Source organism: Anoplolepis gracilipes, chromosome 9 (genome assembly GCF_047496725.1).
Source record: "Anoplolepis gracilipes chromosome 9, ASM4749672v1, whole genome shotgun sequence".
Lineage (NCBI taxonomy): Eukaryota > Metazoa > Arthropoda > Insecta > Hymenoptera > Formicidae > Anoplolepis > Anoplolepis gracilipes.
The window spans coordinates 6,485,654-6,613,685 of NC_132978.1; the positions used below are offsets into that span (position 1 = coordinate 6,485,654).

At 33.7% G+C, this 128,032-nt stretch overlaps 4 protein-coding genes, 2 long non-coding RNA genes and 1 pseudogene across 10 annotated transcripts; 5 read left to right on the forward strand and 2 right to left on the reverse strand.

Annotated features, from left to right (window-relative positions):
- Positions 1 to 6,503: 6,503 nt before the first annotated feature.
- Positions 6,504 to 7,306, reverse strand: LOC140669656 (uncharacterized). The gene is made up of 2 exons (XM_072899672.1): positions 6,780 to 7,306; positions 6,504 to 6,624 (listed from the first exon to the last, which is right to left on the reverse strand). Exons 1-2 carry the CDS (start codon positions 7,304 to 7,306, stop codon positions 6,504 to 6,506), a joined length of 648 nt encoding a protein of 215 aa, XP_072755773.1.
- Positions 7,307 to 35,900: 28,594 nt separating this feature from the next.
- On the forward strand, positions 35,901 to 36,668 carry LOC140669733 (uncharacterized). The gene is made up of 3 exons (XR_012047393.1): positions 35,901 to 36,063; positions 36,247 to 36,404; positions 36,521 to 36,668. It is a non-coding gene; the product is annotated as an uncharacterized lncRNA (long non-coding RNA).
- Positions 36,669 to 47,796: 11,128 nt separating this feature from the next.
- On the reverse strand, positions 47,797 to 116,644 carry LOC140669543 (adhesion G protein-coupled receptor E2-like). 5 transcript variants are annotated; one of them, XM_072899493.1, is made up of 8 exons: positions 116,520 to 116,634; positions 116,312 to 116,432; positions 111,977 to 112,135; positions 76,939 to 77,074; positions 76,725 to 76,865; positions 76,549 to 76,641; positions 76,133 to 76,269; positions 75,544 to 75,997 (listed from the first exon to the last, which is right to left on the reverse strand). In XM_072899493.1, exons 6-8 carry the CDS (start codon positions 76,593 to 76,595, stop codon positions 75,747 to 75,749), a joined length of 435 nt encoding a protein of 144 aa, XP_072755594.1. In that variant the 5' UTR covers positions 76,596 to 76,641; positions 76,725 to 76,865; positions 76,939 to 77,074; positions 111,977 to 112,135; positions 116,312 to 116,432; positions 116,520 to 116,634; the 3' UTR covers positions 75,544 to 75,746. The 5 variants fall into 5 exon arrangements, 4 of the variants coding, with proteins under 4 accessions (XP_072755594.1, XP_072755592.1, XP_072755595.1 ...); XM_072899491.1 differs by having other exon boundaries at positions 76,939 to 77,077; XM_072899494.1 differs by lacking the exon at positions 76,939 to 77,074.
- LOC140669657 (uncharacterized) lies at positions 71,126 to 71,950 on the forward strand. The gene has a single exon (XM_072899674.1). The coding sequence runs from the start codon at positions 71,126 to 71,128 to the stop codon at positions 71,948 to 71,950; it is 825 nt and encodes a 274-aa protein (XP_072755775.1).
- On the forward strand, positions 83,261 to 88,935 carry LOC140669663 (zinc finger protein 862-like; annotated as a pseudogene).
- Positions 116,645 to 116,777: 133 nt separating the features above from the next.
- On the forward strand, positions 116,778 to 119,512 carry LOC140669544 (uncharacterized). Its single transcript, XR_012047356.1, has 6 exons — positions 116,778 to 116,919; positions 117,678 to 117,774; positions 117,847 to 118,130; positions 118,347 to 118,570; positions 118,663 to 118,917; positions 119,017 to 119,512. It is a non-coding gene; the product is annotated as an uncharacterized lncRNA (long non-coding RNA).
- Positions 119,513 to 124,124: 4,612 nt separating this feature from the next.
- Positions 124,125 to 126,660, forward strand: LOC140669664 (uncharacterized). Its single transcript, XM_072899696.1, has 6 exons — positions 124,125 to 124,187; positions 124,486 to 124,802; positions 124,880 to 125,141; positions 125,202 to 125,370; positions 125,504 to 125,734; positions 126,146 to 126,660. Exons 1-6 carry the CDS (start codon positions 124,125 to 124,127, stop codon positions 126,658 to 126,660), a joined length of 1,557 nt encoding a protein of 518 aa, XP_072755797.1.
- Positions 126,661 to 128,032: the final 1,372 nt, after the last annotated feature.

Consider the following 128,032-nt stretch of genomic DNA (forward strand, 5'->3'; position numbering starts at 1 on the left):
CGATGCCATCCAGGATGATAATATAAAATTCCTTTGCCTCTTGCATCGTTACGCTCCTATACACATGTCCGTTCGTTTCGGGACGCTCTTTGGAACCGAGCCGATTTCGAAGAAACACGCGAAGAGGAAGAGAGTGTACCGGACAATTTTTAATTTATTTTGCAGCTTCAAGCTATCATATAAATCGCAATTTCTGTCTTCTAGGTGCAATAACCGATACAACGAGCATCAATGAGAAAAGCGTTAATGGGTTTACTTATAGGTGCGTCCGAGAGCAACCACTCGCAGTACGTCTGATTCCCGCTAATCGACTACGATTGATGGCCGCCGGTCATTGTTCGTAATTACTGCAAAGTCAGTTGTGTACTATGAAACAGGTATAATTTAAGAGAATATAGTTTTTATACATTTGCAAAAAATATAGTTATCGAGCATTTAAAATGATAGAGCATTGACACTTTCGCGTGTTTTATTTCGCAATGCTCAAGATACTTTAGAAAAGTAATATCTGTAATTTCTCGGAGAACTACAAATGCTAGTACTAAAAGTGATTAAGAAAATGATTACTTCGATCATTAATAGATTTTAAATACATAAATTATCAAAAATTCACTGTGATAAATTAAACTTTACTGATGATTCTAAGAAAAGATAACCATATTTTTGCTAACAGAAGAGTTAATTCTGAATTATCAAAAAATTTATAATAAAAAATGTATAATTTCTATTTCTTTCTATATGTAGCAAGAAATCTACAGATTGTAAGGGGAAAGGATTTTGTATTTATCTAGATCTATTTTTACCGATAAATTATTTTTGACAAATATGCTTTGATTATGATTTTTGTATCAATAAGTCTCTTCTTATTTATAAGAAAAAAAATAAAATTATATTGATGATTTTAATGATAAAAATATTGATTATAATGATAAAAATAATGATGAAAATTATAGGAAAATTAAACCTTGCTATATTCCTCGCAATGTGGTCTTAATCGAAAACTCGATGGAAAAATGCTCTCTCTGAGAAACATTATCAACTTTCGCAACACCTGTGGATATAGTCGCTCGATGGTTCCAGCATCTCGATCTGCAACTTTTCTCTGTTCACGAGTACTTTTTAATTCTTTTCTATCACGTTTAAGTTCCAACTTTGGAAATATGCGCTATAATAAAGATGATCATTTTAATTATAACCGTACGCCGAAAATGTCACATTTTGCGTTTCAACATACATGTTTTATTTTTCACCACTAATATTTTTGAATTTTAATTAATTATTCGTTAATTAAAAGTAGAATCTTAAAACAATTTAATATATTGAATTAATATTTCTCACTTTTCATATTCGTACCTTATTTGAGATTTACGTTCAGAAGAAATTGTTTTACAATATTTTAATCATCGTGCACATTTTCGATGTTACATTTCAGGAAAGCAATACCATAGTTTTATTAAATATTAAATTATCCAGCACTTTGTACTCTTCTCCACGTTCAAGATACGAGTTATCTTCGTTTTCTTTATCTTTCACTCGCTTTCTTATTGAATAAAATTACATTTCTCAATATACTTTGCCAATTTAGAGCAAGACATTACACAACAAATAAAAGAAAAAGATATGATTTGTTCAAAGTTCTTTCGTGATATAATATAATCTTGTATAAGCATTAATGATTTACTTTATGGATAAACATAAATTTGATAAAATCAGAACAATTCTAATTAATCAAAGCAGCGTAATCTACAAAATCAATGTTTGTTTCTGAACAGAATTTACTCTTTCAATGTAATAAAAAAAATTATTTTTATAAATTTTCCAATAATTAAAATTTGTTGTTCAATATACAATATGTCAAAATATTAATAATAATTGCAAAATAAACCGACATTAAAAACAAACTATGTTACTCAACTTTCTTTTTCAAAGTTAAACTAAAATATTAGATTTGATCTTTTTAGCTGGATTAGTGCAGCACTAGTTCAATATAGTTCTTACACTGCACTGCAATAATTTTACGAGTTCAAGAGTACAGAAAGGGATAAAAGAAACGCAATAGCATAGTAATCAATATGGCGTTCTACAATGAAAATGATATGATGAAAAATATACAAATAGCAAAGATGCAGAATCTTCTGATGAAGAAGATATAATCATGATATCACCAGCGGAACCAATATTAGATGAAAATGATCACTTAAAATAAAACTTATAACTAATTATATAAAAATATTAAAAGATTATAACTTATTTTAATGTTTATTTTTGGTTTATGTATGTCGCCATATTGAACTGTACCGTTACACCTAGAGGGGCTCTTGAACAGAGGGTCGCGAAAGTCTCTTTAGAAAGCTCTTTTAGGCTGAGATCCTGACGTCACAGATCATAGATTAGGTTAGTATATATGTGAAATAAAAAATAAGTCCGCACATATTATTAATGGTTTACCATTCTTTTCACCTCCCGTTGATCCTTTTGATTTTAAACAATTATTAAAAAACACAAAAAAATTTCTACATGATAATCCAAATCTATTTATTACAAGAGCAGACAAAGGCAATGTTACGGTGGCATTAAATAGAGACGACTACATTTCGAAAATAGAAGAGATGTTAGGTGACACTAAACATATAAAAAAATTGAAAAAAAATCCCATTAATAAGTTAATGTGTGGACTTAAAGACATCCTAACTAAATGGAAGAATTCGGACTATATTAATATTCAAACATATAGATTGTTAGGGATGCACGAAAGAGAGAAAGAGAGAGTGTAAACAGGGCACCGCGAATAGGATCGTGCCAGCGCTTGAGCACGCGCATACAGAACCATAGGTGCGGACCGCGAGGAGTGGGACTCACGACGGCTCGTCTTGATCGGAGCGTCTTCTCTCCCGAACGATATAGCGGAGTAGACGTTCTCGCAAGTACTGTATCTCGCGGTTTAATAGTATTAAACTAATGTGAAAGCACGTTTAATAGTATTAAACTAATGTGAAAGCACGTTTAATAGTATTAAACTAATGTGAAAGCACGAACTGCATCTTCTCTGACGGTTTCCTTGGACAACCCACATCCCCGAAAATATAACATAGATCTTTACTTTTTACCGATGGATCATTATTTAGGACATACGGTTTACCAAAAGTTCACAAGCAAAATTGCCCCTTTAGAATAATTGTGTCATCCGTTGATACTCCGTTATACGACCTAGCTTCTTATCTTCATGACATTTTAAATAAGAGTTTTCCAAAAAAAGAAAGTCAAGTCATTAACAGTTTTCAATTTGTGAAACTATTATCCAACCTAAATATCACTCACAATGATTCTGAATTAATATCTCTTGACGTGGTGTCACTTTTTACTAATATCCCGTTACAAAATGCTATCGAGAGCGTGGCAAACAGATGGAACTTTATTTCTGATAATACGTCAATTCCAAAAGACGATTTCTTGGGAGCGGTCAACTTTATACTACTTTAGTCTACGTTTTTTACTTTTAACAACAACATTTACGAACAGACCTACGGTGCTCCTATGGGTTCTCCATTATCTCTCATCATAGCGGAGATTGTATTGCAAGATATTGAAGAGAAAGCCTTGAGTTTTTTAAAATTTGTTCCATCTATTTATTACAGATACGTTGACGATATTATCATGATAGTGCCTAGTAACATGATTGAGCACACGTTGCAATTTTTTAATTCTTTATATCATAGAATTCAATTTACGTTAGAAAAAAGTAACAAAAATAGACTAAACTTTTTAGATGTGAGAAAAAATAACAAAAATAGATTAAACTTTTTAGATGTGACCTTAACTTTAAATGATAACTGCTTAACGGTGGATTAGTTTCACAAACAGACTTTTTCTGGGAGATATCTTAATTTTTTCTCCCAACACCCTGTGAATCAAAAGAGAGGCACAATCATTGGCCTAGTTGATAGAGTTTTCCATTTGTCGAACCCAGTATTCCATGAAAAGAATATCAAATTTGTTATTAATACTTTATTGAATAATTGTTATCCATTAGATCTTATTTTTAAAACGATCAGAGAAGACTAAAATTTTTATTTGACAGACACAATAATTCGGATATTACTAATACAATATTGACTAATAATAACAATAAGACTAATGGTGACAAGAATTCCATATTTTTCGTGTTACCGTATGTCCCATCCTCCGTTTTTTAAGAATTGCGAAGAAATCTGATGTAAGGTTGGCATTTTATAGCATTAATAAAGTTACGGGGCCTCATAAAAGGACACAAACAAAGACTGAATTATGAAGATCAAAAGAACGTAGTATATAAGATTAATTGTTTTAACTGCCCACGTATCATACGTTAGACAAACAAAAAGAAAACTTAAAACTAGAATTGCCGAACATCGCAACGACATCAAAAAGAATGTTAATAACCGTTCAGTGATATCGACACAACTTAATTTTAACCACGACTTTGATTGGAATAATGTCAAGGTCCTGGATAAGGAATGTTATTATAAGAGACTCATCTCTGAAATAATCTACATGAAAAAACAAAAAAAAGCATTAATTTGCAAACGGACATCGAAAATCTAAATGAAATATACTCGGTAATCGTAGATAAACTCTCTAAGTTTTAAATCAAACATAATATAATAAATAATAAACAGCTTGTTTTTGACTTTCGATACACTCGGGCGCCAAGATCTTGTAGTTGACGGTTATCTCTATTGCCTGGGTTCATGAGAATGCGTCTGCGATGTTGTTTTTTCCTGCGACGTGTCGGATATCTGTCGAGAATTGCCCGATGAACTCTAGCTGTCTTGCCTGTATTGGTGAGCGGCGTAGTGCGTCTTGATTGAAGGCGTAGATTAACGGTTTGTGGTCCGTGTATATTGCAAATGTTCCGCTTTCTAGCATGTGTCTGTAATGGCGGATGACCACCTATATCGCTAATAGTTCTCGATCGTACGAGTTGTACTGTTTCTGGGCGTTGTTTAATTTCTTGCTCAGAAATGCCAGTGGTTGCCATTGTCCGTTTTGCTTTTGGTGTATTACAGCTCCGATGGCTGTGTCCGATACATCTATTGTCAGCGTGAGCTCTGCTGTTGGTTCTGGATGTGCCAGTAGCGATGCTCTTGACAGAATTGCTTTGCAGCTATGGAAAGCTTGTTCCATTTCGCTCATCCATGTTATTGGTGTGCTTCCCTGCCTCTTTGGGCCTTTTAAAGCTTCATTGAGGATTGCTTGCTCTTTTGCTGCCCCCGGGATGAATCGCCTGTAAAAGTTGATGGTTCCCAGGAATTGGCACAATTGTTTTATGTTGTTTGGCCTCGGGAAGTCTTCTATTGCCTTTATCCTTTCGGGTAAGGGTATAGTGCCGTCTCTGCTTACGAGGTATCCCAGGAATCGTATCTCGTTGGTTCCGAAGGTGCATTTCACCGGATTTATTTTAATTCCGTACTCCTTAAGGCGACTGAATACTTCTCGCAAGTATTCGCTGTGTTCTGTTCGTGACGCTATTAGTATGTCGTCTATGTATGCGTAGCAATATTCTAACCCGTGGAGTACTTCGTTGATAAATCTTTGGAATGTTTGTGCTGCGTTCCTTAGTCCGAATGACATGTATAGGAATTCGAATAGTCCGAACGGTGTGGTAATAGCTGTTTTCGGGATATCCGCTGTATATACGGGGATCTGGTTATACGCGCGTATCAAGTCGATTGTTGAAAATACTTGTTTCCCTGATAGTGTGTGCGTGAAGTCCTCTATGTGAGGTATTGGATAACGGTCTGGTACTGTCCTGGCGTTTAGCTTCCGGTAGTCTCCGCATGGTCTCCATTCTCCTCCTTTTTTGGGTACCATATGTAATGGTGATGACCACGGGCTTTTTGATGGTCGTATGATTCCCTCCTGGAGTAACAAGTCGAATTCCAGTTTGGCTGCTTTAAACTTTTCCGGGGCCAGTCTGCGCGGGCGTATGGCCTCTTGGCGTTGTCCCGTTGTTGTTATGATGAAGTGCTCTGTACTGTGTTTGGCTGTTTTCCTGGTTCCTTCCGGATGTATTATGTCGGGAAATTCTGCCAATATCTGGTGGTACTTTGTTTCCTCTATCACCGTTTTTATTGAGGTTGTTTGTGTTTGGCCTGCCGTCCCTGGAATGTGTAGTCCCGTCTTCTCATCTACCAGTCTTTGTTTGTTAATATGTAATGGTAGTAGGTGGTAATGGGCTAGAAAGTCTGCTCCCATTATTGACTGGACTGTGTCGGTTATGATGAACCGCCATGAAAACGCTCTTCGCAAACCCAAATCCGGTTGTAAGGTAATTGTACCATATGTCCATATTCTGGTGTCGTTTGCTACGTATAGCTCCAATGGTTGAACGGGTCTTTCTTCTTTCAACCTCCTGTATGGATCGATGCTGATGTCTGAGCCAGTATCCATTAGGAACTTGGTCTTCGTCTTTTTGTCTGTGATGTACAAGCGTTGCAGTACTGGGCTTTTGTCATTTGCCGCCATTAATGACTGCCCTCTTCGTTTTTTTCTTGGTACGTACATGGTTTTGTGCACTTCCATGCTTCTGCGCCGAATCGTCGGTGGTAGTAGCACGTCCTGTTTTCTCTTTTTGGAGTTCTGGATCTTGAACGACTTCTTGAGCGTTCTCTTTTTGTTCTCTTCATCATCTTGGACATTTGCGCTGTTAGTGCGGCTACCTGTTTCATCAGGGCCTCCATTTGTTCCGCCCACGGAACTTGCGTGGAGTTTGTGGCCTGCACTGTGGTTGCTAGGACTACCGCTCGTTGTTGCTGATCTCATGGATTTTATCCGCTTGTTCTGCCACGCTGTTGAGGTCCTCATCTGCCCTCGTTGCTAGGATTGCTTGAGTTTGTTGTGGCAAGCGTCCCAGCCATAGTGTCCGCAAGAGTTCGTCTGATACGGTGGTACCTGCGAGAGTTTGTAGGTGTCGGAGAAATTGTGATGGTCTCCGGTCTCCTAACTCTTCGTGCTCTAACAGCTGTTTTATTCGCTGCTCCTGAGGGTTTGTAAGGCGTTGTATCAGCGTGTTTTTAATGGTTTCGTAGCGGTTTTTCGTTGGCGGCTGTGTAATCACGTCTTTGATTTCTCGTGCCTGCTTTGGTTCTAGCCTTGAGATTACGTGCTCATATTTTACGTGGTCATCTCTTATGCCGCATAGCGCGAACTGTCCTATTTGTGCGAACCAGAGTTCTGGTTTTTCTAGCCAGAATGCGGGAATCCTTACGGTAATGGCGCTTACGCTACCTTCCTCTTCGAGGTTAATCGTCGTAATCTGTTTCGACATCGTGTTGCTTTGTCGGGGTCACCAGTTGTAGGCCGTGTAATGCCGGTTGCGCGTATGTAGATGTGGTGATATTATCGCCACATTAGAATATATTTATGTATTTTTTCTAGATATATATATATATATATATATATCTCCAGACAAATACATAAAAAATGAGAACTTGTGGAAGTGCGTGACACGTTGGAAAATATATCGCATCTTTAACAAAAATAATATTTAAAAAATTATCTTACCTTGCTTTGCAAAGAAAATCCTTTTTTTCTTTTCTTCTAAATAATAGCAACTGCCAGCGCAGTCGCAATATAGCAAAATAGAGCTATAATTTAGGCTGAAATTCATGGTAGCCAATGAGCGACAAAAACAGCTTTCGCGACCCTCTGTTCAAGAGTCCCTCTAGTTACACCACCTCAGGACCTGGGGCAAGCAGTGCAATGAACTGCACGGAATATTACTGCACTGATAAAAAGAACAGCAACATCGACGTCACTTCCGCTAAAACGAATATTTTAGTGTACACTTTCTGAACTAGTGCCGCCAGTTCATCTAAAAAGAACAAACCTATATGTCGATGTTGTCAAAAGACAAATAAAAAAAAAAAAAGAAACTTTTATACCAATTTAAAACTGAACATATAAAACATTCAATAAAGCATCCTGATTGACTCAAAAATGCCAATTACAAAGATAAAAAAATGATTGCTATTTTTAAATCATCTATCATCTTTTATCAAAGTATTCCTATCGAAAAAATTGTTAAAATTTATATTAACGATTTCTAAAAAAACCAGAAGAAAATCTCTAAGAAAAGCAGAGATTACAAAGCGTATAAATATTTTTAATAAATAAATAATTTTTATTGAAATAAATAATTTTATAAAGAATCCATTGAGGACCAAATAATAATTCTTTGTATATTATCTATTAAAAAATAGCGTGGATAATAACAATATTAATTTATAAAGAAAATATTATGTTATATAATATTGTAAAATATGCCATAATATGGTATTTGTAGTGATGTAACAAACCAATCTAGGATAAGTATTTTATGTTAGTTTATCCCTAATGATAAGGCGACGTACATACAGAGGGCATTAATTTTATCGACCGCATTATCAATCGTACCCTTTTTATTCTTTTGTCTTTATGTTCCTTCCTTGTTTTTTTTTACGATATATACAGGATATAGAGAGACTCACGCTGTTAACGTTTCTTTTCTCATTGTAGATAATAATAAACATATTAAGGTATTATTTAGTCTTTTCTGTTAAAAATCCCAACAAATTGGTAGCAGAACGTGGTTTGTATTAGAAGAGATCACGGAGTCAGAAAAGATTATTGAGAAGAAATAATACGTTGACTCGAAAGATCGTAACGCTCAAGATTAGAAAGACATGGCGGAAAAAACTACGTTGTCCACTGTTCCGTTACTAACGGCAGACAATTATCACAACTGGCGTATAAAGATGGAATCGGTCTTACAATTAAAAAGACTAGTTGTGATTACTGGTAACCGACCATCAGGAGACGTCAGGAAGGAAGAAGAGTGGGACGAGAAAAATGCAGACGCTGTAGCCTGTATTCGATTATCGTTAGGAGAGAGACAAATATTGCAGTTCGCTAACGAGAGGAATACAAAACTTTTATGGAAAGTAATACACGATGCATTTGTTGGACCTGCGGAAGACAGAGTCATTGACGTTGGAGAAGAGTTACGAAACATCAAAATGATGGACAATGAGACGGCCGTTGAGTATATAAGCCGAACGAGAGGCCTATCAATAAAATGTGCCTCAGCGGGATTGAACATATCGGAGCGACAATTGGTGTACAATGTTGTTTGAGGACTTCACAATAAATTCAATCAGGTACATGAGATATTAAAAACTCAACGAGAAAAGAAACTTGACGAAATTCTAGAAATTATTAGAGAAAAGGAGAGAGAAGTACAGAAGAAGAGTAACGGTGGAAACAATAACGGCATTCAGGAAGGGGCATACACAGTGAAGGACTATCACAAGAAAAATAACAAGAAGAGGTGCTATGTATGCGGAAAAATGGGACATTTAGCATGTTATTACCGTAAAGATAAACAAGGACAAGAAAATCTCAAAAATTACAAGAGAGATAAAAGAGATAATACTAAAAATAAAAGTAATTTAAATAAGAATGCAAATCTTGCAACAGGGTAGATTATGCTACTTTCCAAGCATTTAATGTTAGTACATATCCAAAAATAGAAACTAATAAATCGATTGTAGATAGTGGATGCACATCCAATATGACGTTTAATAGAGATTATTTTATAGAATACAAACCTATTGAAGGAAAAATCTATTTAGCCGGACGGAACAATATTGTAAAATCTAGAGATATTGGTACAATAAAAGTTAAAGTACAGGGTGATAAAGATACAACAAATTATGTTATTATATATGACGTAATATATGTCCCCGAATTACGCAATAATTTGTTATCCGTTATGAAATTAATGAACCGAGGACTTAAGGTTAATTTTATAGATCATCTAGTTAGATATGTCGAAAAAATAGTGGTGAAATCGTTGCCGTGGAAGAACAAGATAATGATCACTTTGTTATTAATATGATACCTGTAATAGAAAGCAGCATCAATGGATGCAATAACGCATGTATAAATAACACAAAGACTAATAATATGGTTACTAATAAGTTTAGTGAGAATATTCAACATATATGGCATCGGAGGTTAGATCATGTAAACAATAAATATATGCAGAAACTAATAAAAGAAAATCTAGTTATCGGGATTAATAATAAATTAAAAGAAGTTAATTGTGATGCATGCAAAACATGTAAATTATCCCGTAAACCTCACAAAAGCATAATATACGAACAGAGTAGTGAAGTTTTAAAATTATTATATTTAGATGTTTGTGGGCCCATACCTGTAGAGTCTATCGGAGATTCACGTTACATATTACTTATTGTTAATAATTACAGTGGCATATATTTTACTTATTTTCTTAAAAACAAGAGTGATGTTTTTTCTATATTTACAATTTTTAAAGAAAAATGTAAAAACAAATTAGGAAAACGAATTAAAAGTATTTGCACAGACAACGGTACGGAGTTCATAAATAATAATGATTTTCGCAAGTTAACTAACAGGGAAGGTATTGAATATCAAAAGACAAGGTTCCATATAATCCTGAAAGTAACGGAAAGGTAGAGAGAGAGGAAACAGAGTAATTTTAGAGCGTGCCCGTACTCTACTATATAAAAGTGATTTGCCTTTAAATTTTTGGGCAGAAGCAGTCGCTTACATAACATATTCAGTTAATTTAACGTCAAGAAAAAATAAAGACAAGACACCGTATGAATTGTGGAACAAAAAGATGCTTAATATCTCTTATTTAAAAACATTCGGATGTCTAGCATATCATTCCCAAAAATTCACGTAATAAATTACAACCAAGTGGAAAAAAAGCGATAATGGTAGGATATTCGCGAGAAAAAGTCGGGTACCGGTTATTTGATCTTGAACAAAAATTAATTATCGAAGAACGTAATGTAATTTTTGATGAAAGCTTAAAGGGAAGCTATTTTCTTAAAAAACGAGAATTAAATAGTAATAACTGTAAACCGATTTGATCGTCCGTTAAAAATAATTTTGAAAGGTAATGATCGCAGAGCGCGTCATGATGTTGTCGGGCCAAATAAACAAACAAGCGGTAAGACGAGTAGGCAATAACAAGTAAACGAACAGATTTGAACGATAGACACGGTGACCTAAAAACAGAAAGTTCGAGAAGAATAGAACAATATAAGGAGTGACAAAAGCTTCTCGAGGCCTTTTGACGATCAGAGTACCGCGAGTCAGACGCATCGGTCACCAACGTAGACCATACGCCCGTTATATTGTCTCTTTGTGAGAGAGGTGAAATAAAGTTTATTTTTATTATTTTTAATTGAACCCGCACTTCTCTTTTTTCTGAATTTTCCTTACAAAATTCAGAAATGGGATTCCGTCGGTGTTATATATGGTGTTTGTGTCGGCGATTCACGATTAGCAATATACGTGGAACAAATTTTGGTGTTTTTGGTTTTTAGCAGAAATGCCAGGTTGCCCACACCAGCAACCGTATCTGCTGCGTGCGCATGCGCGTGCGACCGTAGGAGAGGGAAACACACACAAGCGCCGTACCGCGTACGTGTGAGCTCGGTGCTCGGCTAGCTTCGGCTGGCTAATAGAAAAGGATGGATAGATTATTTTCTGTCTCCTTCCCACCAAGCTGGCAACGAACGATGCTTCTCGCTTCTCGATTCTCGTTTCTCGATTCTTGATACACGTGAAAACATTATATGTTTTTTTTACTTTTTGTTATATTATGAATTATGTTTATTATTATATTTATTATTATATATTATTATTATATATATTACATATGTATATATATATATCATACATATTAATTTATTTATTATGATTTTAAGATGTATATTTATTAAAAATTTTTATATTACACACGTAGAAAAATGTATATTTCAAATTGATGACTTGAAAGAATAAAGAATATCCATGTGAAAACAACCAAAAAAAACATATAATTAATCAAGTAAAAAAGCTCTCTTTAATTAAGAGGGAAATGATGTCAACGCCATACAGTAGTTAAAGTCTATATATGATAAATAACTAGTATCAAGGCTCTCTGTGTAAATAAAATTAAAAAACAATAAAGGCAGTAGAGAGCAAATAACGTATAAACGGAATTAGGTGGCAATTGAGAATAATTAGAACACTGTAGATATAATAGAATATTTTATGTAGTGACCAAATTAGTTTATTAACAATAAACGAAATCTACGCATGTGTTGTAAATTAGTATAATTTAAAAAACATAAAATCGAACGAATGTTTCGAGTTCATTTTGAGTCTTCTTCAGCGTACATTAATAAATATAACTAATAAGTACAATATCGGTCCCAATATAAATTCGTTAAAACTATAATTTAAAAATATAAATAAATGAAATATAAATATATAATAAATATATAATAAATGATGTTAATGTTTCTTGAATTATATACATAAAAATAAGAAATATATATAGATAAAAAAAAAGAGAAATATATATAGCGTTGCGCAATCTAATATATTATAATTATCTATATCGTACGATAACATTTTACTTTATATATATAAATGTATCGATTGTCGGAAAACAAGATGTATCGAACCAGCGCAATTGACGAATATATAATGCAATGATCTCTTACTATTTTGATAATGCCGTATTGATCATGCTGCACGGCGCGCATGAAAACGCTCGAAAATCAAACCGTTTTTTCAAAAAACGATCGCCCGAGGAGTGACAAACAACAACAAATAACAAGCTACTGTAACAAAGAATGACTTTGAATTTAAAAATAACAATAAAATAAGAGCCGAGAAAATTCGATAATCTTCTCAAAGCTTTGTTGCTATAAAATCCTCCTCGCGCGACCGTTTCCTGGCACTTGATCGAAAGCTTTAGTACGGATAGTGTGTGATATTACGTATACAGAAAACACGAAAAGAGACTTGCACTTTTTTAATTCCGTTCACGGAATCCACGGAATCGTCCACGGATACTTCACGGAATCGTCGTGTACATAAATATCTTAATAAACCTGAGTATTGAACTTTTAATAACGGACGCCTTTCGTCTCTTCACGCCTAGTCTATTCCTTTTCCGCACTCTCGCACAGAAAGAAAAAGATAGAGGGAGAGAGAGAGAGAGAGAGAGAGAGAGAGAGAGAGAGAGAGAGAGAGAGAGAGAGAGAGAGAGAGAGAGAGAGAGAGAGAGAGAGAGAGAGAGAGAGAGAGAGAGAGAGAGAGAGAGAGAGAGAGAAAGAGAGAAGTAGAAGCAATCCAGATTATAAACAATCCAGTTTGTAAGTCTCGATTGTAAATTTGTATATTTTTATTCTTTTATTCATTTTTCTTAAATTCTTTGTTTCTGTTTTTTGTTCTACAAAAATGTCTGATCAATTAAGAAAAAAATTTAAGCGAAGCTTCCAAGAAGCTTGGCTTAATGATGATAGAATTAAATCTTGGATATCTAAAGTATCTTCTAATGATAGCTTATATCATTGCACCATATGCAATAAAAATATTTCCTGCAACACACATGTTTTAAGACATGCGGATTCTGCGTGTCACAAAAATAATTTATCTTCATTAAATAATGATGATGAGAGTTCAAAGAAAAATATATCTAAAAAATATAAATTTCAACCACAATGGCTGGAAATTGAATTATTTAAACCATGGCTACGTGAAGTATCACATGACATAAATTCATTTTTCTGCTCATTTTGTAATAAATCTATGTTTGGTGATTTATCACACATTTATCGTCACGCAGAATCCGAATCACATATAAAAATGTCTAAAAAAAATGAAACAGAAACAAGAAACACAGACAAAGATTTAAACATGATAATAAATGATCCACTTGTGTCGTTTGATGAACGTAAAAAATCAGCGGAAGTAAAATATGCCGCTTTAATTGCAGAAAAAATATACCTTATCAAACTGCATAAGAAATTTTGAGCTTTTTTCAACATATAGGACAAGACTCTAATGTATTAAAAAAAATGACTATGGGTCGAACTAAATGTAAAAATATAATTTCCAATGTTTTGTGCCCCGTTGAAATTGAAAATGTTGCTAATAAGCTTCAAATAACAAAATTCTCTGTTTTTGTTAACGAAACGTCAGATATCTGCAATGAAAAATGGATGACATTTTTCGTTAGATACATTGATCCTAAGACATTAGAAATTCGCTCACAACTAGTCAAATTAATAAATATTGATGCAAGAGACAGTAGTGCTGAAAAGTTATTCCACACATTAAAAACTTTTTAGTACATTTTTACTTATTACGAAAGGTTGCTAAAATTTTGTGGACATTATTTCGCGGAGTTACGGACTTTTGTGAGGGACGAGAGGAAAATTACGATGAGCTCGCTTAAAGTACGGGAGCTCAAAGAAAAATTAAAGGGCTTGGATTTACCCAGCACGGAATCAAAGACTGAATTGATAAAACGATTGTTGGAGGTGGGAGTGCCACATGAAAAGCTGCTATGTACGACTGAACAAACTACCGAAGACGAGGAGCAGAATAGCGAGCGAGACGATGAGCCTCAATAGGAAAGTATACGCATACCAGTCGCTAGAGAGATCGAGCTTTTGCGAAAAGAAAGAGATTTAGCCAATCGCGAAGCTGAGTTATTAAGAAGGGAATTAGAACTTTTTAGAATGACGCCAAGATCAGAAGAAAGTGTGGGTACTTGTAACGGCAAGACGAAATGGAAAGAGATCAAAGAAATGGTCGGCGAATATGACGAAAGAGGTCGAGGATTCCGTCAATGGAAAGATCAAATTGAAAAGTTGATTATATCGTATAATCTGAATGGCCACCAGGCGAAGGCATTGGTGTGCAGCAGGCTGACCGGAAGAGCACTGAGATGGTATTACTCGAGTGCGGACTGTGTCCAGTTAAGTTACGACGAGCTCTTGGAAGAATTGAGGAAAATGTATGGGCAACAAATAGACTCGTTGACGTTACGACGCGAGCTGGAAACCAGGAAGTGGACAGTAGGAGAAACTTTTGCCGACTATATTTCCACGATAAAGTGACGCTGGCGAACCGCGTTCCAGTCTCGGGCTCAGAGGTGATCAGTTATATCGTTGACGGCATTCCAAATCAGGAATTACGCACACCGGCGAAGGTGCAACGTTATGATTCGATAGAGACGATGCTGACGGCCTTTGCGGGAATTTCATTGCCTAGAGAAACATCTCGCCGACATGTGCAATGTCACAGGAGTGCTCCTGCGATAAAGACCAATCAGGGCGAGGAGCGACAGAAACCGAGGGAGGCACATTCGCTGAGGTGCTATAATTGCAATGAGGTCGGACATTTCGTAACAAACTGCGGGAAACCGAAGCGACAATGGGGATTCTGCTACCGATGTGAAGGACGTGTTCATCGAGTGAACCAGTGCAACGCACCGACGGGCAACATCAACCTAGTGGCGAGGGAGCGGCACGAGGACGATTTTCGGCGAACAGTAGACCTGCGTGTGGGAAACTAAGACGGTAGTTGTAGCATAAAGCACGTAGCGAACGCACTGCTCGATTCGGGAAGCCGGATTTGTTTTGTTAAGGAGCGTTTTGTTCCCCGCGAATATATAATAATTGGTTGCGGAAACGATCAATTTTACGGGATAAACGGAAGCGGATTAGAATTAATAAGCTATGTAGAAGCTATTATTGTTTTAAATAAAGAATATCAAATTATGTTGCGAGTCGTCTCGGATAAAACGGTGACGCGGAGACAAACTCTCAAGATATTTTAATAAATGAAGACCTCTCGAGTGAGGAAAAATTGCGTGTGCGGGACTTATTTGAAAACTATTATGTTAATGCACCTTCAGAGCCCGCTACGGAAAATGTTATGACGCTTGTGCTTACTGATAATAAACCGTTTTCTTGCACGCCGCGTAGACTTTCTTATGACGAGAAATCTAAGTTGCGGAATATTTTAAATGATTTAATGGGGAAAGGCGTAATTAGAGAAAGTATGTCGGAATATGCTTCACCAATCGTGTTAACCAAAAAGAAAAACGGGGAAACGCGTATATGTGTCGATTTTCGTACGTTAAATAAAGTTACGGCGCGTGACAATTTCCCACTCCCGTTGATTGAAGATCAATTATATTTATTAGAGGGGAAAAAATACTTTACGACACTGGACCTAAAAGACAGCTTCTATCATATAAAAATGCATGAAAATTCGATCAAATATACATCGTTTGTTACGCCCCTGGGGCAGTACGAGTGCGTGAGAATGCCTTTTGGCTTAAAGGGCGCCCCGCTCAGATTCCAACGTTAAGTTACGCAGATTTTTAAAGAATTGATTAACGCGGAAGAAATTTCAATATATCTGGATGATATCCTTATCGCCACCGAGACGATGGAACATCATCTTCATGTGTTGGAGAAAGTATTTAAGTTGCTTGTTGCAAATTTGTTAGAGTTACGGTTGAACAAGTGTAGGTTTCTTCAGACGAGATTAAATTATTTGGGATACACGGTGACAAGCGAAGGCATTCGGCCGACAGATCAGGGTCTTGAGGCAGTTGAGAAGTTTCCGGTTCCGCTAAGCGTTCGCGACATACAAAGTTTTTTAAGATTGTGCTCCTACTTTAGAAAATTCATCGAGGGTTTCTCGATTATTGCTAAACCCTTGTACGACCTAACGAGGAAAACCGCCAATTTTTGATTCCGAGAAGTAAAGAAAGAAACTTTCGAAGCGTTAAAAAACCGACTAATTAATGCTCCCATATTAAACATATATTCTCCACGCGATGAAACGGAGCTGCATTGCGACGCGAGCGCGGCGGGCTTCGGAGCGATTCTGTTACAGAGAAAAGCGGACCGCAAATTTCATCCGATATTTTATTTTTCAAAGAGAACCACCGAGATCGAATCCAGATATCATAGTTTTGAGCTAGAGACCTTAGCGATAATCTATGCGCTTCGTCGTTTCTGAATATTTACCATATTTACTTAGAATAAAATTTAGAATCGTCACTGATTGCCAAGCATTGAGTTTGACTCTAAATAAGAAAAAAACGAATTCACGGATTTCGCGATGGGTCTTGGAAATGCAGGATTATGATTATGTACTGGAGCACAGATCTGGTTCTCGCATGTCGCATGTGAACGCGCTTAGCCGGCAAATATTTGTAATCGAGGATAACTCCTTTGACAGAAATCTTGCATTGTGTCAGAGCGGCGATTCGGAAATCGAGAAAATTCGTGTGGATTTAGAGCGATCCGAAAGTAAATTTTATGAAATGAGAGATGGACTTGTGTACAGGAAAAGCCAAGGAAATCTTTTATTTTATATTCCGACTGCGTTGGAAGCGAGCGTTATGTACAAGTATCACAACAAGATGAGCCACGTAGGCGTCGAGAAGACCGTTTGTAATATATTAAATAGTTACTGGTTTCCAGATACGAGATCGAAGGTCGACAAACATATAAAAAACTGTTTGAAGTGTATCGCGTTTACTCCGAATACAGGCAAATCCGAACGATTTTTAAACAACATATCGAAAGGTGATGTACCGTTTCTTACGCTACATATCGACTATCTGACCCCGGCATCCAGATCACATTCCGCCACAACCCGCTATATTTTTTTGGTTGTCGATGCTTTTACCAAATATGTAAAATTGTATGCTACTAAGAGTACAGGCGTAGCGGAGGTAATAAAATGCCTCAAATCATATTTCGAACATTACAGCCGACCGTTGCAAATTGTTTCAGATCGTGGTAGTTGTTTTACATCTCGCGAATTCGAGGAATTTATAAACGACAATAATATACGACATATTAAGATCGCAACCGCTTCGCCTCAAGCAAATGATCAGGCTGAAAGGTTCAACCGGATGGGAGTCTATTGACCACGTCGCCAATTGGCCAGTTTAAAATGAGGCTCTCTGATTGGTTAATCGTTACTGATGACCCTAGACATCGGTCGATATAAGTGGCGTCAATCGTGACGTAGTCAAACGGGACGCTCCCGGTTAGGTCCCAACCGCACTATATTACCGATGATAGCGAAGTTAGCGAATAAACGAGAAACGCATTGGCGTAATGTACTCAGCGTTGTAGAATTTGCGTGTAACAATACTGTGTCCAAGGCGATGAATGAATGTCCGAGTATGTTGCTCTTTGGCGTGCGACAGCGAGCAAACATAATCGACAGATTATGAGATGTATTAGAAGCGAAAAGATGTATTGACATGAATCGTGATTTGTCAAGCGTGCGCAAGCGGGCCGAGGTGCAGATTCAAAAGAATCAGCGCATAAACAAAAATAATTATGATCGCCAGCATAAAGCCGCCAGAAAATATCGAGTAGGCGATAGGGTAATGATAAGAAATTTTGATAACACGGCCGGCGTCTCACAGAAAATGGCACCACGTTTTAAAGGCCGTACCAAATCGACCGCGTGTTAAAGAATGATCGATATGTTATAAAAGATGTCGAAGGCTTCCAATTAACGCAAACGCCGTACCATGGTACATGGAAGACGTCGAACATGCGGTTGTGGACGTCAAATTAGATTGAATGTTAATGCGTATTTAAGTTGCCAGAATAATTATATTGTTTACTCTGTAATATATATGTTTATTCGTATACAGGGACGTGGGGATAATTTATCTACTGAGTTTTAGAATGCGGTTTATAGATACGTGCTAGGATGTGACATGTTTAAAAACTTATTTAATCGGGGCGATTAATTGTCAGGAAGGCCGAATTGTAAACCGATTTAATCGTCCGTTAAAAATAATTTTGAAAGATAACGATCGCAGAGCGCATCATGATGTTATCGGGCCAAATAAACAAACAAGCGGTAAGACAGGTAGGCAATAACAAGTAAACGAATGGATTTGAACGATAGACACGGTGACCTAAAAACAGAAAGTTCGAGAAGAATAGGACGATATATAAGGAGTGACAAAAGCTTCTCAAGGCTTTTTAACGATCAGAGTACCACGAGTTTAGATGCACCGGTCACCGACGTAGACCATACGCCCATTATATTGTCTCTTTGTAAGAGAGGTGAAATAAAATTTATTTTTATTATTTTTAATTGAACCCGCACTTCTCTTTTCTCTGAATTTTCCTTACATAACGAAAATTGGAACATTGAGGATATCCTTAATATATCTAATGATAGCGATATTAATATTGATGTTAACGTAGAAAATAATGTTGAACGAAGAAATTAATGAATATAATCAAAACAATGAAAAAATGTCAGATTCAGAAAATGATAATTTAAATAGGGACGAAAATATAGATCAGGAGTTTAAAAATAGAGATCAGGCAATTGAAAATAGTGACCAAGGAATCATATTAGGAAATCGAAATAGAGGAAGACCGAAAGGAACAACACTCGCGGAAAAACAGAGATAAAAAGAGAAACTCTTGAAAGATAAGGAAGAAAGATTAAGACAAGAAGGTGTAAGACGTTCGGAAAGATTAGAAAAAGTTCATCACGCGAAGGTAGTAGATAATATTTATATATTTAAGTCAAACCAAATATATAGATAAAATATTAAGCAAATATGGGATGTTAGAATGTAAACCGGTCAGTACTCCGATTGTAACAGGCAAGGATAAAATATCTGATGAAACTGGTGATAAATACGATGTTAATCAATATCAGGAATTAATTGGTGAACTTTTATATATTGCAAATAGAACGAGGCCCGATATCGCATTTGTAACTTTGTATTTATCGCAATATAATCATTGCCCAGAAAAACGACGATTATATATTAGGTAAAAGAGTAGAGACTTGACTGGAGGGCGCGAGTGTGTGCGAACGTGTGCTGAGCGACTGCGTATATTTGGCGATAATTTACGATAAATAAGGTATAAAATAATTATAAGACGAGAAGTTAGAGAAGAAGGAAAGTAACAAGGGTAAGTGGAGGCAGAAACAGAGACTACGTAGTAGAGAAGAATCAGGTAAGGAAAGTGAAAGTAGAAGTGCGTAGGACAAAGGAAAAGGTTATGGCGTCAGGAGGGAACGATAAGAGCGGAACGGGTAAGGCAGTGGCGGCAGTCGATAAGGGTAGAGGGTCTGGTTTACCGATCAAAATAGAGAAAAGATCGACGAGGATAGCAAAGAGAGAGGAGAATCAGACTACGATAAAGTGGATAGAGAAAGGTAGTAAAAAGAGTAATAAAAACAATAATAATAATAAAAATGATAGGAAGGTGACGTTTAATGAGAAAATGATTGAAGAGAAGGATAGGTATGAGGGTATGGTAGGAGTTGACAGGTTAATAGAGTTTGAGGCAGAATGCAAGGATTATATTAAGAATGTAACTAGCGAATTAAAGAAAGAAGAAAGAAAGAAGTACGATGAGCTCTTAGAAGATTGGAAAAAGAAAGAAAGAAATTGGGAGATAAGAGTGAGGATATGTGAAGAGAAAATGGAAAAGCTAGTGAATGAAATTAAAGATTTAAAAGAGGGAATAGAAAATATAGTGAGGGATAGAGAAAGAGAAGGTAGTAGAACAAGCACAAGTATAAGAAGCACTATGTATAGGAGTGAGGGTAGTATAATGGAATCTATTCACACAGATAGGAGTGAGGATAGATTAAGCACAAGAGAGGTAGGTAAATTAAAGGATGATAGATAGAGAAAAAGAAGAGAGGAGGAATAATTTCGCAATTAAAGGCATAAGTAAAGAGGAATATAATAGATTAATAAAGAAAGATACTAAAGATTTAAAAGATTGGGTGATAGAATTTTTAAAGAATAAAATGGATATTGAGTGTAAAATAGATTACTATGGATGGAGTGGGAAAGTAATTATAGAAAAAGCGAGCAACATGGAGGAGAAGAGAGAAATAATGTGCAGGAAATATAAGCTAAAAGGGGAACGGATTTTTATAGAAAACGACCTAGGAGGAAAGATTAGTGCAAGATAAAATAGTCAAATGAGCGAAGGAAATGAGAGAAAACGGTGAAGAAGTAAAAATAGGTTTAAGAAAGATAAAAATTAAAGGAGTGTGAAGACGATAGGAGGAAGTAGAAAAAGAAATAGAGAAGATTAAAAAGAATAATAGAATAGGAAATATAAGAGAAAGAGTAAGACAGAGGGACTGAGTAGAGGAATGTGGAAATACAGATAATGATAACGATAAAGTAATTGATATAGGTAAGGTGAATTTTGCATAAGCCAAGAAGGGGGTGGAAGGGGGAAGGGAAAGAGAGAGGTCAAAGGAGAGAGGAGAGAAAAGGGAAAAAGAGATTAGTATTTTGGAATGTAGCAGGTTTAGATAGGCAGGACTTAGATTTCTGGAATTTTCTAGGAAGTTTTGATTACATAGGATTAACAGAGACTTGGTTAGATGATAAAGACTGGAATGATATAAAAAATAGATTACCAAGATCTCATGATTGGGTACACGTAAATGCAGAAAAAAAGAAAACAAAAGAGAGAGTTAGTGGAGGGATTTTAGTAGGTAAGAGGAAAGAATCGGGAGATGATAATTGGGAAATAAAAGAAAACAAAGAGGAAGGAATTTTGCATATAAGATTGATAAATTTTGAACATAAAAAAGTTCTAGGAAAAATAAATGCAACCAACATAATTGTAGTATATAACGCTACATGCGGGAAAGATGTGGAGGAGGTAATTACTAAAATGACAAAGGAATATGATAATGAAAAAGTAATAGTAGGGGGAGATTTTAATATAAGAATTGGTGAAATAGGTGGAGAAGAGAAGGAATGGGGGGTAATTAGGAAAAGCAAAGACAAAACATTAAGTAATGGGGGGAAAAAGTTTATAGATAAAATGCAGGAATGTAGTCTTAATGTGTTGAATGGGAAGACAGAGGGTGATTGGGAAGAGGAATTTACGTATGTAGGAGCAAGAGGTAGTTCGGTTATTGATTACATTTTTGTTAATAACAGATTACAAGAAATGGTGGTAGTTTAAAGTAGAAGAAAGAGTGGACTCAGATCATATGCCGATAAGTTTGGAACTCGAAGACTTAGTAGAAGAAAAAAGAAGAAGAGGTAAGACAACGTGGGAAAAAAGGAAAAATGATTCGGTCACGAAAAAGTTAATACGATGGGACGAAGAGGCCATAGAAATGTATAGATATAACACTGAAGAAATAGGATGGGAAGAAGTAAGCAATGAAACTTCAATAGATAGGATATGGGAAAAATTAAAGGACTTCAAGAGGGCAATGATTTACAAGGTAAAGAAGATAAAAAGGAGGAAGTTAGGATACAGAGATTGATGGGACAGAAGCTGCACGAAAAAAAAAGAGAGGTCAAGAGGATCTATAAAAGATGGAAAAAAGGCAAAGAATCAAGGGAAGAGTATATAAAAAGTAGGAGTAGTATGAAAAAATTTTTAGAGAATAAAAGGAAAGAGAGAAGGAAGGAAGAAGAAGAAGAATTAAGATCGCTCACTAATGATACAGCAGTATGGAAATTTATTAATAGAAAGAGGAATAAAAGGGAATGGAAGGAGAACAATATAGACAGCGAAACATGGAGAGCACACTTCATGGAGCTACTAGGAGGTACGGAGATAAATGTAGAGAAAGAAGAGAAGCAATACGGGAAGGAAAACGTGGAAACGGAAGAAGATTTGGATGAAGAAGAAATTTGTGATGCTGTGAAGAAAATGAAATTGAAGAAAGCAGTAAGAATAGATGGAATTCCCATGGAGGCTTGGCGTTTTGGAAGCGAGGCGATTAAAAGAGCGTTTGTGGAGTTAATTAATAGGATATGGAAAGAGGGAAAAATACCAGAGAAATGGAAGAAAAGTATCATTATTCCCTTACATAAAAGAGGAAAGGTAGATGACGCAAGTAACTATAGAGGTATCTCGCTACTCTGCTCGGCATATAAAATCTATGCTGAAATTTTAAGGAAAAGAATAGTACAAGAGATTGTAGATAAACATATAATTCCTGAAAGTCTGGCAGGATTTAGAAAAGGGAGGTCGACGATAAGCGATGATAAGGTTAGAAGAGAGTTTCACATGCGGTTTCAAACTGGAGAATGGAGTCAGACAGGGATGCGTACTGAGTCCAACCCTATTTAACGTATACATAGCAGATATAAATAAAGAACTAGAGAAGAGAGATATAGGAGGGGTGATGGTAGGTAACAATAGAGTCTGGTCCCTGTCATTCGCAGATGACGTGGTCCTATTGGCAAAAAACAAAGTAGCACTGGAGGATATGATGGCCACGGTAAAAAATTTTTTAAAGGATAGGGATATGATATTAAGTACAGACAAAACGAAGGTAGTTATATTCAATGGAAGTAGGAAAAAAGGTAAAGAGAAACTTAAATGGGAAAGGAAAGAATAAAAGTGGATAGCTTTAAATATCTAGGTTTTACGTTTAATAGTAAGGGAAATTACAAAGACCACATGAAAGAAATAGGTAGAAAAGGAAAAATAGCGGCAGGGAAAGTATGGAGTTTGGGAGAAAGAACATGTAGGGATGATTTTAAAAGAAGATGGATGTTTAGATATTTAGTACAAAGCGTGATGTCTTACGGAGCAGAGATTTGGGGATGACAGGAAAGAAAGGAACTAGAAAAGATAAATGACTATGCGAGATGGATATTTAGATTAGATATTTGCACACCGAGATACTTGATACGTAGGGAGTTCTTAATAAAATGAGAAGGGAATGGGCGATTAGAGCAAGAAGATTTGAGGAAAGGATAAGAGAAAGAGGTGACGATTGTCTCGTGAAAAAATGTTAGCTTGAAAAGGAATATGGAACGAGGAATGATCTATATAGTCAGGAAAGAGAAAAATTTTATATATTTTAATAATTTAGGATGGGGATTAAAAGCAATAGAAGATATGAGGGATAAAGAAATAAATATAGAGAAAATGATCAAAGAAAGGGACGAGGATATACAAAGACAAATAGATGAGAGTAGGATAAGAGAGGCAAAATATAATACAAAGTATAAAGAGTTAGGAGGTGGAATTGGGTAAACCGAGTTATTTAAGAAATGAAATTATGGACAGGGATAATTTTGGGGATGAGGTAAGAGCATTAGTAAAGGTGAGATGTGGAAATATGGAGGAAGATGACAAATATTGGAGAGAGGCACAAAAGAAAACATGTTGGTTTTGCGGAATAGGTAAAGATAATTTTGAACATTTTGTAGGAGAGTGTGTTGAATCTCGCGCCTTCGCCGACGAACGTCGACCGCCCTTCGGAGAATCCTCTGACTGCGCGACCAATCAGGCGCGACTTTAACACACGAGCTTTTGACCAGAGAACATTGCACTTTCTGTATTTCCAGTATATGTGCTTTTGTCGTCTTGTTCGCCTCGTCTCAATACGAAACGCATCTCTCGTGTGCTAATCTTTTTCCTTTGTCAATGAGTTTCGAAGTTCGAAAAAGAATAGTTATCTCTCCTCTAACCGACGAGTGGCGATTAGAGAACTAACGTTGTCAGCTCTCTAGTGAACAACGGAATATCCAAGGATTACGCAACGGATCTTAATGGACAAGAAACGAGACCCTTTTTCTGAAATTATTGCCGGACGAAATCAACACGCCATTAAAAGGAAAGTTTATCTGAGGGTACTGATTGGTCTGACAACACATTACCGGAATAGGCGGACTATTCCGGCGATGTCCTACTAGTCATCTCGGCAGGTACTCTTGCGGATATTCGGTATCTTTGTTGCTTACAAGCTCCCCTGTAGTAAATCTCGAGCTTATACCTGCATACCGTTTATCTCTCTTTTATTGGCTTCTTACTCAGTACGATCTCGAGCCGGTAAATGTGCAGTACCTCTTTCTCTCTCTCTCTTTGCAAGCTTCCTTCCAGAACCGCTCGAGCCTGCAAGACTGAACTTTCTCTCTCTCTCGTTACAGGCTCCCTTCATTGTTCACGCTCGAACCTGTTAATGCGTCTCGTTGTCTTTCTTTCTCTCTCTTTCTCTTAGAAGGCCCCCTTACTGATCGCACAACGCTCGGGCTTTCTAACAAGAACAACTTTCTTACATCATTTACTGTTTAAGGAAACCTCGCATCAAACCTTAATTTTGAATTTAATTTAACTATTATTTACCATTGCAGGGGATCTGAATAAATCATACACAATCGTTTCTTTTCTTTTTTTTGTTCCTTTAAAGTTTTAATTTATGTTTGACAATTCGAGTTAAATTTTCTTTACGCCACTGTATGATTCAAGTTCGGCTTCTGATGTTTGCATAACCATTTTTATGTATTGTTAATTTTATCGATAAGTTAATAAAAAGATATTTTTTTTCATTATTTTAATTTGCATAATCCTGCCGCCCGCTTATTTCTCACCTTACTCTTTACAGAGTGTAAAGTATCAAAAAATTGGTTTAAAGAGCTAGGAGAAAATGTAAAAAGCAGGATAGACAACATATGGAATGAAGAATTAGAGGAAATGAAAGGGAAGATTTGAAAAAGTTTTTGAAAAGAAAAAGAAAAGATAAAAGAAGGAAGGAAAAGTAGTATGTGTGCTGGAGTGATGGGGGATAATGGACAATGTTAAGGAAATCTTAGGAATATAAGAAAGGTAGGATAATGAATAGGGATTAAGAATAGCAGGAGCAAGAAGGTATTGTTGTGAACCAGTGTAAATTGACTGTAAAAGATTATAAATGATTGTATACTGTATATTGTATATATATATTTATTATATGTGTTACTGTATATTTTTTGTATATTAAGTTTAATGTATTTCAAAGTATAATCTTAAGGTATGGATGGATGTAAGAGTAGAATTGGATGAATGTGAGAAGATTGTAACCTCCAGTCAAGTCCCTTCTTGGCAATAACTGAATGAGTAAAGCTTATTTTATTTTATTATGTAAAAGAGTATTACGTTATTTACATGGAACGAAAAACAAACGTCTTTATTTTGATCGTAAATTTGGATTGTTAAAAGCATATTCTGATTCCAGTTGGGGTAATGGTGAAAATGGAAAATCATTTTCAGGGAGAGTTGTATTCATAGGTAATTCCCTTATATATTAGAAAGGTAAAAAGCAACAAACTGTTGGAAACTCAACTTGTGAAGTAGAGTTATTTGTAGTCTCAGAAATTGTCAAAGATGTCATATGGATTCAAAATATGCTTACTGATTTGAATTGTATGGAGTATATTAGCAAGCCAATTAATATATTTTGTAATAACCAAGCTACTATTCAATGGCTAAAGAACGCAAAGTCGTCAACTAAAACTCGGCATGTTAATTTGAAATTTCATTTTATTCGTGATGAGATTGAGAGTAAAGTTATCAATGTATCATATATTAACTCAAGTAATATGATTGCTGACTGTTTAACAAAGTCGGTATCCAAAGAAAAACTTGAATGGTGTTGTAATCAGATGAGTTTGATTGAATAATATGATTTATATTTCATAGAGGTATTCATGTATTAATTTTGTAAGTGAGACCGATTTGTAGGGAGAGAATGTAGTGATGTGACAAACCGATCTAGGATAAGTATTTTATGTTAGTTTATCCCTAATGATAAGGCGACGTACAGAGGACATTAATTTTATCGACCGCATTATCAACTGTACCCTTTTTGTTCTTTTGTCTTTATGTTCCTTCCTTGTTTTTTTACGATATATACAGGATGTAGAGAGACTCACGCTGTTAATGTTTCTTTTCTCATCGTAGATAATAATAAACATATTAAGGTATTATTCAGTCTTTTCTGTTAAAAATCCCAACAATATTCGTAATAAAGTATTTCAAAAGCATCATTAAAAGTTCACATGTAATATATTTTAATAATTCAAAAATAATATTAAATGATAAAAAAGATAAAAAATACATATATTCAATTTATTAAATTTTATCATCATTCTAAAATTTCTATATACGTTTTGTTTTAGTCACACTATCAAATTAAGACAAATAGTAGCCTTTTATTTCTATTACATAGAAATAAAAAAGCTAATTTCGCGCGGTATGCTTTTTGAGCCCAGATATTTTCTGGTCAATATAAACGTAAAAAATATTTTCGCCAATTTTATCTGTATGAATGCATTACAAAGAAAAATTATACAATCAAATGCACGAATATGCTTGCAAAGTCAAAATATATGAGACCGCAATATGCATGTAGATGAAAGTCACAGACGAATTCAGTGCGGACGCATAATTGTAGTTGAACGAATACATGGATCGACTGTGAATTACGAGAAGCGAGAGAAGGATTGACTCCTTGCAAATTAATAAACTTCCTTTCTCGCGTTCGTGCACGGCCAAAGTTAGAAACCCGTGACTAAAATAAATGCCGAAGGAAAGAAAGTTGGTCGTGAAATATTTATGTTACCACCGCTCCCTTTTCAGACGAAAAGCTTTGCTTCTACAACCGCCTAAAACTTTTAACTTTTACTCGAGGGCCCTTTGCATCGCAACGCTTTGCAGGAACGCGCAATAATCTAAAAAGTCAAGGAAAATAATAGAAAAATATAAAAAATTATATTTAAAAATAATGAATAATATTCCTCTTATAACATGTATGTATTTGAAATATAAGATACATGTTGATACAAAAATATATGTATAATTTAATTTAACAAAAAGATAATAAAGTTAATAATTTCTAATTTTGAATCATTTTCTAGCGATTTGAACGTAAATGTATTGTATTTACTAGGCAAATAATTTACTTACAAATGTTATCGCATAAATTTGGACAATATTACTATAATTTATTCTATTTATATTCATTATATGTATATTATATTTTAGATTTTTAATTCTCATCTGAAAACTAGTGCATTACAATTTTTTCTCAGATTAAACGAAATAATGAGAAGTCGTAGTACTTACTTCTCATTTCAACGTCCACGCATGTGTTCTATAAATACTATATTTTAATTTATTATACGTGATCTATATTTACAATTGAACCATTCACACACCTAAATAACGTTATCAAAATTTTAACATAGAAATGCACTCCTATTTTCACAGCTAATCTCTACAGCTTTAGTACATTTATTTATCATATTGAAATATTCTAAATACACTACATAATTATATTTTATGTAACGTCATTATCTTGCATATTTATTATCGGTAATATGTAATAATAACAAAACAATAACATTTTCAACACTTCTTTTGTTAAGTACACGAATTTCATTTGGAAGTACATCATTAACTTTTATTCATTTAAAATTACTCATGTCAAGATACATAAACGCATTAAAAGCAAAGTATAATCGTGTATTGAACTTTCCTCATTTTATCACGGTAAGTACTATCATCCTAAAAGTGTGCATGGTCTCTTATCATGTATAGTTAATACGCGTTATGGTAGCAGTACAGTATAGTAATTCAGATCCGACAATGCAACATAACGGGACCCGGAACGGCTATAACTGATAACCCAAGTCGATTTAATAAGAAAGTTATCGGTTATCGAGCTCACTAAATTCGGCAGTTAATGAGTGTTACGGTCCATATTGGCTCGTTTATTTTACATAGTCGACTGTCTACCGAGCGCTATGGATCTATTTGATATTCTAACTACGCATCCGACCACACCGTCGACCGTCGACCATACAGATCCGCGAGTTTCGTATTGGAAAAATGCTACTGTAAATGTCACTTGGTATTATACGATGAAGACTCAGCTTCTAGAGTTTTACCACCCCGTCAATCGGCTTGTCATTTCAGTTTGTTACTTTATCGATTGTTTTTATCGCCGCGCACAAACTGCACGAGTTTATGAGGAAGAGTCTTTATGTCTTAGGATTTAAAGTATTTTAATTCCATGCGCAATAATTATCTGACACTTATCATTATACATATATACATATTAAATATTAATGAGAATAATTAAATTGAATCGATAATAAATATATATGTGCTTTTTTATATATATATATATTTATAAAAAAGTACATATATATATATACATATATATATATTGTAATAGTTGTTACGATTAAATTTAATTATTCTCATTATTTTAATATTCAATCATAAATAATTTTAGTATCGATGTTGATATTATTTATAATAACTCCAAGATGAGTTATATATATAGCTTGACTTGAATTTTATTATTCAAAAAATTTATTAGTGACAAATATAGTTTATCTTTTAATAAAAGTTTTTAAATTAACGAACTTTTTCAATTATTATAAAATTGTTTCATCGACTTTAGTTATTTTGTCAAATCGTATTTAATAAAAAAAAATAAAAGGTAATATCCCTGCGCAATGAAAAAATATATCAATATGTCTAGAACAAAATTTATTTTTGTACTTTCCTATAATAAATCTATGAATTATCATCTAGTATGTACTATAAGAGAGATATGTTTCTATTGCTTTATACCATGACATTATTTTATTGATTGCTATATATTGTTATATATTTATTTGTGTAGATATATAAAATCCATAAAAAATTAGAGAATTAAAATTAAAATTAATATAAAAATTTAAATAATATAACACACACGTGTAAATATTGTTACGTCCTGTCGGCTTCACGTTTTTCTTCCCACAAAAATGAAACAATAATCGTCCGATCGGTCACAAAAAACGGGTCGCGCAATAGAAAAGAACCGTTATTATCAAATAATGTTTAGACTTACTAAAAACGATATCTAAACAAATACCGGAAGGGATCAATAACGAAATCCTCTAAAACAACGAAACAGAACAAACACAATTGCATAATCTTAAGAAACGAACAAATAATGCCGCTGTGTTGTACTGTCGGCTCCACGTCTTTACCTCCTATAAAGATGAAGCAATAATTGCCCGACCAGTCATAAAAGGGCCGCGGAACGAAAAAATGTTTTAAACATTGAAATCGATGTTCAAAGAAATGACCGAAAAGGATCGATAGCGAGATCCCCTAAATAAATAAATAGACAAAAACAGCTGCATAATCCCAGGAGATAACCAAATGAAGAATCTCCAAATTTCCTAAGAGACCGTACAGAGCTCACCAATCAGCAACAATCAAAAATAAGGAGGAGAAGGATCTCACCGAACGACAGCTTTTTACACGTCAAAATCTCAAAAATACTCCCGCCCAAAATTGTTAACAGGCCCTCAAGATTTAATATAAAAAGGGTAGACTCGCGCATTACAGACACACAAAATTCAAATCAATCAATGGTGCAGCGTTAGATTCATTCGGCACAGTTACTCTCGCTCATACTTATTTCGGTCGTTCGCTGACCCAAGGAATTCGCTTCACATATCGGGAGTTCTGGTTAAGTCTTGAAAACTATTGGAGTCAGTTCCCAACAACGACCACCCGCCGAGCAAGAGCCACAACTGGACCACAACCTGACCAGCAGCTGAAACACAACGAAATCTGCCTAAGTAGTAAGTCTATTTTCCTTCTCTCTTTTTGCCATCGTTTCTCTTCCCTTTATTCAACCCTGTTCTTTTATTAAAGTGCCTAAAATCGCGCCGACCCGCCGATTTTCGCGAGCTAACTGAGACCATAGATCGGACGACACGACCGTGAGCAAAAACAACAGTTTTGATTCTCCCCCTTCTTCCCCGCAGTACCTGCGCTGTTCCACCCCATTGAAGATGCTTTTCCCATCTACGCATTATTACCCTGAAATAGATTTTCCTTCCCCATCATATTCCCCCGTACCCCTTTCACCTTCAGTCATCGATATATCCGATGACTCACCGCCGTCGTCTCCCCGAACCTTTTCTGATTCCTCATCTGTGATCCTCTCGGATAATTTATCGAACCACACGATAAAATTACCCGACTCCTCTTTGGAGTACTCTCCAGCAGATCCTGACACCTTCGCGCTCCCCTCTTTAGAATCAAAGCTTGCATCTATGTCCGATTCCGCTCTCCTCAACCTGATAGATAGCCCTCTTCGAGGACGTCGAAATCGCGCCGTAACACATATTACACTTCTCGTAAATCTTTATTATTTTTTTTTAATAAACTATTGTAACGAATATCAATCAGAATAAAATCTTTAAAATCGCACTCGTTCCCCTTCTTTTCTGGTTGATGACCTCCGTACTTATGTAACACCCGCGACCCACACACACAAACACACACACACACTCATACAAATAATTTTAAGGCCGATATCAATAGATTATATGTATAACGGTAAGAATTAATTGAATAAATGTTAAATTAAATATTAAATGATCGGTAAATTTATTTAACTCCCTCACTCTCTCCACGCGAAGGATCACACTTGGTCCCATCCCGCGTAAAAGAGATTCGATTCTCTTACCAAAAAGGGACTACCGAGAGAGCGTTCGCATAACAGAGTAATAACGATACCCGTCGTTTACCTGTTTGCCAACCTGCAGCTCGCTCGTCCGAGTCACTCGTCGATAAGACTTTTGACATCGGAACAGTTTTTGTTACGTCCTTCCTCTGACCCATCCTTTCTACGGGCCTGGACGTAACAATATCATCGTAAAATATTTTAGATGATTCTATGCCCATGTTATTTTTACACAAAATTTATGAGTCCATAAATTTACTTGTACGTAGATATATATGAAACGTATATACAAAAAAATTTGCATGAAAAATGTTGTCAACTGGAACTGTGATAACGTACAACAACGCACAAGCAGAAAAAAGCTTTTAATAACAATTTCTGCCGAAGTAAGATATATATAATTACTTAATAAATTATTTTTCAGATTTATTATATGAGCTTTAATAAACTTTTTTCTCTAATTTTATGATATAAATTTCTAATTAATTTTTAATTAATTGCTAATTTATAACACAAATAATAATAATAATAAAAACACTATATTTAATAAAAATAGTGCAAAAATCAAAACTATTAATACCACATCTTACAAAAATTTTCATATATCCATTTTAAAAACTTTGTGATAAATATGTAAGAACATGTAAGTAAGACTGAAAATTTCACTTTATTACACGTGTTTTTGATACGTCAATATTCTAAAAGAGCATCGTTAAAGATATATGCACTCTTTACATTTTGAGGGCAATAATCGTAATCTTTAGATGTAATACCTCGACAAATTGATAGTCTTTGTCTTTTGCAAATTTATTGTACTCTTAGAGTCATACCAAATAGAATATTAAATTATTTTCCTCTATAAACATTGCTTAGGTTATATAAACTACCAAGATAAATATTCAGTGAGAATAATATTGATTAAGAAAAAAAAGATGAAAATCTCTTTAATAATAGCAAGAAAGCAATATAAGATTTATTTCATTCTCTGATCCTTTTCGGAATGCTTTAATTTCGAAATAGAAATTTTTCTTATAGATGAGATACTTTACTTTAATTCTACAAAGATAACTTTTTGTAATGTGAGAGATGAAAAAGAAAGTACGATGTAACGTAATATAAAAATCTTGAAAGTTCTTGTTGAGATTGCAGGAGGTTACCGCGGAGGAATGCGTGTTTTCATTTAAGAAAATGAAAACAATTTCTTGGCAGTGCAGAAGGATCTGCTCCAGACGCTATCTTTCTGCCTCGTAGCATACGCAGGAAATGTTTTTCTCCCGTTTTCGTCTTTGAAGGTAAATGGTGTTCATAGATTAAAACGCGACACATTCTATGCATAATGTGTGACGCAAAAAAGGAAGAGACAAAAGAGGAAGTGGAATTGCATTGAAAGAGGGGAAAATATTTAACAGTAATAGTCGCACAAACGTCGCGTCATTTAAAAATTTGAATTTTTTTTTCGTTTCACTTGTACAACAAAGACACTTTATGAAAGACACGTTAATTAATGTAATATATCATTTAAAAACAGTATTCTTCATTTAATAAATGTCTCATTTAATAAATGTGATGCAAAGAGAGATTACAAAAACGATAAAATAAGTAAATAAATATCAAAATGTTTTATAACAAATAATTTGAATAATATCTTTATCAATTGTATTTAACTTTGTCCTCTTATAATATTTTTTTATAACATTCTTTTATTTACCTCACATGAGAATGTTTATGTTCTTAAAATGTGAAAAAAACATACGCTTGAATATATTATAGACTCGATTCGATAAATATAACGTAAACTGACCACATTTGTAAAAGTTATAAATTTATGAAAGTGTATTAGATATTGTGAAATGAAAAAGAACAGCTACATCGGACGCGTAGAAACGAGTGGGTTCAGCGGGTTTATTCCTGAGTAAAGCAATCATCGAACTAAAGAACAAGCTTGAACTTGGACGAAACGTGCCTTCAAGATATACCGTGTAAAAATCAAGAAAAATAAAAGCACGACATCTGGTTAATTGAATCGAGATTGGGTTGCTTTGACCATAGCTTATCATAGAGGAAATCAGAAAAGAGCGAATATCATGTCATACGTGAGGTCATTCCCTTAGAGACAAACGTATGGTGGAAAAAAATCGAAGACAAAAAATATTACATACCGTTCAAAATTCGTATAAAAGCGTCAACTATTTTGTGAAAAGCGTTCATCAAATTATCACGCGTGTAACTAGCGTAATTGTCTTAAACAGACAATTCTTCGGCAATTGAAGCAGATTACACAAATTATTTAAAAATAAATTCTAAGATTCAAAGTTTTATTACATAATCGTTTCTTTGAATAATTAAATATTTTAAGTAGTAACGAAAAAGTAATAGATTTAACGACAAAATTGAATATTTTAAAAATAAATATATCAGATATAAGATGTTATAGAGATCTTTCAAAAATCGTTTCTTCTAACAAGTTATATACAAAATGCAAATTTCAGGATAATGCTCTTGTACTGTAAATAGGCGATATTTGAAATAGCAATGAAAGAAAATGAGAGAGGCTTTTAAGAAAATAACTAGTTTTTAGTTAGAAAGTGATAATAGCAGAATGAAAATTGGAAAAACAAATATCATTCTGTTGAAATAAGAAAGGATTTGTTGAAACCGTTACAAGCAACTTATAGTAACGATTTCGTAGCAATAAAAGATTAAGAGGAAAGAAATATATTGAGTGCTACAGTCTTGTAAATGTACTTATTGTTAGACATCAAAAAGTTATAGTTTTCTGACATGTGAACTGAGATGGAACGATCCGTTGGATTAATGGAACGTTTTTTGCAGTAAGATAGAAGAAACTGCATGATATTTTATATTATATGAGAATACAGATAAAATATCATTTTACTTAACAAAATATCAATCTAAAAATTTATTAGCAAATATTGTCTTTAATATTTTTAATTTAAAAAATTATCACAAATTGAAATGATAGATTCAATTTTTACTAATGTAAATTTTCTTAAAAATTCTAACACGCGAATTATCAATAGATTCGTATCTCATTATCAACGCTATCTTAAGAACATCAAAAGTTTGTGATCGTCTCATCTTGATGCCGATAACTGTGGCGCATTTACTCCACAGTTCTACCCGCAATAACTGATCCCTCAAGTTTCCGCGGTGGTACTTATGTAAGTACGTGACGATCGTCTCCAAAGAATCATACGTTATTACACGAGCTGCCGGCGTGGGAAGCACTTAAATTTAATCGATTATCGATGATGCCTCTAATCCCGCTCAGACCACGAACGTCTAAAACCGTCGCATCGCTCGGGTAAGATTATACACGGTGATATAATCAGTAGCCGCGCATGGGATGCCATTAATTAGAACACGCGGCGCGGCGCACTTGGCCAGAATACCTTAATAGTTTGCTACATTACGTAGTTATGTGCCGAGGAAAATCCAACGCTCGCTCCGTGCTCTATTACGCGCAATTATTTTACCGTCTGTCCGATAAAATTTACTTCTCTGATCAAAAAATCTATTATATTGCTCAAGGTCTATAGATGAACGACGGGAGAGGAAGGAAAGTCTTCGCATGAGCGCCATTTTGGAGCTACGAAGTATGTGTGAGTGTGTGTTGTACGAGAAGAGTGAGTAGTAGTAAAAGTGGAAGGTGGAAGTGGAATTGATATATATGATAGTGATAGTATTAAAAAATTGTAATAATGCCATGCTGTTGTGCGAAAAATTGTCGCAATCATGCAGAACAAGGATTTCGTCTTTTTAGATTTCCTGCTGACGAAAAACGTAAACAAATTTGGATTAAACAGTGTGCTAAACATCCAAAAGGAGATTCGAGGTTATGTGAGGTATTATTAAATCTGAGTAAATAATTTTGTAATACGACTATTCGATTCTAAAACATAGTACAAAACTGTAAAAAAATATCAAAAATTATTTATTTAGTATCAATTTTATTGAATTAAGTAAGATATATATCTTGCTTAATTCAATAAAATTGATATTAAATAAATAATTTTTGATATTTTTTTACAACTATTATATAATAACTATTAGTTATTATTATTATAATATTTATAATAACTATTATATAATTTTTGATATTTTTTTATAACTATTATATAATAGTTATCGAGGCTTAGCAAGTTCATTATTGATATATTAAGTTTTAAAATTGTATAGTTGAATATTTGGAGTATCCTTGCCAAATACAATAAATAGGCAATAAATATTTGTTGTCATTGCAGTTTCATTTTGATGATTCTCAATTTGAAAATAAACGACAGGATGGACGACGTAAATTAAAACCTAATGCCATTCCTACAATTTTTATAAATGAGGAAAGTATTAATGAAGTTTTACAAGATGAAACTGAATCTTCTGTAGGTGTTTTGCCTGAAGAAAATGTAATTGATCGTAAGTGGCAAATATTATCTTAGCATTTTATTTTGTCATTTTAATATCTTAATAATAATCTTTTTTTTATAGAAATAAATATTCAGCATGCTAATCAATCTGTGCACGTAAATACAGAAACTCAAACTGAAGTATATAACAATGTTGCATTTAATACTATACAATTTTCTGATAAAGATGGAACAATCAGACAAGCTAATGAAATTAAATATTTAAAAAAGAAATTAGGTGAAACGATAAAAAAAAATAATGAACTTACATTAAAATTTAAAAGAGAAAAACTGTTAAGATTAAAGCACAACAATTTTTTTAAAAAATATGCAACATTGTTTAAAAAAATAGAAGAAATACCATTTCTGAAAGAATTTGGATCAGGGTTAACCAATCGACGAGCAAATTGGTCTCCACAATGCTTGAAATTGGCTATGCAAATAAGATATGCTGGTAAGTAATTAGTTTCTTTAGTAATTATTTATTCATTAATAAAAACATTAAAACATTAAGTAACATTAAATAATGATTTTTATGGCTTATTATTATTTTTTGATTTTAAGTTGGATGGAAAGCATATTTATTTTTAAAAAAGAATTTGAAATTACCGTTGTCATCCTATTCCACTTTATGTAGACACATCGCTCAACTAGATTTCAGTCCTGGCGTACTAAAAGATGTGATTTCCTTAATGAAAAAAAAAAAGAAACTCACATCTTCACACCAATCAGACTGTGTACTTTTAATGGACGAAATGGATATTTGCAAAACATTGGAATATGATGTCAGCACAGGTAATACAAAGCATTAAATAAAAGTAGATTTTTTATTAAATAATTAAATAAAGCTCATTGCCATAGCACTCACTAATCATGTGGCATAACATGATGGTTTAATTGTTTTTATACAGTCAGTTTAATATGACAAATTTATGACAAATTGGGAAACAACCAACACATGATGAGCATCATAAAGGATGAGTTATAATTTCTGAAAACAACTTTTATTTATAAAATGAATGGAACAAGTGATGTATTAATTGAATTTTAATAAAACCATTAAACCACTCTAAACTCTAAACTGATGTTGTAATATTGTTACGTTAATTAACCAAACTAACATGTTGAAGTAAATAAGTGCATTCCACAATTAACGTGTTAAAATTAAATATTTATTTAATTTTACATATAAATCAAGCACTCACTTAATTTTATTTGACAACTATAAGCCAATATTTTACATTTTTCTATTTTATTTATATTTTATACTAATAATATATCACTTTTCTTAATTTATCTTAAAAAAGTTGAAACGTTGCTTAGCGACAAAGATACTTATACGGTTATTAAAAAAGATCCTATTAACAAAATTATTTCCAACCTTCACGACCTGTTGAAGAGATGGAAGGAGAAAGATTATATCTCTTTAAATTGCTATCGCTCTCTTTCATTTAGTGAGGATTCCCTTTCTAGAGCATACTTCCTAAGATCTACAAAGAAAATTGTCCGTATAGACTTATAGTCTTCTTTATCCACACACCGCTATATGACCTAGCATGTTACTTACACAATATAATGAAAACAAGTTTTCCTTCACCATCCAGCCACATAGATAATAGTATTGAACTTGTACAAAAAATTTCTGATATTAACTTCCCTACAGACCACGTATTCATTTCTCTAGATGTTGTATCTCTTTTTACTAATATTCCTATTGATCTTGCCCTTGAAAATTTCTAATAGATGGCATTTAATAAAGGATAATTGCCAATTACCAAAATTAGAATTCATGACTGGAGTTGCAATGATTCTTAACTCAACATTTTTTAAATTTAACAATATCATATATCGTCAAACATTCGGTACCCCTATGAGTTCCCCTCTATCCCCCATAATAGCTGATATAGTCTTACAAGATTTGGAATCTAGAGCCTTACAATCTTTGAGTTTTTCTCCTCCATTCTACTTCAGATACGTGGATGACATCTTACTAGTAGCTCCTCCGGAATTAGTGAATCATGCACTTATAACATTTAATTCATTGCACCCGAGATTACAGTTCACATTGGAATTAGAGAAGGACAACAAATTGAACTTTTAAAGTGTTTAATTTTTCGATTCATTTTAGATATCACCCTTATCAATAATAAAAAAGAAGGGATTATTACAGATTGGTATCATAAGAGTTCATATTCAGGCAGATATCTTAACTTTTTTTCTCAACACCCGTTTTGCCAAAAAAAGAACAATCATTGGATTGGTGGATCGAGCATTTCTACTATTCCATCCTAAATTTCTCCAAAAAATTTACATAACACCATCAACACCCTATTGGAGAATGGTTACCCAAAAAAATTAATATTCGATACTATTAACCAAAGATTAAAATTTCTGCACAAAAAAAACAGTATTAAAAATAAATCCAAATAAAAAAGAAAAATTAAACACTTCATACTTTCCTGTCTCCTATCTACCTGGTTTAACAGACAACTTCAATAATTATATTAGAGGGTATAATAATACTGTTGCCTCATTCTACAGCATTAACAAACTCAACAGATTCATTAAAGTTCACAAAGACACCATTCCCAAGTCTAGCAATACCAATGTGGTCTACAAAATTGAATGTAATGATTGCAATGCATCTTACGTAGGGCAAACGAGGAGAAAATTAAAAACTAGAATTACTGAACACCGTAAACATATTAATAAAAATACATCCATAAAATCGGTCATCACTGATCATAAACTTAATTACAACCATGATTTTAAATGGGATGATGCCATTATTGTAGATAAAGAATCATATTATAACAAACGCCTGATTTCAGAGATGATATACATTAAAAAACAAGAAAATAGTTTGAATTTACAAACCGACACAAATAACCTGCCTGACATTTACAATAATATTATTAAGAAAATACCAAACTAACGATCGAGTTATATATAGGAAGGTTGAAACATCGGATGAATATTATTGTTTTTGTTTGTGACACAACACTATGTTAAAAAATTTGTTTATAAGAATGTTAAGAAGTTCGTATTACATATGTTTAAAAAATTGTGTTGCCACCTCAACTGCAGCGTTCTGTAAGATTTTAATGATTTTTTAGCGTCTAATATTTATACACTAACTGATTGACGTAATTAATTATTGGAACGTCATAAATTCTCTGACATTATCTCAATTGATTCTAACGATTGATTCTCAAAAAATCTTTCCAGAATTTTGACAATTCCTTTTGAATAATTGATCCCTCTAATTATCGAACTAGAGAAGACCAATTATATTATCTAAGAGTAAAATATGCGATCCACTGTTGCATTCTTGCCAACATACGTTCGTTGCGTTTCTAACTTGACATATTATGAACAGTCACCAACCATCTGCATTATACGTTCTTCGTGTTTTTGCGGAAATTGTATTTAACTTTCGGTCTTTTTATAACATCCGTTTTTTTATATAACCATGTAATATCTTTGTTAATTCTTGCGCTGAAGATGACCTGAATTATTGGGTCGAAACGTCCGCCACTATTATTACTTCTATTTATATTTTTATATTTCTGCTTATTCATTTATATAAATATGACATTGTTACTTATTTTGACTATATTATTGCGACAATGTTACTCATTTAATTTCGTTCCGATTTAATTATATTTATATTTTTAACAAGAATTTATCTTTAACTGAGATTACTTTATTTTGCTCCTATTATACCTATTTTATGTTATTTTTTAAAAATTGTATAGAGCTATTATTTTTGGTAAATATTTACATAAGGTTCCTTTCAGAAGTCAATGACCTTGACATATGTTGTCAAGATCACTGTCCTGAGTAACACTTAAAAGGTTTTAGCCGTCGCTCGTTGTTTACTAAAAAGTTATAAAAATTTTTTTAAATTGACGTTTTTTGCAATTATTTTATCAAATACTGAAAATTTAAAAAAATATTTCAAATAAAAGTTGTAGGTCTCTTCAAAATACACATTTTATATCCTATCCATTTTTATTATACGAGTGATAGTTTTCGAGAAAAACAACGATAAAGACTCTAAACCTTATACAATATTAATTATAACATAATATATAATATAGTCCCATTACATCCGCGCATACACTTTCTACACATATACTTTCTTACTCACACAACAAATGGGTTAGGTTAGGTTATTTTTTTTTGGAAGTGGAGCCCCCCGCAGGGGGGCGGAACCCACTGTATCCACGCATACACTTTTCACGCATAGAAATGCGCGGGCATGGCGGGTTCCGCCCCCCTGCGGGGGGCTCCACTTCCGAAAAAAATAACCTAATCCAACCCATTTGTTGTGTGGGTAGAAAAGTGTATACGCAGATACAGTGGGACTATATTATAATATGATATTATAATTAATATTGTATGAGGTTTATTGTCTTTATCGTTGTTTTTTTCGAAAACTATCACTTGTATAATAAAAATGGATAGGATACAAAACGTGTATTTTGAAGAGACTTACAACTTTTATTTGAAACATTTTTTTTAATTTCCAGTATTTGATAAAATAATTGAAAAAAACGTCAATTTTTAACAATTTTTGTATGTAACTTTTTAGTAAACAACGAGCGACGGCTAAAACCTTATAAGCGTTACTGAGGGTGATGATCTTGACAACATATGTCAAGGTCATTGACTTCTGAAAGGGGTGACCTTATGTAAATATTTACCTTATTTTTGTTCCTTAATTTATTTTATATAATTAAATATTGGAAATAAATACATTTATACTCACACACAATTTTCATATTTCTATATACCTATATTAATAATGAATAATTTTATTAAATTATGTATAATTATTATATATCATTAATCATTTACTAATATTTATAATTATAAAATCATATATATATATATATATATATTCAAAAATATATATATATATTCTTATTAACTTATTAATTTCTTAAATTTTTTAAAATTTTGTTTTTTCTGTGTTTAATTTGTTGCTTTAGGATCTTTTTTTGGTCAAATAACATATGAAGAAGATATACAGACGTTAAGTTCAAATGTTATTGTTTTTATGCTAAGAGGATTAAATGACAATTGGAAACAAGTTATTGCATGGCATCTTACAACGAAAACCTCAGATGAAAAGGTCATGTGTCACGTCATTTTAGAAATAATTGGTGAGATAGAAAAAATAGGTTACAAAGTACATGGTCTTGTCTCAGATATGGGACCAAAAAACCAAGCTGTATGGCGAACATTAGGTGTGAAAGTGGGCAAAGATAACAATACACCTTTCATAACTCATCCCATACGACCACATGAATCTTTATACATATTTCCAGATGTTCCTCATTTGTTGAAAAATTTACGGTCAGCTTTAATGAATAATCTTATTATAAAAGTAGCTTTAACGATTGTGCAATCTGAAGGATTACCTTGTAATGAAGTTCAGTTTCGATATCTTGAGCAATTAGAAGAAAGCCAAAGACGTTATCAGTTGAAACTTGCGCCAAATATCACTGTGGATATCTTGAAACCTTCGAATTTTAATAAAATGAATGTTGCAGCCGCAGCTCATATATTTAGTGAAAGAACAGCAGCTGCTTTAGAAACTTTAGTGCAATTACAAATTATGGAACGAGATGCATTAACTACAGCTTGATTTTTAAGAACAGTCAGATCCTGGTTTAATGTTATGAATGGTAGATATCAAAAGGATGCAATTACGCTAGGAAATAAACAGAAAAAAGTGTCAATTATTGATAATTTATTATATTTAATTGAGCATATTGTTATTGGAGGAGCATGGAAGCCAGTTCAAACTGGTATCAAGATATCAGCTTTAAATTCAATATGCCTTATAGATAAACTTTTTAAAGACGATTATTATTATTTTTTTACCTCTCGCTTAAATCAAGATGCTTTGGAAAACTTATTTTCCACAATGCGAAGACATGGAAATGTTAACCCAACACCTTTGCAAGTAAAAAGATGTCTTCGTCTCATTACTTTTGTGTCAATTTGTTGATACTCATAAAACTAAAAGAAACTATGATTGTGATAATGATGAACATTATATTGATTTTTTTAATACTTTAAGAAAGACTTTAAACAAAGAGAAAAAAGACGAAAGTATTCCACCTGAAAAATGTATGTATTCACAAATATATGAAAATGAACAAGATTATAGTTTTGTTAAACCTATAGAAAATACAATCCAATGTAATGTCATCAATAATGTTATTGGAAGTGCTTATATCTTATGTTCTCCGTAAACAATATGTTTGTCGATCATGTGTAATGACACTTACGGCGAATGATAACAATCGATTTTCGATTTATACTAACAATCTGTCCTTTGGATTTTTAGAAAATCCTTCTACTCCACTTTTTAAATATATAATTACAATCGAAGCACATCTTCAAGAGCACTTGCATCGGTGTGAGCTACATCCTCAATTATTTAAACACTTATTATTTATGATTAAGACTTGGGTACCTTCTACCATACTTTGTAAATCATGTAATACATTTAATAATATTATCTGTCGCTATATCCACATTCGCCAAATTATCCATCTTAATAACAAAAAGCAATTAATTAAACAGTCAAAACATAAATCTTTTGGTTCAAAAAGTGCATTTAGACAAGTAATAAGTTAATTTTTTACTAATTTTTATTAATAATTTTTTATTTTGAGATCTAATAAAATAACAACATTTATTTTAGAATTTATTTTTTTTATAACATAATATTATAATACATGTTATACTTAAAACTATATATTAAATTGCGTTATGTTTAAAAATAAAAAAATTATATCGTTATGTTAAAAAATTGTGTTCTTTTGTTAAATTATAATAAATATTTAAATATTTTACAATTTATTACGTTTATTTTATTTTCAATACACTTTCTTTCCTTTTATTTTACCACTTTTTGATGTAATTTTATTTATATTAATTTTTTAAAGCACTCTTATCTACCCTTAACCTCTTTTATATATTGATACTCTGACAAAAAAACTTAAGTTAAACATTTGGAAGATAGCGGCCGCCATGTTGAGGCCAAATGTGTAAATATGAATGCGAAGACCTTCCTTCCCCTCCCGTCGTTCATCTATAGACCTTGATATTGCTTCAAGAACTTTGCATCTACGCGATAATAAGTCGCCATCTATTACTGTAAAATTTTATTACGTTTTATTAATGTTATCTTCGTAAAACCTGTAACTATCTTTAGATTTTAATATACTTCGTGTTATTTTTTAATTATTAAATCAATGTTTAAGATCCACTGTTTAAAGAATTTAATGGAATTTAAGAAATATCTTTTAACAAATCCATTCAATTTTTTTAAATAACCAAGAAATTAGATAGTAAATTAATAGAAATTATGTATAGCGCAATGATATATGAAAGCCTCTCTGAAATTAAACTGATAAATTTCATTTTTGTAAATTTTTAAAATTTTTAGTACTAGATGATTAGTACATATGATTAGTGTTCTAATACTAAAATTGAAAATCTATAATAAAATAAATATTTTATTATAGATTTTCAATTATTTTCAATAATATTCAAACTATTTTGTGACTTTAAGCAGTTCTATATTAATTCGTAAAGTTTTCACAAAACTGTGTTAGTACGCAAATTACGTGTGTTAGATTATAATTACACATATTCGAGTTTAATATTAAATTATTACTCGTATTATAACAATCTTTGAACTTAACTTTTTGCACTCATTCTTATTAAAGGGTGAAAATTATATTTAATGTTATTGTTTTTCTTTATTTATCAAACGTCCGAAACTACTTAATTATTTAATTTTTAATTCGACAGTATTTTCTATGTAGTAATCAATTTCAAGCGCAAATAAGTTTTCGCAAAAATTAAATAACTTATGCTTGAACATGCGCGTGTGATGGAAAAATCTAGTCAGCTTTGCTCTTTCGCGAGTGTATTAATTACCTCTCAAAGCTATGATGATTAATTTTGATCTACATGACAGCACGTTATGAGAGACATGTCAGTCCGACACGTTGCTGTCATTATAGATATATATGTTCCTTATTCAACTACATATTGTTATGTGCACATAGGTATTCTAACAATTATAATCAAATATTATAAGTTAATGATAACAAGTTCTAATATAAAAACTTTTAGATAACATTTCAAAGAAAAAAATAAAATTTCGAAAAAAAATAATTGTTAAAAATACATATTAAAGAATAAAAATATGATTATATTTCTATTATTTATCGATATATTCTTGTGCATAAAATTCAAGAATAAATGTCGATTTAATTTTCTTCTACGTTAAAAATTATACAAATACAAAAACGGTTTTTTAAAGAATTTTCTTTAAGTATTCTTTATCAAAATATAAAATATAATATAAAACGCTCAATGATTTATGCTTATACCAGTTTATTCCTTTTTTTTGTTTTACCAGCGGTGGGGGGAGGAAATGCATTTAAGCACACCCCCAGGCGAACCCGGGGGTAGTGTTGGACTCACCCGGCCCGTCAGCGCAAGCGCCCGGCTGGTTCTACCAACTAAAACCTCCCCCTCCCCCACCCGTGGGCGAGTGTTGAGACCTGCCCACTACAGGTAAGTCCTGCAGACTTGTCCTATTGCCCAAGTCACGGGAACGCAGTAAGCACACCTACCGCGAATACCAATTTATTCCTAATACTGCCATAACAAGTGCACTTCATATATTGCATTAAGTGCATTTCATTCAGTCTTCACACAAATCTTCTATTTATATTATTTGGTACTTCGTTAATTTTTTCTTCTTAAAACTAATTGTAATTCAGCTACTTTCCTTTAAAATTATAGCTCACACCGCCATTTGTTTTGCAAAAGTGTTTTTGTATTTCTACGATATGATATACAACCCTAAACGTCACATTATTATCGCGCACTTTGTCACATTTTCATGACTTTCTGATGCAAAATTCAATAGTTATAGTGAAATAAATGTTCCTCTCAGTCATTCTCGAAATGTCCAATGACTCTCAACACTTATCCTGCGGGATACTCAATAATCGCGAAGACTGGCTATACGAACTCACTCGCATGAGGCTGCCTGCCTCATACAATCCAGACTGGACTGCGCCAGATGATGCCGCAGCCGACGCCGATGGGACGGCATCTCGTCGTTAACGAGAGGCACCGCCATTGTTTGCGGCCTAGTTCTGTCTGTCCGACCGATGGCTTTCTATGCCAAAGGTCTTGTCTGTCGATACTGTCACACGGCACGTGGACGTAATTTAAGTATTACCTCATTACGTCACTCTACCCTAGACGCCTCGTTGCGGAAACTTGGAAACGACTGGCACAGCTAATGGACAGTTACTCACGAGGACAAAGAGGAGGAGGGGAGGAGGCGCATTAGGCCGGATCTACAATAGATGTAGTAAGTCTTAAGCTGTAAAAAATTAACCAATTACAATTGACTTTAGAGAAGAATAATGAATATGATTGGTTCATTTCTTACGACTTAAGGCTTACTACAGCTATTGTAGACCCGGCCTTATGCATTCATATTATGCGCGAGGGTTGCGAGCATCCTCGAGATGCGACCTGGGAATAACAATCCATTCAGAATGTGCGAAAAAAATGTAGGATACGCCATGTTGGTACGTGCATTTGCCGCGTTCTTTGTGTATCACTCTACACCCTTGTAGACAACGTAATTATAAGATTAAATCTCGAAAATATTTAAGTTATAAATTTCAGTTTCATAGAAAATAGAAATCTCTTCAAACGTCTTTGCCGTAAAGAAATATTCTCAAGTTTTAGATCGAAGTAAATTAAACTCGCCCACTCACGAATAGAATTAAAAATTTTTCCATGTTATAATTTTTATATAAATCGCTTATATATACAGGTCTATTTTTTATTATCGATTTGAATAATCTAATCTTCATATATTAATTATTGTCCAGAATTGTATCCGAGATTTCGATTATCTTCATTGACATTTTCTCTTTTACGCAAAAAACTTGGATAAAAACAAATTCAAATCATTTTCGCGTTGCACATTTTTTCATGGATAACTAAGAAATATGACACAATGCCTTTATCTATTCAACTTCGCTCATTCTTCACCTTTCTTCAGAGAATTACTTTGTGCCGTTACAAGCATTTGTACGAAGCAGAATTACGGTCCTCACGCATGTATTAGCTTGCGCTCTTCTACTCGACGGAGAATTGAGTTCCGCGGTAGCAATTTTTCAACTGTCAGAGTAAATAATATCCAAGGATCTTGTATATCACGGAAATATTTGAACCCGAGTCATTTTTATGCATTAGCGGGATTCTTATAAACATTATTTTTTATGTTGGTTTTTAATATTTAGACAATGATATATTTTCTTTATATAAATATAAATAATTATATAATAGTATTATTATGCAAAATAATTTTAATCTTTTTAATGTAGAGTAATTTTAATGTAAATTCTAATCTATAGAAAGCAGGAAAAGATTTTTTTGATTGAAGTACACAATTATCTGCATAATAGCTAACTTTGTACATACATTTGTGTCACCGACGCGCGGTAGGAAAATAAAGTTTCAGCCGACAGAAACATTAATTTCACTAGAAAGCTGAGGAAAACGGTATAACCGTCTTATCTCATTCATTTTCTTCGTGTTTCATTTTTTATTTTCTTCCAAATTTAGTTTAAACCAAAAGCTTTTCGTAAACATTATCTTAGCTTATAACATGCTCTCTCGACTAAGAAACAAAATTTACTGTGGCGATTTTGCAAACCGATAAAGCTGAAGTATTCGCGATTACTGTGACTCAAAAAAATAATGAACATACTTCAAGATTTTTTATGTTTTATTTAATTTAAAACCACTTTAACTGGTTCATTCTCCTGCATTTTCATTACGTCGTCTTTCAACTATTCAATCCATCCGTCTTTCTATCTCTAGCTTTTTCTTTCCGAAATGACAGGGATCGCGAAATGATTTACGCGTCGCTCGTATGTCTTCCTTTGTATTTTAAATTTATCTATTCCGACAGAGATTTTCACATACCTCGCCTGACAATGTCCGCGACGCGAAAATGCTATGAAATTCCTACAGAATTCGAAACACATATTTTATATACTTTTATTATATACTTATATTAAATTTCTCATTTCTGCATCTGTAATCTCCGATTTCAAAAAAAGTATTTTAATTTGAAATTATGAAGAAATAATTTGATCTATTAAAATAAAATAAAATAAAAAATAACTTTTTTAAAGTTTTTAAGTCATTTAATTTAATGAGCGCTGCAGCATTAGCTATCGTAATTGTACATTTTATGTTTTCGTTATATAGCTATACAGCTAAATGCGTTTCTGCACATAATAATCAGTAATAAGCTCGCAAATAATTGTAACGGCACGTTATGAATGCATGTTAATATTATCATATTTATAATTTGTATGAAAACACATTAATAGCCAGTGTAAATAAATGTAGCATAAAAGAATTGGTCATAATACTAATTTCCAACTATATGCTATTGTAATTTTAACAAAATTACTCGGGAAATGCATGTTATGGGTCACAACATATTAACGATCAATACATGAATTCACAATCTATTCGTTACGCGATAGCGAATATTGATGGAGTCTTATTAACATTATTAACGACGTACTTATAATAATAGATACAATCGTGCATATCGATTAATTGTGCGTGCAAATTGTATCTCGCGATTTTAGTCTGTTTGATTTATTGAAATATATTGCAAAATATTGCTATAAAGATATCTTCGGTGTATATAAAAGGATAACCGAATGTTTAATAAACAGATTAAAGTTTTTCTTTTTAAATTCCATATATAACTTTATTTATATAAATTATTCTATATAAAATAAATTTTTTAATCTTCAAGTTGAAAATTTATTATTTATAATTTTATAATAATTAATTTATTATTTATTATAAAATTTATTATTTATAATAAAATCATTATTTACTTCAAGGTAAATAAATTTATGAAATATATATATAATAATCTCTTACATTATTTCTTAATTTTTATAATCATATTTTCAAATAAAAAATTATTATATAGAAATAAATAATGAATATTCAAAACTATTTATTCAGAGCTATTCATAAAAATAAATATAAAATATTTTTTATTGTTTTACTGAAATCTCTTTAGAAAACATGATACGATTTCAAGCTATTTTCTTTAGAAAAAAGATTAACGATATCCCACGTCAGAAAATTTAATCTCTCACCGTCAGATGACATTGCTGGTGGTAGATCGCCAGCAGCCTTCTACCCAGCAGTTGATCGAACTGAAAAACAAATTTTTCAGTTTACAGATTATTATAATTTTAGGTACCGTAAGGTATATATATTTAAAAAAATTTTAATTTAAATTAAAAAATAAAATTTATAGCTATCATCAAAAACAATCTGAAAATAAAAAAAATCGATAAGGAGGAAACGGCGATGCCGATTGTACCGCTTGTAACGGAGGCGATGGCGCCGACCCCGCTAGAAAGAGAGGTTGATACTGGCGTAGCAATGGCGATGACGCCGCTTGCTCTAAGCAGAGAGCAAAATGTAAAAAAAGTTATTCTACATTATATTTTATACTTTCTAAGAGAAAATAAGAACATATAAATAATGATCTGTTACGTCCTGTCGGCTCCACGTTTTTCCTCCCACGAAATGAATAATAATCGTCCGATCGGTCACAAAAAACGGGTCTCGCAATAGAAAAGAACTGTTATTATCAAATAATGTTTAGACCTACTAAAAACGATATCTAAACAAATACCGGAAGGGATCAATAACGAAATCCTCTAAACAACGAAACAAACAAACACAGCTGCATAATCTTAAGAAAGAAACAAATAATGCCGCTACGCACTGTCGGCTCCACGTTTTTCCTCCCACGAAAATGAAGCAATAATCGCTCGACTAATCATAAAAAGGATCGCGCGACGAAAAATATTTTAAAACATTGAAAACGATGTCAAAAGAAACGACCGGAAAGGATCGATAGTGAGATCCTCTAAATGAATAAATCGACAAACACAGCTGCATAATCTTAAGAAAGAAACAAATAACGCCGCTACGCACTGTCGGCTCCACGTCTTTACCTCCTATAAAGATAAAGCAATAATTACCGACCAGTCATAAGAGGGCCGCGGAACGAAAAAATGTTTTAAACATTGAAATCGATGTTCAAAGAAATGACCGAAAAGGATCGATAGATCCCCTAAATAAATAAATGGATAGAAACAGCTGGATAATCCCAGGAGATAACCAAATGAAGAATCTCCAAATTTCCTAAGAGGCCGTACATAGCCCACCAATCAGCAACAATCAAAAAGAATGAGAAGGATCTCACCGAACGACAGCTTTTTACACGTCAAAATCTCAAAAATACTCCCGCCCAAATTGTTAACACGTCCTCAAGATTTAATATAAAAAGGGAAGACTCGCGCATTACGACGACCACAAAATTAAAATCAGTCGATAGTACAGCATCAGATTCATTCGGCACAGATTTTTCGGTCGTTCGCTGACTCAAGCAATTTGTTTTACACTGCGGGAGTTCCGATTACGTCTTAAAACCTATTAGAGTCAGTGCTCAACAAAGACCACCCGCCGAGTAAGACCACAACTGGAGCCACAACTACACCAGCAGCTAAAACGCAACCAATCTGCCTAAGTAGTAAGTTTAATTTCCTTCTCTTTTGTTTTTTTTTCTCTCATCGTCTCCTTTCTCATCGTTCCCCTTTATTCAACCTTGTTCTTTTATTAAGTGCCTAAAATCGCGCCGACCCGCCGATTCTCGCGAGCCAACCGAGACCATAGATCGGACGACCGTGTGCGAAATCGCGCCGTAACACATATTACATTTTCGTAAATCTTTATTATTTTTTTTTTCTTATTGTAAACCATTGTAACAAATACCAACCAGGATAAAATCTTTAGAATCGCACTCCTTCCCCCTCTTTTCTGGTTGATGACCTCCGTACTTATGTAACACCCGCGAACCACCCACACAAACACACACACTCATACAAATAATTTTAAAGCCGATATTAATAAGATTATATGTAAAATGGTAAGAATTAATTGAATAAATGTTAATCTAAAAATTAAATGATCGGTAAACTTATTTAACTCCCTCACTCTCTCCACGCAAAAGATCACACTTGGTCCCGTCCCGTGTAAAAGAGATTCGATTCTGTTACCAAAAAGGGACCGAGAGAGCGTTCGCATAACAGAGTAATAACAACAGCCGTCGTTTACCTGCTTGCTAACCTGCAGCTCGCTCGACCGAGTCACTCGTCGATAAGACTTTTGACATCTGAACAGTTCTTGTTACGCCCTTCCTCTGACCCATCCTCTCTACGGGCCTGGACGTAACAGATTGAATAAATTGTAACGCATGCAACGATAATAACAGCGTCAACAATTTATTTGATCAGAATGTATATTTTCTTATTTTCTTTCTTCAAATATGCGCGCGCGCACGCACACTCACACACGCACACACGCACACGCACGCGCACACACGCACACACGCACGCACACACACACACACACACACATTTTAAATTAAATTTTTACTCCTGTTTTACTTACATAAATACATTTAAATACATTTAAATTAATTTTGTAAATGAGTGTGTCTGTGTATGTGTGCATGTGTGTGTTACAATGCGACCTTTCTTGAAATACTTTTCATAAATATAACCATTATATTAGTCACCGGCGTGTGATTCAAAATATTATTTTTAATTTTCATATAACAATATTTATTTTCATTTATTTATTTATTTTTATTTTAAATCACACACTACTTGGATGCACCGCCCGCACCATCAGCCTACTTGTTTGCGCCGCCCCCACCATCAGCCTACTTTCCTGTGCCGTCCGCACCATCCAACTCTGTAAAGAAACCTTCTCTCAAAGAATTATTTATCAGATCGACAAACTCTTCTTTTATTACGCAAGATGTTACTTTAAATATGTCATTAGTTATTCGCTCTTCCGTACCTCTTTTTTTTGGCAGTTCCACAACAATTTCTTCTAAATCTTCTATTGTAATCATTTCAAACTTTTCCATAATATTATAATTGTTTTCAATAACAAAAATAATTCTCTTATTCCCCGGACTTTTACTCGTACCTGCACTTGTAAATTTTTCACTATTTATAGATTTTACAATATTATTAATACTTTGTATATAATACATATTAAATTTATCAGCTATATTGCACTCATTTATGTCTCCTAATTTTTCAAAATCTACATCTTCTATTTCTCTTCCATGCATTAACTCATCTCTAATTATTTCTTTTAAAGTTTTCCACATTTTTGTCGGATCATTCTTATTACTATAATCTATCATATTTTCATAATATTCTTTTTTCTTTCCTACTGCATTTCTTTTACTTTTAAATTGCATCCAATTTTGCTGAGTTTCATTGAAGGCGTTATTGTATGCTACATCTCTTCTATCAGATGCTACTCTTATATCATCTGAAAACCACTTTTTACCTTCCCATACTTTTGGTATTCTAAATTTTTTCCTAGGTGCTGTACTATCCAATGCATCTACCATATTATCGACAAATTTCTTCGCTTTCTCACTAACTTCTAAACCTTGACATTGCTCTATTCTGTCTTCTATTAATCTATTAAACTCATCTACATTAAATTCGCTATAGTTCCTACCGCCAAATTCTCTATATTTACTTATGGTTTTACATGCGCTTAATACAACTCTTAACCACACATGATCTGTTATTTTAGGTTCATGCATTACTTGTACTTGAACCTTATTATTAGCAAAACATAAATCTATAATTGTTTGACTGTTCTTTGTAACTCTCATCGGTTTATTAACATACTGTTTCATACCTAAACTCGCCATTACCGTTTGCAACTTTTTAGTATAAAACGAATCAATCATGAAATCTATATTAAAATCTCCCATTACCATGCAGTCTCCTTTTATTACTAATTCCTCTACTATATCTTCAAGAAACCTCATAAAATCACCGTGTGATGCACTCGGTGAATGATATAATACCATTACCACACCTTTATACAATTTTTCTTTTATCTCTATTGCAACACACCAACAATTCGACACTATTTTTTTTACCAATACTATTTCATATTTAATATCGTCTCTTACATATATAATTGTTGTCCTCCCAGCCAGCCCTCTTCTTCTCCTCTTGTATCACTCTTTTATATGTCGGACATTCTGGATCAAGTGCGTCATGCTCATCACTTATCTCAAATTGTATGTTTGAATTTTAAACATACAGTTTTTTTTTAGTCACCTTACATTCAACTGCTTTATGATTTCCTGCACATTTGTGACATGTCTTATCTCTTGTACAATTTTTTGCAATATGATAATAACCCCAACATTTAAAACATCTTTTGACATTAATATGATTAAATACAGGACACTTTTTCCATCCTACATTTATTTTTCCTTTATTTAACAATAACTCATAAGTTTTTTATCTGTTTCAATTATTACGACACCTTCTTCTCTTCCTCTTCTTCCCGATTGATTACTGTAGCTTCTTTTCTCCTTGATTATTTTCTTTATTATTTGTATCTGAAATTCCTTATTTACTGCAACTTTATTCTGCTTCTTGATTGTATCTATTAACTCATTGTCATTCAATTTTATGTCTTCTTCATCGATATTGACTATTTTTATCTTAGGTTTCATTTGCGGCGACTCAATAACTTTGAAATTTTCACCTAACTTAGCTTGTACTGCGATCTTTAATTTTTCCATTTCTTTTCCAGTTTCACAACCTAAAATCACTATTCTCTTATTTCCTTTTCTTAGTTTCGTTATTCCCATTTCCATATTTTTGATGTCTACCTTTTCTTTTATCAATTTTTTGGTAGCTTCACTCTCCTGTTCCACTTTAGGTTTAATAATTAGGTTTAATAACATTTTCTTTTTTCTTCTCTTTAGCTGCTTCACTATAGCTTCTATGTGTTCCATCTCCATGTGAACCATACATCCGTCCTTGTATCATTTTTTTTAAATCTTCCAGTATTTCTTGTTTAATATTTTCCATTTTTTCTCGAACTACTTTTTTAATCATCTTTTTACATACCGTCTTATCTTTCATTTCTTTCACTGCTCTTAAAAGCCATTCTATTTTTATATCAATAATCCACTCGTGCCTACTGCTCTGCTTCCACTACTTGGTGTCACAATCGATCCTGTCGTCGATGTTGACATCTTTTTTATCTCTTCCTCCCTATGGCTTTCAATTGTAAATTTCTCAAATGGGCCTTGACACGGCACTAATTCATGGTTTTTATCATAAACTTTATGTTTACTCAAACATCCTGGATGATAAAAAAGTTTATTGACTTGCATGTCACTACTTGGCTTCTTATTGCCTTCTTATATGTCAAACATCGATATTCCTTATATTCATCATTCATATCGATAATTATCGACCGAAACGCTAAAATCAGCGTAGACGGTCAATTACCTTCGTATTCACTTCGTGTTCCACACGTCAACACTTTTGTGTCCACCATTAATGTCTACCTGTTGAGACCTCGATACCTCAGACAGAAAAATGTAGCTCTTGCACTCACAAATTAACACATCCCGGCTAGATAACACTCATGGTTAATCCTGATCTATGCAACTATGATTTTAATAACTTTTGATCACTCTTATTTAACCACTTAAAAGTTAGCACTTTTATGGAGCGATGTTTCACACGTCTTCACTCAGAGAAAGAAAGAGAGGGGGCAAAGAGGGGGGATAAAGATGGGGGAGAGAGAGGGGGAAAGAGAAGGAAAGAGAGGAAAAGGGGAGGGAGGGAAGGGAGAGGGGTGAAGGAGAGGAAGGGAGAGAGGGGAAAGAGGGGGTGAAGGAGAGGGAGAGGGCGAGGGAGAGGGTGAGCGCGAGAGAGAGGGAGAGGGAGAGGGCGAGAGAAAGGGGTAGAGAGAGGGAGAGAGGAGGAGAGGAAGAAGAAGAAGAAGAAGAGAGAGAGAGAGAGAGAGAGAGAGAGAAAATGCTGCCTTAAATTATAACTAAATAATCGGCATACATCATGAGCGCGTGATTCATACAGTTACGCGCGTTTTAACACGCACGAGAGGGTTAACGCTCTATATCCGGCTTTTCATCACTGATTCGATATAATTTTTACTCGTTACAATCGTCCCCGACTCGATCTATGGTTAAGTTCTTTTTCCAATCGTCGCGGCGACGCGCAATCGGGTCCTGCAATCCGGGACACCTATCGGTTGCTCCTTTCGAGAAAATCTGCAACGCCCGCGTACGTGCGTTTATGCCAAGAAGAGAACCGCGATAAGCGTCGACAAGCCGCGATGCAATTACCGATACCGCGCGTCGATGATTTTTGCAACGAGCCCGATCATAATCGCTCGACTTATCGATCCTTTCCTCCCCTTACATAGAATTAGTTCGTCAGCGCAACGATTGGCTAACGCATAACCGGAATAAAGAATAAGCACTATATATATATATTATATATATTATCCTTTCCATTTTCATTATTGCAATTTTTGTTATTATGACAATTATCTCGATAAATTAAATAATGATTTTATTAATAACGTTATTACTATAAAGAAACTTCTTTTTATTTAAATAAATAAATAAAGAAAAAAAACAAAAATGCAGGAAGAGAGAATGAGAAAAATAATTTTCTTTTAAATAATAGAATTATGAGTTTGATCTATATACCTATATTTCTTGTTAAATATGTATCGGAGAGTGAAATTCTGTAACGTAATTCTGAGAAAAACAAGACTGTTAAGATCGTCACAATTTTTTCTCCGAGATTCATTTTTCTTAAAGATACCGCATCACACAAAAATACTATTATTATTGCATTAGAATGCGCGCAGCATATAATTTATATATCGCTCATTTTGACTCTCGTGTACCGCACTTTATGAGAGGTGCATATATTTTTTTGCGCCTTGCGGAATTCTTATAAACTTCTGTATATTGCGGCGAGACCGTGTTTCCACAATATCGTTTGCACGCATTATACATGTATATAAGTGGCAAATCAATTTTCTGAGATTGCGGGATACATCGACAGGCAGTGTCTTTCAAATTTAATAGGAAAGAAGCTTGAATTATATGTACATATGCGCGGAGAGAGACGACCGGAAACTTACTCATTTTCCGGTCTTATCCTGCGCGATGATTGTACGGCGTGGTACGTGCGAAAGGGTCAGAGTTACGCACCTCGGCACTTTCGTAATCCGGTTTTATAATGCGGTTGTCAGGTAGAGACAAAACGTTCGCCCACGTTAAATGCGAGCGTGAATACGAGAGAAAAAAAATGGCATTTACGTTACTTGGAAACTCTCCTCGATTCCCAAGAATTTTACATAACAGTAGACACGTGCTTGGAGAACTGTTTTTTTTATAGTACTACAATATTATAGTAACGAAAGCATAGTAAACTCTTTTGTTACGAATCGAAGACTAAGATGCTTTCTTTTTGTCACACACACACACACACACACACACACACACACACACACACACACAAACATTTGTTCTTTATCTTTACACAAGATTTATTTTACATACGTAATTTTCTCTCTGACAATGAGCGTGACATGTATTGTATTCTATTTCTTTCAGAAAATAAATATAATAATTTAAAAACTTATAAGAGAAGAAAAAAATAATTAATTTAAAATAATACAATATTTAATAATTTATAATCATAGTTTTCAATTTTAATTAAAAAATAAGTTTTATAAGAAATATTAATAATAGTTTTATACATACGCAGTAATTTTTATACAGAGAGGTGTCTCGAAGTTTAATCGACAAACTTCTAAAATATGTTCTAGAGGTCATTCTAAGTAAAAAAGTTTATATACTATATGTCATTTCAGCTTAAATATCGAAATATGAAGAATTCTTGTGAATGATGCATAATTTTGACAATAGTCCCTGATCTCGCTTCGCTGAAGGTGTCAGTTTCCATTAGACATGCAGTGTGTCATTCCAAATATTAATTTTAAAACTTTAAACTTTAAAACATTGACGTTTAGATGATGCTAAGACCGGACACAAAGTCATACATACATATATTTACTGCTACAAATTTCTGGATATATAATAAACTGTTTCAAAGTGTTACATAAAGTCATATTTACTCATACGTTGATGAATCGGGATTTAACGGAGAAAAAATACAGACACAAGAATATTCATGACTTTTAGATACATGAGAAAAAAATTTATTTTCATTAAGAGTACATAATTTAACGAAGTCGAGACGCAAGGTGAGAAGAAACCAATTAGTTTTGAAAAGGGATCTGTTTAAATATTTTGATAATCCTTGCTCCGATCAGCTGTTTCGGTGCGTACGAGATAAAGTGCTTTCGAAGCTTGACCAGAAAAACCAAACACCGTTGGGGATTAGGTACCGCGAAGACAATAAGCCGGGAAAATAATAAACAACTAATGATAGAAACGGTTTGAGCGAATGTTATTTATAGAAATAATATTTGTATTTCTTGATAATTTCTTGATAAGGTAACTGTGTTTTGAATTAAGAAGAGATTTATATCGTTCTGCTTTATAATAGAATATTAGAGATTTTGGTTTAAAATACACGATCGCGTATTGAATTTTAGTTCAAGTCTTAAAAACATTATTTTTAAAACATGCTTCGATTTAGTTTGAATTCATGTAATAAAAATTATGTATATTTTTTATTTATTATTACATATAAAATATTAATAAAGTCATCTCGTTTACTAAACTAAACTAATCTATAGCGTATAAATTTTTTTATTTAGAATGATCTTTGGAACACATTCTAAAAGTTTATCGTTTAAACGCCGGGACTCTGTATACAGGATGTTTTAGAAATAGGCGGCCAAACTTTTAAAGAATATTTTACTTATTGTAAAGAAAAATCATACAAATGTCATGAGTTCAGAAACGTTTCCTTTCCAATTTATAAACACTATTACAGACAAGAAAAAAAGACAAGATTCTCATTTATAATACTCTTGTTGCTATTGTGGAAGTATTCCGAAAGGGAATTATCTTTGTGTGACAAAATATGAAATATAGTCCAGAAATTTTTAAATATCTTTGACAATCCATAAAACGTTGATGTGAGGCATGCATTGATACGAAAGAAAATTATTTCCTTTTTTCCTTTCATTTCAACAATTTCTTTGAATGAAATGTTTTTATTAAAATTGTAAATAAAAAGTGTTTATAATTTGGAAAATAAACATTTCCAAATCCGCGTTTATATGACTTTCTTTTATCCTTACAGTGAATAGAATATACTCTTTAAGTTTGTCCGCTTATTTCTGAAACATCCTCTATATACATATATAATATAATACTTTCGATTGATAAATACATCACTTTTGCTACTACATGCAATCAAACATATTTCTTTCCGAAATGAACACATAAAAAATTTTGATAAAAGGACTTTGAACTAATCCGCCCATGACATATCGATACATCAACGATCGAATTAGAAGAAAAAAAAATAGAATAAAGAAAGCGCGGCGTAATTATGGAGTGAAACACGTGGATGCCCGCGGGGTCAACTTTTCGTATACGGTTGTGTCTTACGGTCATAAATAAAACTATTTACGAACGCATACGTCGTTGGCACATATACGTATCCTCCATAATTATGTGCCGCAACATGACGAAAGGATTCATGAAATATCCGGCTTTGATGGATTAGACCGATTCGCGGCAGCGAACGGTGCGATGCGACGACAGAGCGCGCACGCGAAGATCGATTAGTGTGCATCGATGTACGATTGAAACACGGGATGGTAATCGATTGTGTTCCGTACCCGATTTATACAATTTTTCATGCGTAATGAGAAAGGAGAAGAAAAGAAATGCTGAATGATAGCTCATTAAACATGTGGACGCGAACCGACAAGAAATAATTTTACATAACGAAAATGGCTTCATGATAATATAACTAAATTTTGATAGTCTTAATTCTTAATTCTTTGAAATTTTGTACGAATTTAAAAGAAATTATTTCATCAATAAAAACACTGTTTACACAATATTTTATAAAATTTAGTTTTTTAAGGCTCCTGAGTACTCGCCGCGAAACTTCGATGTCGACGGTGGCAACATATAGTTCTGTTTCTTTCCTCAGAAGCGAGAAATGACAACCCAATTTATGTTGCAACCTACGTCGTAATTATTTGCTTTTTACTAGTGTTGTGATGTGCAACGTATTTATGAAACTTGTGAAAATGTACGGCTGCCAAGCTGTATAAGGAATAAACTGTGTAAAGTAACATTTTCCTCTCCTTTCGGCAGCTCTCATATCGCGTGTTTTTCCGCATTTCAAGGGTTCATTTCGGACTCAATTTACAGTTATTTATCAATTGTCAGGAGAAAGGATTACCAGCCGTACATTTTTACAGGTGTGCTGAAGAGATTGGTAGTATTATTTCGTTAAAATATGTTTTTATTTACATGTCAGTTGCAATATAAATCAGGGTGTCATTTCTCGCTATTTCTCGCTTGTGACGTCACGATTTTAATATGGCCGCGGTGACTACTCAGGAGCCTTAAATCAATTTAAATCTACTATGAAATCTACTAAATAAATTTTATATATTATTTGAAATTAATTATATTTTTTTAATTGTTAGCATAAATTTCTTAGTTATTTTGTCTGAAAAAGTAATTGATGCATCACATTACATCAAAGTTGCACTAAAAATTATCTACGTAACAGGTGTATCATTGTTTCAAGCAATTGATTGACTATCGATATCCCATATATATCGTTTCCGCTTTTATCTATCGATCGATTCTAATCTATCGCTACAGGGATAATCTATTGCGAAAACATCACGAAAGCATTTCGTGAATCGATTGACGAAAATCCAACCTCTTGTCGAGTCGTTGAAACGACTTAACGGATTCAAGCGCTAACAGGTTAATCAGCGAGAAACAAAAATCGTGCCAGCGAGTGTGTTTACAAACAATACAAATAAATATTCGTATTAATATAATATGTATATTTTAATATAATGTTTTGTATTTCCTTTTTTTCTCTACAGAAGATAGGCCATTGGCACCGAAACTTTTAATATAGTTTAATATAATTACATTTAGTTTATTACTTGATTTCTTTACGCTTTTACAAATGCACTTAGTTTTTTTTACTTGCCTATTTTTTTAATGTTTATAATTTTCAAAACGAGTCTTTATATTAACAAAATATCTGCAAATATATTTGCAGTAGAAATAATAATTTTTTAAAAGGGAATTATAAGAGGACATGATAGAAGAGTTTATATAATATCATATAAATGTTAACGTCTTTTCAAAGCAAGTATTGGTTTCATACATTTTGATAATTTTACCTAAAAAGCGAAACTTTAGGTGTTTTACCGGAACAGAAGATATTGAACAATGAGCTTTTGCACGTTTCTTATTGAAGTCAAACCACAACTTTTGCGCACTACTCGATTTTGAATATATCAATTTCGGTTTTTTCACTACGCTCTAATATATATACATTCTAAACGTTTTTAGTTTTAGTTAGTAATACAAAACTAATACGTTCGTTGAGATTTTAAATTGCAAATTTTTTTGGTGCTTTACTGAATTTTTTCTGCTAAAATGCTTACGTTAATGTGTTTGCCTGACGAAATAATTACTACTATTTTGGAATGTGAGAGCATCGAGGATGTGCTAAAATTTAAATCTACGTGCAAAAGATTTCAAGAGATTGAACTGTATAACCGATTTTGAGAGAAGAAATTTTACCATAGGTAAGTTTTTATTTACAAATCTTTCCATATTAATTTTACTTACTGTGTGCGTTACGGATAGGAGCGGTTAATTATGGGATAGTCAACGAGACTTTTCTTTTCTCTCTTTTAAAGCGTCTGTTTAATAAGATGATCAGTACAAGTCTTCCACTGAGTCTCGGGCTGTATCGCGAGCTAAGCCGGAGCTTGAGGAGTTTCGCGGGCGACTTTATAGCGGCGCGGTCCGCGAGCGACGGACTAAAGAAGAAAGCAGTTCTTCCTTGCGTTTGATTCTGAATCACACACTATCTCTTCGGTAGCTGTCGATCAAGTGTGTGGGAACGGTCGAACGAGGGGTAATTTATAGGAGCAAAGCTTCGAGAGGTTTCTCGCAATTTCTCGTTGTTTTGTTTATTGTCGTTTCGACTCCAAAATCGTTTTTATGGACTAAGCTTGTCATCTGTTGTTGTTTTGTTACCCCTCGGGCGACCGTTCCTTTTGAAATTGGTTTAAATGCGAGCGCTTCTATGCGCGCCGTGCGCTCGGTTGCCGGCGTCGAAATAGGCGCGCGCAAGTGAGTGATCGGGCCGATCGCGAACATTCCACCCGCCTCGTATGTGAGACTATACGATCCCGCTACGAGGGGCTGGAGGGGCGTGCAGCGGACCTGTGAATGAAGCCTTAGATACGTTCGCAACCGCGTGTAGTTGCGCGCGGTCGGATCAGCTGATGGCGGCAAGTCTCCGTGGAGCTGAGCGTGGCGCATCGTCTGGGCGCCTAGGGCGGAAGTGCGGTGGTGTGAAGTGTCTTCTGGTGGTCCGGACGTGGGGTCTGTCGGTCAGGTAAGTGTTGTGATGACTTTTCCAAGATCGCTGCGTCAGGTCCACCAATACCGCACCGGTACGGATTTCTGCCGAGAGATGACCGCACGGGATAGGTTGTAGCTAGGTCATTGTCCCGGATTAGCGTCAGAGTCACCACAGCTGACCCTCTCCCTGATGAATAAAAAAGGTGAATGGGTTTGTGTGTTTATGACTGTCCCGCCGGAGGTTCGTTGTCTCCGTCGGAGTCGGAGCAAACCAGGAGGAGCACGAGCTTGTTGACAGGTCTCAGGAGCCTTGAGGAGGCGGTACGTAGGGCGACGACTCTGATTCGGCCGTCGCCTCCGGGATGAAGCTATTCTATTCTCGCAAGGGGCCACTTCGTTGGAGGGGTTGCTTCATTGCGGATAAGGCACAGTCGTCCCACTCGGGCCCCTTCGGTGTCCTGGAGCCACTTCAGTCGGTGGGCTAAGGAGTGCAGATATTCTTGCGACCAGCGCGACCAGAAGTGTTCTCGCATTCTTTGGAGCAACTGCCAGCACGCCAGCGGGGAGGTGGCTTCATTGTCCGTTGGCGCGGTCGGGATGGCGATGAGGGCGGTGCCGATGAGGAAGTGTCCAGGGGTGAGTGCCTCCAAGTCCCCCGAATCGTCTGACATGGCTTGAAGAGGCCGCGAGTTTAGACAGGCCTCGATCTGCGTGAGGAGCGTGGACATCTCCTTGTAAGTGAATCTGGCGTCTCCGAGTACGCATCGCAGGTGGTGTTTTACTGACTTTACGGCTGCTTCCCACAGGCCTCCGAAGTTGGGGGCGGCTGGAGGATTGAATTACAACTCTATCCGTTCGTCGGCCAGGTAGGCAGCTATGCGGCGTCCTTCCTGGCTGCAGGCGGCGAAGATGGAACGAAGCTGCGTGTCGGCGCCGACGAAGTTCGTCCCGCAGTCGCTGTGCAGGGAGCGACACAGTCCGCGTCGGCTGGTGAACTTCCTCAAGGCGGCAATGAATGCTTCGGAGGAGTAATCGGAAGCTACTTCCAAATGTACGGCGCGGCTGCTAAGGCACACGAATATTACGAGGAAGCCTTTGGCAGCTCGCTGTTCCCTCCCCTTTGAGGTGCGCAGCCATACCGGTCCAGCGTAGTCCACGCCTGTATTGAGAAAGGGGCGAGTTGAGGTGACCCTTGGTTTGGGCAGGTCTTCTATGGCTGGCTGAGGGGTTGTCGCCCGCCATCGCAGGCAGGGGTTGCAGTGGTGTATGAGGCTCTTGACAGTGGCGCGTCCGCGAGGCACCCAGTACTCTTGCCTGAGCGAGGCGAGAGTCAACTGCACCCCCCCGTGGAGCGTTCGCTGATGGAAAGCTCGGATGACAAGTTGTGTAAGGTAAGAATGGTCGGGTAGGATGATCGGGTGCTTCGCGTCGTGGGAGATTGCGGCGTTTCGGAGCCGTCCGCCTACGCGGAGAAGGCCTTGAGCATCCTTGTAAGGACTAAGCTTGGCTATCTTGCTCCCTGCCGAAAGAGGGGCTTGCTTGTTCAATCTATCTAGTTCTTGTTTGTAGGTCGCTGCTTGCACTACCCGGATCCATTGCGTCAGGGTCTCCTTGATGTCGGCGGCTTGGAGGGTCGCCGAGCATCCGTTAGGGCTACTTGGTTTCTCTTGTACGGGCCTCTTCCGGAGCAGGAGCCAGCGCTGGCACCAGGACGTTACGCGGAGAAGTCGATGTAAGCTGGAAAATCGGATGAGCAGAGCGGGTTCCTCGTTTCTAGCCTTGAATGCAATTGACGCATGTGAGAGGGTTCGCTGCTCTGGGAAGTCCCCCTTAGCGTTGTCCGGGAGTACGGGCCACACTTCAGGATTCCTGCTCAACCAGGGGGAGCCGCACCACCAGAGTTGATGATTGATCAGGTCACCGGGCGGCAGCCCTCGGAAAGCGCAATCGGCCGGGTTCTCGCGACCTGAGACGTGGTGCCAAACAGCGTCGGGTAAGGTGGTCTGGATCTCGCTCACTCGATTGGCAACGTAAGTTTTCCAGGAGGCTGGGTGGCCTCTAATCCACCCCAGGGCGACGGTGGAGTTTGTCCAGAGATGCGTGGGGGTGTCGAGGAGTTCCAGCACATGGCGAAGATGGTTCACAAGCTTGGTCAAAAGGGTGACGGCGCACAACTCCAACCGCGGTAAGGTTACCTGTTTCAGAGGGGTTACCTTGGTTTTTGCTGACACTAGTGTCACCTGAGTCTGATCTTTGGAATTTTGCGATCGTAGATATACGACGGCGGCGTAGGCTCGCTCTGAGGCGTCGGCGAATCCGTGGAGTTCCAGTAGGCAGTCGTCGGCTCCGCCGGCTAGCCATCAGGGGACGCTCACCTCTTTCAAGCGTGGCAGGTCCGTCTTGAATTCTGTCCACCGCAAGGCATCGGCTTCGGGAAGGGGATGGTCTCATTCGAGGCCTAGCAGCCAAGTGGATTGGATCAGGATCTTAGCTCGCACGATGACGGGAGAAATCCAGCCCAGCGGGTCAAATAGCTTCGCGGTTAAGGAGATTACAGTTCTCTTGGTTATCACGTCCAGAGCAGCGTCTGGTGGGGCGAAGGCAAAGTGATCGCCGTGCGGGTGCCACAGTAGCCCCAGAGTGGAGTGTCCTTCCCCCGGGAGCCACCAGCGGGGTTCCTGATGCAGGCGGTCTTTGCTGGGGATGTCATCTAGCAAAGCAGCGTTTGGCTGACCACTTCTTCAAGGGGAAGCCGCCCGCCTTACAGATTTCGATAAGTTGTCGCCGGAGCTCCCTGGCTCCTTCAGTGGTTGAGCCTGGCAGGATGTCATCCATGTAGACATCATGGAGAAAGGCGCTGGAGCAAAGCGGGTAGCGCGTTCGCTTATCGTTGGCGAGTTGGTGCAACGTCCGGATTGCGAGGTAGGGCACAAGCTAACCCGTACGTTACGGTGTTGAGGCGATAAATTTGAATGGTTTCCATCATTGTCAGACACCAAAGAATTAATTGGAGGTCTCTATTGTCAGGGTGGACATCGATCTGGCGATACATCTTTTCGATGTCTGTAGCGAAAACGAAGCGATGCCGGCGCCATCGTAGGAGGATGTCTGCCAAAGCTGACAGCAGATTGGGCCCGCAGTGCAAGTGCTGATTTAGCGATGAGCTCGTCAAAGTGGTCGTCGAGCCATTAAAGACCACTCGCAGTTTAGTCGATGCGTTAGCGCTACGCCACACGCCATGGTGAGGCAAGTAACTTACTCGTCGTTGTCCTTCCGGGGGGTCGCTGATAGGCGTCATATGGTTCAGGACAGCGTGCTGAGCCATAAAATTGCGGTAGTGGGAATGGAAGGTTTCATCCTTGGCAAACCGAGCCTCCTGTTGTTTCAGGGCCCGCAGTGCTGCCTTGCGAGTGCTTGCGAGATCAGGCAGAAGGGAGGCCAGCGGCAACCTGACGGTATATCGGCTCCCCGGTCCGCGAGCATGGGAGCGCAAGTAGTGCTCCTCGCACGCGAGTTCCGCAAGTGAGAGGGCTCAGACCGATGTACGCACTTCCTCTTGTTCCCAGAATCGTCGCACCAAGGCTGGGAGATCGTCGCCGACCTTGCATTGATGGGAGAGGATCGATCGCTCGAAGTTGGTGTCTTGCACAGGGCCAGAGAGTATCCACCCTAATTTGGTCTTCTGTGCGACAGGTTCAGAAGCGGACCCTCTTCGCAGGCCCGGAAGCAGGATTTCGGCGTACACGTCGGCCCCGAGGATGATGTCCACTGGGGCATCGTCAAGAAAGTCCGGATCGGCAAGCAGCAAGCCCCGAGTATGCTGCCAGCCCCTGGGTCCGCGAGCTCTCAACCCGGAGTAGGCAGTGAGCTTGGGCAGAACGAAGGCGATGAGATTGATAGACCGGCTTTGCGAGCGGTGAGTAAGTGTCAGCGCAACTCGACCCTTGGCGGTGCCGGTTCTCTGGCTGCCGATGCCATAAACGGTGACAGATACGCGGGAGCACGGTAGCTGTAACTTGGCGACGAGCCGGTTGGAGATCAATGAAGACTCGGAGCCCTGGTCCAAGAGTGCTCGTACGAGGTGTCAGGCGCCCTGGCTGTCAACGACACGAACGCGAGCGGTAGTTAATAGGACGGCGGTGCGACCTTCGCAGGGAGCCTTGGTCACATAAGAAGTGGTCGCGACCGCGGTCTCTCGATAAGCGTCGTGCAGGGACGTGTGGTGCTGCTTCCCGCAGACGGTGCAGTTTTTCTTGGAGCCGCAGTCTACTACTTTGTATCGGCCGAGACAGTTCAGGCACATGTTCTGGGCCTCGATGTGAGATCTTCGTTCGCTCGCGATTCTTCGCCGGTAGTCGTCGTACAGCATGACGAAATGGTTCTCCTGGCAAAGCGAGCACCGGCCGCGAGTGTTCTCGGTCTTCGTCTCCTGTTTCCGAGCGTGATGGTTACGGGTAGGTTTGCTTTCGGGCCTGCCGGACGGGTAGTCGGCCTTGAGGCGCCATAGCTTCCAGAATGTGCAGCCGCTGCTCGAGGAATCGTTCGAGAGACTCGTAAGAGGGAGACTCTACTGTATCGCTCAGGGAGCTCTCCCAGTCGCGATGCGAGCGAAAATCGAGCAGTTCGACGGCGAGATAAACGAATAGGTCTTCACAGTCCGAAATTGGTCGTTTGATCCCGTGCAGTGCGCTGACAGTAGACTTTATTCCGTGGAATAATTTTCGCAACTCCGATGCCGATTCGCCCTTCATCTTCGGCAAGGCGAGGAAGTTGGCGAAGTAGGAGCGCACTAATAACCGCTTGTTCTCGTAATACGAGCTCAGTGTGTTCCACGCGCGCTCGTAATTTTCCGAAGTGGTAGGGAAGTTGCGAACGAGGAGCTCGGCTTCCCGCTTCAGACTAGTTCGTATGTAATGAAATTTTTCTACCTTGCTAGTTGCCGTATCCTTTCCGATGAGGGACCAGAAGAGGTCACAGAAGGAAGGCCAGTCTTCATACTTGCCGGAAAAGTGGGGTAGCTGGATCCGTGGCAGCGTAGTCCAAGGAGCGGGGGAGATCGCTGGGGCTCCAGCCTCATCACTTCTGACGGAGGCTTTATCCTTCAAGTTTTGCAGGTGTTCCAGAAGGAGGCCTTTTTGCTGTAAGTAGGCTTTCTCAGCCTTGAACGGTAAGTCCTGCGTGTAGTAGGCGTGGTCCGCGAGGGCGTCGCGATGTGGATAAATTTCATCGTCCTGCGCGTCAAACTTACTCCATTTTTTTCTAGGCCTTGCAGCCCAGCTTCTATGAGGCTTCGAGAGATCTTGGAGGCTCCGGCCTTTCGCAAGTTATCATAAGTGCGGGTGATCTTGCCAAACAGATTCATCTGCGAGTCGGCTAGGACGCGAATATCCTTACTCATAGTTGCCGTTCCTTCTTCCAGGTTGAGCTATCCAGGACTCTGCGTAGGAGCACCACTTCCACTGACACACACAGCACTTGCCGGGCAAGAATCCGGCTCGAAGGACCAACAATGTGTGCGCTACGGATAGGAGCGATTAATTATGGGATAGTCAACGAGGCTTTTCTTTTCTCTCTTTTAAAGCGTCTGTTTAATAAGATGATCAGTACAAGTCTTCCACTGAGTCTCGGGCTGTATCGCGAGCTAAGCCGGAGCTTGAGGAGTTTCGCGGGCGACTTTATAGCGGCGCGGTCCGCGAGCGACGGACTAAAGAAGAAAGCAGTTCTTCCTTGCGTTTGATTCTGAATCACACACTATCTCTTCGGTAGCTGTCGATCAAGTGTGTGGGAACGGTCGCGCGAGGGGTAATTTATAAGAGCAAAGCTTCGAGAGGTTTCTCGCAATTTCTCGTTGTTTTGTTTATTGTCGTTTCGACTTCAAAGTCATTTTTATGAACTAAGCTTGTCATCTGTTGTTGTTTTGTTACCCCTCGGGCAACCGTTCCTTTTAAAATTAGTTTAAATGCGAGCGCTTCTATGCGCGCCGTGCGTTCGGTTGCCGGCGTCGAAATAGGCGCGCGCAAGTGAGCGATCGGGCCGATCGGGAACATTTACAATTAGTAATTTTTCGTACGATGGAGGACTTTTGCAAAACTTAACAATAAAAATATAAAATTAAACTATTATGTTTTTTACCTTAATAATTTAAGGTTCTTATTACTTCACTGCAGACATATATTATACTACCTTCTGAAGTTATAATTTAAAAATACAATAACTATATAGGTATAGGTAAAAAATCTCGAATTACAGAATATATAAACGAGTATGTAACTAAAATGCGAAGCATTCATGAAACAAAAATTTCAAATTTGCTACTAATACTCAGGCTTACAAGAAATCTGTACAATATCTATACAATATGTACATGTGTAACATAATTTTATAATAAAAATCTTTTAAACAACAGTGACGGCAAATAAAAATCAAAACGCGGTTATTATAGGCATTATAAGTATTATGCGTTACTTAAATTTTTCACAGAATTGAAATATTTTCTATGTATTAATTTTAGCTGTCCTATTTTGAACAAATATAATGAAGAGAAACGAAAGAAATTGTCTGAGAATTTAAATTTTGAAGAACAAGTAGAAGAAAGCATAGAATATTTCAAAAAATTAAAGTATTATGTATCCCTGATGTTTAATAGTACCTTAACGGATTCTAAAAAAGACAAATTGGATTCACTTCTCCGTTTTATAGCCAACAATTCCATATTTTATTATTTTATTACGTTTTATCTACATAGAAACGTTTTTTTGAAATCATCAAGATAAAATTTAATAAATTAATATTAACATCACAAATTAATTATTTTACAGTTGTTATTGTACAATTAACATGTAATTATTTTTAGGAAATTCCATAATTTACCTAATATATCTTATTTTGAAGAAATTTCGCCATATTTGAGACAATATTGATTAATATATAAAATATTGATTAATATATAAGCTAAAAAAAATTTAATAATCTATCAGAAAACGAACAATCTTTAGAAAAACTCCTTACTCTGGTGCTCGAATATATCCGACCACATGTGTCTTACTATTTTATAAATACATGGCTAAATAAGGTTGTGGAAAATGTGCAATCTTCTCTTTTGGAAGTATATCCTAGACATCCAATATTCTCAAAGAATTGTTTAAATTCTTTTGACGATGATTTTTCTCATTGGAGAGATAATATAAATAAAGGCGAATTCTGGACCGAAAAGAATTTTTGGGATAAAATGGAAGCAAGACAAATTATGGATATATTAAAAGAATGTATATTTTCTAAATCCATCGATTATTTATTTTTTCAACTATTGAAAGATTTGCGTATACTATATATACCAACATCTGTATTGCAGATTATGTTAAATTATGTTAATTATATTATATATATTTATATTTTGTTAAAACACTGTACGCGAATATATCTTTTTATGTTATGCAAATGTTTAATATTATTTTTTCTAATGTAATTTATGTTACAGATTTTATTTCAATATTTGCGGAAATATTTACTGACTGCTACATGTTACGCTGTAATGAAAAAGGTTTGGCATAGCCAGCAGGTTAATACCTTTAGAAGTAGATCCAGATATTATAATTTCTTAAAAATTAGATTGGTAATTATATAATTTTAGTTTCACAATTATTCTCTAAATATAATTTTCTTATATCTCTTCCAATGTTTCTGCTTTTATATATACATATATATATATATATATATATATATATATATATATGTATATATACACACATTATTTTTATTTATTTATTTATTTATGTATTTCCAGTGAATCACAAAATTTCAAAGAAGAGTGTCTTGAAGTGAGAATCAACGATATGCCATATCCGTCGGACATTTATGAATGAATAAGAAACATATATTGGCGGAATATTATTGAGTCTGAAGTATGAGAAATAGATTTTATGCTGGTAATTTTTATTTATAGGTTTTATTAATTTTAGTAAATAGTTAATAAAGAAAACAATGTGTTATTAAACCTTGTAGAAATACGTTAAGTCAATGAGTTTTTAAGGAAGTTGCAACTAGGGTAAACTTGGGTATGATGGCCATACGGAAAAGATGGCCGTAGGCTGTAATTTTTCAATAATCGCTACATAGTGCGCTTTTTTAGTCATTATCAAAGATAATCGATATTTACAGTAGTTGATGTGCATGTATTATTTGAAATAACAATATTGTGAATCTTATATCATATTTTTACTTTTAACTATCTGCAAAGTTTTTCACTTGTCCACTAAAAACTGTTATAACGTCGAATAAATTATAGTTAAGCTATCGTAATCGACGTTAGACATATTATAAAGATATATAAATTGTTATGTGACCTATAATTTTTATTTTCGTTTTCACTATTTTTTTATAAATTATAAATATTATGGCCATCTTTCCGTCCCTATGGTCATCTTTCCCTTAAAAGTTGGATAAGATGGTCAATGCTTATGTTGTACTATTTTGATATTATAAAATTTCTATTAAAAAAATATTTTCCTTTTAATTTTGATAATATTACGTAATTTAAGCTTCAGTGAAGATAATATGCCAAACACTATTAAAAAATAACAAAAATAAAAGTATGTTTTTTGCATTTTAAAAAACTATGGCCATCTTATCCGAGTTTACCCTACTTGAAAATTGACCTTTTTTCATATGGAAGAAAGTGGCCCTTTAATTTTTTTACGTAATATATATATATATATATATATATATATTTGTAAGCGATAATATAATATTTTAAACGCCCGACCGTTGCATCGCGTGTTTATTTTGAGCGGAGCTCTTCCTTTATGTTACCTACTTAAGAGTCGAAGTCAAGATGTATCAGAAGTCACCCCCACGGGAATCTCTTTTCGCGTTTTGCAGATATATAAGAGCGGAATACGAAGGATAGGCATGACTCGTTGCCAAAAAAAAACAGTCGAAAGAAGGAAGAGCTTCCGAGTTTGTACAATTAGCAATAAACCGTTATATTACAAATTAAACCAAGAGAAATAAATATCTTTCCGACCTTCCGAAAAGAGAAAAAAGAATCAACCTTCCTCCTACAACGTCAGAAGTGGGATACGGACGCCGCACCTAACAAAGTGTAGACTTTTATTGAACAAGATAAGCCTTCTTAATCTTATCGGCACGGGTTCGTGAAGAAAATTTTGCGATAAACGTGAGTTGCGCGACGGTGTATCATTTAAAATTCGAAAGACGTGGAGTGACATTGAGTGACGCGAAAAAAAAACGAATATGGAGCATTGTCAGGGAAGTGAATTCACGATAGTCGAGATAAAGAAAGCTTTTCGAAAACGAGGACTAGCTACGAGTGGGACGAAAGTAGAATTAATTATACGGGTACACGATAATGATCCGCGAATATGGGAGAAGCTCGCGGAGCGACGGAGAAATTTCCCGAACGAGGACGCGATCGAGGATGGAGCGGATCATTATCGTGTACCCGTATAATTAATTCTACTTTAGAATTAATTATACGGGTTATCGAGGCAGAAGGAGCGAGAGAGTGTCGTGACGGATGAAGAGAGTACTGCCGCGATGAAGAGAGAACTTATGCTTCTGCGTCGAGAAAAGAAGCTCTGGGAGAGAGAGCAGCGATTGCTCGAGCGGGAATTAGAGATGCTGCGAAGTTCCCCCGCGACGACGATGACGAGCGCGACGGCGAGTAGCGATTCATTGTCTAACAACGTTAGGAGTATTAAAGAGTTACTACCCGAGTTTGATGGAACGGATAACGCCTTTTGGAGATGGAGGCAACAACTACAGTTATTAAGACACTCGTATGACCCGTATGAGAACTCAACGCGAGTATTAATTAGCTCGCGATTGAAGGGACGAGCACTATCTTGGTTCTACTCAAGAGCCGAATATTTGACCCTCAGCATGGAGGAACTGCTCAGGGAAATGGAGCAAATGTTTGACTTGCGTCCGAGCAAGTTGACACTAAAAAAAGAATTTGAGTTACGAGTCTGGAAAAGGGGCGAGTCTTTCGCTGATTATTATCATGAGAAAATGATCCTTGCTAACCATATACCGATTGCAGAAGATGAGATTGTGGATTTTCTTATCGAGGGCGTGACGGATCTACGACTGCAAAATCAAGCTCGCCTAATGAACTATCGAACGGGAGCCGAGCTATTAAAGACATTTGAGAAAGTCCAACCGGACTTCAGAAGACCGGATAAATACAGGACAAAGAAGGATAGAACGAGAGCGTTCGGCGGCAGGAAAGCGAAGATGCCGTCGGCAAGAGAAGGGCCGACAAGGTGTTACAAATGCCAAGAAACGGGACACATCGCGCTGCATTGTAAGCGAGTACCGACGAAACGAGCCTGTTACGTGTGTGAGTCAACAGAGCATTTGGCGAGGGAATGTCCGAGACGCAGCCGACCTTCAACATCGGAGACGTCCAGTGACGTTGCGCGAACGACATCAACAAACGTCGTGCAGCCCGTCGAGCTACCTAAGCCGTACATGATTCACATGAGAATTATTACCAAAAGTGTGAACTGCGAACCGTATAACTATATCGTCGATGCGATGGTCGATTCGGGGTCGCCGATTAATCTTGTACGAAGCGACGTGATTCCGGGCGAGTCATATTTACTTCGGGAAGAGAGTGATCAGTTTTGCGGGATTAATGGTTCGCGATTGAAAATCGATGAGGTATTTTTCGGTGTTTTGGAGATCAGCGGTGTGCGGATAAGGATGAAGTTTTATACGGTACCAAGTAATACTATGGCGTATAATGTTCTCCTGGGAAGAGATTTTTTGAATTGTCCGCGGCTGTGTTTTACCTTTGGAAAGACTCTTAAAGTCACGGATGTCGAGGAAGCCCGTCGAGCTACCTAAGCCGTACATGATTCACATGAGAATTATTACCGAAAGTGTGAACTGCGAACCGTATAACTATATCGTCGATGCGATGGTCGATTCGGGGTCGCCGATTAATCTTGTACGAAGCGACGTGATTCCGGGCGAGTCATATTTACTTCGGGAAGAGAGTGATCAGTTTTGCGGGATTAATGGTTCGCGATTGAGAATCGATGGGGTATTTTTCGGTGTTTTGGAGATCAGCGGTGTGCGGATAAGGATGAAGTTTTATACGGTACCAAGTAATACTATGGCGTATAATGTTCTCCTGGGAAGAGATTTTTTGAATTGTCCGCGGCTGTGTTTTACCTTTGGAAAGACTCTTAAAGTCACGGATGTCGAGGAAGCACGCGCAATCAATCAGCTGATGCACATAAAATACGACGATGATTTTACCCGCCCGTGTGATGAGTTGAAAGTCAATCCGGGGATTGGCGAGGATGTGTCTGCGCGAATTGGCGAAGCGTATAGGTCGGTCTATCTGGAAAATCTTCAGGCGGAAAAATGCGTACCCAATTTCGAAATGGTCATCGCACACGAACAGCCTATCAGTTCACGTCCGCGCAGAATTTCTCTTGCGGATAAGGAGATCTTGCAAAGGATTTTAGATGAATTATTAGAAAGAACGATTATCCGATCGAGTTGTTCGCCGTATGCGAGCTCTATCGTTTTAGTAAAAAAGAAAGACGGTGGCCATCGACTGTGTGTAGATTATCGGGAACTAAATAAAATTACTGTGCGAGATAATTTTCCCACTGAATTGATAGACGACAATATCGCTTGCGGGATAAAATATATTTTTCGATACTAGACTTGAAGGACGGATTTCATCATGTGAAAATGCATGAAGCGTCTATAAAGTATACATCCTTCGTAACACCGCTAGGACAATTCGAATACTTATGTATGCCGTTTGGTTTGACAAACGCGCCGCGCGTTTTTCAACGTTTTATACATGCTATTTTTGAGCCGTTAATCCGGGGAAACAAAATATTAATTTATCTCGATGATTTGTTGATCGCGACGAAGGACATGGACGAACATGTTGAGATTTTGTCTAAAGCCTTTGAAATAGCCGGTAAATATCATTTACGATTTAAGCTTGACAAGTGTTATTTCGCGCAAACAGAAATTGTATATTTAGGGTATTGCGTAAGTAAACACGGCATTCGACCGAGCGACGAGAACATCGAGTCTATTCTTAATTATCCGATACCGCATAATGCGAGAGACGCGCAAAGATTTATCGGTCTTACGAGCTATTTTCGTCGCTTTATTCCGAATTTTTCGACTCTGGCAAAACTCTTGTATGATGTGATGAAAAAAATGCTATCTTCAAGTTTGAATCTGCCGAGAATTTTGCGTTTGAAATGCTTAAACGACATTTGTCAGGTAAGCCGGTGCTTGCGATTTACTCGCTTCCGGCCGAGACCGAACTGCATTGTAATGCGAGTGCTAGCAGGTTTGGCGGTATTTTGCTTCAAAAATAGAGCGATAATACTTGGCGTCCTATTTCTTTTTGGAGTCAGCGAACGACTCCCGCTGAGTCGAAATATTATGGTTTTGAGTTGGAGTGTCTTGCGACTGTGTATGTACTGAAACGGTTTCATATATATCTTGCGGGGCGAAAGTTTAAAATAATTACGGATTGTGACAGTTTCCGTTTAACGTTAAATAAAAGAGACGTGAATCCCCGAATTTCGCGCTGGGCCCTCTTTTTACAGAATTATGATTATGAGATCGTTCATCGTCCGGGAAAGCGGATGAGACATGTTGATGCCCTTAGTCGATGTCATAGCGTGCTCGTACTTGAGGGCAGTACATTGGAAAGAACCTTATCCTTTTATCAGGATCGCGACAAAGATATTTTAAAAATACGTAACGAACTCGAAAAGGGAGATGTAAAATATTATGAATTGCGGGACAGGCTTGTGTATAGAAAAGATAGAAATAAAAAGTTACTTTTTTACATTCCGCACTCTATGGAGCCAAACGTAATTCGAACGTGTCATAACGACCTTGGCTACGTAGGGATTGATAAAGTCATAGAAAATATCACAAGGGTCTATTGGTTTCCCCATATGCGTGAAAAAGTACAGGGGTATATTTCTAACTGCTTTAGATGTATTGAATTTGTTCCACCGAGTGGAAAGGCCGAAGGTTATCTACACAGTATACCGAAGGAAGGTTTACCGTTCGCAACAATATATGTCGATCATGTGGGTCCGTTAGAAAAAACCAGGAAGGACTATCGGCATTTGTTCGTAATAATTGACGCGTTCACCAAATTTATTAGATTATATCCATGCAAATCAACTGCGACGGATGAAGTGTTAAAACATCTTAACCATTATTTCCGTGTATATAGTCGACCGAAGCGTTTAATCGAGAAACGTGTTTCACGTCCGATGTTTTTAAAGAATATTTAAAATCAGAATTGATCGAACATGTGTTGGTAGCGGTAAATACGCCGAGAGCGAACGGGCAGGTTGAACGTTTTAACCGGGTGATAATACCAATGTTAACCAAATTAAGTGAGATGCCTTTCAAATGGGACCACGTTTTAGATCAGGTGGAATTTTCTCTAAATAATACAGTTTGTCGGACGACTGGCAAGACATCGGCTCGTTTATTGTTTGGTCTTGGACAGCGGGGAAAGCCGAATGATTCGCTGCGTGATTTAATCGAGCAAAATTTTGATAAAGAACAAAATTTTGACTTGCTCCGAAACAAGGCATAAGCTAATATATACGAGGCACAACACAAAGGTGCTGAACGATATAATTTAAGGCAAAAGGCTGCACACGAATATAAGATCGGCGACTATGTTGAGATCCGTAATGTAGACACAACTGCTGGAATTAATAAAAAACTGGTGCCAAAATTTAAAGGTCTGTACGTTATTAAAAAAGTGTTAGATCGCGACCGCTATGTTGTTGCCGACATCGATGGTTTCAGTTGACTCAGCGGCCATATACTGGAATACTTGCGCCGGACCAGATGCGTCCCTACATTTGTATATAAAAAATTATATTTTAGCGCATTTTTATTTTATTTTGTTTGGTAGTATTCAATGTAAAATAGTCGATTTTTAGCAATGACCATGACGATCAAAAGTCATGGCCGAGCTATAAACGATAATATAATATTTTAAACGCCCGACCGTTGCATCGCGTGTTTATTTTGATAGCGGAGCTCTTTATGTTACTTAAGAGTCGAAGTCAAGATGTATTAGAGGTCACCCCCACGGGAATCTCTTTTCGCGTTTTGCGAATATATAAGAGCGGAATACGAAGGATAGGCTGACTCGTTGCGAAAAGAAAAACAGTCGAAAGAAGGAAGAGCTTCTGAGTTTGTACAATTAACAATAAACCGTTATATTACCTAACCAAGAGAAATAAATATCTTTCCGATCTTCCGAAAACAGAGAAAAGAATCAACCTTCCTCCTACATATTCATTTTTTTATATCGTCAAAATTTATGCATAACTCACAATACGAAAATCCATTTCCTATATAGCCTTTTTCACAACCACAGTCTGCTTCATGATTTCTGTTAATACAAATAGCATTTTCTACACAAGGATTTTGAATTAAACAAGGATCCTGGCAAGTATGCCTAATGCACGTTTCTGTCAGCGGACACTCTCTGTTGTCACGACATGTCAGAGTATCCGCTGGACATTCGCTACGTAATAAACCGCACCCGATACCTGGTCGACAGCCCAATTCGAATTCGCATATTTGTATCACGGAGCCATTGGATGGCTGACAACTCTTGATCAAATTACTCGGATTACCTTGATAATCATTGATGCACAAGCAGGTCGACATATGGTTCTGCGTAATGCAAACTGCATTAGGTCCGCACTGCAACTTGCTGCAGGCATCCACGCACTTGCGAACACCTTCACCGATCTGAAAGCAAATCTCCTGGGGCTCGCACTCAAAGTCGTTTGAGCAAACGCTTTGCTCGGTGCATGGGATTTCAGTTGAGCAAATATCCGACATGCATTGTCCACCAGAGAAAGGATTACCCTTAAAATCTTCGATACATTTACAGATCGGCCCATCGTAACTGACAATACATTGTGCATCCGTGCCACAAACAAAATCATCGCATTCTGTATCAAGAAAAATTTGCAATGTGTGTGCAATAAAATTACAATTGATATCTCTCACCTAATTAATAACATAACATATTGATACATATATTGATAACTGATAAAATAAATATACACATAAAAATAAAAATTATAATATAAATTACTACCACATTTTTTAACAAAAACAATTTATATCAATCGTTTATAATAATATATATCTTTTTTAATTTAAAAAATTTCTTATATATATTTAATATAAATATACAAGATATAATTTTACTGTCAATAAATCGTGCAATTTTATTCGAAAATTTGTACTCACGTGAGATACATTCGTTGTTCTTGCCTTTCGAAACCGATTAAGCATCTACACCATGCGACATGCTTATCGGGCTCGCAATACGCGTTCGAATCGCATGTTATATTGTCGCAAGGATTAACGCAGCTTCCTTGAACGCACGCCAGATAATTTTCACAATCGTCGTTGGACGAACACTAGCTTTAGTCAGTTACAACTCCCGTACAACCAGCACCGTAAGGATCACCAGTCATATCTTTGGGACACTCACACACGTGATCTCCTATCGTGTTGATGCAATACACATCATTACTGCAAGGATTATTCGCACATTCGTTCAGGTCGACGCAACCTTGCTGCGGATCGCCTTCGAAGCCAGCCTCGCACACGCATCGCGGTGGATCGCTCGGCGTACATTTTACATTAATGCCGCATAGAAAACCGTCGCAGGGGTCTGCAATAGCGAAGAGAATACTCGAAACAATTCCACGTAGAAAATATTACAAAGCTATGAAATATATGTAAAAAAAACTAGAAATATAACAATTACGTAAGATGGTATAATTATAAAAATTTTCTCGGAACTTACCGTGACAACTTGACAATGGATCACCGTTCATTCCCTCAAGACAGGAACACCGAAAGCTACCGTATACGTTTGTATAGATAGCGGAATGTCCACAAAGACTCCTTAGATACTCGTCAATGTCCTCGCACTCCTGAACACTACATCTACCATCATATCCTTGAGGACATTCGCATTTATGCGAGCCCGGGAAGTTTATGCATAATGCATCCCTTCCGCAGGTATTATATATATATATATATATATATATATATATATATATATAATTATGAGTTTACTTAAATTTATTGTGTAGATATTAACGAATGCGAATACGAGAGTGCCTGTCCTATTATATATATATATATTTAATATAAATATACAAGATATAATTTTACTGTCAATAAATCGTGCAATTTTATTCGAAAACTTGTACTCACGTGAGACACATTTGTTGTTCTTGCCCTTCGTGAAACCGATTAAGCATCTACACCATGCGACATGCTTATCGGGCTCGCAATACGCGTTCGAATCTAATATATATATAAATCAGAAACATTGAAAGAGATATAAGAGAATTATATTTAGAGAATAATTCTGAAACTTATATAATTACCAATCTAATTTCTAAGAAATTATAATCTCTAGATCTCCTGCTAGGTCTAAAGGGTATTAACCTGCTGGCTATGCCAAACTTTCTCATTACAGCGTAACATGTAGCAGTCAGTAAATATTTCCGTAAATATTGAAATAAAATCTGTAACATATAAATTACATTAGAAAAAATAATATTAAACATTTGCATAACATAAAAAGATATATTCACGTACAGTCTTGCTTTCATTTCATTCCAAAAATTCTTTTTGGTCCAGAATTCGCCTTTATTTATATTATCTCTCCAATAAGAAAAATCATCGTCAAAAGAATTTAAATAATTCTTTGAGAATATTGGATGCCTAGGATATACTTCTAAAAGAGAAGATTGCATTTTTTCCACAACCTTATTTAGCCATGTATTTATAAAATAGTAAGACACATGTGGTCGGATATATTCGAGCACCAGAGTAAGAAGTTTTTCTAAAGATTGTTCTTTTTCTGATAGATTATTAAATTTTTTTAGCTTATATATTAATCGATATTGTCTCAAATATAGCAAAATTTCTTCAAAATAAGATATATTAGGTAAATTATGAAATTTCCTAAAAAAAAATTACGTATTAATTGTACAATGGCAACTGTAAAATATTTATAATTATAATTAATAATTAATTTGTAATGTTAATATTAATTTATTAAATTTTACCTTGATGATTTAAAAAAAACGTTTGTATGTAGATAAAACATTACAAAATAATAAAACATTGTTGGCTATAAAACGGAGAAGTGAATCCAATTTGTCTTTTTTAGAAACCGTTAAGGTATTATTGAACATCAGGGATACATGATACTTTAATTTTTTGACACATTCTATGCTTTTTTCTACTTGTTCTTCAAAATTTAAATTCTCAGATAATTTCTTCCGTTTCTCTTCATTATATTTGTTCAAAATAGGACAGCTAAATTAATACATAGAAAATATTTCAATTCTGTGAAAAATTTAAGCAACGCATAATGCTCATAATGCTTATAATAACCGCGTTTTGATTCTTATTTGCCGTCACTGTCGTTTAAAAGATTTTTATCGTAAAATTATGTTACACATGTACATATTGTATAACAGATTTCTTGTAAGCCTGAGTATTATTAGCAGACTTTGAAATTTTTAATATCAAGGCTCGCTGTGGAAATAAAATTAAAAACAATACAGGCAGTAGAGAGCAAATTATATATCGTATAAATGGAATTAGATGGCAGTTGAGAAAAGTTAAAACTGTATCTACAGAATAATAGAATATTTTATGTAGTGACAAAAATAGTTTATTAACAATTAACGAAATCTACGCATGTGTTGTGAATTAGTGTAATTTCGAAAAACATAAAAATTTAATCTTAACAATCGTAAATCTTTACATAACTATAACCGTTCTAAAATTTCATTTTTTAATAGATTAATAGCTAATAGATAATAAAGCATTGAGCTTAGAGATACGTATTTTGTTATCAGAAAGACTTTTGTAAAAATCTTCCTTCTTTCCATGGAAATATACAAAACTTTACCAATGTTTGTTTACAATGGCTTCTTTAATAAACAAAGTCGTCCGTTATTCTTCTATTTTCAAAAGAGGTTTGATAAAAAATTTGAGGTTTTGTTGACTAAACAACGTAAAGGTAACCTTATCAAACCTATTTGTTATTATTGTTTTCATAATTCTTATGTCTCCAACAAATATCATATAACTCAACTAGATTATGACCATTCTTCTAATAATTATTCCTTTAATAATACTCCGATAAATAGGATAACGAATGTCCATATTGAATTTACAACTTATTCTAACGTACATTCAAACTTAAACATATAAAAGAAAAATGGTTCATCAATCTTTCAAAAATATCCATAGCCCATGACATTTAATGTTTTTTTTACAATTAAGGGAGAATTTCAACGAAATTGGAGAATCGCATACCGGATCACCGGAACAATCGGTACTACACGAGTAAGAGAGACAGCAACAGCATTCCATAGGCCAAAATCCCCCACCTCATTAGGTAAAGAAAGGACTATCGAAACTATCGCAGCAGCAAAAGAGATCAGTCTTATTCTAGCCGTAATCTAATTAACACTGACTTCATTACTAATTTCGCTGTATTCATTATATTATTCAAGTATCTTATACTCTCTCAGATCCACTTGACAACCAAGGACGGCCTTCAGGAGTAAAATTGAGCATAGAAAAATAAGTTGTACTTTATTAGAAAGTTGAGTGAGTAACGAATTATTATATTTATATAATTTTCCACGATAGATCACTAATTATCCCCTCTAATGTTATAACATAAAAACTTGTGATACTCGATGATTAACATCAGTCGTTCGTCGTAGTTCTCGCCAATATCTTTTCATTATGGTTGTGCCAATGTTTGTGGATCTTCAAGGATTTATTATCGATAAAAAATTTATCGTGAAAGAAATTGCGATTCTGACAAAGGGATCTGTACTCTCTCATTATATTTTTACGAGTCTTATACCATTCCATTTGCTCACGAGGTCTGAGAAATCTCAAGTTGCATGGTTAATTGGAAAACATCACAATCTGCAATGGGAAGATGGAAACATTCCATACTACATAGCCAAACGTTTAATCACTGACGCCGTAACGTTGAAAGATGCATCTTCTCGAGTGTATGTCAAAGGACATGAAAAATGAGAATGGTTGGCATATTTATTGGAAGACGATGCGAGAATCGGTCTTATTATCGAGACATTGGATAACGACTATGATGACGTTCCTGCTTTAGATAAATTAGATGCTACTCTGCGTTGCGATAGACATGTACGAAATTGCGCTTTAAAAATGTATTTAAAATATTCAATTGGTGGTCGAATCATCATCATGAAGGTTCAATCAACCCATATTTACATTAAACTATACTTCAAGTATTATTTTCTATATTCTGTAATTAAATTTTTTTATTTGGAATAAATTTGGAATTTTTATACATTTATATTTCTTTTACTGTTGCCTTCTCCTTTGCTCTCTTCTTTCCTTATCATCATGCTCTCTCCTTTCCTTACACATCATACTCTCCTTGTCCTACGCCTATAGCGCTGACCTTTTCTCACCATGCGCGCTCTCCTTCCCGCTATCCTCCTTCCTCTCTATTCTTTCTCTCGCACCCATATCTCCTTTTCCTACTATCATGCTCTCCTTTTCTTATCATCATGCACTCCTTGTCCTACACATACAGCACCTTTATTCTTACACCACATCATACTATAGAACGCCTGATTATATTTATAATCAAATTAAATATACATGATAATGCCCACCCACTATGCGAAACGTTATTCTTTAGCGCAAACATCCGTACTGTCGGCGTTCTGTATATATTTTCATTTAGCAAAATTTATATCTCACGCTTTGTCGTATACATTTGTAACCGAATATTTGAATCGATTTCATCATACGGCAGCCACACACGGCACTCGAGAAAGCACGTGGGGATCCCCTCCTCATTACGTTTTGCAATATTAAAAAGTTGCTCGCAGTACTTTGAATAGTTTAGTATCGGATAAACTACAACGCCTTCAGTAGTGCTATAACTTTTGAATAGTTTAGTATCGCATAAACTACAACGCCTTCGGTAGTGCCATGACTTCTGTAGTGCAATTTTTACAAAATCGTGAAATTGGTTTACCAAAGACTTATACAAGATCGCTAAAACTGTTTTTCGAGATCCGTGACGTAGATTTTTTATGTGATGTGATCAATGAAAATATAGAATTTATGCAATTTGAAGATCCTGTTATTGCGGAAATGAAGTATCTTCGAAAAGAGAGGCTGCTACAGATAAAAAGAGAAAGAAGGATAGACTTTTTAGAAGAAAGAAGAAAGCGACTTGTACATAACTCATTTAATACACACACACACGTGTTGAAAAAAACTGAAAAAGGATCAAAGGATCTTTTGTCTATCGACCTCGCTGCGTAATTTAAGCCTAAATGCTGCTATACATCCCCTACTCTTTTTTCCCGAGACATTGTCTAACTCCGTTGGAGCTGACATAAAGTGTCTGACTGTGGTGCAGTAAGTGCATTTTTTATAAAGTTAAAAAAATGTCGCAAATTGTGGCGTTTATGGATGCGCTTTTCGAGACGGGCTTTCGCCGCCTTCATGTTCCTGAGGGGATTACCCATCGCCGATACCATCGCCGCATCGGTCACTTTGGCGAGCGTGAGATTTGGCCCTGTTGGACGTTTTATTCGGAGATGTAAGTAGTTTTTATTATTATTTTATACGCTTTTTTTTATTTATAATATATTTATATTTATTAATTTTTCATAGATTTTCCGAATAAATACGTATCCGATCCCTGGGTACATTAACATCGCGCACAAGAAGAGGATGCGCTGGGTACGGGCGAGAGAGAAAGAGCGCGCCGAGTATGAGGATTTGTGGTGCGATCGTCTCGTGGACCGAGTTCTTGACTCGGAGTTTCCACATTTCTATGCGGATATATTCAGCCTCCGCAGGCTATTCGGAGAGGAGCCCCTCGTAATGTAAGTATGCGCAAATTTTAAATATGTTTTTTTTTAAAAGTACTAATAAAAATGTTCATTTTCTTCTCTGTTACAGACGCAGCCGTTACAAGTTTCCCTTCCGCCTTGCTCCACGGATTTTTAGTTTTTTTAAATTTTATACTTTTTATATCTCGTTAGATAATAAAAATTATAGATCATATAACAATTTTCATATTTTTATATCTTTTATAAATAAAAATTTATGTTAAACTCATTTATATATATTACTTATTTGCGCCTTCTTCATCTATCCCATCCTTCTTCCTCTGTATTAGATATAATTAGATAATAAAATATATAATAAGATAACATTTAATATTATAAAAAACTTAACATACAAAAATTATCTTTTTCTCGCGTACGCCTTAGCCTCCTTCTTATCGCGCCTCCGCTATCCTTCTTCTCTATTCTTTCTCTCGCACCTATAACACGCTCTCCTTCTCGCTATCCTCCTTCCTCTCTATTCTTTTCTCTCGCACCCATATCTCCTTTTTCCTACCATCATGCACTCCTTGTCCTACACATACAGCGCCTTCCTTCTTACACCACGTCATACTTTCCTTGTCCTACGCTATATAGAACGCCTACAGCACCGTCTCTCTCTACCGCGTTGCGAACGCCTATAGCACTGTCTCTCTCTATCGCGTTACAAACGCCTATAGCACCGTCTCTCTCTACCGCATTGCGAACGCTTATCGCGTCGTTACCATGGCAATATAAAAAATTTATTAATATTAATCTAATTATTTATTGCAAATATACATTATGGATAAAAAAAGTGGGGTGAATATTTTATCTATAACAGTTGACATTCCTCTCTCTCACCATCAGACCTCCACAATCAGTCGGAGAGGACACTCCCTCCACCTGTGGAATCATATGTACCCCCTCCCTTCTCCCTTCCCTCTCAATCTGGGGGACATTTGGTACCCCCCTTTCCCCCTCAATCTGGGGGGCATTTAGTACCCCCATATCAGTACCGGTTCCCCCGTTTACCTCACCCCCCTCAGATCCCTGTATTAGAACTCTCTTATTATATCTACCAGCTTTGATTTTAAAAAGTTTTTCAACAAACTGGTTAAAAATTGTAATGATTTTGGTTGCAATAAATGTATTCTAGTTTCTACAGCTTGAAAAATGCATTAAATAAATTTAAAAAATTGATTCATAAAATAAAAATTCAAGGGAAATATGGTGATAATTATTTCGAAAAACATACAATGTTTCGCGTACATTCATTTTATGGTGCCTTAAATATATCTTAAATGGCAATAATTATATATCTAATAATTATGTATTAATATGCTATATTCTTCGCGCGACAGATTACCGCGTCTCGTGATACGAGAATAGTTTGAAAAGTTCTCGGCCTAACGTATAGATGACGCCAGAAATATCAAATGATTATGACTTTTTACAAGTTTGATTCTTTAGAGGGCATCGACGATAAGGCAACTGTAAAATTTCAAACAGATACAGTTATTCCTTTGTTACGATCGAGTAAAGCAAGCAAGCAGTTGTGGTAAATTCATCATTTCTCGAAAAATGGATACATCTGATTATTGTACAGTGATAGAAAATTTAGTTACACTTGATTATTCGCCGAGTGAAATAAAAGAGGAGCTGGATGAGATTTTTAAAAACACTTCGCCATCAATGGAAACGGTAGAATATTGGATTAGGAGATTTAAAAGTGGTTATACGCTTGTTGATTACAAGACAAAAATAGTCGCCAAAAAACCGCTACGAATGAAGAAAACATCGCAAAAATTTGGAATCTTGTATTAAACGATCCAAGAGTAAACGTGCAAGAGCTTGTGAACATTCAGAAACATTGTGAATATATCAGAGAGTATACGAAAGATTTTACGCAAAGATTTGCATATAAAAAAGCTTTCGACGCGATGAGTGCCGTGTTTCCTAACGGCCGCTCAAAAAAGGATTCGGACGTTTCTCAGCAGTGATTGAACATGTTTAAACGTGATTCAACCGAGTTTCTGCAACGATTCATCACAACAGATAAAATATGGATTCACTACACGCCAGAGACTGAACAACAGTCCAACCAATTGATGGAAGCAAGTGAAAGTGCTCCAAAAAAAGCAAAAAACAGTTGTGTCAGCCGAAAAGATGATGGCGATTGTTTTTTGGGATTCGAACAGTGTCGTGCTTAGAAATAATCCAGAAGAAGGCAAAACTATCACTGAGGAATATTATGCGATATTATGGGAGCAACTAAATGATGCTATTAAGACTAAACGGCCTCATTTAACAAAGAAAAGAGTCCTTTTCCATCGCGACGATACACTTGCTACATGTCTTCAATTGCAGTTGCAAAGCTCCAGGAATTGCATTTTGAATTGCTACCACACCATGTTCACCAGATCTGAACCCCAGTGATTTCCATTTGTTTTACATGAAGAAATGACTCACTGGACAGGAATTCAAATCAAACACGGAAGTCATCACTGCGATGGACGCTTATTTTGAAGGAATCGAGACATCATACTATTCTCAAGGTATAAAACAATTAGAACACCGTTGATCGAGGTGCATTGCGTTGAAAGTAGACTATGTTGAAGAATAAAAACAAATTTTCTCAAAAATTATGTGTTTTTTTTTGTCAGACCGAGAACTTTACGAACTACCCTCGTAAGTGACATATAACGGGTAAGTAGTTGTTATGCACAATCGTTTTTTTTTTTATTATTCGCGTGAGATTCGAAAGTATAAACAGTGACGTGTATCTCACATGCAGTATTTGATAAACTGTGATCGAGAGAAGTACTACGAGACGTTAAACACTGTGATTTGCAATGATCATTATAATTAATGATTATTGACCTGTAAATAACTAATTTCCGTTATAAACAATATGTAATCGAATCGTGATGATGCCTATCGAAGCAAATATTTTGATTGATTCATAAAATAAGAATCGAAGCGATGAAATATTACTTATAAATTATATAGTTTTATTGTGATACACGATGTTAATCAATTCTTTAATTCTTACATTTTTTAATATAATCTCGTATCGCGCTATAATTTTATATAATTTTCTCACCAATCTTCTCTCTCAGATAAAAAATGCGAATAATATATAAATCGTAGGATCAAATAATGTAAGAACCTCAGAGAGACAAATCAAATTTATGCGCCAGAGCCGACGCGACGACCGAGCATAAGCACATCTACATACTGTGTTCCCTAAGCGTGGCGCCCAACTATTGGCTACGACCTATTGCGTTACAAGCACGTGGTATCCTTCCTTGCGGAAAAAAAGGGATCTCGAGAGACGAGCGACAGACAGAGTTTTGTACGGGCAGTGAAAATATACGGAGCCTAAGGCATAGAACTAAAGGAAAATTGTGCGTCCTAATTAATTTACTCCTGACTCTCCCGCGGGCTCCATCTAAATGCGCGGCGTCGGCCTTGCTGTTTAAATTAACTTTTAGAGACATTACAATAATTTTAATAATGTACAGCTAACGATTATTTTTTAATTTTTTTCGTCCTCCAAAGCCGGCCCCATGGTCGGAAAGAGAGGAGGGCTGGGGGGGGGGAATAATTTAAAAGCTGAATTGAATTTTTCGTCCTCGGAGTCCTTCGTTCGAGCATTGGGAGATGGACAATGGCTCAATGGCGATGTATGAAGAAAAGTCGACTTGCGAGAGAGACCGGTATTGTATCGGTTTTCTATCCACCATCTTCTCGCTCTTCAGCCCCCTCACGAGAGTGCGCGGTTCTATATCGTCGCTATATACTAGAAGAGAAAAAGCTAAAGAGAAAGAGAGAGAGAGAGAGAAACTGAGAAACTTCACCGAACTCTGGAAATACTACGAGAAACTATAAGTGGTTACGAGCTAGTTTTATAACAGGAATCTACACATTTGTTATGCACTGATTATAGAAAGTCCCTGCTCTTATGTGTCTCTTTATATAAATAGTATTATTTCTGACTCGTACAATTTAAAAATAATTCAATTTTTCTTTTATCTTTAAATTCAATATGCACTTAATGAAAAGAAAAAATATATATATGTGGGGTCTGAATTATTTTTAAATATAATATTGTTATTTCTGTATATGCATATGTGTATTCTGTATATGTGTATATATATATATATATATATATATATATGTACAGATATATATACAGGGTGTCCCAGAACAACCTTCCGTCCGTAAAATGACATATTTCTGACACAATTCTAAGACAATTTTTCCTTTACCAAAATTTGATTTGAAGTGTAGTTTTTGAGTTGAGGGCAAAAATAGTTAACAAATCACACGTCAAGTATAGAAGGCAGGCAGGAGCGGCGCGGCGCACCGCGAGCGCGGGCGCAGCTGACCGTCCGACGAGTGATTACCGCCGCATGAGTCACTAACTATTTTATCTTATAACATAAAATTATGCTTTAAATAAAATTTTGGTAAAAAAGAAAATGTCTTATAATTACGTCAGGAATAAGTGTTCCTTAAAATAACGTTTAATGATCAAAAGTTGTTCCGGATCGCCGACCGTCGGATGATGCAATCAGCTGATTGCTACACGCGATGTGTGTATGGCTGAGTGTGTGCGTAAAAAAAAGGGACAGAGTGAGTGAGAGAAAGAGAGAAATAACCATCTCCGCGACGGCGACGCTCATTCGATTGTCATCAACATTGTCGTCGACGACTTCAAACCGATCGATATATTGATTTTCCGGCTCAGCTGAGAGACACATCGCGTGTAGCAATCAGCTGATCGCAGCGTCCGACGTTATTTTAAGGAACACTTATTCCTGACGTAATTATAAGACATTTTCTTCTTTACCAAAATTTTATTTAAAACATAATTTTATGTTATAAGATAAAATAGTTACCGACTCATACGGCAGTAATCACTAGTCGGACGGTCAGCTGCGCCCGCGCTCGCGGTGCGCCACGCCGCTCCTGCCTGCCTTCTATACTCGACGCGTGATTTGCTAACTATTTTTGCTTATAACACAAAAACTACGCTTCAAATCAAATTTTGGTAAAGGAAAAATTGTCTTAGAATTGTGTCAGAAATACGTCATTTTACGGACGGAAGATTGTTCTGGGACACCCTGTATATCGCGGAAATAATTTTAACATATGAAAAGCGAAAACAATAATACCGAATTCGTTGTTTGTTCGGAATGAGTTGTGTATTAGCGACATAAACAAAACAGACTAAGTCGACTCGCTTTGTTGTGTAAGGTAAATAAAAGATAACTCCGATTGTCATGACGAGGACGACAGACGAAACTGTAACCGAAAAATTTGAGAACAATCTAGAAACTAAGGAAAAATAAATAAATACATCCGATTTGCCGCCGAGCGAGCAGTCCTCGCTCATCCTCGATACCGAACGCTTCTAAAAACATTGTATCTCGCATCAAATATACTCAATTTCATTACTTCACGCCTAGAGTCACAAAAGTTTCTTGACAACCGTTCACGTGTTCCTACATATACATATTGTGCGAGATAGCGTCGAAACGCTAAACGGAAGTGAGCAAGCAACAAAGTTTGGTGAAGTGCAACGTTTCCTTATTTTTATTATAAAGTCACAATGACTAAAAATTTACATAAAAGTCTGTCTTGGTCTTAATACCTTTTACTCGTTCAAAATCGCAGCGGCAAGGCGCGAGTATTCGAGAAAGCGAATTTAGCGGTCGCGATTCATCAATTTTCGGAGAATTTGAACGTGAATTTAAGCGCGTTTTTTTTTAAAGCACGAATTTTGATATCGCGATTCGCGAGCAACGAATCTCAAAGGAAAGCACGTCCTTCTGAGTTTTTTCACGATAAATTCTAAGCAGAAGAGTAACACACTATCAACAACGAGGCTCGAGATCAAGTACCGAGAAACAGTCGCGCAAGGGGGTTTTTATAGGCGCAAAGCTTCGAGAAGATTCTCGAATTTTCTCGGCGATTATTTTGTTGTTAAGTTTGATACTCAAAGTCATCTTTTGTTCAAATCGCTCGGCATTTGTTGTTGTCACCCCGTCGGGCGACCGTTTTAAGATAAGAGAGTTTAATTCTCGAGTTGAGTTGTCGGAATCTGATTGGTGAATTTTAGATTACGCCGGGCTTGCGTGTTTGCCGACGCGGCTGGAAACGCGCGGCAAGGCGGCGCAGTGTTGTGAGACGGGCCGGGTTTTTTCGCGCATGCGCGGCCATGTTGTCGGTTAGGTTAGCCGTTACAGGAACGTATCGAGTGTCTCTGCAGAGCGGTGTGTTATGTGTGTGGATATTTTGGCGGGCTGAACGTGCAACGGAGGAAAAGAGGTTGGATACCAATTGTTGGTAAGTGAATATTAATCTTTTAAAATGGATTACAATAATAATAGTAGTTGTAGTAGTAGTAGTATTGAAAAAGGAGTTGTTAAGAAACGTTAGAATTAGACATTTTCAACATTCTTGGCTAGACGAAAGTATTTTTAAAGGATGGTTAACTCCTCATCCTGAACAAAATAAAGCGCTTTGTACTGCATGCAATAAGCCCATCAGATGCTGTAAAACGGATTTAGTTAAACACTCACAGACGGCCAAACATATTAAAAATGTAAATTTATTCGATTTTAAAGCCACCGTTAGTAATAGTAATTTATCGCACAAAGAGAAAGTTAAACACGCCGAAATTAAATTATCTGCTTTTTTCGCGGAATACAATGTAGCTTTTTATGAGATCATTTAACGCCCTTATTAAAAGAGATTTGTATAGAGCCTAAAGTCGTGCAAGATCTTTCACTTGCTCGAAATAAGTGTGCAAATATTGTTAAAAATGTTATTGCAAAACGTGAAGTCGAGATAATTATTCAGTGTTTACAAACATGTAAATTTTCCATTTTAATCGATGAAAGTACAGATCGGATACTAAAATAATGTGTTTACTTGTAAAACATGTTTCGCCTTTAAATAAAAAAGTTACAACTCAGTTATTAGAATTGTTACCTTTAGACGCAACGGATTGTTCCACGATTAAAATTTTCGAAATATTTAGAAACTTTTTAGAAGAAAAAGAAATTCCGATTAAAAATATTGTTGGAATGGCGTGCAATAATGCATCCGTTATGATTGGATGCAAAAATTCTTTTATGTCTCGTCTTAAAAAAGAAATACCGGAATTAGTAACATTAAATTGCATTTGCCATTCATCCGCGATTATAGCCAGTAAAGCTTGTGAAAAATTACCAAATTTTTGCGAAAATTTAATTAGAGGAGTTGCCACTTATATTTCGGGCAGTGCGAAGAGATGTGCAGTTTTGGGCGAATTTCAAAATTTTTTTCATGTTCAAAGAAGTAAAATGTTAAAATTATCGGAAACGAGGTGGCTTTGTTTGCACAAATGCGTTATTAGACTTCTCGATAATTGGGAAGTTTTGAAAAGTTATTTTCTTTTAGCAATAGTAGAGGATAAATTAAAATCTGCTGAAACTATTTTAGAATATTTGAACGATGATTCGGTTAAAGCATATTTGCTATTTTTAAAATATTCTTTAAATTTTTTAAATAATTTTAATGCATTATTTCAGTCGCGTAACATATTAATACACAAATTATATCAGAACAGTCGGGAATTAATTTCAAAATTTTGTAAAATTTGACATTTTAAAAGATATTAACAATTTAGATGTAGATAATAAAAATAATATTCAAAATTTAGAAAATGTTTATGTTGGATCAGAATGTGAGAGTGTTTTGGAGACATTATCTTTGGAATGTGCTCAACAAATTAGATCGAAATGTTTGGATTTTTACATTACTGCAGTTCGAGAAATGCTTAAACGTTTGCCTTTTAAAGATACACTTTTTGAACAATTAACTTTTTTAGATCCTAAAATTGCTTTATATCATGAAGGTAGAGTAAAAATTAAAGATTTAACTTTTATCGCGAAACGATTATTGACAAATATTGACATAACTGATTTAGCTTTCGAATGGAGAATTTTGCCATCAAGTTTTAATGAAGAACAGAAAAAAGAATTAGCTTGCTTAGATATAGATGAAATGTGGCAAAATATTTTAAAATCTACAAATTTCGATGGGGAAAAGATGTTTCCAAATTTAGAATCATTAGTTAACGTAGTTCTTTGTTTTCCCCACTCAAATGCAAAGGCCGAACGAATATTTTCTATTGTAACAGATGTCAAAAATAAAAAAAGAAACCGATTAGCTAATGAGTCAATCTCTTCAATTTGTGTAGTTTAGTCTAGTTTTGAAGCAAAAAATACTAATTGTAATAAATTTTGAAATTGACTCGAGGCATCTTGAACTGCATAATGCACAAAATTTATACAGAGAAAAGACACATCTGATGATGTTTAATTATATTTTTGCTTTTTTATTTATAATTTAGCTTTTTTATTTATATTTTTTGCATAATATTTAATTAAATTTTCACACGTCTCTAGCCAATATTTATTAATGCATGCTACATACATGTGTATATTATATGTATATTAATTTTATTTATTTTTCAGATTTTATTTATTTTTTTAAAAGATGTGCAATATTTTTATTTTTAAATAATTTATTTTTATTTAATAAATTTAAGATATTTTATTTTATTGTTGATTATTAAAAATATATTTTATTTTATTGTTTAGTATAGTAGTTATTTTATTGTTTAGTATTATTTAGTTATCTACGTATAGAACATTAATTTTTATTAATTATAATATTAATATAAATTTTTTATTTTAATATTTATAAAATAATTTTATTTTTATTTTATTAATGTACTTTTGTTTATTTTTGTTGAATACTGGTAAGGTTTTTGGCAGTTTCCCTTACCCTTGCAACAAATGTTGGTATTCCATAATTTTTCTGCCAAATAAAATTTTTTATTTTGTTATATATTTTGTTTTAAGTTATTATAACATCCTTCCATCTCTTTCATAACACACACACACACACATACACACAGATATATCTTTTGTAATTTCAGGAAAAATAAATTGGCATTTATGTAATATGTATATAAAATTTATACAGATATATATATATATATATTTCCATAAAATAATTTAAAAAATTTAATTTTTCCTAAAATTACAAAACTTGCAAAATTATACATGAGGGCCAACATGGTACACCTTTTTATGTCTAAAGATACTTTACTGGTGGTACGTTCGCCGCGCATGCGCGAAAAAACCCGTCTCACAACACTGAGGCGGCGGCGCGGCGCGGCGCGGCGATTATGAATGACTTAAGGTTTTCTATGTTCGTTCGTGAACACATATATATTAAATAAAATATACATTTATTGTATGACATTTCTTTCTTGTATCAAAAAATTTTTTTTACCAATAAAGAAACATGCATTTTTTGCTTCTGCAAACAATTTGAATGCAATTGATAACATAATTTTGTGTGGATATATTTGTGTGGATAGTTTTTTTAATTTTATCTTGATATATTTAAATGACCGGTAACGGATATTCATTCTCTACCAATGTGTTTATACAAAAAAATCAGTTGAAATCTACACTAGAAGAATCTTTTAATTTATATGTTGACCTGGACCATTAGCACAAATTAACTTCAACCTTTCATGGCCGTCTGTGGCAGATATTCCAGAAGGAAATCCGCGACGTTCCGCCTATGAAGGAGAATCAAAGCGTCTAGTGACCGTTTTTTCGATTATCTTATGAGTCAATTCCCCTCTATTCTATATCCTCTTCTCGAAGACTCACTTATCATAGGTTCTGGAACCCGTGAACCTTACACGCGGTCCTGACAGAGAGCCATCCTAATACCATTGTTCCATGGTATATCACAGGCCAAGTTTTATAGTTTTATAATTATAAGTGCTAATTCAGAATATGAAAAAGATGATAACAATAGTAACTATAAACCCAGTTCAAATAGTGATATAACAAATCATAACATTGAAATAGAAAGTGATAAACAAAATAAAAGTGATGATAAGGGGTTCAAGGAGTTCAATTCCCTTACCAAAAAGGGACCACCAAACGATCGGCCTATTGATCTAGTAAAAGCGACCTTCGAGGTTGTTGACAGATCCTGGGTCTTACACAGTTCGTTCGAGTTGAAAGCGTTCGAGATCATAAGCGCGATTCAATAAGGGTAAGTAACGTCCTTCCACCGACTAATTCTTTCTTGAGTGTAGACGTAACACATTTACGAAATTTACTTTTATATTTTTTCATAAGTTCACAAAATTCTAGATAATTGAAAACATCAATTGCATTGCTTTCTTCGCATTTCTGCGGGAGATCGTACTTATGAATGCGTGCGTGCATGCGTGCGTGCCTGCGTGCGTGCGTGCGTGCGTGCGTGCGTGCGTGCGTGCGTGCGTGTGTGTGCGTGTGCGCGCGCGCGTGTGTGTGTGTATGATGTAAATTTAAAAAAAATTGAAATATTTAACTCAAATATACATACATACATAAAACACAGCATATGCTCACACATATGTATATAATTCAATATTTATATGTATATTCGTAATTTAAAGAACTTAATATATTTTTAAACAATTACTTTCCAAAAATTTTTTAAAAATCTATCCAGAAAATTATTATAAAAGAAAGTAATAAGATAAGTAATAGAAAGTAATAAGATTGTTTAATGCATATTTTAATTTTTTAAATAAATAGTTGCTACAATATATAAATATGTTATTGCTTAAATCTGTCTTTTTTACATAAATGATGATATAAAAAGTAGAAATTATAAACATTATAAAATTTATTTTATTTTTTATTATATGTGTATGTATCACGTTTAAATATCTAAGTTGTTATATTTAACGCATAATACGATCGTGCACTTTATAAATGTATATTTGTCTATATATATTTTTATAATTTGTTTATAAAATTTGCATAAAAAGCTCAGTTCCTTTAAGTGCAAAATTATTCTTTTTGTAGATAATTCCTTTTGTTATCGTAAGTAATAACATTATGCTGCAAAAAACAATCTGAAAGCACCGATCACGAGATCTTTATATGTTATATATATTTTTTTTTTAAAGAGACCAAAACTTTCTAAGTCTTAAATCTTTAATTTTAATAATAGTAAATTTTTACACTTTTGAACGAAAAGTAACAAATATTTTGGTTTTTGGCCATTCGCCGTTATTATTTGTTTTTGATATCTTTATTTGAAAGTTTCATTCTCTTCTTCTTTATTATCTAACATTATAAATTATAACTATTATAAAATTACAAATTTTTTGTACAATATAATTATTTTGCCAATTATTGCAAGCATTATTACTTGCATGCAGTTTAGACATTGAGTAAATGCACAATGCATTTCACATTATCGAGTTATAAAGTTTTTGATAAATATTACAATTTTTTATTGTATTTATTTGTGATTTAATAATTTCAAACACGCCATCCTGCTCGTCATGTCACACTTAACAAAATTAACATCACAAAATATACTGTATAAGGTAGGCAATGTTTTACAAAATGTTACATCGCTGCTAGCTTTCTTATGATCGCTGCTTTTTATTTTAAAAAATCAAATTCTAATTCAAGTGAGACTGTTGTCAATGAAAGTAAACGTAGTTAAATAAATTTTTCAACAGCTTGTGTTCAGTATAGAGTGTGTTAAATAGATACATGCGTTTGCAGAATAAAATCTTATTAAAAATAATGCTGGTTCTTATCATAGTAATTACATTAAGATTTACTTAATAACTAAATGTAAAGTGTATATAATTGTACGCATAATTTTAATAATATATTTGAAGCCGCCAAAGATACTTCCAATTGAAACATTCTCCGTCGTGAACTCATTCATTGTATGCAAACAAGAGAATAATTTTTGTTGCGGGTCATTTGAACATTGTTGTAATCATCCATACTGTCACTATGCATATTTGATTATCGTTTGCAGGATAAATCTGGACGACTCACGCAATAGTAAAGTAGAATCAGCTCAGAGTACATCAAACAAATGCTGATTCGGAAACAATCGTCCTCTGTCCATCACTTGGATCGTAAATTTTTAAATTTAGTCCATGTAAATATTAGCGTGACCAATGTTATCAAAAATTGTCTAGCAATGTAAAAGTTGACTATTTAAGTTGATTGCTGGATTCGTTGATCATATTTTACTTGGGTATTCCGTTGAATACAGTCGCAGAGATCTCGGCGAGACACAAAACGTCGAAAATGCTGCTCAAAAATATAGTCAGAGATTATTTCCAAATTAACACAAATTAACCATTCTGATGCTGAGGCAAAGACAGCAATAAAAATCTTCTATCTTGTGTCCACATTGGCAATGCAGTGATATACGGTGCAATGTAGTGGATTCCAGATTTGCAGGAAGAGTCTCGACGATGTAATTTGAAGATCAAATGGAAAATTGCTCATCAATCACTGTAATGATGCTGTCTGCTATGACAAGTAGAGGTTGTCCTTGGAGCCAATTATGTTTTTCAATAGCTACACGAGTCTACGTAAACTCGCATTACAACAGATTGTGCAGAGACGATCCTTAAAAGATGTGATTTACATAATTTTCTTTGCTAAATAAATAATCCGTGCATCTAAAAATATCCACTGGATCTGTTAATTATATAAGTCTTCCATATAGATGTTAAACTTAGTTTTCGCCAGTTTTTTATTACTTAAAAAATGCATTTATTTTAATAAGAAAAGTAATTAATACATCAGTCAAAATATTTTCCATCATTTCTATTACTTTTTACCGTCTTTCTGATAAAAGTTGGATTTTGCGAGGATAGAATGAGTTGTTTTTTGAAGCAAGCCATCCATCCACCCATTTTTGAACTTGTTCGTAATTGGAGAAGTGTGTATCGGCGAGCGCGTGTTGCAATGATCGGAAAAAGTAATCCGATGGAGCCAAGTCTGGAGAAAAGGCTGGGTGCGAAAGAACTTCCTATTCGAGTTCCAATAGTGTTTCTTTCACGGTTCTTGCAACATGTGGTCGTGCGTTATCATGCAAAAGAATTACTTTGCACCGATTATTGGCTACTGATGGCCTTTTTCACATCAATTCATTCGTTCAATTGGTACAATTATTGTTGATAGCCGTCAGCCATAACTGTTTCATTCAGTTGCAGTAGCTCATAATAAAGCACGCCTTCCTGGTCCTACCAGAGCAAAACTTTGTATGAATATTTCGTTTTGACGTTAATGTGAATGATTCATCCGGAGTCCACCCATGATTTTTTTCACTTGGGATTATCAAAATAAATCCACTTTTAATCATCAGGTACAATGCGCCACATAAAACTTTTTTTTTCTTAAATAGATGACCTTGAATTTATAACAAAGCATGGTCAATTATAAATGAGTAAACACATCTTGATCAAATTCGGATTATGTGCGCTATTAGCCTGGTGAAAAGAATAACAGCTTAGCTTCAAATACTGTAGTGATAATTTTTGATGCAATACCTTGGTCCATATAAGCAATAAGGATGAAAACAATTAGGCGTTTTGTTTGTATTTTTATTCTTAATCTCTTAGATATATTATGCTTGCATAATCTCACTCATCAATCAGGAAGCATCAGTAAGTTGTGGAGCTTCAGCCGACATCTTACAGTTCCAGTCTCAAACTATCGAAACACATTTTAGAAATAAAAATTTCTCTTCGATACAACTTTTCCAAGCTTTTTTGTCAGTTGTATCGAACGCTTGATCTCAGTAAATGCTTCAATACAATTGTTGCAACCAAGTTAATTAAATGAGACTCTTTGCACGGATCGCTACTGATATTAACCATCTTAGAGAATCAACCAATCATCTACGAAATTGAGTGCTTGATTATCAAAGCAACTCGGCTTGATTTTGAATGAGAAAATATCCTTGTATAGTTATCTAGTCATTAGATATTCAGCGTAGATTGGTTGGAATCCTTCCAGACATAAAGATCAAACTGCAGTCAATGTAACTGTTGTTGAATCATCTGAAGTGCCGGTAGTAAATCAGCAATGCACTTAGTAACATCACTGCTCCGCTTCTTTGCCAGCTGTCGCATCGAATAGTTAGCAATCGAAAACATAAGTTTGTAGGTTATATTTAACTAATATTTATGCATGTTCTTCTTGTTATTGTATCTTCACAATACTTGCTGCAAGTCGCGATTGTGTGGATGCATTACGATCTAATGATACACCTTCTCGGTGTTAGCCAATGATAATCATTAAGTACTTGTGGAACTATTATCGAAGAAGTTGTTGCATATTGCGTACCAGAAGTAAAAAGATTTTTATCGAGTAATTTACTCAATAAAGTAAGTCAAGACATACAATATTAAAAAAAGAAAACGATAGATAGAATATAATATAATTAGATATACTATATTAAACAAAAAAATTTAATGCAACAAAATTTGTTGTAATAAATTTCTTGTAATCATGTAATCAATTTTCATGTCATTCATTTTATTGTTTTGCAATATATGTAATAATTATATAATATATGTGTATATATAGTAGTGTTGTTTTATTACATTAAATTTTTTGTTTACTGTTAATTACTTTAATTGTCTTAATCTTTATTCATATATATTATATTTTCAAAAATTCTCTAGCTAAAAATATCTTGTAATTATATTTTGTAAATTATATATATATTTATATATATATATATATATATATATATATATATATATATTATGTATAAGAAATGTATATACATAAATGTTTTAAAGTAAAATACACAATCATATTATAGGCATTATTAGATTATATATAAATATAAATATATATATATATATAATCTAATATATAATATAATAAATAAATATAACATAGCATAATATTATAATAATATACTACTTATTCTCAATTGACGTATTTTCTTCATATCATTACTTTTATAGAAAAAAATCAGGTTTAAGCAATAACGTATACATTGAGGCAATGCTTGTTTGTATAACTATATACATTGTAGAGGTAGATTGCGAGAGAAATGCTGTATACTCACACCGTATGATCTAGCCGCTAATGACACAATAGTAAACCGATAGCTTTCTGTTATAAACAATGCTAGATACTCGCGCCGTATGATCTAGCCGCTATTTCTTCATATCATTACTTTTATAGAAAAAAATCAGGTTTAAGCAATAACGTATACATTGAGGCAATGCTTGTTTGTATAACTATATACATTGTAGAGGTAGATTGCGAGAGAAATGCTGTATACTCACACCGTATGATCTAGCCGCTAATGACACAATAGTAAACCGATAGCTTTCTGTTATAAACAATGCTAGATACTCGCGCCGTATGATCTAGCCGCTATCGCCTGCAATGTCCCAAGCGCGCACATAAAACTTATCTTCTAATAACAGTGCTCTGAGGAATGCAGTATGTTAAATAATGCGTTTTTAATCTTACATATATATAGGGGCGCGATATATATATATATATATATATATATATATATATATATACATATATAAAATTATACACTAAATTATAATAGTTGATAATTATATGTATGTATTGTGACGAGACGTTTTCTTTCGTCCGTCACAAGGGCCGAAAGGCCCGATCGGGAAGGGTTTTCGCGGGGCCTGCGTCCTCGAATTATAGAGAGAGCGCCCTGCGAAATTTACTTTTTACTTGCGCGCGTTATTTGCGAGTTTGGCGGCAGCAACTTCTAGTTAGACAGCTACACGGATCCGAGGAACCTGGTTATGACGGCGAGCGGAGGCGAAGGAATGCAGAGAAATCACGCCCGGTAAGGATCGTACATTTTAATTTTGATAATTCATAAATCGGCGGAAACATCAACTGCCGTTAAAGAGTTCACATCCGCAGGATCGGAACGAGGGCGAAGGACCTGAAAGAAACGGTCAAGGGGATGGCCACTCCCGACGTATTGAGCATCGGGGCCCCGACCATGGAACTGAAAGGTCTGACTCGACCATGGGGTCCGGGGAAGCCAAGGGCACCGGACCGAGCCGGCCGGTAACAGCCAACGAGCCGCACCGGGAAGTTGCCTCGCGGAGACCGAAGGATCAAAGATCGATAATCCGAATCAAACCGGCCGCGATAAGAAACGGCCGTGATTGGCCCTAAGGATCACGATAGCGCCACAGGTGGCCTAATTGCGTACGATGTCGCCGGCGTGTCTCCCGCAAGCCTCACGCTCGTCACCAGAGAAGCCAGATTCCAGAAATCAGAGGATGCGCAACATGCCAAATAGAGGGGATACACCGGTAGAAGGGATGATGCACACAAGCGCGAACCGCATACGTGTGTGCTCGGAGATTCGGTTAGCTTCGAATAATAGAAAAGAACAGATGTACTGTTTCTTTTCTACCAAGCCGACGATGAAAACGACGGCAATGCTGATCTATTGTGCTGTTCGCTTCTCGATTCTCCATACGCGCAACAGTTAATAGGGCGAAATGCTTTCTCAAGAATTATTTAAAAAATGATTAATAATGTAGAATATTAAAATTATAACTATAAATTATATCATTAAATTAAAATTAAATTAAATTAAATTTGATATTAATATTAATATTAATATTTTTAATAAATTATTCAACTGTTGAATTGATTAAATATTTAATTCTATAGATAAAAATTTAATAATTGAATAATTATAAATAATCTAATATTAAAAATATTAAATAATAATATTAATATTATATTTAATTTTATTTAATTTTAATTTAATAATTTAATTTATAAATAATTTTATAAAAGAGACTATAAATCTCGGAAAAGCATTTAACACTCACGCATATTAAAAACCAAGCAGCGTTGTACTAATAAAAAAATAATAATTGTAACAAATATTAGTAATAAGAAACTATATATTTATAGAAAATATAATATATATAATAGCGATTACATATTTAATTTAATTTTACTTTTTTATACACGTATATTTTTGTAACACAATACGACACACAAACATATACTCATCACACGTATCGTTTTGACAGTATTAAAATAATAAATGATGATGAGTTTCTACACCACCCGTGAGGTATCACCAATGGCGCATTTGGTTTTTTTTAAATGGACCTTCGCCTGGAGCTCTGTTATACCACATTATATTATATTGCATTATATTATGTTGCATACGAATGCCGTATAGACAAGATATGTATCTTTCACATACCTGTTTTTGCAAATGTGTTTTTTTAACTTGTAAAAAAACTTTAATTTTTAGTTAATCTCCCATTTTTTTTCGACTTATAAAGGTTTTTTTTAGGAATAAAAAAATTCAAATTAGAGAGGTTTTTCGAGTTTCGAGTTACCGAGGTATATAATTTTATATAATTATCTCAATTACATTTAAACTTGTTTTATTTATTTTTGTTTTAGTATACTTGTAAAGACTATACTAAACGGTGAAAATAAACATGAGCAAATGATAACCTAGTGTAGTACTGTAGAACGTAAATAAAACAAAGATTTCTTATAAGAAGTCTTGTGTACTGTGCTAAGTTGTCACTTGCTCATGTGTATACTTGGTATTAGTGTCAGTGTCGGTGTCAAACTGTCTCGCCAGCAAATCAATTGTAAGATTATTATTTTAATTTAAATTTAAATTATATATATATATATATATATATATATATTTCAATTTTATATATATATATATATATATATATATATATATATATATATTAACTTTCTTCTTTTTCCTCTGTCTTGCCATTTTTTAATTTGTAATAATATATGTGACAAAAATATAATAATAAAAAAACCTAAGCGAAAGTTTTGCAAAGCTTAATGATGAAAGAACCAAATCGTGGATACAGGAAGTTTCTTCCGATAATTCTCTGTTTTATTGTATTGTGTGTAAAAACAATTTTTCATATCATTCGTCTGTTTTCAGACATGCAAATACTTTAAGTCATAAAAATAATATTAAATTTAATAATAATAATAATGATAATCATGATGATCATCCTGATAATCATGATAATCATGATAAAAAACCTAAAATACAATACAAAAAAACTTTTAAACATGAGTGGCTGGAAGTTAAAGAATATCAGTCATGGTTACGTGAAGTACCAAACACCGCTTTTTCTTTTTTTTGTTTGGTGTGTAATAAATCAATTGCTAACAGTCTGTCGGAAATATACAGACACGCAAAATGTAAAAGTCACACAATTTAATTTAAAGAAAATAAAATAAATGAAAATAAATCGAATGTAATCGAAGATACAAATATTGAGTCGCTTTTGTCGTTTAATGACCGTAGAAAAGCAGCAGAAATAAGATATGCCGCATTAATTGCTGACAAAAATATTTCCCATCAAACTGCGAAAGAGATTCTTAGCTTGTTTCAAAACATAGGAAAAGATCCTAATGTATCGAAAAACATGAGCATGGGTCAAACAAAATGTACAAACTTTATTACAAATGTTTTGTGTCCGGTTGAAACGAATTATGTCGTTAATAAGCTTCAAAATATCAAATTTTCAATTTTGTCGGTTATGACAAGAAAACATTTATCTTTTAAAAAAAATTGGAAGAAAAATGTCCTCATTTATTTTCATATCATTCTGCCATATTAGTAGCGCATGCTGCATCTAATAAATTGCCCGAATTTTGCGAGAAATTAAAAAAAAGTTGCTAGTTATCTTAATACTAGTCCAAAACGTACGGCCATTTTTAAAGAATTTTGCGAATGTTTTCAAGAAAAACATCTCAAATTATGTGATACACGCTGGCTTTCTCATTATTTATGTGTCGAAAGACTTCTTAAATCTTGGGATACAATTAAATACTTTCTTACTGAAATGATAATGAGTGAGAGAACAGACAATGCAGGAAAGCTACTGTCTACGATGAACAATGTAGAAACAAAAGCTTATTTTCTTTTTTTAAGTACGTTTTAAATTTCTTTAACGCATTTAACGCTTTTTTTCAAGCGTCCGAAACGAGAATTCATTTGTTGCAACCAAAATCTGTAAACTTTCTTTTCCAAATCTGTCAAAATTTTTTAAAAGAGGAACATTTAAAACCATTTTCTACAGATATTATATTCTCTCTAAAACAAAATCAAAAAGTTCTTAATGAAATTAGTTTAGGATCAGAATGTGAAGAATACCTTAACGAATTAATAATAAAAGGTTACGTAAACATAATTACAACTATTCGAGAAAAATGTTTAACATTTTATGTGATTGCTGCAGAGGAAATTCGTCAAAGATTACCTATAAATGATATATTCTTATCAAAATTAAAAGTTTTTCAACCATGTGTAAGTTTAGTCAGTAATAATAGAGAAACATCTTTCAATGATGTTTCTTTCGTGGCTAAAACTTTCGGCGGTATTGACGTTGAAAATGGTTTAAAACAAGAATGAATTGCGTTACCATTAGATTTTACAATGGAAGAAAAAAATGTCTCTAAATTAAATTTCGACAATATGTGGAAAGAAATTTTACAACGTCAGTATATTAATAATATTGCTAAATATATCCAATTTTAACAAAACTTGTAAGTAGCATTAGATCACTTCCAAATTCAAATGCCGATTTGGAGAGAATGTTTTCTTGTTTAAATAATGTTAAAACTAAAAAGCGAAATAAATTTTCGTCAGTTTCTGTTAACGCTATTTGTGTGTTTAAATCAGCATTAAAAACGAAGGGAGAAACAGTTTTAAACATGACAATTGATAAAAAACATTTGTCTCTTATGTCAGCAGATAATTTATATGCTCCCGCTGTTAAGAAAAAAAAGTATTTTAAGATTATATGCTGCGGATGCTGACGAAGCTGGTCCCTCTTGGAAATAATAAACAAATAATTAAATTATTTATTTTATTAATTAATTATTTATTTGTTTTTATTATTTTATTAATTATTTATTTATTTATTTTTTATTTTATTACTTAATTTTTTATTTTTATTTTTTATTTTATTTAATAATTTATTAATTATATATTTTTGTTTTAATTTTACATGTTTTATTTTATTTTATTTTATTTTTATTTTAATATTTGTAAGACACCATACCTAAAAGATGTGTAAAGAGGTGTAAAGTTTATTAAAGACACCATTTGAAAAAAACAAATGTGTTAGATATTTTGTCTGTAAAAAATGCCACACTTTTAAAAAGAAGTGTGTAAAAGATATTTTGTTTGTAAAAGACAACATTTTTGCAAAGAACAAATATGTAAAAATTATCTTGCCTGCATAAGACATCACATTTGAAAAAAATAGGTGTGTAAAAGATATCTGTACGACATTCGCGTGCAGCATAATGTAATGCAACATAATATGATGTGGTATAATAGGGCTCCAGGCGAAGGTCCATTCAAAAAAAACCAAATGCGCCATTGGTGATACCTCACGGGTGGTGTAGAAACTCATCATCATTTATTATTTTAATACTGTCAAAACGATACATGTAATGAGTATATGTTTGTGTGTCGTATTGTGTTACAAAAATATACGTGTATAAAAAAGTAAAATTAAATTAAATATGTAATCGCTATTATATATATTATATTTTCTATAAATATATAGTTTCTTATTACTAATATTTGTTACAATTATTATTTTTTTATTAGTACAACGCTGCTTGGTTTTTAATATGCGTGAGTGTTAAATGCTTTTCCGAGATTTATAGTCTCTTTTATAAAATTATTTATAAATTAAATTATTAAATTAAAATTAAATAAAATTAAATATAATATTAATATTATTATTTAATATTTTTAATATTAGATTATTTATAATTATTCAATTATTAAATTTTTATCTATAGAATTAAATATTTAATCAATTCAACAGTTGAATAATTTATTAAAAATATTAATATTAATATTAATATCAAATTTAATTTAATTTAATTTTAATTTAATGATATAATTTATAGTTATAATTTTAATATTCTACATTATTAATCATTTTTTAAATAATTCTTGAGAAAGCATTTCGCCCTATTAACTGTTGCGCGTATGGAGAATCGAGAAGCGAACAGCACAATAGATCAGTATTGCCGTCGTTTTCATCGTCGGCTTGATAGAAAAGAAACAGTACATCTGTTCTTTTCTATTATCCGAAGCAAACCGAATCTCCGAGCATACACGTATGCGGTTCGCGCTTGTGTGCATCATCCCTTCTACCGGTGTATCCCCTCTATTTGGCATGTTGCGCATCCTGAATCTGGCTTCTCTGTACGAGTTTAATAAAAATAAAGACAAAGGGAAAATATGATCGATAATGCCGATATAGAAGTTTTGTAGACATAGCTATGTAGTTGCAATGTCCATTTTTTATGGACATAGAAACGTCTTAAATTGCGGTCGCACCTAAATCGAAGGGATGACCACTCTGCTTTATATATATAAACATTAAAAATGGTTTTTCACTTAAGAGTAAGATTTCCACCACGTAGCCACCTAACGGTGCCGGCGCGTACTAATCATACGAGTATACATATATTAATTGTACGAATATTATTAATATACTTATAGACAGATAGATAAATATTACGTACCTTCTTTTTAGATTTTGAAAGGTAGTATTACAAAAACTTTATAAATTATAATAGTGTCGTACATAGAAAATATAAGTTTTACTTCATGTCTCTTACTTTCATTAATCTTTATCTTGTAATTTGATTTAATAATTAACTTTCTGTAATAATTACACTAGAATTAAAATATTTCTAAGTCTTTAAGCTTATATTATTTCTTCTCCAAGTATACTTTCTTTGTTTTTATTCTCTTTTTTTGCTCTTACAATTGTAATCTATTATTTGAAACTCCTTGTCCGTTATGCTATCGAAGAGATAGCTAAGTATACCTTTAGTTTTATACAAAATCTTTCGTTCTTTTAAAATCACTAAGCTTCATCCTTCACTTATTTACATCCATTCATGTATATCTTTGAGATTAATCATTGCATTTCTCTGTTTCTTTCCTTAATTCCGATTTTCCTTTTTTTTTTTTTGTGAATATTTTTTGTGAAAATTCGCAAAAAGACTTTGAGAAAAATAAAGCAGGAATTTCACAAAGAAAATTAGTAGATTTCATAATGATATAAAATTCATTAATTCTACTAACTACTTAAAAAATTAAAAAATCAAGCTGAACAAAACATTTTTACCAACGCAGATATTTTTATACAAAATTTGAATTATATTCAAAATTATTAAGAAACATCTACAAAATATTGAATTGTAGTTTGTTTCGAAATTCTTTTAAACATTGTAAAATTTGTATATGAACTTAGAAATTACGGAACAATACAGGATTTAATTAATTCATAATTTACATTCTAAGGATGAAGTAATTAAAAAGTGGGACGAGTTATATGAGTTACGTTTAAATGATTGCATAATGATACAAATTATAAAATGTATTATTGATATAATAAAAAAAGTAGTTGATATTGACTTCTAATTTCAGATATATTTCAGACATATTAGTAATAATATGCTTAAGTTAAAAATACTAATCATGATAGTGTAGAAATTCCAAATTTATATTATTAAATTGCATTCATATATAAAATGTGTAGCTGATTAATTTTTTTGCACATATTTAGATCAAAAGAGATTTTGATAGAAAATATCCGGGATGCAAAAATAGATTAATTTCATCATGGACTTTAAAACAATTTACAAGCTTTTGGAAAAAAATTTTTTAACAGGAGATCAACTCAAGGAGATTCTCATACAATCGGAATCTGTGAATATAGGTAAATATTTAGATCTTTTTTTTTTGCTCAGCTATTAATATTTATCTATTGAAAGGTAATTGTTATATGTTTTTAAATATTTGATGTAATAACTTTATAGATAGTAAAACGGTTCTTCAGATTTGGATTTTAATAACTATTTTAGCTCCTAAATCAACGAAAATTAGTATAAAATCTTCAGATCGCAGAAGAGGCTGGAAACCTACAGTTTCTGAAAGCCGAGATGACATTCTTGTACATTGCAAGGTTAGTTCGATAATATATGTTTGTTATCAATATTTGTAGTTAAGAGGTAATAATTTGTTAAATTTTTATGTTAGTAAAATGCAATTTAATATTTCTTTTTTTTAGATACCAGGTTATATTGAACAAATCTGTATTAATGGACAAAACAAAATGTCCCAAATGAATCTTGCATGAACAATGCAGCCGTTTATTATTGTTGTTGGACCGGAAATAACTTTAATAAAAAAAGTATACATGCGTTTCGATAAAATAATATATAAAATGATATTTGTATTAAAGGCCGTTTTACTTTTTAAAATATTTATCATTTTCAACACATGTTATCCGAAAGAATGTGAGAATTTTTGGTATTTAAATCAATGGAGCATTTATAAATGTTTTACAAGATATTTTGTATTTTATGTTAAAATATTGTAACTTTTGAGCCTCATAATTCGAAACGGACTTAATGAAAAAATATTTTATTATAGTGTTTTGAAAAGCTCTCGAGGTAAGCTACAAAAATATGCAATGAAAAATGGGAGGTTCTATTTAAGAAATAAAAGGTGATCTTTATATAACCTTCAAACAATTATTCAAGAACATTTTTTTATAACTCTTATAGTTTTTGAGATATTTAAGCATCTCAATATAAATGCCTCACCGTGTATATAGAAATTACTTAATTATTATAGGAGTATTATTTGTAATAAAAAAATTTCTTATATGTTATGTATTTTCTAATACTTATTATTTATACCGTAAATAAGAAGTTACAAAAATTGTATTAGTAACTCTAACCCTAAAATTGATTACATTTCAATTTATAACCTTTTCTTGTTTACAATGTAACATGTGTTAGAATGCATCAAAATAGATTACTTTTATTGTGCAATATTTATTTACATTCTATTTTTTGATTCTAGATACCACAACAGAAGAAAAAAGAAATATCAAAGATTACAAGTAGACATTGCCGTAGGATTGTTAATAATAAATATGCTAAGAAAAGAGAACAACTACTGCATTGTGCGGTATTTTATTTGCAATAAAATACAGCACTCTTTTAATAATGAAAAATTTATTGCAAGAAATTTTAATGAAAATATTTTAAACACAAACAATAGTAATACCGATGGATATAAAAATATTAATTTAGTTAGTAATTCTTCTGAAATTAAACCAACACATTTTAATGATAAAGATATATTTAAATCGCAGAATAAAATTACATTAGCAGATAAAATTGCTCATTGAATTATTAAAAATAATATCTCGCATAATTCTGCAAATAAATTATTATCAATAATAAAATCAGAAAACTTGCTTGTTTCAAAAGATTGTAAAACATTGCTAAAAACTCCTTCATTATGTAATATTGTAAATATGCCACCTGGTGCATATATATATATACATTTAAATATTGAAAAAGGCATAATTGAAAAGATGAAAAATACATTAACAGAGAATTTAGAAATTTTACCGTTTACAATTAATATTGATGGTTTACTATTGAGCAAATCATCAAAGAGTCAATTTTGGCCTATTTTAATGTCAATTGATTTATTAGAAATTTCAAAACTTTTTATTGTCGGTATTTATCATGGATTAAAAAACCAGAATCGATAATGGATTTTTTAAATTTATTTGTGGAAGAATATTTGTTTTTAAGAGAAAATGGTATTATTATATAGAATAAAGTTGTTAGGCCAATATTAAAAAAAAATATTTGTGATACACCTGCTACAGCATTTGTTCTATCAATAAAATCTTATACAGGGTATTTTGGTTGCAATAAATGTACGCAAAAGGGTAAATATCTTAGGCAAAATGACATTTCCAGAACTTGATGTCACATTAAGAACTAATAAAAATTTTACTTTACATTCACAACAAGAACATCATAAAGGTTTTACTTTTTTAGAAAAGATATTGGTTTAGTTAGTAATGTGCCTCTCGATTATATGCATTTAGAATGCCTTGGTATTATGAAAACACTTATATTGTTTTGGACTTGGAAAAAGGAAATAAGTCAACTAAAATTAAATGATCATGATATAAATTCAATATCAAAAACTATAAAAATTTTCCGAAAATATATCTCTGAAGAGTTTTGTCGTCTATCAAGAGCTATAGAAGATGTAGAACATTGGAAAGCAACAGAATTTAGACAATTTCTTTTATATATAGATCCTGTTGCATTGCAAGAAAAATTGCCTAATATTCAATATAAACATTTTTTATGCTTACACATCGCTATAAGAATTTTATGTTCATCAGAGTGTATTAGGCTTAATACAAAATCTTCAATTCGATATTTTATTGAAAAGTACAAAAAAATATGTGGTAAGGAATATATTACATATAACGTGCATAATCTCTTGCATCTTTACGATGATGTATTATTATTTAGAAAACTTGATAATTTTAGTGCATTTAAATTAAATACAAATTATACACATTTTATCAGCATCAGTGTCGGTATACTTTTTTTTTATAATTATTGATTAAAAGAAAATACTAAAACTGGCTTCTCATTAAATTGATTATATAAGGAAGAATAACTCACGAATAGTAAAACCATTAAGATCGTGCTAGTGTGAGCGATTGTGCGAATTATTTCGAATTCTCATTTTCTTATGCAACTTCATTAAAATATCAATTTCAAATTTGTAAACTTAATTTTCATATTTTTTATATTTGTATAAAATATATTTATATAAAATTGTTATTAATAAATTATAATGTAATATGCTATTATATCTCAATATTCCAACTGATACTTTAAAACAATTATTTCTTTTTACTTGCTAAATTATTAAAATATTAATCAAACTTTTTAAAAAGCTTTGTATACTACACTACGGATTTAAAATTCTTCTCATCTATCTGATAAGACCAGTAGAATTATACACAAGTAGATGAATCGCTAGATAAATGTATCCATAGATTTTCTCTATGTTAGCTTTGTTCCCATTGGATGCTTTACGCGTCTCCACAAACAGAGCTGTGACTGATTTTTAAACTGCACAATGACATTCCGATTAAGGGGCCGGATGTCAGAACCAAGACCCACACAAATTTATTTTTAAAGAAGTTATTTACCACTTTGTGTATTCTGAATAATAACCCATCTCAATTGATTCGAGAGCACCCAGGCATTTCCAAATAACATAACAATAAAAGTAAAGAAAAGTAAAATGGATTTCTAGTTTTCAGGTTTTATATGAACAAAGCTCACCTTTGCAATGATCCAAATACATCGCAAACAATAAAACTGCAGTTGAAATTCGAATGAATTTCTTGATATTATCTTCCACAATACAAATGTAAGGAAAGAATCGAAGAAAAATTTCTTTATTCTAATCTATAATTTGATTTTTCTTTAAAGTAAATTCTTGTTTCTTTAAAGTAAATTCATGTTCTTAATTCAAAGAGACATCCTTCTTCTAGAATATCAAATTCTAGATAACCAAATTTAACCGAAATGTTTAAAAAAAATTCAAAAACCAAAAATAAAAATAAATAGAAAACTAATTAGAAAATTAAACTTAATTAGAATAAATATGAAACTAGCCATCTTGATTGTAATTCCATGTATGACTTCAGAATCATTAGAAACGAGCTTCGAAAGAAGCTGTTAATTGGAAATTAACGACGCATACAAAGCCAGGAATTATTATTATAAACAAATCTACAATGTCACGCAACAACTTATAAATAACATCCCTGAACCGGTTTGTTTATCGTTTTTTAACATGCAAAGTGGTCCGTTGTTTTCTTTTTACCGTGAGACATTTCGGAGATTTGACAAGAAGTTCAAATTTATTATGAAAAAATTTAACAATCAACCTGACTTTAAACACATTCATTATTTCAGAGTAGGTACATGAAGCTCCACGCGGTCCCCATGTTGAAATAGCTTCTTCAAACCATAACGTCCACCTACAGAATCGGCATTCTCCTGATCATATTTTTGAAAAAACTACCATTAACATCGGTCCCTTCCTCATTTTCAGATTGTAAATATGACATTTTACAGACAAACAATAGGTGGTTTTATAACATGTCGTCGATTCACATATCTGAGAAGATTAAATGTCTTTTACAGTTAGGTGACAATTTCAGTCTACCACAAATAATTAAAACAAAATTAGCGACCGATTTTATTATCAATTTCGAAAACAATTTTAGAAAATTACCAACGGATAATCGCACTATCATTAGAACCAGGTCCACCAACATAATTAACTCTTTATCTTCTTATCAATACCATCTCTCTAAAGCTCATAATGAGTTATTAAAACTTAATGACGTCACAAAAAATTTTCCAGAGGCCAACCCTACTCTCATTATCACACGAGCCAATAAGGGCAATATTACTGTTGCTCTTGATAAAAATGAATACATAAAGAAGGTTGAAGAATTACTTAGCGAAGAAGACACTTACGTCATCGTACATAAAGATCCCACGAACAGACTAATCTCTAAATTACGTGATCTACTTACGAGGTGGAAAAAGAAAGAGTATATTACACTTCCAACATATCGATCCTTACTGTTTAGTGAAGGCACTCTCCCTCGTGCATATGGCCTACCGAAAGTACACAAACAACAATGTCCGTTTAGGCTTATAGTTTCTTCGGTCAACAGTCCTCTTTACAACATAGCACTTTTCTTGCATAACATTATGAAAAAAAGCTTTCTGCCGGCTTCAAGCTATATATAGAAAACAGTTTTGATTTGGTCAATAACTTGAAGAATATCCGTTTAAAGAATGATTACATGTTAATCTCACTTGATGTAGTTTCTCTTTTTACCAACATCCCGATCGATCTGGCAATGAAGAGCGTTTCTAATAGATGGAATTTCATTAGCGAGTACACAGATATCCCACGAGCAGAATTTTTGACTAGTGTTAGATTTGTTCTTGATTCAACCTTTTTCGTTTTCAATAACGTTTTTTACAGAGTATTTGGTACGCCTATGGGTTCCCCCCTCTCTCTGATTATAGCGGACGCTGTAATGCAAGATATTGAGAGGAGAGCTTTAGACGCGATGACATTCACTTCATCTTTTTATTTCAGATATGTCGATGACATAATCATGGCCTCTCCGTGCAACCTTATTACCAACGTTTTAGATCTATTTAATTCAATACATTCTAGATTGCAATTTACACTTGAAATAGAAGATAATAATCATCTCAGATTTCTTGAAATTACTATTATATCTGAAAACAGTAAAAAGCTATTTTTTAATTGGTATCATAAACCTACATTTTCAGAGAGATACTTAAATTATTTATCGCAACATCCTGAATGCCAAAAGAGTGGCACGATTTTCAACCTCATTGACAGAGCTTTTCTACTTTCGCATCCCGTCTTTCATCAAAAAAACATTATGATAATTATTGAAATTTTACTCATAAATGGATACCCATTAGAATTCATATTCAAGAACATTAACCATAGACTCCACCATTTGATACATCAACCTAATAACACCATCGACGTATCAGTAACTAAAAAGAAACCTGCATCATTATTTTTTTACAGTTCTTTTCATACCATCCTTTACATGTAAATTAAAAAACATATTCAAGGACACTGACACCTTGTTGGCATATCGCAGTACTAACAAATTAAACTCTATCATTAAAGTTCATAAGGCCGTCATTCCGAAACGTTCGAACACAAACGTTGTGTATAAAATTGATTGTGCTAATTGCGATGCATCCTACGTTGGACAAACTAATAGAAAATTAAACACTAAGATCAATGAACACAAGAAAAATATAAAGAATTGTTCAACTAACAAGTCGGTCATCACCGAGCATAGATTAAATCTAAATCATAATTTTAAATGGGATGACGCGAAAATATTAGATAAAGAAACATATCTTAATAAAAGACTAATTTCCGAAATGTTATACATTAAGAGACAACACAACGGTTTAAACGTTCAAAACGACACATATTGTTTGCCTGACATTTACATTGAAGTAATAAACAAGCTGCCTAAGATTTAGGGGTCATACTTGGAAAGAATTTGCGAACATTATCGTCACTTATAAAGACATCTTCGTGACGAACAGTCACAATATAAAGTATTGCGGAGGAAACTGATTAGCGACATTTACGGATTTAAAGTGGCACCTCATGGCAATGTGAGTTATCACGTTTTATGTAATTTTCTAAAAAATTTTTTATTTTTGATTATCTGTCACATATTATAATTTTATCTCCTTTTCTGTGCTATATGTTTTTTTTTATTTTTATTTGATTATTATTATGTTTTATGCTTATCCATATTTTTATACTTTGATTTTTTTATATATATACGTTTTCAATTAACTAATGATCTGACTCATAAAAATTTTACACAATTGACTTAGTTATTGGATTAACAACTTTATTTACTTAAAATGTTTTCTCGGGTTACATGACCTCCCACTAAATGCTTTTTTATTTAACTATATAATTATGTTAGTTTTTTTTGTTGACTTCTCTGTTGTTGACTTATCACTGTAACTACCTTTTTGTGATTGCGCTTTACGCTTGTACGATTACAGAATAAATTACCATGCTTGCCTACGATCCAAAAAAACCTCCAACTCACATCCTAAGGATGATTAAAAACAATCACGGTATATAATGATTATTGCGCTAGTACCATCGCTTATCCGACTCCATTGTTATGTATTATTTGAATATTTTTATCTAACTGTGCGATTACTTAGTATTCTATTTTTTCCGGTTTTTAATTACGATATGGTATATTTTAGCGCTGAGGACAACTTAAAGATAAGTCGAAATGTTCGCCCATACACACATTAAATTTTGTAAACATCAATATGTACCGTCAAATGTTATTTTCATTTTTGATTTTTGATTATTAAATTTATATAATTTTATAGCTCTTTACGCCTATTTTGAAACCTTTAATTTTATTGATTTATAGAGAGAAAGTTGAAATTATTTAGAAAATTAAAACTAATTAGAATAAATAACGGAACAAAATATTAGAAACTCATTGCAGATACTGTTATACATTTCATTGTCGGAAATACAAATTGAAACTATTAGAAGAATGATAATTGAAAACCACATTAGAAAATTAAAAACCAATTAGAAACAAAGTTGAAAAGATGTTTTGACCACTGAGAAATTTTTTGAAAGCCTTTCATGTACATAACTACGTTAAGAATCGTAATTTTAAAATTTCATATTTTTTTTAATATATATATATAGTATTATAAACCTAGAGATAGATATCTCAGTATAACCAATTCGCAGTGTTATGTACAACATATCAGATGTCTGTACATAAAGTATTACATATTTTTTTCGTCTTCGATTGCACAACTGTTGAAAGCCATAACTTTAAACAAACTATTTAACCAAAATGTAAAAAAAATGCAAAAGAAATGTTCAAAATAAGAATATTTGAAAACCATTAGAACTAAAAAAATTAAACTTAAAAAATTGAAATCAATTAGAAAATTAATAACTAATTAGACTTAATAGCGGAGCGAAATATTGGAAACTATATAACTCATCTATATTCTATAGTTTTTTAAAATACGAGATTACCCGTAGATTACAGATATGTAGGCATAAATATATTTTACGTTTTTTATGTAGCTGGCTATAATTACATTGAGCGACAAATAAAAAATTTTTATAATTATTCACATAAAACAGCTATTGCTATAAAAAGCTGCGTAAAAATCTACGCACTAAATATTTTAAAAAATATTTTAATAAAATAAATTATATTTTTGTATTTTGAAACTTACGTTATAACGATGCTGTAAGATTGTCATGATAATTGTTGCGCCAATTTTGCCAGATTACTTGCTGAAGACTTCCGTTTTCCTCTTTCTTGAACAATAGAGATATATCTACTACGCTACTATATTAAAACTAGGCTTTCTCTCCACTTTGAACTTGAATACCTGCAAAATGGTAAGAATAACAAAATTTGGACTACGTCAACAAATTAGCACATAATTAGTACTAAATTAAACGAAAGTTATTTAGGTAAATATTTCGTATTTTTTGTGAGCCTCTAAATTTAATGTGAATAGACTATATTATTCCTAAATTCGGGGATATAGCTTCTCAAAGTTATACAAATCGCAAACATAAACGAGAGAATACCTTGCGAAGTCAATGGAATGCAAAAAAAACCAAAGACAACGAAACCGAACAATAACGCGATGACCTTATTTTTCATCTGGAACAAGCGCGACACGAAGATAAATTCCATTATCACAATTCTATATTTTCTGATACTCTGTTTTCAATATTGAGTTGCCCACATGTATGTATGTGAAAAAGATGACAACTCTTTAATAATTAATGAAAATGGAAAAATTTATAGATATTATAAAAAAAATGTCTTTTGAAAATTTTACAATATCACTAGCTCAAAGAAAATAACTGTGTTTTTTTAAGAAATTCTAATTATATGCTTATTTCAAATATTTATAAAAATGAAAGTAATGACATAAAAATAACTGGAAAAATTTTTTAAAATATATCAAATTTCATAGAAAAGCCTTCATTTAGTTTAGCTATAAAAGTCGTTGATATACATGAAACATCAAATACAGCAACATTTGATTGTAAAGATATAAAAATAAAATGTTTAATTTTACCAATGAATGATAAATTTGCAGTAATTCCAATATTACACAACAATTTGTAATATCTATTGCATATTAAAGTATTATGTTCACACATGTAAAGTTTAAATATTATTTTGACATTTAATAATTTTTTTCTAATTTATATTTAATTAAAAATGTCACTTTTTGTACAATTTTAATCGTAAAAAAATGTTATTATGATTAATAATAAATTAAATTTTAATAGTGGTTTGATATAAGTGCTGTATATAAAATAACAGTAGTAGTTATTTTCTCTGGTCTATTAAGATAACATTTGTCACTGGTGTTATAAGAAAGTATCTTTAAGTTAAGTATGAGTAAATAAACTGTTATAAGTATAATTAAATTCTTAAAATTTGCATTTTTAAACGATATATTGTTTGCAGTTACTTTATTCTGTTGTAATTCAATGCCGTGTACGAGGGAGACGAAATATATTTTGTAGTACCAACTATATGGTTAAAAGAAAATGACAAATATTCCTACTGGCCTAAAGAGAACACTCGGAATTGTATCATTAAATGTAAAAAACCTCAGAATGATTGGATTATGCACCCGGTTACCGTAATTGATAAATATGGTAAGTATATTTGCTTACATAATTAATAGTAAAGAGCAGCATACAAATATAATTTTATTATTATTTTGTGTATGTATTTATTATATGTATGGCTGTATGTAAATATATATGTATATATGGTGATGCCAAACGGTTTAGCCACTTATGAACAAATTGCTTCTAATAAACATCCAGAAATGCTTTTATAAAAAGTTAAACATAGGTCTAAAAAAGGTTTAAAAATGTATTTGAGCGTTAACTTTTTCGAGGAATTTTTACATATGTTTTAAAGAAAACTTTCTATTCAGATTTTTTATTAAATCACAAAGTTTGGTTGGAACTTTTGACACCTCGTATGTATATAAATTTTTATTTTGTGTGTGTGCAAAATATTAATGACATCTTGAAAAGAATTAATTTTTATAGATTCATATGAACGTGCTCTCCAAAAGGAGAGAAGGTTAATGGAAGACAAAAGCAATACCGAATCGGAATCTCAATTAGGCCGTGGATTAAGAAATAAAAAAGTTTCATTTCACATTTTAGAAAAAAATAAAAATGGTATAAAAATTTTCTTGGATGAAATTTATTGGAAACTATTTTTTGTGCTTAATAAATGAATATAATTATTCTCTTGAATGTTATTTTATTTTCATATAAGATAATTCTTTTTTAGATAATATTAATAAGCAATACAAAACATAAATAATATTTTTCAGATAACTCTAGTACTTCAAGTGAAGATGAAATCAGCGATAATGATTCTATATACAAGGTATAATAGCGATATTCTATATTTATTTTTTTATTTTATATGAAAATATATTAAAACATGAAGAGTTAAAATTTTCATAACAAATGTGTTTTTCAGATAATGATGTCAATCAACTTCAAAAGAATATTAATAATAATGATCTCAATCAAGTTCAAAGAAAATTAGTGATACATATCAATTAAATATTAATGAGATTCCTATTATTATAGAAGCACAAGACAATAGTATTCCTACAAAAGATGATATTCCTGTAGATAATTGTAGTAAGTTTTAGCATCTACACATACACACACGCGCGCACGCACGCACACACACACGCGCGCGTGCGTGCGCGCACCATATCAATACACACTAATTATAGAAATAGAAAAAACATAGATACAAATCATATTTATTTTTTTACAGCTACTAGAACTCTAAATACTATATTAGAAAATGTACTCGAAATAAAACTGTAATGTGTAGACGAATAAACGAGCGTTTACATATTTTAGAAAATAATGGCAATAATGTAAATATTCATCGTAATATTAACTTGCTTCCATTATTACCAATGAATTGTCTTGAAAATATTAATAATTTCGAAATTATATTAGTATCTCAAGAAGCACAATCACAACTGGTATGTACAATTTTATCTCTGTTTTTAAATTGATATTTAATGCGTTAGAAATATCATGAATAAAAAATAATATTTTAATATGTTGACTATGATTGGTGGAACAAATGAGAAAGATGCAATGAATAGGTTATTGCAAAAATTATTCACAAATAATCTAGCTTCAAAGTGTTCATGGACTGGAGCAAAAATAATTTTAAATTAAAAGATTTGAAATTAATTATGTGCATGAAGAGTAAGTTGCATACAAAATATTGTTTCCCCATGTATTACACATATTCTATTTTTTATTTATTTAATTTTTTTATCTTATAAATATTCATTTCTTCAGATGCCATAAAAAATATTTGTTCTACTATAACAGAAGCACAATTTGAAAAGATTTTGAAAGCATAGTTTAAACAATCAACCCTGCGATTAAATCGTGAAAATGCAAGAAATGATACTGTGCGAAACGACGTAAACATATAATGTTTTCATTTTTATTTTTAAACAAAAAAATTTGATTTTTTATTCCACAAGTTTATCTTCTATAACATTTAATACATGAAATTAATAATTATATAATTAATTCAAATTAAAATAGTATATTTATATAATGGCAATAATTATTTTATATAATATTTATATTATTTTAAATACTCATTCTTTTTTAAACGCATTTAAGTGATTAAATTCTTACAATTATTTAATTTCAGTTACAATTTATGAAAGTTTAGTTAAAATTTATGAAGTTTTAAAAATATTTTATTATAAAATACTATACATGTATATATGTGTATATATATATATATATATATATATATATATATATATATATATATATTGTATATACAGATATAAAATAATTATTTTTTATTTTAGTATTATCGATATAAATATTTATATATTACGTAATACTTTAATATTATTATATGATAATAAGAAAGATGTTTTTTTTGCTTTATCTATGTTTTGTTTCAAATAAAATATTTTTCGTAGAGAATTTGTAATCTTCAATTTATATTGATTTATGTTTTGTATAAATGTTAAATTAAAATAATAATTATTCTAATAAATTGCGAGTTATACTTATGCAATTAAATAAATAAATGTATCAATCCATTCTAAAACAAATTGGAAACACAAAGAAAGATATATAAAAACTATTAAATTTTTTTTTAAAAGTTTAGGAAATGGACAAAGAAATGGATTTACAAATTTTCAGTTGCGGCGGAAAAACATTTTTAAGAGATGACATCATCCCTCATATACATATAAAACGGCTTTTTACTTTTCTCGCTATATCTCGAAAATTATTAGAGATATCTAAAAATGTTTTATACAAAGCTTTTTTTCGTAAAAACTGTTTTATATATTAGGAGTAATTTTATCTTTTAAAAGTGTTTTTCTGCAGCAAATAAAAATTTCTAAATTTATAAAATTATTTAATTATATTAATTATTAAATATTTATCTTAAGGAGTTAGCAGTTAGTAATATATAGAAATCTGTGCAGATAACTCACCGGCACAATACACATTCACGAGTGTCCTAGAGTCCGACATATCTGTCCTGTTCCTAAGTTCTCTCTCTGCTCGTTATCCGCATGGGTTTCTCTTGCTTCCTCATTCGGGTGAAATCCAATTCTATAGAAATGCAAATTATAAATCATAAGAAATTGATCAATTTCAAAATTGAATGTACAAAAGAATATGATTGAATTTGTAACTTACAATTCTGTTGTAGGATTCGCCTCAATCAGGTACTCGCACCAGACTGACCGCGGATCTTTCTCTCCCAGATCGATAGCCCGATCAATCCTGCGCACACGGCGTGCGTAATTATGGCCAATTACGTAGCGACACGCCGTCTCGCTGGCGAGCCGCACGCTCAAGAAAGTATCGACAGTATACGCACCTCCAATTACGACACGCCAAATCTATCGAAATTCTTTCGAAGGGCTTTTTGCTAAGGTCGGAATCTTCTATCTCGATCGGAAATATTATTAGGATCCATCGTCGATGATCATAGCCAGTCGTGATACGCCAACTTCTTCGCCAAAAAAAGTCCGCAAGACGCCTCTTGGGGGTGCGACTCCATACAGCCCGGTTCCTTCGCGAGGATCGTTCGACGGTCTGTGGATTTTGCGCAATCTGATAACTTTCCGATCACACCGTGTCGGGCTGATCCGCGCCAGTTAAATCGCTTTTTCATATTATATATATATATATATATATGTACACACACACACACACACACACACACACAAAATAAATAGCGCACGTTACGCGCGTTTGTGATGTTCTAGTCTTTTAAAGAAAAATTACGTAAATAGAGTTTTAATTATTAGAATGTATTGATTCTGTTTTGAAATAGTTCAACAAATAAATTCCGAAGATCCTTAAGGATTCTCACGAATAATAAATATAACAAGCCTTCTATCAGTTGATATATTTCTTATAAATTTTCATTTTCTAACGATTATTTAAGAACAATATAGGTTATTAAATTAAATTCTATATATTTGTAATAATTAAATTTTTGCAAGATGATTTTTTGCATCTGATTATGTTACTGTACTTGTTTTATATTATTAAAGTCATATTTTATTAATTTTTATATATAGACTGCCACAAAGTCACTTTTGTGGCTCTGATTGTACTAAAATAGTAGTATTTAATAAATTATGAAAGTTTCAATACATACATATGTGCATGTAGCTAGTATATAGTGAGTGTATTGCGTTCCTATACATATGTGTGCGTGCGTGCGTGTATGCGTGCGTGCGTATGTATGTCTGTATAGCACTAAAATTTTGTGTAGTAATATTTTTGTAGTTATGTACTAAGCATATATTTGACAAAATAATTATATTATTTCTCATATTATAGATGTAGCATGCACACATATACATACATCAAACATACCATACACAAAAAGATGCATGGCTAAAATTGGGACAAAACGCTATTGCAAATGTCGAATTTGGTAAGATGAAATAATTAATTTTATATTTTTATTATGCAGATATTATAAAATATTCAACTTGTGTGTACACAGCCATTTGCGTATATCGACAAATAGAGGATGCTTCGATGGTTTAGACATTACAAAATATGGAAAATATAGACGAATTAGCACTGTTATGTGGCCATGCTTGTATACTATTAGGAAATTATAACAAAGCCGAAAAGTATTTTCTACAATCTTCCGAACCTGTACAAGCCTTGTATCTAAAAAGAGATTTAATGCAATGGGAACAAGCGTTAAGTCTGACACAGAAGTTAAAACCCGACAAAAATTCCTTTTATCGCTAAAGAATACGCCCAACAGTTTGAGTTTACGTAAGATTAACAAATATTATTAAATGTGTATATACTGTATTACTTTAAGAAGTGATTAAAAATAAATAAGATTTTTCATAGCAATAATGCATAATAATCAGCTATTTATCTTCAATAAAGTTTTTTTAGAAATATGTATGTTAAATAATGTTAAAATAATGTTTTTATCATATATTGCAAAGAATTGATGTTTAATAAAAGCATTTTTTTGTATAGAGGAAACAATCCAAAAGCTTTGACAAATTACGAACGTGGTCTGGTCGACTACAATACCTCGTCTGTTTTGGCTGCACAAAATCCTCTTCATCGAAGTCAAAGCAGGAATAACAAGAATGTCAATAAGATGTGGCGATAGTAGAAAAGGTGTTGGGATAGCCATGGATAATGAAAGCTCAAGATTATTAAGGAAAGAATGTGCAAAGATTTTAGAATCAATGAAGGTATTCATTTTATATATATATATATTCATCTTAGTTAGGTCTTAAAAAATTAATTATATCTTGCTATTGCATAAATCTGTACATATTTTTAGCAATTTAGAGAGGCTGCGCAATTATACGAAAAGTCTGAATATTTCGACAAAGCTGCTTCTGTATATATAAAATTAAAAAATTGGCACAAAGTAGGATAACTTCTGCCGCAAATATCCTCGGCAAAAATTAACATACAATATGCTAAAGTCAAAGAGTCAGAAGGTAAATATGAAGAAGCTGTCAAAGCGTATGAAACAGCTAAGGATTACGATAACATAATCAGAATTAATCTGGAACATTTAAATATAATCCTGGTAAATATATCTTATTTATTTCTCTATATATGTACAAGATTTATTATAATAAAAAACATTAATATTTAAATAATATACTTTATTATTCTGTTTATACAGCTCGTAGTGTTGAAGTTGTTTAAGAAACTAAAAGTATAGAAGATGCAAAAATGGTTGCAAGATATTTTCAAAGGATGAATGATTAAATTCTGCTATTAAATTTTTAATTTTATCGAATTGTCACGACGAAGCCTTTCAATTAGATAATCAACATGATAAAATGGAATTATATGGAGAGATTTTGGTGAATACAATTGATGACACTAATGTTCGCAAAGAAGATTTTAGAAGTCTTACTATGCATTTTGAGTCACAAAAAAACAATCTTTTAGCTGGAAAATATTATTTTCATGCGATTTCTTAATCTCCGAAATAAATGAGAATACATGAACATAGACACACATATATCCACACATATTACTGACAGAAATTGTTTTTATGTATCTTCTGATCTTGGAAAAAAAATTTTCCTTTTTTTTATTTGTCAATTGAACATCTTTGTTACATTAGTGTACTGATATTTGTATAGAATAAATTAGTATATCATTGTAAAATATATTACACAAATTGTATTATTTCTATTTTTTCCATATAAATCCTAGCTTATTTTTACTTTGTAAAGTCTAACACTATAATACATTCAAAAAATTAATGGATTCTATCTGTCAGGCTTGCAAGTGATTAAAAATCAAGCACTTTAATATTGCAAGATTGTTATTTAATATTGACATACAAAAACGTTAGTGATATTCTACTTTGGCAAATCTGATTTCTAAGACGTATAATAATGATGATTGCATTGACATAATGAACGATTTTTTACGTGGAAATATATATATATTTATATATTTTAATACTACAATATATTCTATGATGAAGGATGAACAACAAGCGAAAGTGTGACATGTCAGTTTCAATAAAATCGATTAACCGAGATCGATTAATCTTGATGAAGATTGATGAACATGCAGACATTACGAACTCATTGCTTGTAATGAATACTTCACGCTTATAATGAATATTTCAATGCAGTCAAAATAATATTATTTTTAACATTCACAACTTGTTGATTTTAAAATATATATATCGAAATATTTCTTTATCATTCTTTTATCATACAATCAACAGCGATATTTTTTTCTCATTATTACTATAGCATAGTATCCGTCAGTAATAAAATACGATAAAAACTCGCAGATAAGAAATAGATATAAATAATCCAGATATATCAAAGAATTAAAGTTACGCAGCCAATATCGAGCTCGAATTTTATCGCGTCCTTCGTTTTTTTCTCCATTTTTCTCGAGTGCCAAGCATTCTCTCCTGACAGATAGCAACCGCTCGAAGTTTCAAATATTATTCGAGACTGTGCAACCGATATACCTCACGATTGTTTTACTTGATATGCTATTCGTCTTCGTACTTCATGAATTTTTCAAATATGTAACTGCACATTTTTCACATGACAAAGATATTAAAAAAATAAAAAAGAAACAAGTTTCTAAATTTAAAAAGTATTTAAATTTATATGAAACAAATAGAAATATAAAAAAAGATTAAGCAATATAAAAAATTAAGTTATAAGGATAAGTTACCTAACATGATCACTTTAAATTATTCGTAAACTGTTCGTACTGTTTGTTGTATGAAAAAATGTTTTAGAAATCATATAATATTAACGAGAATTTACAGAGCAATAATAATCTAATTTTTACTATCTTTTTTTCATTGAGATATAAAGAAGATATAAGCTAGCTCAAATTTTTTAAAAGAAACACAACATTTTACTCCAAAATTCGAAAGAGCATTGATTATAAAAGAATATTATATGGAATAAAAAATCAAAAATTACTTAGATATTATAAATTGTTAATAATGTTTGAAAGGTTATCCATTACGTTCAATGCAAATGTGTAATCGATTAAAGAATGAAAACAATATACGTTGAAGTGTTTCAACATTATACGCTGTAATGATATGTTTTCGCATGCCTTTGACTGTCGTTGATGACTCATAATAAATTTAATTTTCAAATTTGTTTTATTTACATATTATACATTATATATATATATATATATATATATATATATATATATATATATAATGTATAATATGTAAATAAAACAAATTTGAAAATTAAATTATATATATATATATATATATATATATTTATATAATGTATAATATGTAAATAAAACAAATATGAAAATTAAATTTATCATGAGTCATCAACGACAGTATATATATATATATATATATTTGTCAGATTTGTGCTGAGGCCAAAAATGTATTTACAAATCACAGAAAAACAAACTTAAAAAAATCAGCAAAAAATTCATTGGTTTTATCAGTCACATGAAATTAATGTCTCTAGTATGACAATTGATAATCGACTTTTATTTTATTGATAGATTATTAACAAATATGTCATATTTTTTATCTGAAAAATATAACTTTTATTAGAAAATCTATTTAATTAAACCCAACAATGTGATACATATCAGTACGACAGTTTTCCACATTATGCATAAGCACGTCATGTATTACAGAGATATTCTCTAATTGATGGATTGGACGTGTTGGACAAATTTCGTGGTCGGCTCATTCTCTGGATTTAACGCTACTTGATTACCTTTTCAGGTAGAAATTTAAAAAATAAAATTTATTGCTATCCACCAATGATAATTGAAGATATATTATGAAAATGTAATATTATAGACTGTAAAATATTAACTGCAAAAACATTTCAACTGTATCATTTATTTATTAACTGGCTACGCAATTGCATTGAATGCAATGGAGATTTCAAGTATTATTTACATATTATTTTTAAAATATCTTATTGTTAATAATGTTTAATTCGATTTTTAACTAGATATATAAATATATATTTATTTATTTTTTGTCTTTTGGTTTTGTGAAAGCGGTTTTACGAAAACTCTATACATTGTTTACAGTATAGTAATGTCGTGTACATAAAATATATGTTTTGCATATAATAATGTCTCTTAGCCTAATTAATCTTTATCTATAATTGTTAGTACAATATAATCAGTATAGTCAGAATTATGTGTTAAGAATAACACAGGTCTACAAGGTTTTGTTGTTGGGCAGCTGGGGGTCGTTTCCCAAGTAATTTTCTGCGTAGAATCCGAATCCGAGGTCAGAATTGGCCCATCATGTCAGGATTTTGAGATATTTGAGGTTATATACTCGAAAAATGACAAAATTTTTTAGCTATTTTCTTCTAATTGCATCATTTAGTTCTACTCTTTTCCTTCAAAATGAGCTGTCGAATGGTCATCTCTGATTTTTTCTTGCAAAGTTACGGCCATTTTAATATAACATGATGAATTCCAAACCCTGCGCCGTTATAGCCTAACAACCTCATGAGCATTCACATTAAACTTGTAAACTTTGAACTATAAACCTGAAAACCTGGACTGAAAACTGTATATATGGGTTTTTGAGGTCGCTGATTACGAATCTGATCTCAGATCGACCCCAAACCTATTATATAACTAAATCCACAACTATTGACCCTTAAACCCTAAACCCTGATCCCTTAAATCCCAGCCCTAAGCCCTGATCCCTTAAACCCCCAACTCTAAACTCTGAAGCCTTGAACATCAAATTCCAAATTATTAAACCCAAACCCTTTAAATCTTACTTATGGAATCTCTTTTTCTTATCTACCAAAGTGCCAGAACGCCTTTTATGATGAGCATGTAGCTCATCACGTTGAAGAGACCAGCAATAGTCAGCTAGCATTGATGTAGACCATTTTCCCTGATAACGTCTTTCCATCTCTTTGATGTCCTGATGGAATCGCTCTCCTTGCTCTTCGCTAACATCACCTAAATTTTCTGGAAACCAATCTAAGTGGGAATGCAAATAATGCAATTTTACGCTCATATTACAACCTAAGGTCTTAAAGTTTTTAAGCATATCTTCAACTAGTTCCTTATAATTACTAGCTTTATTATTGCCTAAAAAACCCTTGACAACTTTTTTGAAGCTGATCCAAGCTTCTCTTTCAACGGTTGTCATAACATCTTCAAACTCTGTCGTTTTCATCAATTCTCGTATCTGTGGTCCAACAAATATTCCTTCTTTTATTTTGGCGTCACTTAAATTAGCGAATTTATCTATAAGATACTTGAAACATGCACCACTAATATTAAGGGCCTTTACAAATTGCTTCATTATTCCTAATTTAATATGAAGTGGGGATAATAGAACCTTTTTGGCATCAATCAAAGGTTCTTCGAGAATGTTGGGGTCTCCTGCTTTGAGAATTTTACGAAGAGGCCAAACCTTTTTAACATAATGCTGAGCTCTATCTCTGCTATCCCACAAACATATAAAGCACGGGTATTTTGTATAACCCGACTGTTGTCCAAGAAGCATGCAAATAATTTTTAAATCTCCACATACTTGCCATTTATGTTGTTCATATTCAATCGCTTCAAGAATAGTTTGTACGTTTTCATATGATTCATTTAAGTAAACGGAATGAGCAATAGGTATGGAAGCGTATTTATTTGAGTTATGCAATAAAACTGCTTTCAAGCTTCTCTTAAAGGAATCAATAAACAATCTCCAATGAGAAGTATCATAAAGTAGTCCCAACTTTTGCATGAAGCCACTAACATCATTGCAAAAAACATAGTTACCGCCTTCAGAAAAAAACCCGACTAATGATTTTTCCCGATACCAACAAAAAGTAGTTCCTAGGGCAAAGAGATTTCTCTCTTTAAGTCTTGAGCTTAGTAACTCGGATTTATCTTTAGATAAGCCTAAATCCCTGACCAAGTCATTTAGTGCAGCCTGATCAAATAAAATCGGAGTAGAATCAGAAAATTCATCATAAATTGAAGCGGTATTTTCGGATTCATGATCTTCAGTATCTTCACAACCTGTATCGTCCTCAACTTTTTATTTCAAAAATGGAGGAGTTGGAGGACTATCATCGGATTTATAAGGAGTGGGTTTTGTAACACTTGCTACATTTGGATATTTAATATTATGAGAATTTTTAGCATTAAATCCGAAAGTTTTGGTTGAACAGAAATAACATTCATCGTGGCTGACAGCTTCACGCCAAATCATAGGTGTTTTGAAAGGCATTGGTGTTACATTACTCTTGGCATTATTCCAGCGTCTTAATGACTCAACACATGATTTACAAGCCATATGTGGAGCCCAAGACTTATCTTGATTGGAAATCGGTATGTTGAAGTAATTGCGATAAAATCCTTTGACATTATCATCAATCTCAATCCTATTTTTGGCGAACGTGAAACGACCGCAAATGTAACAAAAACTTGATAAGGAGGGACTTTCCAGAACACTTGGATCGAATGGAATCATGTTACAGATCGATTTTGCTATTCAATCAAAATCGAGGTCAATACATCATATACTAAAAGATCGATAGTATCGAGCGTTGCACAGATTTTCGATCCACTCGGACTATTAGCTCCTGTTATATTGAGCGCAGAACTATTGATACAAGAATTATGAAAGCTTCATATTGGCTGGGATGAAATATTGCCGGCTAAACTTGCAGATGAATGGTCCAGATGCATACATGGATTGAAGACCTTGGATGGATTTAGTGTACAACAAAGAATCGAGGGCAATGGACCAGGTCAAATTCAACTTCACGGATTTTGTGACGCAAGAGAACGAGCTTACGGTGCTTGTGTTTATATGCGATTCGACAATCAGGCGAACGAAAAACAAATGAACTTAATCTGTTCAAAATTGCTCCGCTCAAGACGCTCTCAATTCCCAGGCTTGAGTTATGTGGAGCACAACTACTGGCTCAGTTACTACAAAAGGTCATAACTGCCTTGAAGATGGACATCAGTAAGGTATACTATTGAACGGATTTTTCTGTGGTTCTGCATTGGATAAGAGCGGCTAACAGAAAGCTACCAGTTTTCGTCGCTCATCGCGTAGGCGAAATTCAGGAATCGACATCAGTCGAGGATTGGCATCACGTGGGGTCTCGTGATAATGCTGCTGACATTCTGTCAAGGGGATGTAAACCTGAAGAATTGAGTAGTTCAGCGTTGTGGTGGAACGGACCCGCATGGTTGCGATATCAGGATCATTTAAAAATTATAGATCAGCCAGAAACGATGGGAGATCCGCGGCTGGACGAGGAGCGCCGTATTGTTTTTCTTCCAGTTGTCGAGTGGTCAAATGAGTTAATAAATAAATTTTCTAATTTTCAGAGACTTATTCGAGTGATAGCCACATGTATCAGATTAGCAAGGCTGCGTAAGAAGGAGCTCACGAAACCATTGCGAGCAATTTCGATGGAGGAGCTTGAGCATGCCAAAAGGTGCGTTGTCGGCATGGAGCAACGACGGGTATTCAGCAAGGAGTTGAGCGAATTGATGAGTAAGAGAGTTATACCAAGGAACAGCAGTTTAAACATCTAAATCTTCGTATGGATGACACCGGCTTGATTCGTGTGGGAGGACGTCTCAGTAATGCAAAATTGCAGTATACCGCTAAACACCCGTGATTCAAGATTCAAGATTGGTTGAACTGATTGTCGAACACGAGCATGAAAGGAATTTTCACGCCGACACGGACGCCACCTTGACGGCTATACGTCAATTATATTGGCCGCTCAGGGCGCGCGGCACTGTACGCAAGGTGTTGCGCAGGTGTATTCTTTGTTTCAGAGCCAGACCGCGTTTATCGCAAAAAATAATGGGAGATCTACCGGGTAGCCGCGTGATACCGGCAAGGCCATTTAGTAGAACAGACGTTGACTTTTGTAGTCCGATATATTTACGTGAAACCTGAGGAGGGGCTCTAAGCGTGTGAAAGCATATGTAGCGGTATTCGTATGTACGGTAACAAAGGCATTACATTTAGAATTGGTCTCGAATATGACTACGGACGCGTTTCTTGGAGCATTTAAGCCGTAGGGGTAAGCCGACAGATATATTTTCAGATAACGGTACGAATTTTGTAGACGCTAATCACGAATTAGAAGAATTAAGATATTTATTTTCTTCAGAAAATTCAATAAATAAGATTATAGATAAAACAGCCTTGGAAAATATTAAATGGCATTTCATGCCAGCGCGTGCTCCACATTTTGACGGATTATGGGAATCTGCGGTTAAATCTTTTAAAAATCATTTTTATAAAATAACTACAGAAGCAGCTTTAACATTTGAGGAAGCAAACACGCTAATAACTCAGATAGAAGTTATTTTAAATTCTAGACCATTGACAGCATTGTTTTCAGATTATGACGATCTTAATTGTTTAACTCCAAATCATTTTCTTATAGGCAACAGTTTGACATCTTATCCCGAACTCGACTTAGAACATTTGAAAATCAATAAATTATCTAGATGGCAGTTGTTGGAACGCATGCGACAACAATTTTGGAAGCGATGGACATTGGAATATTTATCGAACCTTCAGGCGCGCACAAAATGGCAGACTAATCGCGAACCGCCAATTGAGATAGGACAATTGGTACTTTGTAAAGAGGAAGGTTTACCTCCTCTAAAATGGGCGTTGGGAAGAATACAAGAAGTCTGTCTCGGCAAAGATAATGTAACTAGAGTAGTTGTTGTTAAGACTGCAGCGGGAACATATAAGAGACCGGCCGCTAAGATTTGCATTTTACCCATGGAAAAATCAGACGATGTAAAGGATTTGTGATTTGTTTATTTGATTGATTTTTTGAATCAAATGATTGTAATCGGGCGAATTCTTTGTAAATGTTGATGTGCGAGCGAAGGTTGACGACAATGAGCCGTCAAGGCGCGCGGTATGTTAGTACAATATAATCAGTATAGTCAGAATTATGTGTTAAGAATAATTTGTATATCGCGCTAAGGTCTCAAGACCTCTAGAGTATTTGATTAGTATGAGCGATCGGAGTATAGCGGCGTATGTGCTTCACACAATATCGTTCAGCCGCTTTCCGTACGTTATACTTTCGCATTTCGTCTCGATCAGCGTTCACGATAACATGTGTATTGTCTCCAAAATAAAGCATACTTGATACGAATAAAAAACGAATCTTCAACAATAATTAATAATTTCGTTTAATAGCTAATTTTTTGCAATAATAATATTGATGTGTATGTGCGTGCGTGCGTGCGTGCGTGCGTGTGTGTGTGTGTGTGTGTCACAAGATTTTTAAATTATTTTTACATTAACTTAGTTCTTTTCTAAATTTATTTCTTAGATTTTCTTTGGTCTTTTTTGGAAAGAGAAATCTTTCCTTAATTACCCTATCCTTACATTTTTCTTTATTCAGCTGATTCTTTTCCTTTCTCTTCCAAAACTTGATACATTTTTGTGTGTATTATTTTTCATCTCCACAATTTGTTACTAAATGTTTTAATGTTTAATTTTACTCTCTAGCATATCATACACATATTTTTTTCCTGTCAATTTTTTTTCAAGACAAAATTTAGTACAAAATTCTTTATTTCTACATTTAAATCTCGTAATAATTTTTTAAAAATCTTTTTGACCTTTTCTTAAGTATTCTGAGTTCCATATCATACATATAACTAAGGAACACTTATTCCTGACGTAATTATAAGACATTTTCTTCTTTACTAAAATTTTATTTAAAGCATAATTTTATGCTATAAGATAAAATAGTTAGCGACTCATGCGGCGGTAATCACTCGTCGAACGGTTAGCTGTGCCCGCGCTCGCGGTGTGGCGCGCCGTTCCTATCTGCCTTCTGTACTCAACGTGTGATTTGCTAACTATTTTTGCTTATAACTCAAAAACTAAGCTTCAAATCAAATTTTGATAAAGGAAAAATTGTCTTAAAATTGTGTCAGGAATATGTCATTTTACGGACGGAAGGTTGTTCTGGGACACCCTGTATAAGTAGCGTCCGTCTGTATGTATGACTACGAACTCCTTCCACATTTGTGGATCGATTTTCGTGAAATAAGTACCAAAATGTCGCAAATTTTTCGGGGATGGCTACTGTGTAATTTTTTTTTTTAATTTTCGCCCACCCACGCGCATGCGCATTTATGGACCGATTTTCGCGAAATTGGTA

Excerpts from the sequence above, each read along its gene's own strand:
- LOC140669656 (XM_072899672.1), bottom strand. The coding sequence starts at position 7,306 with ATGTCGAAACAGATTACGACGATTAACCTCGAAGAGGAAGGTAGCGTA. Across the intron at positions 6,625-6,779 it reads GAGATCAGCAACAACGAGCG|ATCCAGAACTCCAAAAAGAG; the intron begins GTAGTCCTAGCA and ends AAGTCGTTCAAG.
- LOC140669657 (XM_072899674.1), top strand. The coding sequence starts at position 71,126 with ATGATTCACATGAGAATTATTACCGAAAGTGTGAACTGCGAACCGTAT.
- LOC140669543 (XM_072899495.1), bottom strand. The coding sequence starts at position 76,595 with ATGCTTAATCGGTTTCACGAAGGGCAAGAACAACAAATGTGTCTCAC. Across the intron at positions 76,270-76,548 it reads GAACAACAAATGTGTCTCAC|TGTTCAGGAGTGCGAGGACA; the intron begins GTGAGTACAAGT and ends TGGTAGATGTAG. Across the intron at positions 75,998-76,132 it reads TCCATTGTCAAGTTGTCACG|ACCCCTGCGACGGTTTTCTA; the intron begins GTAAGTTCCGAG and ends TCGCTATTGCAG.
- LOC140669664 (XM_072899696.1), top strand. The coding sequence starts at position 124,125 with ATGACTCAACACATGATTTACAAGCCATATGTGGAGCCCAAGACTTAT. Across the intron at positions 124,188-124,485 it reads CTTATCTTGATTGGAAATCG|CTTCATATTGGCTGGGATGA; the intron begins GTATGTTGAAGT and ends GAATTATGAAAG. Across the intron at positions 125,735-126,145 it reads GATACCGGCAAGGCCATTTA|AAGCAGCTTTAACATTTGAG; the intron begins GTAGAACAGACG and ends AAATAACTACAG.